The sequence below is a fragment of the Rhododendron vialii genome, chromosome 1a (genome assembly GCF_030253575.1).
Source record: "Rhododendron vialii isolate Sample 1 chromosome 1a, ASM3025357v1".
NCBI lineage: Eukaryota > Viridiplantae > Streptophyta > Magnoliopsida > Ericales > Ericaceae > Rhododendron > Rhododendron vialii.
Genome location: NC_080557.1, coordinates 2626446 through 2769742, shown reverse-complemented (window position 1 = coordinate 2769742; position 143297 = coordinate 2626446). Strand labels below are relative to the sequence as shown.

At 37.6% G+C, this 143297-nt stretch overlaps 10 protein-coding genes, 1 long non-coding RNA gene, 1 other non-coding gene and 3 pseudogenes across 16 annotated transcripts in view; 4 read left to right on the top strand and 11 right to left on the bottom strand.

Annotated features, from left to right (window-relative positions):
* The window catches only part of LOC131303344 (uncharacterized), a 1954-nt gene extending 348 nt beyond the window's left edge, over nt 1-1606 (bottom strand). Inside the window, exons 1-3 of the long non-coding RNA XR_009191984.1 lie at nt 1281-1606; nt 910-1194; nt 1-847 (exon numbers count right to left, since the gene is read on the bottom strand). The exon at nt 1-847 is cut by the window's left edge and continues 348 nt beyond it. This is a non-coding gene — a long non-coding RNA (uncharacterized LOC131303344). The remainder of the gene's footprint in view (nt 848-909; nt 1195-1280) is intronic.
* A 5902-nt stretch (nt 1607-7508) lies between these two features.
* Nucleotides 7509-13428, bottom strand: LOC131303341 (uncharacterized). Its single transcript, XM_058330158.1, has 10 exons — nt 13132-13428; nt 10866-11869; nt 10015-10099; nt 9738-9833; nt 9454-9606; nt 9245-9352; nt 8801-8920; nt 8410-8535; nt 8230-8313; nt 7509-7818 (listed from the first exon to the last, which is right to left on the bottom strand). The coding sequence occupies exons 2-10, from the start codon at nt 11840-11842 to the stop codon at nt 7693-7695; spliced, it is 1875 nt and encodes a 624-aa protein (XP_058186141.1). The 5' UTR covers nt 11843-11869; nt 13132-13428; the 3' UTR covers nt 7509-7692.
* Nucleotides 13429-20448: 7020 nt separating this feature from the next.
* LOC131303337 (uncharacterized) lies at nt 20449-23582 on the top strand. Its single transcript, XM_058330157.1, has 4 exons — nt 20449-21305; nt 22175-22245; nt 22765-23254; nt 23340-23582. The coding sequence occupies exons 1-4, from the start codon at nt 21183-21185 to the stop codon at nt 23529-23531; spliced, it is 876 nt and encodes a 291-aa protein (XP_058186140.1). The 5' UTR covers nt 20449-21182; the 3' UTR covers nt 23532-23582.
* A 1132-nt stretch (nt 23583-24714) lies between these two features.
* LOC131303324 (uncharacterized) lies at nt 24715-32812 on the bottom strand. 2 transcript variants are annotated; one of them, XM_058330138.1, is made up of 3 exons: nt 32466-32812; nt 30734-31191; nt 24715-25722 (listed from the first exon to the last, which is right to left on the bottom strand). In XM_058330138.1, the coding sequence occupies exons 1-3, from the start codon at nt 32563-32565 to the stop codon at nt 25027-25029; spliced, it is 1254 nt and encodes a 417-aa protein (XP_058186121.1). In that variant the 5' UTR covers nt 32566-32812; the 3' UTR covers nt 24715-25026. The 2 variants fall into 2 exon arrangements, with proteins under 2 accessions (XP_058186121.1, XP_058186128.1); XM_058330145.1 differs by having other exon boundaries at nt 30746-31191; nt 32466-32746.
* Nucleotides 32813-51762: 18950 nt separating this feature from the next.
* On the top strand, nt 51763-53814 carry LOC131303316 (F-box protein SKIP1). Its single transcript, XM_058330127.1, has 2 exons — nt 51763-52285; nt 52956-53814. Exons 1-2 carry the CDS (start codon nt 51930-51932, stop codon nt 53527-53529), a joined length of 930 nt encoding a protein of 309 aa, XP_058186110.1. The 5' UTR covers nt 51763-51929; the 3' UTR covers nt 53530-53814.
* Nucleotides 53815-55355: 1541 nt separating this feature from the next.
* On the bottom strand, nt 55356-58472 carry LOC131303309 (shikimate O-hydroxycinnamoyltransferase-like; annotated as a pseudogene).
* A 4065-nt stretch (nt 58473-62537) lies between these two features.
* On the bottom strand, nt 62538-65613 carry LOC131303301 (shikimate O-hydroxycinnamoyltransferase-like; annotated as a pseudogene).
* Nucleotides 65614-87551: 21938 nt separating this feature from the next.
* On the bottom strand, nt 87552-95891 carry LOC131303288 (eukaryotic translation initiation factor-like). 2 transcript variants are annotated; one of them, XM_058330097.1, is made up of 9 exons: nt 95659-95891; nt 92883-92954; nt 92302-92397; nt 91986-92183; nt 91013-91110; nt 89839-89926; nt 89412-89762; nt 89087-89329; nt 87552-88966 (listed from the first exon to the last, which is right to left on the bottom strand). In XM_058330097.1, exons 1-9 carry the CDS (start codon nt 95809-95811, stop codon nt 87977-87979), a joined length of 2289 nt encoding a protein of 762 aa, XP_058186080.1. In that variant the 5' UTR covers nt 95812-95891; the 3' UTR covers nt 87552-87976. The 2 variants fall into 2 exon arrangements, with proteins under 2 accessions (XP_058186080.1, XP_058186072.1); XM_058330089.1 differs by having other exon boundaries at nt 91013-91113; nt 95659-95875.
* LOC131309334 (small nucleolar RNA snoR103) lies at nt 94360-94464 on the bottom strand. The gene has a single exon (XR_009194969.1). It is a non-coding gene; the product is annotated as a small nucleolar RNA snoR103 (small nucleolar RNA).
* A 1805-nt stretch (nt 95892-97696) lies between the features above and the next one.
* Nucleotides 97697-103078, top strand: LOC131303281 (translation initiation factor IF3-4, chloroplastic-like). The gene is made up of 9 exons (XM_058330079.1): nt 97697-98156; nt 98621-98660; nt 98763-98822; nt 99318-99370; nt 99793-99848; nt 99938-99971; nt 101024-101096; nt 101193-101285; nt 102641-103078. The coding sequence occupies exons 1-9, from the start codon at nt 97864-97866 to the stop codon at nt 102782-102784; spliced, it is 846 nt and encodes a 281-aa protein (XP_058186062.1). The 5' UTR covers nt 97697-97863; the 3' UTR covers nt 102785-103078.
* Nucleotides 103079-105825: 2747 nt separating this feature from the next.
* On the top strand, nt 105826-113663 carry LOC131303267 (cellulose synthase A catalytic subunit 7 [UDP-forming]). The gene is made up of 13 exons (XM_058330060.1): nt 105826-106227; nt 106488-106683; nt 107066-107268; nt 107466-107559; nt 107784-107904; nt 108258-108524; nt 108997-109342; nt 109687-109950; nt 110434-110646; nt 110773-110986; nt 111092-111288; nt 111904-112257; nt 112840-113663. Exons 1-13 carry the CDS (start codon nt 106153-106155, stop codon nt 113419-113421), a joined length of 3126 nt encoding a protein of 1041 aa, XP_058186043.1. The 5' UTR covers nt 105826-106152; the 3' UTR covers nt 113422-113663.
* A 694-nt stretch (nt 113664-114357) lies between these two features.
* On the bottom strand, nt 114358-117391 carry LOC131303272 (pentatricopeptide repeat-containing protein At4g30700). The gene has a single exon (XM_058330070.1). The coding sequence runs from the start codon at nt 117323-117325 to the stop codon at nt 114959-114961; it is 2367 nt and encodes a 788-aa protein (XP_058186053.1). The 5' UTR covers nt 117326-117391; the 3' UTR covers nt 114358-114958.
* Nucleotides 117392-119950: 2559 nt separating this feature from the next.
* On the bottom strand, nt 119951-128098 carry LOC131303252 (AUGMIN subunit 8). 3 transcript variants are annotated; one of them, XM_058330038.1, is made up of 8 exons: nt 127773-127996; nt 125689-125853; nt 124093-125520; nt 123450-123569; nt 122412-122528; nt 122239-122328; nt 120940-121047; nt 119951-120592 (listed from the first exon to the last, which is right to left on the bottom strand). In XM_058330038.1, exons 3-8 carry the CDS (start codon nt 125374-125376, stop codon nt 120476-120478), a joined length of 1836 nt encoding a protein of 611 aa, XP_058186021.1. In that variant the 5' UTR covers nt 125377-125520; nt 125689-125853; nt 127773-127996; the 3' UTR covers nt 119951-120475. The 3 variants fall into 3 exon arrangements, with proteins under 3 accessions (XP_058186021.1, XP_058186030.1, XP_058186013.1); XM_058330047.1 differs by lacking the exon at nt 125689-125853 and having other exon boundaries at nt 127773-128098; XM_058330030.1 differs by lacking the exon at nt 127773-127996 and having other exon boundaries at nt 125689-126972.
* An 8142-nt stretch (nt 128099-136240) lies between these two features.
* LOC131318375 (uncharacterized) lies at nt 136241-141571 on the bottom strand (annotated as a pseudogene).
* A 295-nt stretch (nt 141572-141866) lies between these two features.
* LOC131303240 (probable calcium-binding protein CML41) lies at nt 141867-142707 on the bottom strand. The gene has a single exon (XM_058330021.1). The coding sequence runs from the start codon at nt 142601-142603 to the stop codon at nt 142022-142024; it is 582 nt and encodes a 193-aa protein (XP_058186004.1). The 5' UTR covers nt 142604-142707; the 3' UTR covers nt 141867-142021.
* Between the last annotated feature and the right edge of the window lie 590 nt (nt 142708-143297).

Genomic DNA, 143297 nt, shown 5'->3' with positions numbered 1-143297 from the left:
CAGCACTCCCAAAAATATTTTTTCAGATTTTTGAACCGAAAAGAAAACCACCAAGAAGATAAACCCAGCAGATTCGAAGGAATCACCCAATCTATATTCCACCACTCTGCTATTTCCGACCAAATTTGCCTAGAAAACGGGCATGTTATCAGGACATGCTCTGGTGTTTCCTCTTCCAATAGACAAAATGGACATGCCAAAGCCTGCTCATCCATTCCCAACAAAATGTTTCTACTATTCAAGAAAGATCTAGTTGCAATCCTGCTTTGACACGCCAACCAAACAAAAATCTACCTTTAGAGGACTTTGAAAAGTATTACTGAATATTCGTTTTAGTGAATATTCACTCTTTTTTCCGGGAGAAGTATTAGTCACTGTTTTGTTTTGACAAGTAGTGAATATTCACTGTGGTGAAACCTATGATTTTAAAAAGTAGTGAATATTCACTGTGGTGAGATATTAGTGACTGTTTTTTGAGAAGAGAAAAGTTTGTTTCTTTATTTGTGAATTTTTTGAGAAGTATTAGTCAAATTTTGGAGAAAAGTATTATTAGTGAATATTCACTGTTACAGGTGAAACCATTTAGTAATACTGGTGAAACCATTTTAAAAGTAGTAGTGAATATTCACTGGGTTTTTTGAGAAGTATTAGTAGTAAATATTAAAAGTAGTAGTGAATATTCATTCACTGATATTCATTTCTTTGAGAAGTATTAGTAAATATTCACTCTTCTTTCCTTTTGAGAAGTAGTAGTGAATATTTCTTCCCCCAAATTCCTCAACGTGCACAATGTGGGCAGAGCCAAGAACCGCAAAACAAAGCAACCTATTCGCAACTCAAGCCAAACCTATCCGCGACTCAATCCAAAACGCTGCCACCATTCATGCATTACAGTTGAGGTAATATTACAACAGTTATTCCAAAATTTTGCCATTTTTTAACTTATTCTCTTAAGAAGGATTCATAAGCTACATGGAATGGAATGGAATAAAGGACTATTGTAACCTTTGTAACATGGATTAAAATCAGTTCATTTTTCAAGCAAAAAACGGTGCATTAAAAAGGGAGCACAGAACATCTGGAGACATTTACAAGCGAAGGGAGAGGATTACCTTGTCGTCATCAGCAGGAGGAGGAGGATTCGGGGTCTGAGCCGGAGGCCTTTGGGTCCACCAAAAAAAGAGAAGGATTCATCTGAAAGTGAGTCAAAAATCAGCTCAAAAAAAAAACAAAAAGAAAATCCCACAAACGCGAGAAGACATTTAGAGGTCAAGGTTTACCTTGTCGTCATCAGCAGTACGGGAAAAGGGGGATTTTTGGTCGCCCGTGGGAAGGTTTTCCGAGAGAGATGGGTGGAGGGAGGGTGGAGAGAGAGGGGACTCATCAGGTGGAGGGGTGAGTGCCGGTTTGTGTTCGTGAGGGTTCAGGGGGCCGAACTGGTCGTCGTCGGCCATTGATGTAGATCTGGAAAGGTTTTTAGAGAGAGAGAGAGAGAGAGAGAGAGAGTGAGTGATGAGTGAGAGACACTCAGGGTGGGGGTTGGCGTTTGTGTTGAAAGATAAGCTTTAGTTACAAAAAAACAAAAACGTCTGCCAGCATCAGATTTGAGAAAAAGAAAAAAGTGAACAGACTTTTGAACTTCCTGATGTACTTTAGAATTTGCAAAATAAGAGATTATCTCATTTTTATTTTTTTTCCCTTATTTTTCTGCCTGTAAATAGACTTGTAAATCTGATTGTTAAAAGCATGAGTGAAGTAAGAGAGAATCAGAGAGATGAAAAGAAACAGAAAATTTCCTCCTCTTAGTATGTTTTTATTTATATTAAGTGAAATACAAAATTGTGAGTTTATGTGTTCAATTCTTTTGTCGAGTTCATTCAAAATCAGTGTCTGAAAAATACTCCTCCACCTAACAAATCGGTATCAGGGCCTTAGGCGCATGCGGAAAAAAACCTTTCTCAAAAAAAATTTACCTTCGGCCTTCTACTGGTATTTTTCATCCAGAAAATAGCTCCCTCAAAAATAGAGTTGTGAGTGCAGATTATAGATCGTTTCAGCCAAGTCGATCGACTTCGAGTTCGGAACCACACACGCCGCTCCGCTCCATAGTGAAAAAATCAAACCACCAGTTCGACATCACCTGAAGATGTCTCTCAAAGACGAGCAAATCCGGCAATGCAATTCTCACTTCACATTTGCGGCAAGAAGAATAAGAAGCAAATTGTTTTTCTTCTTGTGTGAGAGAAATCAAATCCACCACAGATTTCGATTTTATCAAAGAATGCTATCTTTGAAGTTAATTTCGGTATTCCAAAAAATTCGGACCCACGGCCAGACTTGTCTGATCCCATTTATTACAAACCAAAGAGGTGGTTGTCCTTTTCCAAAGAGTAGTTGGAAGTTTGATCCCATTTAAATTAAGAACATTTAATAGGTGGGCATTGTGCCATAATTAATTGTACCAATAAGAACCAAAAAAAATTGCTGAGAGACGAACCTAACACTTCTCCCTCCCTCTCTCTCTCTCTCTCTCTCTCTCTGGGGGAGGAGTAGCAGCACTGCCGGAGCCAGCAGGGTTTCTTTATGAATACTACTGCTAAAATAGGACAAAAGAGAAAACAGGCCTTTTTCTCTCACGTCTTTTGTTTTTTGTTTTGTTGTTTCCGAAATAATCTCACCTTTTTCAACCCATATTCTTTCACCCGAACCAAAATTCATTCCGTTATAAGTAATGATCATTTATTGTTTGTTCCAAAGAAAAAGAAAAAAAAAAGAAATTATTTATTGTCTCTTACAGTGGAAGACGATTTTGGCCTTAGAGTAGAGTAGCATATATGAATTCATTTGGCAACTCTCAACATTTTACCAGTAAATTAAATGACACAATCATAAGTGTGTATCGGGACGGTTCCCAGGACCCTTTAAAAAACCTCTATAAAAACGGGACTGCTAATCATAGGCATAGGTTAATAAGTGAAAAAGTCGGTGAAACCAAAAATGGTGTCGATCCTATTTACACTTAAGGATTAGGGCGCTCATTGCAATCCATGCAACTTTTTTTCCCACATAAATGCTGAAGTATTAGCTTTGTGATTTGGACGATGAATGGTTCAAATCGTTAAATATATATATCTTTGTAATTTTCATTTAAAGACAATAAGAGAATTGAATCAATTCTTTACATTTAAAAAACCCGGAATAGTACTGATTAGACACTTAGGCTCCGTTCCAGAACACCGAATAAGTACTTATTTTTTAATAAGGCAATTTTAAGCTCAAAAATAATGAATTTTTTAAAATTTTAAAATATGCAATATGGATCTTGTTTAAGAGATCTCAATGAGATCTTTAATACGGTGCAAAAAAAATTGAAAATTTATTTTTCGTTTACATTATTTTTTAGTTTGAAAATGTGAAATAAGTACTTATTTTTTAAGGTGTTCTGGAACGGGCTCTTAGCTTTTCTCTTCTTATTATTTTTGCAACAATTTTGTAACAATAACAATGGACTAGCACTAAACAACGTCACCAGCCTACAAATTTAAATAGTTATTTTTTTATATTTTCCTATTTCTAAACAAAAAAGAGTCAAAGATATATTTGAATTGGAAATTGTGAACTACCTCTTGTTCGTTGAAACCCTTCCCCTCCGAGTTGAGTTTTGTTCATTCTTCTTAAAAAATGGTGAACATTACCCTCATTTCTATTGGTTGAAAGGGTGTGGATCTCACTACAAATTAGTGATGTCATACTTACCAAAAAGTGTATTGCAAATGTAAGCATGACATCACTTATAATGGGATCCACACTATTTCAACCAGTAAATGGTAGGGTAATATTCACTCTTTTTTAAAAAGGGTGAACAAAATTGCACTCATTTCCCTTCCCTTAGACTAAGAAGGGAAGGACAAAAGCAAATCGGTATGCAGCTATGCTACTTCCACATCCTCCAATCAATCCTTTATAATGGGTTATTTTCTCAATGAAAATGAATCAGTAATTCAATTATAAAAGTCAAATCTTTATGGAATATGAAAAACCAAAAGGACGGGTCCAGGGCAATAAAATTTAGAAAAATATACGGATTGGCAAATAAAAGTGCTAATGCTACAAACCGTCCATAATTTGTTAAAGCTTCCATGATAGCCAAATTAAGTAATAAAATACCTCGTATTTTTCCTCTGTCTCGGGCAGTCTTGCAATCCAATGAAGTAGCACTGTTATCCTTTGCATTTAGACACTGTAGCAAGTAAAATATTAGAAAATGAAAAATACTTTTTTTGAGGGTTTGGATCGAGTTGATGTTACATAACCTCAACCCATTGCCTGCCTCGAACCCATCCCAAATATATTTATACCAATTTAATTAGAATTTTACACCGGATAAAATAAATATTATACTACCAAACATAATTCATCTCTTATTGTAATTAATCAGGCTGCAATAAGGAAATTGAGGATAGTGCCCATCAATAAGGTAATAAGAACATTTAATTAGGTGGGCATTGTGCAATTAAATTGTACCAGTAAGGAATGGAGCCAAAAAATTTGGGTGCCGCTATTCGCAGCCCTTTATTTTCTCCCGTAGCCCATTACATTTCGGTAAATGGTTGTTGAAAATCATAAATAACATTTCGGTAAATTGCTGTTGAAAACAAGATTATATTTCGGTAACTACATGTCGAAAATATGTTCAACTTTCGGTAAACAACTGCCGAACATGCATTTTCGGTAAATATCTGTTGAAAAAAATATTATATTTCGGTAATTGGATGCTGAAAATATATCTCAATTTCGGTAACTAACTGTCGAGTATAATTGAAAATTTTTAACGGGCTATGGGAGTAAATAGAGGGCTGCGAATAGCGGCGCCCAAAAATTTGCTGACACGGGGGGTTTGGGCATGGGTCCGGACATCCATTGTTCATTTGGCCAAAACTATTTCTCATCAGAGATGGAAACGCCATGCGTGAAACCGCCCTGTGTTCCCTCCTTAATTTTGTTTGGTAGTACAGTATTATTTATTTAGCTTTTCTTAAAAAAAGTCCATTAGGAGCTAGCAAATGCAATCATTTGGCTTTGACGGGAGGAATCAGGAACATGCTAAACACGAATCGAATTGAATTAAATATGGTACATATTTTTGTAAAAAGTTTTACGTAATTTGTTTACATGTAAATCTCTTAACATAATTAGTGTGTAGAGCTTCACAGGAATCACTAAGTTAGCAAGGTCTAAACAAATATTGCGGCGAAAGAAAGCAAAGATCGATAGCATATATTTCAAATTACCAACTAAGTGTTGGAGGGAATAAGGGGCCGGATAATCACACAAGTATCACCGATAAAAAACCTTAAACTGAGCAAAATCGCAGCAGAAACGCAGCAAATACAGATCAGATTTTCAACACAATATCAAGCTAGAAACATGCAGTTTTACAGCCACAAAAATAGAGCAGAAAAATACAGCAGTGAATAAACTTATCTGGGCACTGAAAAATTCTGATTTTCCTTCACTTGATTCAAGCTTTTACAAGGCCTTCTTTCACAACCACAATAGAGCACACACAAGGCCACTACTTTTTTCTTCACTCTATTCTCTCTCTGTCTCTCACGTTTTTTTCCTTCTTTTTTCTTACCAAGACAAAGACAAAGACACACACCACTAGATATTTCTAGTACTTCTAGAACCACCTTTTAACATATTACTACAAACTAAGACACAAAAGATACATAAAAATATAAAATTACAAAAGAGCCCCCAAAAAATAAGACAAGGAAATACCCAAATTGGGTTTACATATTTCTAACACTAAGCACTTCCTTAATTGATTGTTAGATAAGAAAAAAATCAAGAGGGAAAAGTGGGGAAGGATTAATCTACCTTGTCCATCATCCTGGCTAGGTTTGAGCCTAAAAGATAACACTGACCAGGGATTGGGGCCACGGGGCAATCCCATTAACACCTCTGTTTGATATGTCTTAGCCTTGGCTCCATCAGCAAGACCCTTCTGTTATAATGAACGGAATCTCGTCTTTTCATTTTTGCCTTTTTTTTTTCTTTTTCACGAATACGTTATTATGCTTCACGAATACATGATCCAAACACGACGTACGTACCCGTGAATTTTATACGAAAGAAAGGCAAACTTGATACCGTAAGTTTGATTTAAGGTGTTTACACTAATGAATAAGTTATTGATTACGAGTTGTTAGTTGTAGTGTGAACAAGATGTAATTTTGGTTGTTGATTGTGAGTGGAATAGTGTGAATAAGTTATTGATTAGGGTGAACAAGATGTTAAAAAGGGAATTTATTTTGCCACACCCAATTTCTCTAATGTCACTCATCTTCTCTCATAAAACAAATTATCTAATAAAGATACAAACGGAAGTGACATTAGCAAAAAGAAGAGTGGGGGCAAAATCACTCCCCTGTTAAAAATGTCAAAATTTATTGATCAATTTGAACAACATTAATCAATTTTGGCACAAATTGTTATAAATAAATAATTAATTAATTAGCGTGAACGCTTTTGCTGAAAGAAAGAAACACGTGTGTCTGTACGACAGTACCCTTGAATTTTATACAGTGTCTGTTCGTACACCCATGAATTTTATACAGCCCATAGCATTAGCCACCAACTGAAAGGAAGAAATGCGACATTAGAATTACAAGTTTTTCCCAGTTACTTCTTCATGTTTTCAAGTACTCACATTTTTTGAACCACTACCTGCTTGAGCATTTTCTTTTTCCCCGCTGTGATCTGTTTACGTATTTACATGTATAGTTTCTAAAAAGCAGTCAACCCGTTCGACGCATGGGTAGGGAATTGCATGAATCTCTTCATAAGAAGAGAAGGTCCCGAACTATTTTTGGTCAGATTAGATGCCGCATAAGCTCAGGATTGTGGGTTTGGAGATTTCGGAGCCTATTAGCCTAACTACATGGTGGAGAAGATGAAAATAAGCTATTGAAAAGGAAAAAATACATGCGTCGTCCAGGTAGCTACATCATCGAAGAAAGACATCATCGAAGTCATTGTAAAGAGTCCGATTTGGATCATAAATCACTGAGAATTCTCGCTTCACCGTAGCAAGCAAATCATCCACGTACAAAAGATGGAGGATCCGCAGATACACAGCAACAAATATGAGGCCCAGATCACTTCATCTCTCACCCTTACACTCTCATACCCTTGCTCTCTCATAGTTAGCGGTCGAGAAAGCAGCAGCGTTGAGGCTTTCCTCTTACTCTTTTGCTCACATCATCAACTCAAGAAAGTCTCCCGACTAGTAGCCAAGGAAACCATTCTAAGAGGAAAGACACAGACTCCCAACCCACAGCGGTTCCTCGAAAGGGGATCGAAACCCAAAGGTGAACATTGCCCCACCTCAGAGCATCCCAAGTGAGAAAACATAGAGAGAAACAAATGCCTTCTTTCACACACAAATTTTTCATTCCTGCCAAGTAGAATCTAAAACGAACAGGTCAAAGTTGAGAGAGAGAGAGAGAACAAATTAAATACTCCACCAAGTTCCTGACGGAACAACTGATGATACACCACCAGAATCAAAGTAATCAGATCACAAGGGGGAAGAGCATACAAATTGTAGCATTGACAAAGATGTTCAAAACAAACAGGACAGCAAGCAGAAGCAACCGAAAGGAAGATAAACACAAATGCACTCTCTCACTTAAGAAGTGTCTTGACAATGGACTTGACATTGAGCTTTTTCAGATCTGTATACGACTGTCCACAACCAACAAACATGACCGGAGCTCCAGATACGTAAACCATTGATAGAGCTGCTCCAACCTACATTATCACCCAATCAAGTACTACGTTGAAGTTAAAGCATTCAAATATTGTTGAAAGTCAAGTTTAGTATGGAATATTAAAGGGAGCTCTTGAGGCATCGCCACATGTTCACACATTCATGTGCGGCCAACAACTACGCATGTGGGTTGATTCTGGAGGGTGTTGGGGCCACAATGTGATGGGCCCCCAGGACCATTCAATAATTACAGGTTTAGTATACATTAAAGGGTGTACGGGGGAGGCAAAATGGGTGCAAACATATCATGTGGCATTAATTGCACAAAGTGATTACCCTCAAATCAAACCCCCAACCTGAAGATTAGAAGGCTGAGTATTGACAATTGAAACCGGTGGTCACCCATAAATGGCTAAATTCTAACACCTTGTAGAACATAAACATTTATTTACCTTATCGTCAATGGTATCAAACTTAGTGAGCAGGATCCCGTCAATCAGCCTTGGATTTGGAGAGGGTGAGAGGTCTGCTAATTTCTGAAGGAAGAAAAAAATCACAAAATGTTGCTCAATCAACAAGAGATAACTAAGATTACAGACTAAAAGGGAAAAGCCTTGACATAGAGACTAAACCTGATTGAACTTCATTAACTGATCTACGGCATCATTCCCAACCAGTGCCTCCCCGACAAACAAGACAAGATCTGGACTGTTGAGGTAGATAAGCTTCGACAGTGCCCTCATTAACGGTTCATTATCCTGGAAAATGTTGTACAAATTTACAAACCCAATTGTATTTTGATAATGTGTAAGATAAATTCAGAACCCAAAGTAAAAATATTTTCTGGTTCAACATTACAATTAACAAGCCTTGCTCAGATAATGTGAAGACCTGCTTAATTGTAAGCTGTAACCCAGGTCCTAAAAGTCCGGTTACGAAAATAGCATTTGAAGCAGACAGCATATCAAGCTTTAATGCAGAATACCAACACTATGACGATTGAAGAAGTATCAAACATAATACCTGCATTCGACCAGCAGTATCAACAAGAACAACATCTGAACCATTTCGAGTGGCCTCTTGAATAGCTTCCTTTGCTACAATTGCAGGATCTTTTTCGTAGCCCTTCTCAAAAATAGGGATCTAACAAGGGCACATAGTTACAAAGTCAATTACCAAGGCCAAGCTCATTTTGAACTATTTCAGAAATCTTCTCAAATAACAATGGGTGGAGCAGAATGTTGTAGAGTGTTGGTAAAATACAATGGAAGGGGCAAATTACAATTAAAGACATTCAAAAACTTGGGCCAACTTTGAGAAACCTCTGTAAATTCAACAGTAAAAGCGCAATTTTTAACAAGTGAAATGCCCCCACTCCTCACATGGCTCTGCCAATGCGAATAACATCTCAATCCAACAAAGAGACCCAATACAAGAGAGAAATGGAACTCTGCATCATAAGTATACCTGGAGTCTACGAGCATGAGTCCGCAACTGTTCAACAGCTCCAGAACGGAATGTGTCACATGCAGCCATCATGACTTTTATGTCATGCTGCTGAAGCCAGTATGCTACCTGCAAATTTCCATTGGAGCACAAACTATCAGATAAAATTTCATCTTCAAATAGAGAAAATAATAAAAGATAAAGAAACACCCTAATTTACTAAGCTTAACCTTGGCAAGATTGGTAGATTTTCCAACTCCGTTAACTCCAACGAAAACCACCACATATGGTTTCCTTTGCTCCTTTGCAGCATGCACATCCCTCAAAATGTCAATAGAACGTCTAGGAGTTAGAATCCGGACAAGTGCCTCTTCCATTGCTGTCTGCAGACATCAATTACCAATAGTTAGTACTGTTTTTTCACGACTCAGAAAGTAGAAGAAAATTCTCTACAATGAGCAGTCAGTCGAAAGGATTATGAACAAAATAACATTTAACCGACCAACCCACTCACCTGCACTGTTGAAGATATCCTTGTAAAGGAAGCAAGCTTTTTACCTTCCAAACTTGCTGCCACAGATTCACAAAGCTTTTCAGCAATCTCCTCAGCCTGAGAGTTTCACAATATGAAAATCACTATGAACATACTAGGCATTCTTTCCCCGTTAAGTATACAAGGTATTATTTAAAATACTAAACAAAAAAGAACTCAGGACCGAGTACCAACAAGAAAAGAGAAGTACTGGAAAAGGAACAGCAGTAGTAAAAGGAGTAGAGAGCAGAAAGCATACCACATTCTTGGTCATGAGCCTGTCCTTGAGAGCCTTCAAAGCTGGTTCAAGGTCTGCCTTCTCTAAATTAGCTTTCCCAGCAATACTGAACAGAGAATCGTGAAAACAAGTGATTTATGTATTAAAAGTTAGATCAATTGGAAAGAAATTCTGGAAAACAGCCATTTTTGTAGAAGTTAAAACTTGGAACGACAACTTGATCGATGACTTGAATGGTACTTTAGCATCAAAAGTATGTCCGAACTATGCATGAAGATCACTAGTCATTATCCAAAGAATGATCGATACTAAATGCACCACTCTTAAGTCTTAAAACTCATGCAATAGTTAACGAAATCATCCACACAACCATGAGTCCAACAATTCTTCCCCTATTAGAGCAAAAAAACACGTTCAGAAAACAGACTTCCCCCGACTTCTCAGCATCACATTTAACAATTTTGATCGAGTTTTCAAACTACCATTTCTATAGTACGGTATCTAGGTCACAATAAATTTTCTTCTTTATGTTATCATTGTAAAGAGACGGTCTAATTTACTACAACAATCCCCAAATACAGAGGTAATAAAAAAAAATGGTTGAACCTCAACAAAACCAGGATCAAAAACACCACTGGTAGCAATGTAAGAACGTCATTCACAAGATAAGGGAGTGCAAGAGAGAGCCATACACTCTCTGTGCCATGTACATCATGGATTCACAAATCAAAACTACTTTAAGAACATCTACTATTCAGTGTAAAATGAAGTTCTTTGAAAATCTTAAACAATTTTAACTGTTTGGTTGCTGTAGCCAATGCAAGATCGACAAAATTTATCACGTGGTGAACAAATAGGGAAAAACAATTTACCTCTCGAACATGGAAGAAAACCACCCTTTCTTCTTTGTTTCAATCTTGCTGTCCTTCCCCGCGTCCTCCTCTTCTTCAGTCTCACTATCACTACTAACGATCTCATCTTTGTCCATCATACTCTCACCTTCATCTGCTGCCACAACTACCATATTATCATCCCCATTCTCACCCACCGGATCTGTAAAATCCAACTTTGACTCCTTAGGTGAATCATCCCAAACCCTATTCTTTTTTGTAACCTTTTTCTTCGGCTCTTCTTTAGAACTCTTGTTAGTAACTGTATCAACTTTCTTCGAACCTTTAGCTCTTAGCTTCTGTAGCTTATTTACATCAAAAGCCCCATTATTGGAGCTCACGTTCTCTTTACCATTAACATTGCCCATTGAGGGCAACCTGTCAGCTGCAAAATTTTTGCCATTGGTATGACCATTTTCAATCTTGCGACCTTTTAAATTTTCACCATCCTCGCCATCGTTCCCAGATTCACCACTGCTCTTTTTTTTATTCCCTCCTTGAATTCCAGACTTCTGCACCTGCCCTTGCTTCTTACCCATGTTATTACTTATAGGCTGACTCACCTGCTTTGACTTTTTCATTTCTTCAGCTCTAGCCTCAGCCTCCTTCCTAAGCTGCTGAAAGACATCATCAAAGTCATTGTACAGTGTCCGCTTTGGATCATAAATCTCAGAGAATTCTCGCTTCACCATAGCAAGCAAATCATCCACGTACAAAAGATGGAGGATCCGCTGATACACAGCAACAAATACGAGGCCGAGATCGTTATGAAATGTCCATTTCAAGGTATATGCAGCACCTGGGGCATCATAATTGTATGATGCAGCACCAGATCGTTCTTCCAAAAGGCAGGAACGGATCAAGGTGTCAATGGGCGATCCTTTAAGAGCATTTCCAAGCTCTTTACACGTCCAGAGGATTAGTCCTCCTCTGGTAAATATCAGTAACTGCTCTAACATCTTTGGAATCTACGTCACTATTAAGTCCTGCAATGAAATCCAGGAGAATTTGAACTCTCTAACACTAGAGTTTCAACAAGAGAAGAAAACTTCAAAAAGCAAAATCTGATTATAAACTAACATTGCCAAGCCAACAACCAGTTAATTGCTTCAAATTTTGATATATGAAAAGACGAGCTAAGACGAATTCAAAAACATGCCCAAACCTAAATGACCGATCCTATTCTAACAGAAACTTGAGACATCAGAAACCTTGACACAGAATTTGAATTCTGATATCTGATCCCAATACAGACTCGCACATCAGACAATGAATAGTGAACAGTATTGACAAAGGGCAGCATAAAAACGGTCCAGCAGCTCTCTAAGGATTCGATATACTAGCCCCTCTTTTGCATTATTTCTTGCAAGTCAACCTTCCCGCCCTGCGGCTAGCTTCCCCCAGACAAAGAACGTGAGCGCCTAGCTCAAAAGGTTGCTAACACAAACCCAGGCTGGTAAACGGATCATCCCTATATCCTAGATCAAGCATGGGCGCCAAACTAATTCTTCAGGTAACGAGAGCAGGGCCGGCCCTGACTTTTCGGGAGCCTAACGTGAACTTTAAGGATGGCCCCACTTTTGTTTGACAATTATAAGGGGTACCAAACCAAAGTAAGAGGGCCCCTTGGAATTTGTAAATTTTTGCGGGTCTAAATCGGTTGCACCACGAGCTTTAGCTCAAGGCCGGCTCTACGAGAGCTTCATTTCATAGGTTGCCAAGATAAGCTCCACTGAACGACACGGCAGTTTCATTCAAATATAGGCCGGATAATTCTACAACTCCAACAATTCACACAAAATAAGCCCCTAAATTTAAGACGACAAACAACGAATCAACATTTTAAGGGGTCCTCCAATAACAAAATCACCAGCGACGTATCGTGGATCATGGATCCAGTGGGGATATAGGGGTAAGCCACAACCCAAAGTTTGAGGGATAATGAAAAGAACATTTCTTAGAACTCATGTTTCCGGGCCATCTTACGCGTGCACCTGGACCAATTCAAATTCTCAGCAACCAAACAGATCTCGGAAAGCGTTTGAACTAACGAATCCTAGAAATACAAACCTCCGTACCGATAATCGGAGCCGGAGATACGGAATTAATCAACGTGCGAACAGATCGAAACGCGTGCGTTGAAACATTAATTAGGATCGAGATAATTTATAATTTGAAAATTCACGAAAACAGAGCGTAGGGGATTTATCGGAATTTAATCGAGATGCGAGATAATTGCGGAAAGTACCTGCGGATTGTGTCGGAGATCGGAGAAATACAGAGGAGGGAAACGGAGAGAGAGAAAATGGGGGAAAAGGTGAGAAAAAAAAAGGAAAATAAATTCTACTACAGGGAAGAAGGGAAACAGAAAAGGGAAGTATATATATAGTTGAAGGGAATCATCCGAGTGGGTTTCGTTGGTCGGCCGGAGGAAGGCCCAAGTGGTGGGTCACCGCGTTCGTTCGAATATGCGCACGCCACTTATTGAGTCAAATGGCCACGTGACGGTACCATAGGTGTCAAAGTCCGAGAAGATTTGTTATGCAACGGTTATTTGTAAATTTTCCCCATTTGTAATACCTCACTCGTATGAGTTGTAGATCCATACGTGCATGGGTTCATATTGTGTGAGAGAGCGTTGCATTGAAACTTCTTTTCGTCAAGTCCATGAGATGGACTCGATCGTGTTCTCCAACCCTTGAGGCAGATTTCGCTTCATGTTTGCGCACCTTAACTAATTTAGAGGGACTAATTCTGTCGCATCAACTTAAATTAGGGCAAAACTCCGATGGACTAGCCCTAAAGAAGGAGTGATTATTCATTACTCTCATGGTGTACTCTTTTCCCTCACATAACATATGGGATCTACAAGTGCGTTCCGCATAAGTCCCACATGTTAAGTAAGGGGAGAAAGTATATACCGAGAGTATTAAATAATTTCCCTAAAGAACTCGATGCCACCTAAGTATTAAACTTAAGACTTCAAGAGGGAGCAAACTCTTCTTATGTGTCAGGTTTTGACCATCAAACTAACCCCTTGAGATTGAGCTCGATTCATGGGTTCTCCCTTTGGTTTTGTAAATTCGGCATCTCTGGGTGTTCGAGTCTCTCTTCTTAATATACTTTTGATGCATAGGATTTATTTTAGAATTTTTCTGGGACCAAAACCACAACATGTTTTATTTTGTAAACTTTGTTGGGATAATTATTTGTAAAAAAAAATTAAATAAGTTCCATACTTGTCATGCCCTCGATTTTCAACATAATTAAATAATACATTTCAATAAAAGAGAAACCTCGCATATCATATACGTTACCCAAATGAGTTTCTCACCTGTTTAATTTACAAACAAGCCCTTAAGTTTTGATAATTACAACTTTAGTCAAAAGAAAATTCAATAGTAATTATTTACAAAACCATCTTTAACGAATTGAGATCTTCACAAAGATGATGAAATAACCAGTGATGTCAGCTTCCAAAAGTCTTTTACTGTCAAGCACACAATGCATGCAATCTATTGCCCGGCATCAGAACCTGAAAAGAAAGATTTGGTTGAGCTACACTAGCCCAGTAGAAAATTCTAAGCTCAAGCTATATGTAATTTGAATGCACCATACACCGAGAATGGATGAGTACTGACAGATACGCCTATACTACAAATGACTACCAACAGGCTGCGAATTATCGCCTAAGAGTCCTAGACTTCACATCAATGTCACTAACCATTTGGTTCTTTAACTAAGTACATTAACAAACTCACGTCGTTCCACATTTGTCTATGATCAAATCAAAACATCTTATTACTCTTTGTACGGTAGTACAATCTTTTTCGTGTCCACATTGATCTTTCATTAAATCCTTTTATTGCAAAATCTTTCTTTTCTTTTAATCCGGTATTTCCCATCAATCATCACTAGGGTCACCTCGGGTCTAGTTCCCTCGAGCGCAGGGTCACCCCGAGTCTTTTCCCTTAATAATAATAATCAGTTGGGGTCACCTCGGGTCTAGTTCCCTCGAGCGTAGGGTCACCCCGAGTCTTTTCCTTCAATAATATGAATCAGTTGGGTCACCTCGGGTCTAGTTCCCTCGAGCACAGGGTCACCCCGAGTCTTTTCCCTCAATAACGACCACTTGGGTCACCTTTCACACTTTTCACAATCGACATCATTTCATAATCAATTTCATCATCCCTTTGACGGTTATATCACTGAATGTTTAGTTAATCATTACGTGATTCCACAAATGTACACATTTATGCCTCCTCTTTTGTTCACATACCCGCATCTTACATGACGTACTAAGCCCATACATAAAATCCTACAATACTCTGTCCATTAGTTATTCACTTTCATTCCGCTTCCCATTTCACAAACATCCATTCATTCAATTGAATCCAAAGACCATTTAATCAATCGCATGGTATTATAAGACCAACAATCTACCATATTGCATATACTCCAATACACACGTCCTCACCGTACCCCTAAGTACACCCTGTACCTTCGCACACCACATATCAACCCACGACTAGACTTTACGATGCCCGATTATCTAGTTTCTATACTCGGAGTCCATAAAAGCATGTACTAAAGGAATCTAAGAATCTTACGAGTCGAGAGAGAGAACGGATTGCAATACCACTCATCGAATCCCTAGACATGTTCACTCTAATCCATTGGATGCCACTCTAAGTGAGAAACGAGCAATACTCACCAAAACGCTTGGAAGAATACACAACAAACTCATTAGAGTCGATGAAAAGCTTCGACATGTGACTTGAAAGATATAGGGAAGCAGCTGAAAGATACTAAAATCCCTAATCTCCTACCGGTAGGCAGGCAACTCCTACCGGTAGAACTTGAAAACAAAAGGGCCAACATCTGAACAAAACCGCTTGACCTACCGGTAGGTAAAAAGTTCCTACCGGTAGAAGCACTTGACCTACCGGTAGGTGAGAAGTTCCTACCGGTAGAAATTGGGAACAGAAAGGTCAACAGTTGAACGAAACAATTTTTGTACTTGATGACCTACCGGCTTGATGACCTACGAAACAATTTTTGTACTTGATGACCTACCGGCTTGATGACCTACCGGTAGGTAAGGAATTCCTACCGGTAGAAATTGAATTCGTTGAGCAGCTTTTGAGCTGCTGCTGTACGTTTGAGCTGGTTACGAAGGAATTTCTCAATCGTTCTACCGGTAGGTGAAGAGTTCCTACCGGTAGGGAATCGATTTCTTGGTAAAGTAACAACGTTCTACCGGTAGAAAGGACGGGCCTACCGGTAGGAATCCAGGAAAAAAACAGACAATTCTGACAGCAACTACGAATTTTCAATCCAAACTTAAACACGACATTACAAGCACGATTCATGCACCAAATCACTCATAAAACATATAAAGAGAGGTAGAATTCCCTATCTCGAGTCGAGAAGCGAAACCCACGCAAGTTGAGGAAGCCCTAGCTCTCCAAACTTCGAAAAACAACTGAATACTCCTCCTCCAAGCAAGACCCACGAGATTCAAGGCTGGGGTCGCGTATAGAAGTCAAAATGGAGGTGGGTTTGTATGGATTTTGCACCAATTTGGTGGGCTTTGGTGGAGAGTTCGGGAGAGAGAGATGAGAGCCGGAGAGAGAGACAGCCGAGGGAAGAAAAAATGAAAAGGGGAAAGTATTCCCTGGAAATAATAGAGGTGGGGGAAATAATCTCATGCCCTCACACCACACACTCACACATGCACCTCTCATCTATTTACCTTTATATCCTTCTACGAATACGTCATTCCATATATCCACACCGTTTATCCCACAAACCGTACAATTATATAAAAAAAATATAGGCCTAAAATACGGGTCTCTACAATACTTATTCGAACCATATGATACAATTCTTTTACGAAAAATTAACAATAAATGTGCTTTCGAAAATAGGTTGTCCATCTTTTTCAATAAATATGAATCATATGGTGAATACTCCTGCGTTCGAATTTAGCATACCAGTTACGAGTCAATGGTTGTGTGACTATTGGACCAAGTAAAAAAAAAAAAAGCCTTGATCGTGTTGTTCAAGCATATGAGGCATATTCAGGGTTTTTCTTTTTATTTATTTATCACCTTAATACAAGAATTTGTTTGATTCATGAGGAACCAAATTTTTGATGTATGGTCTCATTTTTCAAAAGTTTATCTCGATATACTCTACCTCCAATCACATAATTTCATTTTTTTGAAAATACAGTAGTAAATTAAAACTACTAGCTAGGAATAGGATCACAGTGAAATTTTGTTAGATAGACAGAGACCAATATTGTAATTTGCCCAAACGAAAAACCAAGGGTTGGAGTAGTGGTCAAAACTCAGGGACTTGAGGGTTTGCTCACCCTAAAGTATCAAATTCGAAACCTTTCAGATGTTATCAATTATTTTGGAGTTAGTCCATAATAAACTTCACTCTGATTTTATAATTGGGATATATATCTGCAAGTGTGTAGTGAGTTTTTTTCTTCTTTATTATTCTACTTATTTTTTTATCACCTTCGTACAAGAATTTATTTGATTCATCAAGAACAGAATTTTGACGTACTTTCATTTTTTTAATTTATTTATAACTTTACCTTGCTTTACTATACTTCCAATAACGTAATTGCACTTTTTTTTTTGAAAAATAAAGTAAAATAAAACTACTAGAATCAAAGCCATAGCCCCACTCCATGATGATCATTAATCTTTCTCCAACTAAACTTTTTTTTTTTCCACAATGATAACGGATGTTATTAATAAGTCAAAACGATACATCAATCGGAAGACCCGTACCTAGAAAGGGGACCAAGTAACCACAACGGTGGATTTCCGTCCATAGACTATACCCCAAACCCTTGTCTGCCAACACATGAGCAACATTATTACCAATCCTACGAACAAAAGAAAAGCTGCAGCACTGAAAATTTCTACTCAAAACTTGAATGTCATGAAATGATCATTTCTCCAACTGAACTTGCAGAAGGGCAATTCATGAAGAGACAAGCCGTGAATGGCTATGCGCCTCCGTCCAAAAACGTTTTGGACAATTTGAATTGAGAATAATTTATTAATAGTAACATATTATTCTCAATCTGGATCGTTCAAAACACTTTTGGATGACTGAAATTGAGCGTCGTAAACCTTAATCACGGCTCCTCCGTGAATGAGATTTTCATATTCAAACCATCCTCTCTTTCTCTCTCTACATCCAACATTAAAGTAACGAAGATAAATACTGGGGATGGCCGACAATTTGTTAAATGATTAACCACAATTAAATGTCATCTCATTTTTATGATTTTTCTTGTGTAGATCATGTGTACGTATCTTAAAAACTACTATGAGATGTATTACTATCAAACTAGTCGGTTGGTGCGCAGCCTCCGAGCCGTTCGTTTGGTAATCTAATGGTTTAGAAATCTCATCTCGGCATAATGTAACATTCAAACTGTTCATTTGTTGAGATAAAATCTGAATCGTTGAATTGTCGAACAGACATCTTAGCCTGTGCACCAGCCGCACAACGCCGCGTTCCCTTAAAACTTATCCTAAATAGACTTTTTGTTGTGCCTTTCTCTCTCCTACTTGATCATCAACCTATATACTGTTTACAGATGGAGGTGAGCTAGAAGGAGCAATTTTGAAGGTTCCAGCACAAGTCTCCATCGCACTCAGGATGAATTTTCCAATTTTGCCCCCTCTTCTATTTTGAAATTCAGGGATCCACTCTAACAATGGGTTCTGTTTCTCGTTCCAGAACATCTTTCTAAAAAATAAGTACTTATTTCACATTTTCAAATTCAAAAATAATGTAAATAAAAAATAAATTTTTAATTTTTTTTGCACCGTATAAAAGATCACAATAAGATCTATCAAACAAGATCCATATTGATCGAAAAATTATTTGTGTAAACACATAATTTTTGAGCTTGAAATCGCCTTCTTAAAAAATAAGTAGGAACGGGCTTCCAACTTCTTTGCTTCCGACCCCAAATTCGGTAACCAACTCAACATTTGAAGCTTTGGTGGGCAAGTGGGGATGCTAGCAAACCAGTGGTCCAGGAGTTAGGTATGAATTTGAAATTTTTTTTCTCCAGAATTATGAGGACATGGTAAATAAGAATTACTAAATCAAAATGCAGAAGCTGAAAACAGAACCAAAATAGTTTATAGTTAAATTTACAGGTACAAAAGTGGATTAAATATGCAACTCTTGCTGCTCTCTGAATTATATTTGTCCCAGAAGAAGTTCCATAGATTACCGTCGGACGTTCTTTAAATAACAAAAGATTTATTGTCAAGCGGCTTTTGGCCCAACAGCATCAAAAGTGAACTTAAATAGTACGAGTAAGGAGGTAAGAAGTTCAATTCCTCTTAATGTGTTAATCTAACAATTCTAACCATACTAACTTTGGCCGACAAAAATAAAAAACAAAAACAAAAATTTATTGGAAGACAACTAGATCAAGAGCACCCATAACAACTCTTGTGGATGATTAGTCGACAATTTTTGATAATTTAGAGAGCTTGAGTCAACTTATGAGTTTTTGATAATTTAAAGAATTGGAGTCAACTTATGTGTAAGGCCCCGTTCCAGAACACCTTCTTAAAAAATAAGTACTTATTTCACATTTTCAAACTCAAAAATAATGTAAATGAAAAATAATTTTTTAATTTTTTTTTGCATCGTATTAAAGATCTCGATGAGATCTATCAAACAAGATCCATATTCATAGGAAAATAATTTGCGTAAGCACATGATTTTTGAGCTTGAAATTGCCTTCTTAAAAAATAAGTACTTATTTTCCTTTTCGGAATGGAGCCTAATTCAACTAATTCTCGAAAAACTAATCTTATTGTGTACAAGCTGGAGGTTCTATCAGAGATGAGCTAATTACATCTCATATGGCTTAGCCGTACAATAGTTGGTAGCATTTTTGAGGTTTGAAACCTGAAGCCATAGAGGTGGCAAGCTTCTAAGTCCAAAGGCAGGCAAATACCTTGGTTTTGTGGATGGTGAATCTACTAAGGTAAACTATTTGAACTCCCATTCTTTTCTTTTTCTTTTTTTCTCATTAGAATTCAAAATTGATGAGAGATTAATGAAGAATTGGAGACCCACTAAAAAAACTAAGGGGTGAAGAAGATGCCAACCAAAAATTATCTGTATATTTTTTATATGGGAAACAAAATTTGATAACAGATGTAAAATTTCAAGTCTTTGAAAGTAAAATTTCGTTGGTCTCAGATTCGAAACCTCTAATTTGTTATCAGATCTTTTGTTGGAAGTTCATTATACGGAGCAAAACTTTAATTAGAACAACATGTGGGTGATAAGAGTTGTGTCCAAAATTAATCGAGGTGTACGTAGGCTAGGAGGGACATCTGAGTTGTATAAAAAATAAAAACTTACTGGATTACATGCGGAGTTCGTCAGGGAAGAAAGCAGAAGGGTAAATGAGTAATTTGAGCCATTGGCCGTCCGTGATAACGTGGAAAACCATCATCAAAAGCCTAAAAAAACAACTGCAACACATCCCAGGAAACAGCATCCCCCAAATTCATTTACCCTGGCTTTGATTTTTCAGCACCATCTCCTCTCTCTCTCTCTCTCTCTCTCTCTCTCCAGAAGAAACAAGAAACTCCACGCTACCCCCTCTCCCCATCAAAAAAACAAAAGAAAGAGTCCACACCCCACCCAACTCTTTCTCTCTCTCTCTCTATCTCTCTCTCCAGTGGCCCAGCTGTACCAAAATTTATGTAGAAGAAAAAAAACCCACAAAAAAGAGAGAAATCTATCTCTAGATGGAAGAAAGAAGAGAGCTGTCTTCAAACGTCCTCCACCAAACCAACCTCACACAAAGCATAGACAACCCAAAAGTCATGTTGCCACAAATACCCTTCTGCAACCCCCAAAAAAGAATCCACCCCATCTTCATCACACTTCCAATTGGGTCTCAAAACTACAACCTACTATGCTACTACCATGTTTTCCCCCAATTTATGTGGGCTTCTTGGGCCTTGGTCTTGGTCAGAGTTTCGTGCACAGAGAAAACAGCGAACCAAGAACCTTCTTCTCTCTTTCTCTCTCTCTCTTCTTCTATCTTTCTTTACCCTTCCTTTCCTTCATCATTATTTCTTGCCCACCTCTCTTTCTTTCTCCCTCTCCGTACCTCTTTCTTTCTCTCTCTGCGATACGTCACATATTCTCCTGTTTCTCTCTTATTTCGATTTTATATTTGTTCTTGGGTAGTGGGTTGTTTTTATTTTTGGGGATCCGATGATGTCTAATAAGAAGATGAAAGGGGTTGCTTTGGATTCATCAAGTTATGGTCAATTTGAGGTTTCTAAGGCCATATTCAAGCATCAGACTCTTATCCAGGACTACCAGGAATTGCACAAGGTACAACCTTTTTCTGGGTTTTGATCCTTTTTTGTTGGAGATCTAGGGGTTTTTTTCTGAATTTGGTTTGTATATATCTGCTTTTTCCCCCTTTTTATGACCTGTAGTACTAATTTATCTGGGTTGGATCTATATGTCTGAGATCTCATGACTTGTGTTTATGTGTATTTCTTCTTCCTGTTTTTCTTGGGCTCTTTCCACAAATCTTAGTTAGTGTTGGAAATATTGTATGGATCTATTGCTATTCTATATGTGAAGGTTTTGTGAGGAAGGGCCTTGCAAGTTCCTTGTCATCAAATAGTATACCTAACCTTTGATCTTTGTGTTCATGATTTTTTGTGCTTGTCAAATAGTACACTGTTGTTTCTTTCCTTTGATCTGCTTATTTTTGTGAGGAAGGGCCTTTCCAACTTTCTTTTTTGTTTTTGATATTCCCTTCTACAACTCTCTCTCTTTCTTTCATGCTGTTATGTTTCAAGGTTTAGATCAGTTCTTCCTTGTATTCTATCTCTTATTCCATGCTGTTATGATCCAGACACCTAAATTCTCTTGGATCACTTTTGTTAGAGTTTGTCATTAATTTTCCTTTTCTTTTTGTCCCCCTCAAACTTGGTTTTATATTTTCTCAGTTCCACAAAAAAAAAAAAAAAACATTTTGGAGGACATCTGATCTAGTGGATTTTTTTAATGTTTGTTTCTTCCTTTCTTGCCCCTTGTCTGCTGATCTTGATGTTATGTGGTGCTGATCCCTTCTTAATGAGTCGTTTATGTACTTTGGATTTTCTGCCTAGGGCACTAGTTACCCAACTTGTTTTCAACCCATTTTAACAAATTAGCTATGGGTAACTACTAAACCAAGCATTTTGCAGGAAGCTGATGACATGAAAAACAAGCTGGAGACCATGAAACTCAGGAAATTAACCCTACTGGCCGAAGTCCGGTATGCTTTTTCTCTTAATGCATACGCTCTAGTTACTTTTGAGTTTGGGCTGTTGTCTTTTCTCAGGCTTAATTTTTGGCCATATGTTTTGTTCTACTATATAACTCATATTTGATGTAACTGGTTTGCTGTTCATGGTTATTTTTGTGTCCAACAAAATTTCATGAAATTTTAGTCCACATCTATCACGGGGTCACCCGTTATTGGTTAGCTTCGACCTATTAAAGTTGAGGTTATAGTTTCGAGCTTGAGGCTACTACTTTGTGGAGTCACTAAACCAGTTTTCTTATCCTCAAAGGAGCTATTTGTAATTTTGTCTAGTTCATTTCAACTTAGTCAGATTGTTGTTCGAGTGATTAAAAAATGTTTGGATACTACTTCAATATGATATGTTGGTGTGCCGTATGTTGTTCTCTATAGTGCTCCTTTGATTATTAGTCGGAGTCGGAGTGTCGGACTTCATATAAGCTTAGATGGTGAAATAGGACTTGGGATGTGATTTTTTATTCCGAATGGCAGGTTTCTCCGGCGACGATACAATTACCTAGTGACTGCAAAACCCCCTCAGAGACAAGGACTGGTTCAAAAGCAAAATTTTGAAACTCAGGGCAAGAAGGCTGCGAAGGAGAAAAATCACAGTAGAAAGGATGCCAATAAGAAGGAAAAGATTTCCATTGCAAAGGAATATGCTCGTCGGAATCAAAGTCCAGTTCTTGACTTAAACTCGAAGGATAGGATACACGGTGGAAAAGAAGCTTCTCTTAGATACAGAACTCCAGCCTCTGACTTAAACCAGAAGGATAGAATGTATGGTGGCAAGCAGACTAACTTCCGAAATCGAACCCCTACCCTTGATTTGAATCAGACGGAAAGTTTATATAGCAGACAAGAATCTACTCGCCGAAACCAGCCTCAATCCTTTGATCTAAACCAGATGGAAAGGTCTTATATCGGGAGGGAAAATGTTGCGCAAAACCGAGCTCCAGTTTTCGACTTAAACCAGATCTCGGTAAACTCCTAGAAATTTGTGAACTACGTATTTCCAAATGATACCATATATTTTCTCTAATGGGTTCGCATATGATTTTCTTCAGGGAGAGGAGGAATCACAGGATATTTATGAACCATTAAGAATAGAGAAGTCAACCAAAAAATCGATCGGAGGTGGAGCCGACGACCACCTCAACGATTTGAACTTATCCGCTTGTAGGAATCTTGGTAATGGCCCGAATCGCGTGGGAAAGAGGAAGATTTCATGGCAGGATCAGGTTGCTTTGAAGGTTTGAGTTATTGTTCTTCAATTGCAATAGGTATTTGGAGGAATGGGGTAAAAAATATGCCCCGCTTTAAAACTGTTCGTGTAAGTCTTTCTACTGGATTTTACATGCTTTCTTTTCTTCTTGTTGTAAAGGAAAACATAGCTTTTATATGTCCAATATAGACGGCAATGGTAGGAATATTTACCGAGGAACCATATTTGTGTTTCACCATGAACATCTGATTTCATGAATATATCTCAAGCAGATTTGACGGTGTGTAAAAGGCTTATACTGCAATTACTCAAATTGGCTTTGTTACCTCCTAGACTTCGTAACTGTTGTTTCTTTTGGATCTTGCTTCTTCTTCTATATTTTCTTCCTCTGTACCCAATTTGTACAGGTGTTTTGGTTCATTTCTAGTTGGATGTCATGCAATGGCTGGAATGCACCGAAAAGCCGAAACTGACTAACGTGTTTGGTTTGGATTGAGCAGCGCTATTTCTTACTGCCCAATCCAAACTCGACGCTTCAGTTGGTTTGGGCATGGGAGTGAGTTCTCTTAAAAGGAAGTTAAGCAGCGATCTTGTGATAAAATTGGTATTAGTTCTTTGGCAAGTTAGCAAGGAATAACAAAGAAACCTTAAAGCTATGTCAACTCAACTCTCATGCTTCGAAAAGATTACACGAGCAAGGTGCATACTGCATCGCCCTCTGCGCATCAATCCTTGCAAAAACACATCCTAATAGTTTATCCGAAACGAAAGAGTATTCCCAACGAGCCAATTTTGAGACCCACATACCATTGAAGTTACTATATTGTAGGTAAATGGCCAAGGACCTAGCTTTTCTGCCGGCCGGGTTTGGAGCACAAAAAGCAATCGTGTATGGGCCGCCCTTCTCGAGGATATATTGTTGGACTCAAAATATATTGCCAAGATTATATCTATAGATCAGGATATATCGTCAAGATTATACGAGGCAACGCAATAGCATGCCCAACTTGGCCCGTAAAGGGAAAAAATCATCCTCCATATAGAAAACTGAATATGCACAATTCTAAAATGTGGGTTTTGTTAACATGTCACTGCAAAGGGAGAAAGTTTCAGCAGGGATACAAGCAGGTTTTTTGAAAATATGCTTATCTGCAATTAGTAGAGAAGCTTCAAGCACAGTAACCTTAACTGCCTAGGTAATATACGGCCTAGAGAAATGAAATTGAACAGTGATCTTTCAACAATTAGGCAAAACAAATTTGATGGGTTTCAATGTCGAAAACAAGCTTGTTCGTTTAGGGACTTTACAACCCCTGCGCACAGTCCTCAATAATTTTTTCTATCTATACATACCAACTAATACAGTGGAGGAAATTAACAACAGCTTCTAGACTGTTCCTAAGCATCATCAGTGACTTTTTCAACAAATGTACTTGAGTAACCATCAAGGCCCATTCATATCAAAGTCTTTGTCTTTCCCGTACTCATCCCGCATCCGTCTACAGCATATGAACCTCATCAATCGCTGGCTACAGATTTTCCTCAACCTCCCCATCAGCATATCCCTCCAAATTCTCATTTTCCATCGTTTCTTCATCTTTGAGACCAACTTGGGTTGCCTCATCCAGATTAGCTGCTACTCCAGATATGCTCTTTTCTTCAAGTCTCTGGAGCCCTCCCAAATGCTTCTTTCCCCTCATATGTCTATGTAGCACTTTCTCAGAAAAGGCTCCGACCTGACACATTTCGCACCAGAACTTAAACCTGTTCTTGTTCTTCTGAATCTTCTTCCAATCTGCATCCTTGTCCTGCATTTTCTCCGAGTCCCCATTCTTGTTCTTCGAATCACTAGCATACACCACCAACGCCAAATCATTATTAGGCTTTACATCTTCGGGCTTTGACTTTTGCAGCTGCTCCAAGTTCTTATTATTGGTGGGCTCCACAAGCTTAATGGGCTTGGAAGTTTTCTTAGGGAAAAGCCCAATGGCATAGTTCTTGCCTGCCTTTTGCGTTATAAGTCCCGCCTCCCTGGACTTATGTTTCTTCCCCTGAAGGTGTTCGTTTAAGCCTCGCTCGCTTGTCGCACTAACTTGGCATATTGCACAACTCCACTCCTCTTTGCGTTTCTTCTTTGGACTAACTGATGGAGGCTCAGTAGCACATACTGTTGGTGGAGTTGCAGCTTTACGCTTTGTCCCAGATGTACTCCCCTCGGGCTTAGCCTGCAATGGAATATTCCAACAATGACAATAACCAAGTACTTGCACAATAATAATAACGTTTTCATGAACTAAACCAAATAAATTCCTCTAATTTAGTGATCCATCAAACTACCCAATTCAAACTCAACACCTCCGTTGGTTTGGGCTTGGGAGTGAGTTCTCTTAGAAGTTAAGCAGCAATCTTACGATAGTTCTTTGGCAAGTAAATATTTTAGTAAAACAATAACAAAGAAATATTGCAGCAATTTCAACTCAACTCGCATATTTCAAAAAGACCACACGAGCGAAGTGCATACTGCATTGTCCTCTGCACATCAATCCTTGCAATAAGACATCCTTCCTACTGTTTATGTGGCACGAAAGGATATTCCAAACGAGCCAAACCACAGGCCATTGAAGTTCTATTGTTTGGTAAATACTAAGCATTTAATAAAGAGTCTCCCATAAGTTGAAAATTTCAATGGACCAAGACCCAGCTTTTCTGCAGGCTTAAAAAAGCAGTCACATATCGGCTGCCCATCTCGGGGATATATGTTGGACTCCAGCATATATAGTCAAGATTATATCTATTGATCAGGATATATTGTCAAGATTATGAAGCAACACAATAGTATGCCCAACTGGCCCATAAAGGAAGAAAATCACCTTTCAAAAAAACTGAATATGCACAGTTCTAAAATGTGGAGTTGTGTTAACATGCCACTGCAAGGAATAAATTTTAAGCAGGGATCCAAGCAGTATTTTGAAAATATGTTAACTGCAATTTTTAGGGAAGCTTCAAGCAGAGTAACCTTAATGCCAAGGTAATATAAGGCCTCAAAGAAATGAAATTGACCAGTGATCTTTCCACAGTTAAGACACAAGAAATTGATGGGTTTCAATGTCAAAAACAATTCAAGATTTAGGGTTGGGGTGGGGGTGGGGGGCACAGAACAAATGCCAATCAATCAGCAAACTTAATCATATTAGTGCAGGGCAAATAGGATATACGATTACACATACATATACACGTAATTACCCGGAAAAAAGAAGAAGAAAAGACATACATATTTCCAACAACTCATCTTGTGAAAGATAATTAACAACAAACTTAATTGTAAGCAGGGGAAATAGAATATACAAATACACATAATTACCACAAAAAAAGAGAGGTTATACACATTCCAAAAACTCATATGTGAAAAGATAATTTACAACTGATTAATAGACTGTAGCCTGCAACAAACGACTCTTGTCGACAACAGACAAATGTTATCGACAACAGTTATAGCTATGCCTTGCATTGATCCCGTATGGCAGTATGTTCCGACTTATATTCTTTCTGCCATGACTCATGGCATAGTTTTTTCCTCTTTTTCCCGGATGACATGAAATTGATTTCATGTAACTGGAGAAATATCTATCATTCATGGGCTAAAATAAGACATGGCCATTAGCACCCGAAACATGACACAATACAAAACAACAGATTTTAGACTGTTCCTACGCATCATCAGTGACTTTTTCAAGCACAAAAACACATGTACTTAAGTAACCATCAAGGCCTATTGAGAATTGGAGTTGGTTGATGGAGACATAAGCCAGTTTAATACTAAAAACCCTCTCCACAAGGTTGATTACCATGAGCTAGCAAGTTTAATTGACGTGATCATGATTTGGAAAGTTAGAGCTAGAGAAATGAGCAAAGTGCGGAAGGATAAGACAACATTGTGTTTCCTATAATTGATCTCTATGAAGAAACCACCGGCATATTAAGCCAAGGTGATCTAAAACTACAGCAATTCTGGCTTTATAAAGATCAAAGTATGAACTCATCAAACTCCCAACAACCTTGCTAACAATAACACCACCATAACAGCCATGGTAATCTGTTTTGCTGCTTTTGTGACCATGCACAGGGTAGCGCCGTTTTCAACAGAGGGAAGTTTTTAACCTGTAGTTTAAACCCAAGAACAGAGACTGCTGCAGGTTTCCCAGTAATTTTTTCATCCAAGTAAACTTACACACGTCATTCAATGTATTGGTTTCTCCGCAAAAATATAGAACTAATACAGCAAGAAAAATAGCAGTGGATTCCCATATGTACGCATTGGATGGAAACAGACTAAAGGACAAGAGCTGGATCATTGTAACAAGAACTTAGAAACCCTAGAATTTCAGAGGACCAAGCTTCACAACGCAAATAATAAAATCCAAAAGAAATCACAGGAATTCTGTAAAAAGCATACATACCTAGGATTCCAAAGATTGGGTTATGATTCAATATTCAGTCAAGTTTATGATGTTATGATTCAATATTCAGTCAAGTTGTAAATCATAAACTTCTGTGAACTTAAATCTCATGATTTAATATGAGATGACTCATAACTCATAAAACATTTTGTATCATAGCTTTGAATCCTTTTCCATGAGATTCTCTGAACTCTTTCCCAATTAGCTGATTGCACAATCTTTACAACATGCACTATTCTAAAGAAGGTACAACTATTTCAAGCTTGAAAACAATTTTGCCCTAGTGCACTTGTTAACAATCCTTTTCCCTAATTAGTTATGAAACAAAACACTCAACCTGCCAAACTCCACAGAGTATGGAATATCTAAAGCATGCTGTTTACAATTCAAAGACACAAAGTGCTCAAGTAATTTTGCTATGTGATTAACGGCAAAATCGAATCTCGGCCATCGAGAAGCTTTTGATAACTGTGGAGTACCAGATAAAAAAGGACTACATTCAAAAACTGAAATTAAGACCAACTTAATATCTCAAAAACATACTTTATGATGAGCAACACTTCAAAACAAATATGAACCAATGACCCAATGGGTTACACATCTCTAAACGATTGGTATCGTATTCTCACTTCTAATAAACTACAAAATATTTTCACTTTTAGATCATATTACTATATTTTAGATCCATGTTGAGCAATGTAATGTCATAATCTTAATGTTCCCCACATTTGTCCACCTATCCGAAAGACACAAGAGTCAAGGCCAACATTGATGTGCTGTGACGCTAAGCATCCACACCTACTGCATATAGACGAGGTTGCCTGGACCTACGTTAAACCTGCAAATGAAAAATCAGAACCTAAGGATAAGCAAAGCCATTCATTGGGAATATGTGCCAAGATCACTAACACAACATTCCAGAAGATTGTCATGGACCATATAGGTTTGGTGATCCAGAGAAAAAATCTCCCCAATAAATGACAATGATTCGCCTTCATGGCCGACTTTAAACTTGCAGGTCCACAGGGCCACCACGCATAACATCTCAGTAGGAGCACCACTTTCGCTGAAATTGTTCCACGCATAACATCTTGAAGAGGCTAGTGCCTTCTCAACTACCCCACCCAATATCCACTAGGGATGTCACAAGGAAGTGGATCCTCTCACTAATTGCCCCAGACTGTATAGGTGGAATTGTCCCACATAAATATCTGCCCAAGAAGATACTCTTTGCATTGGGAGAAAATATTGTACTATCCAGGACGGCTACTGGAGAGGAGCTACCATATCACAACACCCCTTTGTTGGATTGACTAAAGCACTTTAAAGGGTTCTAACCAGTCTAATAACCAAGAGTCTAAGATAGATAAGGGAGTGCGTAACCTATCAACATTCCTCCATCACGAACATATGTAAGCAACGTGAAATTAGAATACCACCACTTCAAAATATAAAAACATAAAAAACAAAACAAAAATTCACCAAATGTAGTACTTAAAAACTTGGTTGAGCCAATACTTAAGGAAATCAAACGATGCTAATGGCTCACCATTGATGCATGACATTGTACGAAATTTTATATTACAACACTTAGACTATGCTAGAGATTCCACATCAAAAAGAAACAAAAACTTAATCGTAGTTCTCAATGTAGTGACCCTATTCAAAATCAAACTCTCTAAACGAAAATAGGCACAAGTCTGAAACCAAACAAAATTGCTCTACTACACATTGGGAAGAGCCTTAAATGAGAAGATTACAGAATCAATGACAAAATTGTTCAGGATTATATACATCCATTCTCACAAAACTCATGCATAAACAACTGTAAAGTTGACAATAACAACTCTTGTAACATAATTTACTAGTTTGGCCTTCGAAGCCAAGAAGAGAGTTGTAAACTATCTTCTGGGCTGCAGACTATGAATTTTGTTACAAGTACTTTTATCGTCAGCTTTACAACTATTTATTTCATGAATGTTGTTCGAGTTGTGGTGCAACTTCCCAAACAATGTTCTCATTTATATCATGTACTCTTTTAAGGCTTCACCCGTAGTAGTAGAGTTACTTTAGATCTACGGTCAATACTGGTACACTTTGGATGTTTCCTTTTTCTCTTTTCCTATTGTCATTTTGCTATTAGATCCCTAAAGTATGGCCTAAGAACTGCTTCCCTAAAATAAATAAATAAATAATAAATAAAAGGGAAATGAATCCTCTATTGTAACTAACTGCAACAATTCCTGGAGTTGTCACGAAAGTGAAGGTCTTACAAAAGTATCTTAACTTAAGATACTCTTGCGATTGTTAAAAACATTGGACTCCCAAGGACAGTTTCTGGAGAGGAGCCCAACCCAAAAACAAAGGGTTGGGTTCCTCTCCAGTAACTGTCTCAGACAGTCCAAATTTTCTCACAATGCAAGAGTATCATATCGGTACGATAACATACATTTTGGAACCCACACTTCTGAGACAACTTCAACAACAATCTCGGACAGTTACCAGAGAGGATCCATTTTCAAAAACAAAGTATCCTCATTTGATCGCCACATCAGCATCCATGTTGCAAAAATTCTGGGTGCTCCTATAGCGTGACCAAGTGGTATGACTAAAAGTATTTAGAACTTAACCGGGAACACACTTGCTGAATAATATAGAGAGCCAGTTTAAACAAAAATTATAAAAAAAAAAAAGAAAAAGAGAGGAGAGAACAATATAGGGAGTCAATGTGAGGAAAAAAGGGGAGAAGAGGGCCAAAAAATACTAATGTCGTACTGACCAGGAAAATAACCTTCTCTTTGCAAACCTCAGAAGTAGGTTTGACCTCAGTAACCTTCGGCTCTGCAATCCGCTGAAACGGCACCGTCTCAAATCCCCCACCAATGCCGGCACGTCGACCACTGTTGCTAAACCTCTCCTCGATTGCCAATACGATTCTCTCCTCGAGCGATCTACCTTCAAATTGATGCTGCATAACCGAATGTCTCGGTTCAAACCCTGAGAAAATTGCGAAACCATCGCCACCACCCCTGCGCAATGCCATTTCTCTCTCTAACATCATCTCTCTCCTCACTTCCTCCTCCAGTGCTCGCCTTCGGGCTTTCTCGGCCACAATAATCTCCTCTCTGATCTGCTCTTTCTCGAGTTCCCTCTGCACCGCTACATGCATAGGGTGCATAGGGTTAGGGTTTCGAAAGCACTCGGCTGTGTTTCCGAAGTTAGGCCCCGAGTATCCCACTATCAGCAACACCATGACAAATCACAAACAAAGAGCAACAAATCAGAAAATCAAACTCTGTTCGAAAAAGACAAAAATAGCAAAATCAAAATGTAGATTGACAAATTGAACAAAATCTAGTTATAAATCTACACCACCGATCCTGACACTACTTTTCAAGTTCACAAACAAGTTCGAGTTAAGAAACATTCCTCTTTTCCAAAACCCATATGTATATTTTGAGCATTCTTCACAATAACACATGGAAAAAGCAACAAACCAGCCATAACACATGGAAAAAGCAACAAACCAGCAAACCAGCCATAACACATGGAAAAAGCAACAAACCAGCCAAATCAAGAAAATTCAAACTATCTGATCAAAAAGAAAAGAAAACAAAAAGAAGCAGCAAAATCAAACTGTAGATATACAAATTGAACACATTTAGGTAAATCTATGGCACCGATCCTGATACACTACTTCGAAGTTCACAATTTACAATCAAGTTTGATTTTACAGCAAAATCATCTTTTCGAAAACCTATGTCTTTTTGCAAATTCCTCGCAATAACACATGAAAAAGCAATAAATCACCTAAATAACTGTACATATGCAAACTGAACACATCCAACCCGTACTTCTTGGGCTTTTTTCTTGTTTTGTTCTTATTCAAAAAAAATCTGAGTATTTTTTTGTTTTGGGCAAAAATTTGGTGGATTATTGATTTGTTTCCACGAGAGGAATCGGAAAAGTAATTTTTTTTTCTTTTACCCAAATATTTTTGGAAATATCCTAGAAAAAAAAACCAAAAATTCAGGCTTTCAGGTTTTATATTTCCAAAAAAATTGAGTAAAAGGTCATAATATTTTATTTCCTGATTTGTCAAGCAAGATGAATCAAGCCCCTCTGCTCAAGTTCTTATTTTTTTAAGTACTAATTTCTCGTTTTACTAGACAGGTCATTCTCTCAAAATACATCACATTAGTTCAAAAAAATATGTAATTATTTTTAGTCAGGAACACACCCTCAATAAATCGCAAATTTTGACGTAAAACTAACATACAAGAATTTTTTTAAATAAGGACGAAAAAAAGCCAACACAAAAAGCTAAGGAGAACAACACTACTCATAACTTACGATCTGAACAACAGATCCTGATACAAGTACTTCTTGAGATTCCAAACAAGTTCCATTTTACTGCTGCATTCCTCTTTTGCAACAGTTGAGATTTCTTATGAGATCTTTTCGATTCACTAGGGAAAGGGATGAATGGTTAGAAAATTAAATGTACGGACCTCTGCGTGCTTGTTCTGTGAAGTAACTGACGTTTGGCGGCGAAGGATGAGGGGCGTACGTCTGTGGTCTCCCGTCAATCGCTCGAAACCTGGAATCCATGGCGGTATAGTACAGATGATATATACGTATAGATATGGATATATATATATATATATATATGTAGAGAGAGAGAGAGAGAGAGAGAGAGAGAGATTGGGTTTGGGATTTGCGAGGAAGACGAGAGGTCAATTGGAAGCGGTACTTTACTACTCCCTTTGGACGCGGTACTTTACTACTCCCTTTGGACACCTTCGTGAGAGAATCTCGGGCCTTTAAACTGGATTTGAGCAAATACAAGCAACGCGCACGTGATGACGCCCAATGAGCGAGATAAATTCTCTAGTACTACTCTTTCTTAACAATTCTTTTAGGCGTATTTAGGAGCCATACTTTTTGGCTTTTTATTTTTTATTTTTTAATTTTTCAATTTTTTGACTTTTTGTCAGAATATAATTTAAATTTAATAAAGTGTTTAGATGATATGTGCATAATGTATTTTGCAACTTGATAGTGATTGAGAAATATGTGATGAAAATGAATTATTACCTAGTTTTTTACCATGTTATCCTTGTTTATTTATTTTATGGGATATACTATGTATAAATAATGGTTTAATCAAAATTTTTAAATTTTTTCGTTTTTAATTGTATCGGCACACACACATAGCTTTTTACACCTATGTTCTTAAAAAAAACTTTTTACACCATTTATATATTAAAAATATAATTAAAAAATTGACTGTTCAAATTTTCAATACATTTGAACCGATATGAAGATTTTATTTTTTTGATTATTTTACCTAAGACAGTCATAGTAAATTTTTAACTCTAAAACCTTTCAATAAGCACCATAAAAAAGTCCTAAAACCAAATATAAATGATAATTTGGTCTTTTCTCCTGTTAGCTCATCAGAAGTGGAAAATGAGAAGTTGAAAAGGACCTCAGGCCCTTTTGGCTTTTGCTCTGGATCTTTAAAAACAGAGAACTCATTTTACAAAAAGCCATTTTCCCCACACGCAGCCAAACACTAAAAACTGAAAAAATGAGAAGTTGAAAAGGCAAAAAAAGAAGCGCCCAAACAAGCACTTATATAATAGTAGAAAAGAGTACTCTTTTAAGCTACTCCGTATGTTTGGAAGTTGTGGAAAACAGAGAAAATTTTAGATTTTCCCCTCCCTTGTCTGGTACTTAAATATAGAAAAAGGAAAAGCTTCAAACTCCAATTCTAGTTTTCTTCCAATTTCTCTTCAACTTACCCTCTCGTTTCTTTCTAAATTAATACTACCTTCGTTCCAAAACGTTTGTCCGGTCCGCAAAACGAGGACTAAAAAACATTGCATTTCTTTCAAGAAAAAATTTAATTTTTTTTATAAATTAAAAGAACTCATCGATATCTACTGAATTGTTGAAACAAATTTGAATTTTTCTTGTAAAAATTGTATTATTCTTACGTCCTCGTTTCGCGAACCGGACAAATATTATAGGACGAAAGTAGTAGTATTTTCTCTTTCTTTTCTTGAGTTCCCAACAGATCCTAATGAGATGCACGGAGCAGGGAGCGAGAGAAGATAACAACATATTATTACTAAAGTGTCAATCCCTAGTGATGCACTAAAGTCACATTATTTGGGAGCGGAAATAAGGTGTACCACAATACACACTATAGATCACATTTTTTGTTTTGAAAATTAACCCGAGTTTCGAAAAAGAACCATCAATAGACAAATGAAGTATTTGCATAGGAACATCTATAAAAATATTTCCTCCATCAATCTTATTCCACGTCTAAAAAATATAGGAATACTATCTACAATCAGGGTCGGCTTATGTATGTATGTATGGTCCAAATTTTTTTTGCACTAGCCTCCTTTACACAAAATAGGCTAAATTGAAATTTAGGAGCTACAAAATAGGCCCAAATGATGGAATTACTCATTAGTAAAAGAAAAGAAAAAAGAAACGGCTGGAGCTTGGAAGATATTTTCAGTTCAGTGATTGCAAAGTACTCAATTAATCAAGCCCTATCTCCTATGCTACCATCTATGTTGGATTATCAAATTTTTTATAGTTAGAAGGAATTAGAGAGAAAAGTAGTTAGAAGGAATTAGAGAGAAAAAGAACTCCTAAAACAAAAGCCGCATAGCCGATAAAAAAAAAAAAACAGAAGAAAGAAACGCAGACGCTTGAGGAGTCAAAGGGGAAGGAAGATATAAGAAACATCATTCAAGAGGTTTGCTTCTAGCCTCTAAAACTTATGAACTGGCCCTGTCTACAATCATAATCTGTTTTTGAGATTTTCCCTTCACTTGTTTGGTACTTGAATAGAAAAAGGAAAAGTTTCAAAATCCAATTATAGTTTTCTCCCAATTTCTCTTTCAACTTTCCCTCTTGTTTCTTTCTAGATTAGTATTTTCTCTTCTTTTCTCTTTCTTTTCCTAATTTTCAAATAGATCCTAGTGAGATGCGTGGAGGAGGGAGCGAGAGAAGACAACGGTGAAAATTTAATTACGTGAGAAAATTTGAATGCGAGGAGAAGTTCAAAATCTGTTTTTTTGGTTTGTTGAGTGAGAAAGCCTTCAGAGAAGGGACATGAATACCAGTGATATTAAGATTGTTTTTTTTTTTTTTTTAAATTTATAATAATTTTCTAAATTAATGCACAATTTAAACATACATCAAATAGTAGCCTTGTATCTAAAATCCACTCATATTTTTAAAGGTGACTTTATTTCTGAAGTTCAAGAAATGTTCCACGATCCACAGAGTATAAAAGGAGTCGTAAACCAAAATCAGTGGTGAGCTCTGCCCGCTCCTTTAGATTCGTATAATCTTGGGTGACCAGATGACCCTTCGCGAGTCTAATGTCCACAATGGCTTCACGAACGAAGGTGGAGCAGTTTTTGATCGAGCACATTTTTCTGACCGTCATCGCTCGCGTGCTTCATAAGTGCGTCGATCAGCGAATTGGCTTTCAATCCATCAAATAGTGCTAAGTCGATGGAGATCTTATCGAGATCTGAGAAATCGGTATGGGTACTATCGGGATAAGATCTCAGTGTTTTCAAACAGAAGTCGGGCGAAATAGCCTTGGAGCAAACTTTCTCGATCAAATCATCGTTTTGTTTTTTTGTTTTTTTTTTTATGTTCCGAAAAAAAGAAAAAGAAAAAAAAAAGAAGCAGATCGACCCAAGGTCCAATAAATTTTGGCAGCATACATTAATTAAATATGACCAATTACTGGATTTATTTTTTGTCTTTCCGACTTCCGCAAATAAATGCCCAAACCCCCTACACACTTCTTCCAATGTGTTGTGTGAGCTAAGCCACTGAAGGCGGCGCAAGGAGCGACAGTATGATTTCATCATTCGTGAATAACCAAAATTATTATACCTCGTGAAAGTGAAAATTGATAATGGGATTGTAGGGAGAGAATCGAGAACGAAAGCGCATGGTTTCAACCGTAAAATTGTTTGACCCAGGTCAACAATTTTTGACGTGATGCAGTAAAGTGTCACATTATTTGGGAGTAGAAATCAAGTGTACGACGCTCGTAAAAAACACTATAGATCACATTTTTGTTCTGAAAACTAACCCGAGTTCCGAAAAAGAACCATCAATATGTGACGAATGAAGTATTTCAATAGGAACATCTATAAATTAAAATAGCACATTCCAGTTTCTTCCATCGATCGTATTCCACGTCTGAAAAATATAGGCATATATATACTATTGATCTTGTTATTGTCAGCCCACTAGGCTGACGATAAACACACTAAAAGACAAAAAAAACACGTATTTTTGTGCACTTTTTACATCATTTAATACACATTCACACACCTACTATCGTCAGCCCATTGGGCTGATTTTAGAATTTTCCATATACTAGATACAATCATAATCTTTTCCTCCCAGAAGAAGGCCAGAGGCCTCGCAAAGGATGTTACAATAATTGAACTCGTTGGTAGTCCATGTCTTGAGTTTAGGAGATGGACCGTCATTCAAAGTTATGAAACAATTGTAAATATTTTCCTGGGCGAGAGTGGCTCGAGAATTCACGTTGTCGTAATCTTTGGCAACCAGGTAGTTCTTCGCAGCGCTGACGTGAAGAATCGCTGTATTGAAGTAGTTAGAGCAATTGGTCAGCACCGTTTTCATCGTCGGATCGCTCACTTGCTTGAAAAGCGTGCCGATCAGCGATTTGGTCGCGGATGCCTGGTATAGGGCCAAGTTGACGGAGACCTTAGCGATGCCAGGGAGATCGGCAGTGGCGCAGACGGGGTAAGGTTTCAGTGTTTTTAAACATAAGTCGGGAAGCACGACTTTAGAGCAAACTTTTTCAATCGGATCATCGTTTTGTTTTGCAGACTCTGTTGAATCTGCAGAAAGTTGAGTAGAAATGCATGAAAATAACAAGAAAAGAGAGAGAATGTAGGGAAAGCTAGTACTAGCCATTGCCCTTTTTTTCTAGGAAAAATATTGGTATGAGGTGAAGGCCCTTTATACTTGGATTATTGTTGAAATTCCCAAAGTAATTAAGGGGTAAATAATTACATAGGATTAGGAAAATTAATCTCTACTTAATGGTTGTGTTTGTAAGATATTTCTTTTAAGTTACAGATTTTGGGCAAGTAATTGTGATTGCATACTCCTCCTTTTCTTTGATGTGAAGATTTGGTCAATATATCGCACTGAAGGGAATTAATATGTACGTTTGATCGATAAGACAGAGACTTTCTTACCTGTGATAAGATCATAGCAGCGTAAGCAGTGGTGGAGCGAATCAAAGGTTAATTATTTTCTATGTTTTTTTTTTCATCGATAGTATACAGATTCAACATGGAATCCATCTCGGAGTCTCACATAAATGATCCAAGTAATTCACGAACGAAGGTGGAGCAGTTTTTGATCGAGCACATTTTTCTGACTGTCATCGCTCACGTGCTTCATAAGTGTGTCGATCAACGAATTGATTTTCAATCCATCGGATAGTGCTAAGTCGACGGAGATCTTATCGAGATCTGAGAGATCGGTACGGGTACTATCGGGATAAAATATCAGCGTTTTCAAACAGAAGTCGGGCAAAATAGTCAAATAGCCTTGGAGCAAACTTTCTCAATCAAATCATCGTTGTTTTTTTTTTTCATCCGCAAAAAAAAAAAAAAAAAGTAGATCGACCCAAGGTCCAATAAATTTAGGCAGCATACATTAATTAAATATTACCAATTACAGGATTTATTTTTTGTCTTTCCGACTTCCGAAAATAATTGCCCAAACCCCCTACACACTTCTTCCAAAGTGTTGTGTGAGCTCTAAGCCACTGAAGGCGGCGCAAGGGCGAGCAGGAGCGACAGTATGATTTCAGGACCTCGAGTCCCTGCAGCGCCTTGAAAGGGCTGCAATTTGCAGCTAGACAAAACACGGCCGTTTTGGGAAACAAACCACCCAGTTGAGATCCCCCAAATTATCAACATCGTTTTGGGTACAAATGAATGTGTAGACTCATTTCGGGGTTCCACGCAAATTATCTGTGATGGTCAATAAGTTTAAACTAATTGTTCGGATGATTATAAAAAAACCAACTTAATCAGATAATTACAAAAAATTGATTTAACCTTTTAATTTTTATTCAGAATTTAAGATTCTGAATATTGAATGAACTTTGGAAAAAGTTTAGACAATTGTGTGCCCTCTATCACCTTGATATGAACCACAGATATTGAACGGCTTGTTCAGAAGAGCAATCATTAAGAACATAAACTTAATCGGTCATTTATAGATCGAGAATAACTAAGTTAACGGCTTCTCCGTGAATTAAGTTATCACAACACCCAATATTCCTCCGCCATGTAAGTCACCAAAGTAACGTCACATTCTTGGAAAGTTTAGTTATAACTTTAAAGTGCTCCAAATTTCATTTTGGTTGAAGCAGTGAGAATATTTTTTTTTAATTTCATCGTAAATAATTATAATTAATTTTTGTTTGTACGACTCTCATAATTAAGTATTTGCTATTTATTTGGAACCCTATAGAACAGAAAGTTGATTATAAGAGCTCTAGAGACAAAAATTAAGTATGACCTTTTAGAATAAAATGATTAAAAAAATAATATTTTCGCACTGGTTTAAACAGATTAAAAATTGGAGTACTTGATTTTTTTAGACAGTTTATATATTAAAAAATATGATTAATAAAGTAAGTGCTCTAATTTTCAATCCGTTTGAACCAGTGCGAACATCTTATTTTTTTGATTATTTTATTCTAAAGGGTTATACTTAAATTTTTTTTTCTTCTAGTGCTCTTATAATCAAGTTTCTGCTCTACAATGGTCCCAAATTAAGAGTAAATACTTAATTATGAGAGTTTTGGAGACAAAAATTAATTATGACCCTAAAAGATTCTAAATAAGTTCAATAAAAATATTGAACGACATGAATTATTTGCATGGGATCCGAAGTGAGTCACACACAACTGTCCATATCCAAAACTACATTGTTGACAATGTGGGGGATCTCAACTGGGTGGTTTGTTTGCCAAATGATTGCCTTAACATGCCATAACGGCCGTGTTTTGTGTAGCTGCGAATTGCAGCCCTTTCAGGGCGCTACAGGGACACAAGGTCCATGATTTCATCATTCGTGAATAACCAAAATTATTAATAAACCTCGTGAAAGTGAAAATTGATAATGGGATTGTAGAGAGAGAATCGAGAACGAAAGCGCATGATTTCAACCGTAAGAAACGCTATAGATTACATTTTTGACCTAGGTCATCAATCCCTGACGTGATGCATTACATTATTTGGGAGTGGAAATCAGGTGTACGACACTGGTAAGAAACGCTATAGATTACATTTTTGTTCTGAAAACTAACCCGAGTTCCATGCAGTTTTGCTTGGAATTCACCGAAAGATAAAAATTACAAAAAGAAATATTTTCTCACAAGCCAAAGACTCTTTTAATTCAACATTCAAAACTACTCATTTCATTCATAGCAACATGCTAATATATAGGCCACTTGGAAGTTATTTTTTTTGATCCGCGGCCTCTTGGAAGTTGGAACATAAGAAGAGACACTATTTACATTTTTAAGACACAAATTAAAAAAGACTTGACCACTAATTGAAATAGTATGGGTTTGACTCTTGAAACTTAAAAAATGCTCCTACTTCGAAACTAAAAGACTCTTTGATCGACGCAATGACTCTTTGATCGACGCAATGACTTCTTGAATGACTTCAAGGATTTTGACCGGCATGAATTTCGGTAAAAAAAGAAGAAGCTATAATTCAAACTCATGCTTAGAATTAAATTTATCCATTGAAGTGCTCCTTATCAAACAAAATATTTGAATTTGAATAAAAACTTGTACGTGTAAGGGACGAAGATATTCTTAATCCCGTTTCCAACAATCTGAATTTTTCCCAGATAACTATATTTTTGGTTAATATATGAATTTGTTTGCGAATTAAAATAATTCTGATTGAGCTACTATATATAATTTTGAAGAAATTAAAGGAGTTAAATTAACAAATATGTTTGTGATCAATTAAAGGTTTTTTTTTCTTAGTGTCTTTCCCCAAATAAATGACCCCTGACGTGATAGACTAATGTGTCACACTATTTAAGAATTGGGGATGGTGTCGTGTAATGGTGTGCGCAGCACGAACCGTCAGATCATGCATCCAACGGCTCGGATCTCATCTCTACAATGAATGGCTCGCAATCGTTGGTTGCCGAGATGAGATTCGAGCCATCAGATGCACGATTTGACGGCTCAGAGGTGCGCATGCAGCACGGTACTATGCACCTGCTACACTTGTAAGAAACACTACAGGGATCACATTTTTGTCTGAAAATTAACCCGATCGAGTTCCGAAAAAGAACCATCAATATGTGAGGAATGAAGTATTTCCATAGGAACATCTATAAATTAAAATAGCACATTCCAGTAGTTTCTTCCATCGATCTTATTCCACGTCTAAAAAATATAGGTATATATACTACATACAAAAGTAATCTTTTCCTCCTAGAAGAAGGCCAGAGGTCTCGCAAAGGATGTTACAATAATTGAACTCGTTGGTAGTCCATGTCTTGAGTTTAGAAGATGGATCGTCATTCAAGGTTATGAATAAACAATTGTAAATATTTTCCTGGGCGAGAGTAGCTTGAGAATTCACGTTGTCATAATCTTTGACAACCAAGTAGTTCTTCGCAGCCTTGATGCGAAGAATCGCTTGATTGAAGTAATCAGAGCAATCGGTCAACGCCTTTTTCATTGCTGGATCGCTCACTTGCTTGAAAAGCGTGCTGATCAGCGATTTGGTTGTGGATGCCTGGGATAGGGCCAAGTCGACGGAGACCTTAGCGATGCCCGGGAGATCGGCAGTGGCGTTGCCGGGGTAAAGTTTCAGTGTTTCTAAACAGGAGTCTGTCCACACAGCCTTAGAGCAAACTTTCTGAATCGAATCATCGTTTTGTTTTGCAGTGTCGGTTGAATCCGCAGAAAGTTGAGTCCAAATGCATGAAAATAACAAGAAAAGAGAGAGAATGTTGGGAATGCTAGTACTTGCCATTGACCCTTTTTTCTCTTATCAATGAGGTGAAGGCCCTTTATACTTGGATTATTGTTGAAATTCCCAAAGTAAGGGGTAAAATATTACTATATAGGATTACGAATTAATCTCTATTTATGGTTGTGCTTGTAAGATATTTCTTTTAATTTACAGATTTTGGGCAATTAATTGTGATTGTATACTCCTTTTCTTTGATGTGAAGATTTGGTCAATATATCGTATTAAGAGCATCCGCAATGGGAATAATCAAAATCGATAACCAAAATGTGCCACGTCAGCATTTGATTATTCATTTAGTTCATAATCAAACTTAACAAACTTGATCTCCACATTAGTTATTTTTGTATCCCTATAAAAAAAAACCCCTACAATACGCAATGCATCTATGTCCAATTGCAAACGAGTTCCAATCACGCACCCGATCACACCAAATTATTCGTCTCGATGAGACGATTCTTATGTGAGGTGTTTTTTAATTTTTTAGTTTTAAATTTGGTTATTGGGTTTGGTTATTGAGTTTTGGTTATTGGTAAAAGTTGTTAAGTTTGGTTATTCAAAGGTCAAAATTTGATGAGTTGCTAAGAGGTTGCTAAGTTTAGTTATTACAATGTGAACACTTTTTTGAGCAAACATTGCTAACTTTAGCAACCTTTTAATTTTGATTATTACATTGTGGATGCTCTAAAGGGAATTAATATGTAGGTTTGATCGATAAAAAGTGGCTTTCTTATCCGTGATGAGATCAAAGCGTAAGCAGTGGTCGAGCTAATCGGAGGTGGCACCCACTACATTAATATATGTACAACCAAAAAAAAGTCACTTGTTGTAAGGTTAGCGAATTATAATACTTAAAGAAAACGTTTTCAAAGGTTAATTATTTTCTATGTTTTTTTTCATCGATAGTATACACTATACAGATTCAACATAGAATCCATCTCGGAGTCTCACATAAATTATCCAAGCGAATCATTTTGTCTAAATTTTTTTTTTCTAAGAGTCTTCGTAAAAAATTATCTCAATCAAATATTAAGAAGACTCCTTGTACGGATAGCTGTTCTTGGACTTGGAAGATCTCCAAAGTTAAGAAAAATCACTGAGAGTATGATTTATGTGCACATGGTAAACGTTAGTACTTAGTACAAATTACTACAATTTATTAATTTGCAGATTTGTAGCACAAATTTTTTGTCAAGATCGATTTGGTCAAAATTGTAAAGGACAAGACTATGGTACCACTTCTGATAACAAAAATTTTGGTTACCAAAGGCCCCTACACATGCACTTTCTTCCAACGTGACGTGAGCTAAGTCATGAAATCGTCATTTGTAAATATATATATATATATACAGTCAGGTTCCGGTGAGAGATTTCGCATTTTATTAAAATGCGGGACTCCCATTCCTTATTGAATTTCGATGATCCGAGTCACTCAAAGTAATCAGAACGTGATTTTAAAGGTCCCCGCGTGAAATCAGCCAAAAAAAAAATGACCGGGAAGGGCTTCATCCGAGTAGTTTAATTTTATTGAACGGTTAAAAAAAACTGCTAGGATAAAGCCCTTCCCGGTCATTTTTTTGCTGATTTCTCGCGAGGATCCTTAAAATCATGTTCTGCACACATTAAACGGTTCGGATTTTCAAAATTTGATCGGAAAATGAAAGTCCCACATTTTAACAAAGTGAGGGATCTCTCACTTGATTTGTGGTGTGTGTCAATATATATATATATATATATAATTATTAAACTTCGTGAAAGTGAAAATTGATAATGGGAATGTAGATAGAGAGAGAGTCGAGAATGGAAGCACATGGTTTCTACCGAAAAAGTTTTAACTTAGGTCATCAATCCGTGACGTGATGCACTAAAGTGTTACTATATTCTTAGGGAATGGAAATTAGGTGTACCACGCTTGTAAGAAACATTACAGATTACATTTTTATTTTGAAAATTAACCCAAGTTCGAAAAAGAACCAACAATATGTGACGGATGAATAGTGACGGAGCTGTGTAGCAGATCGGGGTGGCCAAGGTCCCCCCTACTTTGGGATTCTCTCTCCTTTTTCATTTCTTTTTTGGTTTTACATGCGATTTTTTATTTTTTACAAGACAAATCTTATTCTAATCTAGGAAGAATGAGATGAGACACATAAGTACGGTTTGAACCCTCACTGCCTAGTACAAGAAGTATAGGGAGCCCAACACTTCTGTCAGTCCATTGGTCACATTTGAAGTGAAATAACACTCCAAACAAATAAATTGAAGTTGGATAACGCTGTGTTATAATAATAAAAAAATCTTTTTTAAAAACACTACCAAAAACACTACGGCCTTGTTCGTTAGCTAGTTTTGAGTAATTTAATTTTGGTAGTGGGTGATTTTAATAGTCAAATTTTTTTTGTTATACTTAATTAACTTCCAAACTTTTTTCCAATAAATACTTAATAAATATTCAAAAGTTCATTTTGTCGAATTTTTTTTCCTCCTCTTAGTTCGCGCGGCTCCTCCCAGGTATATCCTCTGGCTCCACCACTGCGAATGAAGTACTCCATTTGCATTGGAACATCGATAAAGATAAAACATTCCATTCAGTTTCTTCCATAAACCTTATTCCAAGTCTAAAACTCGTATGTTACATGCATAAGTAGTCTCCTCCTAGAAGAAGGCCAGCGGTCTCGCAAAGCATGTTACAATAAACGAACTCGTGAACAACCTGATTCCGGAGATCACGAGACGGACCATCAACCAAACTTAAATTACAATCGTCAATACTTGACTGGGCGACCTCGGCTCGATTATTCACGGCGTTATAATCTTTGGCAGCCAGGTACTTCTTCGCCTCGTTGAGGTAACCAATCGCTTTGTTGAAGTAGCTAGTGCATTCGGTCAGAATCGCTCTGCTCTTCGGATCGCTCGCTCACTTGAAAAAGCGTGAGAATCAGCGATTTCGTCGTGTTTGCTCGGGATTGCGCCAGGTCGAGGGAGACCTTGGCGATGCCCGTGAGATCGGCAGTGGCGCTGCGGGGGTAAGGTTTCAGTGTCTTTATACAGAAGTCGGGAAGCACAACTTTAGAGCATACTTTCTGAATCGAATCATCGTTTTGTTTTGCAGTGTCGGTTGAATCCGCACAAAGTTGAGTCCAAATGCATGAAAATAACAAGAAAAGAGAGAGAATGTTGGGAATGCTAGTACTTGCCATTGCCGTTTTTTCTAGGATTATTGGTATGAGGTGAAGGCCCTTTGTACTTGGATTATTGTTGAAATTCCCAAAGGGGTAGAATATTACCTGAAGATTACGAAAATCTCTACTTACGGTTGTGTTTGTAAAATACTACTACATCCGTCCCAATTTAATTGTCACTTTTGAGAGTTCGTGCCACTTTTCAATTGATTATATCTTGTAATTTATAATGTTTTAGGTGATTTTGAAAATATTGTATTATAGAACAAATTGAGATCTATCAAACAAGATTCATATTGGATATAAAAGTTATTACCAATTTAAAGATATAACTAGTTTTTTTTATCCAATTAGAATAGAACTGGAACAAGTAAATTGGGACGAAGGGAGTACTATTTCTTTTAATTTATAGATTCTTGGCAAGTAATTGTGATAATTGTATGTCTTGATATGAAGATTTGGTCAATTTATTGTATTAAAGGGAATTAATATGTAGGTTTGATCGATAAAAATTAACAAGAGACTTTCTTATCCGTGAGAAGATCATGGCGTAAGGCAGTGGCGGAGCCAAAACTTGGATTCGGAGTGGCACCCACAACGTTAATATATGTACTACCCAAAAAGAGTCACTTGTTGTAAGGTTAGCCAATTACGATGAAAATGTTCAAAAAAAAGTTAATTAATTATTCCCTCTCTTACGGTTTTCCATCTCTTTTGTTCTCTTCCAGACATGGTCAATTGGGAGAACCATTAAAAATCAGTAGGAGCGACAAATTATTTTAGAAGTAGACCCAATTATTATGTCCAATTAATTTAGGCAGCGTATATTAATTAAATATGACCAATTACAGGAATTTTTTTTTTTTTTTCTGTTTTTCCCACTTCCGCAAATAAATGCCCAGCCCCTACACAACTTCTTCCAACGTGTCGTGAGCTCAGACACTGAAGGTGGCGCAAGGGCAAGCAGGAGCGACAATATGGAATAGGAGAAATGCTAGGTGCAAAGAAAATGGGCAAAGAAAATACCTTTAAAGTGTACATGAACGGCTCAGATGCACTGCACAGTAAATCTGAGCAATTCATGTACACTTTAAGAGTATTTTCTTTGCCAATTTTCTTTGTTCTTAGCACTTCGTCATTCGTAAATATCAAAAAATTATAACCTCGTGAAAGTGAAAATTGATAATGGAATTAATTGTAGAGAGAGAATCGAGAATGGGAGCGCACAGTTTCTAACGAAAAATTGTTTGACTTTAGAGCATCTCCTAATCAAGGAGGTCAAACGTGACATAACATGCCAAATGGATTAATTGACATTTGAGCCAATCCTAACCCATATACAATTGCTTAGGTGTAATTTGACATATGATGTCAAATGTTTTCTTTCATTACTTTTACTCCTCAAAAGTATTTAAATTAAATTCAAAACAAACCTAAATTAATAAGAAATTTGGCATATTAATTGGTTGGAGTGGCTGTTTTAGAGATTGTCAAATTCAACCATGTCAAATTGACTCATAAGCGTTCAAAAAGATTTGACATCTTCACTTTTGACCTCCTCGATCGGAAATTCTTAGGTCATCAATCCCTGGCGTGATGCACTAAAGTGTTACATTATTAGAGAGTTAAAATTAGGTGTGCAACACTTGTAAGGAACACTATAGATCACATTTTAATTTGTTTTGAAATTTAACCCGAGTTCCAAAAAAGAACCGTTAATATGTGACGAATGAACCGTTAATATGTTACTCTTTTTTTTTGGTTTCAAATGTAATTGATTTTTTGTTTTTTACAAGACAAATCTTATTCTAATCTAGGAGAAATGGGATGAGACAGGTGAGGTTTGAACCCTCTCTTGGTGCAAGGAGTATAGAGTACCCACCACTTGATTGTCAGTCCATTGGCCACATTTGAAGTGAAATAACACTCTTGACAAAAAAATAATGTGGAATGACACTCAGTCATTTTAATTTTTTATTTAAAAAAAAAACAGAAACATTACATTTTGTGACTTTAATAGTCAGGACTTATTTTTCCTTATACTTAGAATTTAGAATTTTATTGTTAATATACTTAATAAATATTCAAAATTTTATTTTTGTTCGCATTTTTCTCTCTCCTCTTAGTTCGGCCCCTCCCAGGTACACATTCTGCTTCCGCCACTGCGATTCTGTGAATAAAGTACTCCATTTGCATTGGAACATCTATATATAAAGATAACACAATATTCCAGTTTAATCCATCAATCTTTATTCCAACCCTAAAACTTTATAGGTTACTTACATAAGTACTCTTCTCCTAGAAGAAGGCCAGAGGTCTCACAAAGGATGTTACAATAATCCATCTCGATGACAGTCCATGTCTCGAGTTTAGGAGATGGACTGTTAACCGACAAACTTATATAACAAAGATCCATAGCTCTCTCGGCGACGGCGGCTCCAACATTTGCGCTGTTATAATCTTTGGCAACCAGGTACTTCTTCGTAGCATTGAGTTGAAGAATCGCTCTATTGAAGTACTTAGAGCAATCGGTCAGCGTCGTTCTGTTTTTTGGATCGCTCACTTGCTTGAAAAACGCGGCAATCAGCGATTTGGTTGTGGATGCCTGGGATAGTGCCAAGCCGACGGTGACCTTAGCGATGCCTTGGAGATCGGCAGTGGCGTTGCGGGGGTAAGCTCTCAGTGTTTTTAAACAGAATTCAGGCGATTCGGCGTTGGAGCAAACTTTCTGAATCGAATCATCGTTTTGTTTTGCATCCCGGCCGGTTGAATCTGCAGAAAGTTGAGTCCAAATGCATGAAAATAACAAGAAGAGAGAGAGAGTGCACGTAATGCTAGGACTTGCCATTGACCTTTTTCTTATACAAGAGGGTTTTCCTTGGATAATTGGTATGATGTGAAGGCCCTTTATACTCGGAGATTATTGTTGAGATTCCCAAAGTAAGGGGGAAAATATTACTATATAGGATTAGAGCTGCAAACGAGCCGAGCCGAGCTTTACCATGTTCAAGCTTGTTTATTAAGTTTTTAACGAACCCGAGCTTGAGCTCGAGTTCAGTGAAAACTTAACGAGTCGAGCTCGAGCCGAGCGGGCCTTGGCTTGACTTGTGCTCGAGCTTGTTCACGAGCCTCCATGGATAGGCCTAAATGTATATATATTCTCGCATAGGCCTAATACAACCAAAAATATTTTGATTGTGAAGATATATTGATGTAGGACAAAAATGGAGAGTTTTTGTATTTTATTTTTATTGTTTTAGAATAAGATTTTAGCTAGGAATATTTTCATTTAGGTTAGAATTATTAACTTTCCGTATTCAGTTTGATTTTGATTTCTGCCTTTATTAGGATTCTTGGTCTACAAGAATTAGGATTTTATTTTAATTAATTAGGAAATATCTTTTATTTAATGCCGCTTGTTTTGGCATGATTTATTATTTCTTTTACAGTAGGATTTCTAGGGTTAGGGTCTTATAAAAAGGGCTGTAACCTATTCAATTAAGAAGACTTTTAAATTTTTATCAATAATATTACAGAGATTTTCTCTTTCTTTCTTGTGCGCAAGAATTGCTCGTTGCGACGAGTTGTTAATCTCGTTTGGACTAGTACGCTAACTAGTCTCTCGTGAATTCCGCCGCGTCAAGTGGTATCAGAGCAAGGCTTTGCCTGGTTCGATGTCACCAAACAAAGTTGAAGACACACCCATTGACGTTGGTCGTGGGCGTGCTGACCTAAGGAAGATGATGGAGGATACCCGAACACAAATGCAGGATCGAAGCACTCAGTTAGCCGAAATCCGTCAAGATACTCGCACTCAGTTTGCAGAGATCCGTGATTTACTGCATGGGTTGACTCTACAAATTCGCCAAAGGCCAGAAAGGGTTGAGAAGGATCGCGCGTTGGGATTTGCCCATCGCCAACCTCTTAACCAGAATAGGAACCGCGTTGAGGGATTTGCCCGCAACCAACCTATTCACCAAAACGTCTCCGGAGGATATTCTTATTATCACTACGATAGTAGGAATGAATTTGAAGGCGAGTTATTCGAGGGCCATGATGATTATCAGTCGATAAAGCGACAAACAAATTTCAAGTATTACAATAAGTTGCCAAAATTTAGTGGTCTTGAATTTTTTGAAGATCGTTTGGATTGGATATTGGACATTGATGATTTTTTTGAGTATACGAAAACTCCTTTTGAACAAAGGTGGAGGTTTTTATTATTGAAGCTTACGGGCCCGGCGCTACAATGGTGGTTAAAATTACAATCGTCAAGAGATCGATTGGGCAAGCGTCGAATTCATGCATGGTCGAGAATTAAAAGACTTTTGGTGGAGAGATTTTTGCCCTGGAACTATGAGGAATTACTGAAGGAAAAATATGGGCCAAAGCAACAGAATACAACCATTATTGTCAAAGATGTTGAAGAAGTTGCAAAAGAGGAGGGAGATCGGATTGAACTTGGTGACGAAGAAGAAACTGGCGATGAAGAAGTTGGTGGCAAAGAGGAATGTTTGAGTGCCCCTATGCTCGAACATCGGTTGGATTTAGATGGAGGTGCAACCAATGAGGTAAATGCAAGCAAGGATGAAAATATCGCAACATTGTATCAAGTACGAGAACCAAAGGAAGAGGAAAGTCATAAATCAGGACCTATAATTTCTCGACATGATGATGTCTTCCCTAATATTGAGCCTTGTGAGCCACACGGAAGTATGAGTGGTCCCAATGGTGAATTTGGTACAAGATCTCTTAATGCTACATCATTCATACATGATGTACCAATTAATTCTGCTATGGATCAACATAAAGAGAAATTGGAATTTCTGCATGACGTTCAATTTATTGATTTTCTTGGGTTGGAGCAGTTTGAGTTTTCACTCAATTCTCGTATTGTGAAAATTGTCAATCAATTGAAGTGTGCAAAAAAACTATCTTGGCGAGTGTACTTTTATTGGAAGACGAGCGAGAAGTTGAAGTATTCCAAATATTTATTTATTTGGAAAGGCAGATGGCAAGTTTCTAATGAGAACTCGAGGGCGAGTTCTTTTGAAGAAAAGGAGACTGATGTAGGACAAAAATGGAGAGTTTTTGTATTTTATTTTTATTGTTTTAGAATAAGATTTTAGCTAGGAATATTTTCATTTAGGTTAGAATTATTAACTTTCCGTATTCAGTTTGATTTTGATTTCTGCCTTTATTAGGATTCTTGGTCTACAAGAATTAGGATTTTATTTTAATTAATTAGGAAATATCTTTTATTTAATGCCGCTTGTTTTGGCATGATTTATTATTTCTTTTACAGTAGGATTTCTAGGGTTAGGGTCTTATAAAAAGGGCTGTAACCTATTCAATTAAGAAGACTTTTAAATTTTTATCAATAATATTACAGAGATTTTCTCTTTCTTTCTTGTGCGCAAGAATTGCTCGTTGCGACGAGTTGTTAATCTCGTTTGGACTAGTACGCTAACTAGTCTCTCGTGAATTCCGCCGCGTCATATATATATCTTTCATTTTCTTGTGGAGCGGGGGTGTACTGGTGTGCGTGTGCTCTCGCCTCCCTTGGTTGACAAACGGAAAGAACAAATTATGGAATAACAATAAAAACCCTAAACTTAAGTATATAGACCCCGGCTCGCGAGCTGACTTGAGCCGAGCTTATCCTAGCTCGAGCTTGTGCAAACGAGCTGAAAAAATCAGCTTGAACTTGTTCGCTTAACTTCCAAGCCGAGCTTGAACGAGCCACTAACGAGCCAAGCTGCGAGCGGCTCGGTTCGTTTGCAGTCTTATATAGGATTACCAAAATCTCAACTTATGGTTGTGTTTTTTAAAATATATCCTTTAATTATGTACAGATTTTTGGCAAGTAATTGTAGTTGAATCCCTTTTCTTTGATATGAAGATTTGGTCAATATAACGTATTAAAGGGAATTAAAATGAAGGTTGATCGATAGAAAGAGACTTCTTATCCGTGTCGTTTAAACTCACCAAAAGTCCAGTACGATCGCTTGCGAAGAAGTCTTGAAGTCCAAATAAAAAAATTGCCCCGTAAAGCCAAAGAAAAAGGAAATTAAGGAGGGAACACGACACGACATCGTGCTAAAATAAATAATTAGGTGACACAACACTTTATAAAGAGATGCAAGCTCCAAAAAATAATTAGGCAATTTACATTAAATATGATCCCTTAACTAGCAATTTTTTGAAACTAAAATTTCAAGTTTAGCTTTAGAGAATCATTAAACCGGTGTATATTGCTTTATCTATATTGATTTCTCACTGGCGAAATTTTTTTTTTCAAGCGGCATACGTCGGCGGAGTTAAGGGTAGTTAGTAAGTTAGTTCATAGAATATTCATAACTCAGAATCATAAACGTCCTAGACGAGGCTCGAACCTTGTCATCCCACAAGGGAAAGTCTAGAAAATACTAGTATTGGGCTACAAGCCCTTGGGTCTCACTTGTGATTTGAGTTGACAAAATCTTGTTTGTGCAATTGACCACTCTATTACATTGAGAATAACTTATTTACGGTCGAGATTGAGCGCTTCCGTGAAACTTATTCACTGTTCCTCCGTGAATAAGTAATTCTCCTATTACATTATCGTATTAGGAAGATTCGTATCAGGTATAAGTTGGGCCTATGTTAGACAGATAAAGGGTTTCGTTTGTACAGTGCCGGTCTTGTGGTCTAGGCTGAATCCCAAATTATTATTTTTTAATTCCAGCTAACAAAAGGTGTTCCGAATCAGCTTGAGCGTAACTCGAACTAATCCCTATAGCCTCTCCGACAACCCTTTTCAGGCTTACACATTAGCTGAGGTGGCCTCAAAGTTTGCTATCTAGGAAAACCGAACATGAAACCTTAGGAGAGCCAAAAAAAAAGGTGGCCCTGAATTCTCTCTTCTAATGTTTTGCCATTTTGAGAGCCAAAAAAAAAAAGGCTTGGTCATCCCTTTGGCTAAAATTTGGAAATGGCTCTGCTAGTTTTTTTTTTCAAGCTTTGTGATTTAATGACTGGTGGGAGTAATCCAATCCTCTAGTTGTGATATCTGGATGTAATTCCAACGGCTTCGCCCAAGTAATGGCTTTAGAACCAAATAATACTGCAACAAGTCAAAGAAAATGGCCAAAATCCTTGGGCATCTTCTTACAAGATGTGGGTATTGAGGGGAACAAGAGGTGCCAATAGTATTTCTTTTAGGGTCGTAAACAAACCGAGTCAAGTTGTGCCGTGTTCAGGCTTATTGATTAAATTTTTGGCGAGCTCGAACTCAAATATAGTGGAAATTAAACGAGCCGAGCGATTCGAAGCTTGACTCAACCTCAAGCTTTTTGACAAGCCTATCATAAACATATATTTATACTTCCATAGTACTAGATATTTTTTATTGTGCATGTAAATGAGTCTCATATCAATATAAACTAGTATAAGAAAAAGCTTCTATTTCAAAATAATACTAATAATAATACTCCAACTTAGTCTAGTTTCTTTTAGTATTGGACGAGCCGTTCACAAACATCTTTGTTCATTTGCCGCCCGAGCTATTTCTCCCCTCTATATAAACTAAAATTCTAGCTCAACACCCAAACACACGCTAGAGGTAGAATGATTGCTACTGTATAAATGGAGGGCTGCAAAACGGTTACCAAAAGAACCAAACCGACAGAAAATGGGCGACAAAAGTGGAGGTGAAACCGAGTCCGAACCCCGACCCGACTGGGCCGAGTTAACCCACGAGTGCCTCACCAACATCCTCTCCCGCCTCACCCTCGAGCACCGATGGACCGGACCCATGTTCGTCTGCAAGCCCTGGTTACAAGCCTCCCGGGACCCGTGTCTCAACTCGGTCTTCGACCTCGAGAATCGCTTCGACTCGGCCGCCGAGTCGGCTCGCTGGTGGACCCCCGACTTCGAGCGAAGGATCGACGCCATGCTCCGATCCGTCGTCGATTGGAGCGAGGGGTCGCTTACGGAGATCCGTGTTAGGCATTGCTCTGATGGGTCTCTCTCGTACGTCGCCGAAAGGTAAAAATTTGATCGGTAATTGCACGAGTTGTTGCGTTATTGTTGTTTATTTTGAATGGTTGCTATTGGGTTTTGATGTTTATGGCCAATTCCATTTTTTTTTAGGTTTCAATTTGTTGCAAATGGCTGTTGAATGGTTGGTGTTAGGGTTTGAACTAATTGCGTGATGATTCTTGTTTTTTTTTGTTTTTCATGGTGTCAATTCTTGTTTCTAAATAGGATTGGAGGATCCTCCAGTTTTAAGAGGATTGGAGACAGAGGCAGAACTACATTTAGGCCTGAGGGGGGAGTGGATAGTGTTGATTTGTACTTATGAATTAGGCACTTTTGGTTACCCAAACAACTTGATTTTTCACTCAATCGATGGAAAACAGCGATTTAAAAGAAGAATGGTTTGGAGCATAAAAAAAACTCTCTCTATTTAAAAGATGAATAATAGTCTTGGAATTCTCCATTGATTGACGTAATAATGAGTTTTGGGGTTGGCTGCTAAAGATGGTTTTACTGAGTCTTTTCAGGTTTACATTATTGCCCAATTGATTTTTCTCTGTTGGTATTAGTTTCACAAAAGCATACTTATTTTTCCTATGCACTATGTAGTGCTACAGATTGCAGCAAGTTTTGTTCCGATTTGAATAACAATGTATATTTTCCCCCAATTGCACCTCAGGTGCCCGAACCTTCAGGTTCTTTCTATCAAGAGCAGCCAAAACGTAACCGATCAATCCATTGTGAAAATAGCTTCCGGATGTCCCAAGCTGAAAGAGGTTGATATAAGCTATTGCTACGAAATATCTCATGAATCAATAGCTTTGATAGGGCAGAAATGCCCTGACCTCAGAATGCTAAAAAGAAACCTCATGAATTGGTTGGACCCCTCTCAACACACTGGAATAGTCCCGGAAGAGTATCTGAATGCCATACCCCAAGATGCGGACTCAGAAGCTGCCGTGATAGGAAAATTCATGCCTCATCTGCTGCACCTTGAACTTCGATTCTCCAAATTATCCGCCAAAGGCCTTGTTTTGATTTCTGAAGGGTGTCTTGATCTTGAATATTTAGATCTATCCGGGTGTGCCAACGTGACTAGTCGTGATATTGGGAATGCAACTGCTAATTTGAAGAGTTTGAATGATGTCAAGAAGCCTAATTTCTACATCCCCAGGTCGGTGTTCCACACGGAGAGGTATGGGCATTGGAGATTGTATGATGAGAGATTCCAGACGGATGTTTTCCGTATTTGATCAACAAAGATACGAAATCATTCTCTGCCAAATATGTGTGGGAGATATCGACAGGGGTAAGGTACTTTTGGCATCTTTTGTCGATCCAATGCAGCAAATATTTATATTCTAGCTGTTCTTCAAATACTCTGCGGTATATTGTACTTAAGCGTGTTAATAAGCCGCATTTGATGTTTCGGAAACTGATTTGTGGTGTTTACAAGATCAAATCATGTTGTTATACAGAATGGATGCTTACTTTCTGTTTGAACAATTGTTACAATTCATTAGCTGGTATTTGAACTACTTGCTCTCTGATCTTTTATCTTTTAGTATCAAGCATTCCCAGGCAGTTACGTCTCAGGTTATTGTCGTCTTGCAGCTTTATGTTCCTTTAAGGTGTTAAGTTATTTTGCTGGTTAACCAGTATACCAAATGCTCGGCTAGGACTTCAATTCTTTCGTATCAGCATACGCATGAACACACTTAGGCTTCGTTCAATTGTCAGGAATGTTGTACAGGAAAGTTATTCTCAAGCAAAATTAAGTAAAGTGAAATAAATGAAAAAGAAATCTATTTTCCTGTGAGTGGTTCATTTGACAATTTTTTTTGCAGGAAAACTAAAATTTAGTGGTTCATTTGCCGGGAAAAGACACTTATGAGAAACTTTTTTATTTTTATTCCCATGGCTAATTTTAAGTAAAAGTAACTTTGAGAGCTAAATAATAGGCTATCATATTTAAAAAATTAACACATACGGAAAATGTATTTTATCTAATGCAAAGCCTTAACATGAAATGAAAAAATCGACTTGCAATTCTTTATTCAATTTGCTATACTTTGATTGGTCATGCAAATCCCCCATTTAAATTGATATTATCTAATAATCAACCGTACAAATGAAGTTTAAAAAATAAGTAGATGATAACTAAATAAATAAATATTAAACAACCGTGCTTGATTAGTTGCCGATGCAAAAACTTACTGAAAATTAGTTAGTATACAAAACAAAAATTGAAGACTAATGACAAGATAAATAAATACTTAAAAAAAAAAAATTACCAATCTTTTTACACAACAATTATCTCAGAAAACACCATAGTAGTCGAAATTGTTGTTACTCACGTAAATCTCAAAGTGTCTTTCTAAGAACCTAATTCGTATTTTTATGGTATTGGCGTCATTCACTTTTTTTCTTACCCGCCAATTATTTTGGCCCCGCAATGGAGAAAACTTTTTCCGCGACGCAAAATCCTATGCTTCTGGCCGGATCACTTTTGCAAGAAAGTAAATTTTGTAAGAAAACTTAAAAACATGTTTCCCACTACTTTCCTGCCAACTGAACACTACAAAAGTCAAGGAAAAGTTGATTTTCCCATCATTTCATGTACCTTCCTGGCAACTGAACGAGGCCATAGGAACTCATTTTCCGGGTGGTTTCAAGAAAACTAAACCCCGGCGCCATCGCAAATATACTTTTTCAGTTCAAACCACGGGTGTTGCTTAGAGACTCTGGATTCTGGGTTTCGATCGGGTGTTCAGCCTTATGCTCTGAAATTAAGCTCTTCATTCCTAGGGGAAGTACGTGTATGGAGAATCCAAATAGGAACGAAATCTAATCAGTGTCTACTGTCGAATCTCCCTTTAAGTTCATCATCGTTTTATACGAAAACGTAAATCTTCTTGTAAATGTTATCCTGAAAGACCAAGAAGTAGGAAAAAATACATGGAAAATTGGATACGATCGGCTATTGAAGGCATTGTAGATACTAGAAATTCCAATATTACAAGCAGCGATGGGACAAAAAGGATTTCAACAATAGACAAATAAATACTGGGGAAATTTGTAAAAACGTGATAGGAAAAACAAAAATCAGAGAGTAGTTCAATCAACTGCCCAACCCTTTGAAGCTCATTTTCTGGTCCATTTTGTATGCCCAGGCCCCGACCAAAATCAGCTTGAGTGCATCTGAGGTTTTTGGGCGTCTGAATGGGTTTTCTTTAGTAGTCATAGAAAACAGTCTTGAAGACTGTCATATGATCAGCCTCTAAGCATATAACCAATGACAAACTCCCATCCCCAGTTGGGCTTGGTAATATGTACACGTTCCCTTCGAAAGGTACATTGGCAGGGCCCATATGAACGGGCCGGCCCCACCCAAAATCAGCATCATACACAGGTAGCCTGATCCAACTCACAACATTGAGGTTTGGGCACTTGAATGTATGGGCTCCCCGGACCAGAGCCGTTGGATCGGGCTGCAGGGCGAGGTAGTCTAGAGCCGACCTCAGATAATCATCGTCCATTCGGGATAAAGCATCGCGTATTTTTTTGTCACGGTCGAGTTCAACGGCTTTGATAGGAGATCGCCAGATAAAGCTAGTGATATGGCAGTGAAGATTACATTGCCGAAATAGCCAGGTGGGAGAGGAGGATGCAATCTGGACCGTCCATCGGTGGAGATGTACAATTTGGTGGCTTGATCGTCACCAAGTCCGCGTGCTATGCATGAGCATCGCCACACGTGCGCAGCAAGTGTCTCATAGGTGCTGTACCTTTCAGGGTTTTCATCGGCCTTTGAATTGGCTTTGAGGGTGTTGAGCTGATCACGTGTGATCTTAATAACGGCAGTGGAAGTGAGTTTGGGACTTGTTTGGTATTCTTGGGTTAAGACGGGGTTGTTCATGGAAGGCGGTGAGTCGTATTCGACGTGGTGGTATGTACGGGAAGGTTGGTCTCGGCCACTGAGTAACGATCGGTCGATGAACGGTGGGATGGTGACGGAGAGGCCACGTGTCATGTCAGACCATGCGTTGATGAAGCTGAGGGCTGACATTCCATCTACCAAAGTGTGTTGAAACCGTACTCCAAGAGAAGCTCCTCCGCACTTGAAATATGTTACCTATCATGCACCACAGTAGAAAGTCGTTTGAATGTAACCAAATTTTCTTTGCAAGCATTGAAATCTACAAAATTTTTATTACCGGAAACACTTCCTAAAGTCAGCTTTTAACATTTTTAAACAGACTGCAGTGACTATCATTCCTTGACACATGAAAGGAACGGATTCGAGTTTCTATCTCGAGGTCCGAGTTAAGTCAAAGGATGGAGCTATGCTGGGGTCCAGGGAACCTCGGCCTCCCGAGTTGTAAAATTTTTATTTTGTATATACCTAATTTTGAATATTATTCATAATTATTCATATATATCTACTTATCTTAATAATTTTGTTTTGTTTTGATAAAAAATAGGTTATTTTTCATTTTCATTTATCAATTTTTTCATGAATGAAAAAAAGCATGTGGCTGTTGAAGTAACCTAAAAAAAATAAAATGATTGATATACTTTAACTGTATTATGCTAGAATTATTTCAATGTAATGTATTGGAAAGCAAAAAGTTTGAATTTAATTTTGTTCATTTTCTTTTAAGGAGTGTGAACATTACCCTCATTCATTAACGTTGTAACCCTAATGTGTCTCGAGTTAGGAATATGATGCTATCACTCCTTGTTTCTATTAATTTTTGTAACAATTTCAGAGATTAATGAATTTTTTTTCTTTTCAATAAAAAAGTATTTGTTCTGATAAAACATATATTGCACTAATCCTTGGGTCAAAATCCTGACTCCGAACTGTTTAAGTTTCACCGGTTCATAGCCCAAGCTAGAGTAGGGTGTCAATGTTGACCCAAACTCAAAGTCCGCCCACCTTAGGTGGAAAACTCACCTTTTTACCACCGTCATTTGTGAGCCCTACCATGCATTTATTGCAGTAATTTGAACAGTATATCTTATAGTACCAGTCAAGTACTATATTCACACAAAAAAAAAAAAACAATTTCGTTGGACATCGATAGATATGTCGAAAATTGGATTTTAGTTTGTGAAATGTACGTACGGTTTGATTCTTAGAGTTCAACTTTATGTGGCCGTTTATTTTAGAAACTAAAATTCAAATAATATATATATATATATATATATATATATATATATGTATATGTATGTATGTAAATGTCCGACGAAACTGATATTTGTCGAAGATATACTATTCTGCGAGTTGTACAAGATGAACGGTTCATATTACTGCAATAAGCGCATGATAAGGCCTGTAATAGGTGGTGGAAAAGATGAGTTTTCTGCCTCAGGTGAAAAGAATTTGTTTGGATGGTCAAATGGGTCAAGCTAAGTTATTCTACCCATCCAAACAAATGCACGTACCCGTTTAACACCCATACGAGGGACAAAACCAAGAACAGAAAAATATATATGTGAGAAACTTTTTCACTGTTGAATAAATTGGTCAAGGAAAATGCGCAATTTCATCTATCCGTTTCGGCAATTAACGGTTGAGATATTTTTTTAATCTTTGACCGGTAATAAATATCTTTTTAATCTGGATCATTCAAAACACTTTTTGGGTGGCAGAGATTGGCCTCTGTAAACTTTATTTATGAAATTTCCATAAATAAAGATTTTCCAAAACATATGAGAATATATATACCTGTAGCATCAGAATGGGCAAGGAAAAAGATTCATCAGAAGTTGGAATAAGTTGTTGGAGCTCAAAGCAAGGGGTGAAATCGCCAAAATCTTCCATAACACCTTCGGATTCCGCCTCTACAAATAACACACCCTCTCCATTACAATCTACGTCGAAACCGCCGCCACGCTCCTCCCTCCTCTTCAGCCGCCCCGCCACCGGGTAGAAGACCACCAGACAGTTGCTCAAAGCCTCCTTGAGCAAATGAGCGTCGAAGAAGTCATTTGAACCATCTGGTTCGTAGAAGTAGATAGTTGGGGCATGAAAACTTGGTACCAATAGGTCCAAGTTGGAGCTCTTTAGGGTGTGTTTAGGTGTTTCTTTGACTGGTTTTACGATACTGCTTTCTTTCACCTTGATCTGCATGTTTTCTCACTGCTGTCCCGTGTAACAAAAAAAAAATTCTTTAGCAAATAAGATCAGGGTGTTGTTTTCCTCTTTGAAATCAAATTACTACTACTTATAGTTGAGATTAGGATAAGAGATATCTTCACCGAAAACGGAGTGTGTGGCCGTGCGCCATACAACAGCTCTGTTTTTTGCCTGGCTGTAAGGCGTAAGCCCGATAAGTCCTCGGGCTTGGACACCTCCTCCACTATTAGATTGTTAATTACTAATTCATCTAAAAGTTTAAGCTGTTAGAGAGAAAAACAACTTTGTTACTTATACCTTCAACACACCCCATTCTCCCCATTCTGCATAGCCAGGCGCTCATCTGTAAGCGAAATAAACACGCGTAAATATTTTAATATTAGGTAGGCGGTGATATTCGAACACATGATCTATTGCTTGCTCTGATACCATATTAGATTGTTAACCACCAACTCATCTAAAAGTTTAAGTTATTAGAGAGATAGACAACTGTATTACTTATACTTTCAACACATTGGCAAAAAATTGTTTTTTATGTAAACTTAACACGTAACATTGAAATTTTTTTTTTTATAATCTGGGTGTCTGGAATAGCTTATGTTCATCTCAACTAAATTTTCGAGGTAGACTAGCACAATAACCCATTCCTAAGACCCTCTGCTTTAATCATGATTTTGTATTCAGGAAAAATCAAATCCTGCCATGTTGTAGGCACAAACTCGCCTTTATTGTTAAGGCAATCCGTACCAAAAAAAGAAAGAAGAGTACATTACCAAAAAAGAAAGAAACAGGAGTACATTATTGTACAATCTATTTTTTTTTTTTTTGGGGGGGGGGGGGGGGCTGCCAACAAGGGGACAGCAGTGGGGTGGGTGGGGGGGGGAGGCTGCCAACAAGGGGCAGCAGTGTGCTGCTGTCTCGGGTTTTCGGGCCGACTCCGGTCTCGTTCTGATGATCGGAAATATTCACTTTGTAGAACTCGTCGAATAGAATAACTATGCAAAAAAATCAGCTTAATTAGATATCATTAAGTGCCTAATCGGAACCCATATAACTCTCGGTCCATGAGTTACAGTGGATTTGATCCAGTGTTTTGGATCCATTCTTTTTAAGATAAAAAGGTTCCGATCAGGTACTTAATGATATTCAATTAAGCTGATTTTTTGCACAATTATTCTACTTAACAAGCTCTACAAAATGAACGTTTTCGATCATCAAAACGAGATCGAAATGGACCCGAAAATCCGGGGCAGCAGCCCCCGCCTCCCTAATTTTGTGGACAAGGGGAGCTAATGTGATGTGACAAGACACTTGAGGATACGGAATGTTATCTCACTTCACATCCGAATTGTGGGGTCCTGGAGAAGGTTAAAACTTAAAGGACGCTGTTACTGGTACAGCGGCTGCTGTACAGCAGCCGCGTGCAGATCGTTTTTGTGCTCATTTTGGGTTCCGCAAAGATAATCGAAGCCACTCATTTTGTTCAAAATACTTCGTTTAGGATCCCTGTAAAAAATCATCTCAATCCGATATCGGAAAGGGTGTTTACGAATCATCCAACTTTGCTTCAAAATTTGGCTAGTGGCTCCGATCATTTTTGCGGGACCCAAGATGGGCACAAAAGTGATCTGTACGCGGCTGCTGTACAGCAGCCGCTGTACCAGTAGCATTTCTGAAACTTAAAAGTCTAAGACGGGCCATCGCACGCTATGTAGAGCTCACTTCGAATTTCACAAAAATACTAAAAATTATTTATAAGTTTTAAAATAATTATTTATGAGGTCTTGTTGACCGAAAGGAGAGTTTCTTATTGTAGATATGTTTTTTGAATTCGTAAAAACAAAAATAAGAAAAATTATTTCAAAATTTATACATAATTTTTTGAATTTTTGTAAAATCTAGAGTGGCTCCCTACAACGTGCGCGGTTACCACCATGTGGTGGTCCTAGCAGGCTAGCACGACTTGCTAAAAATCAGTACAAAAATATCTAGTCAAAATATTGGTTGGGGCCCCCAGAAATGGGGCAGAACATGCCATATCTGGTGAATGTCAGTAATTGAAAAACTTCATTTTCTCAATCTTATAATTCGCTTAGAAATTTCTGAACTAGGATTTTAGTTAAACCGGAGAGACCCAAATTCCAACGGATCTCATAGAATTTTAGGTGCCATCTGATTAGGTACTATATGAACAGGTCCGGCAAAGCACACTGTCGGGCTATTGATCAGAGGGTGTTTCAGGTAGTAAAAAATTTGTAGATTTTATTTGTAGTTGAGTAGTGAATACGTTGTTGATGAATTAGAGAGTAGAGTTACTGTAGTATTTTTTTTTTTTTGACAATTTTTTTATTAGTGAAAACAAGATGGTAAAATGATAATTTTTTTTTGTTAATAAAAACGAGATGGTAAAATGCATTAAATTTTTTGCGTTTTTTCGTTGGTGGAAACACCCCCTCATCATTCATGAAATATCTCTTCCGGAAAAGAAAATAGAAAAACCCGTTGAGGTCCATACGAGAGACTTCGTAGACCTGACCACTCGTAGTGCCACCGTCGCTGCTGCGTTAGCTGACATTGGTGGTTCAGCGAAAGACAATGAGACAAGTCCACGGCTAGGTTCCAACTCTATGTTGATATTAATTAAATTGGAGGATCGTGACAATGCAGTTTAATTAACATCCTTTGGGCAGCCTTAGTATTTCTCTATTCCGTTGCACCAAAAAAATAAATAAATAAATCTCTGAGTGCAGGTCCCGGTTTCGAGAGACATACAAGTGCGCGGATTTTTTTAGCATAGGAAGCTCTTGATCAACCTTTCGGCTTTAATTCATATACCGTTATAAGAAGACATTGTAGAGGTTCAATATCCCAGAGATATTATTTCGTAATCTTATTATGACGGTCATTATCATATGCAAGTTAGGTAATGTCACCACTACACACATTCGTGGAGTATTTCTTTTTATGATTACGTGTCTGGACCAGCTTGTAAAAAACATACTATATATGTTTCGATGATTTTGTCCTCAAAATAAGAAACCTGGGATTCACCTAGGTACGTAGGTCTTAGACATCCAAGTGAATCGTGTGGTTTTTAATTTGGGACAATTTGATTTCTCCCTCGGATAGATTAATTTTAGACTTCTTTTGTCCATTACCAAATTTAAATTAACCACTCATTAATAAATGATGATAGTGCCTCCCACCCATTAAGAATTGGTTTCGTTTGCTAGTTTTGGTTTTGAATGGAAAAAACTTTCTACCCGAGATACATGCGTTTAATCTAAAAAGGTGTGATCTTCAAGATGTTTCGTCCACATCGAGTGTTGAAGTCAATGATCAGACAAACTTCTAATGGTCTGAAGATATATAATATTTGGCTCTCGTGGATATTCAACGTTACGATCTTTTGGGAGACTGTATATTACATTTTTTCAATAAGTAATTTGGCACGAATGCAATACATAAGAATAAAATGACATAATCTAAACTCAACAAGACACGATACGATCCCACCACAGGCAATGGGGTATTGTTATCTAGTTACCAAATTCAAATGCCATGGCAATGAGCAACAAAACGTATGCTCCCTTTGTAAAAAATTGTGGGCCCCCCATCAAAAGTCGCGTAGTTTTGGAACCACAAATAAAGTACTTTTGTATATGATTTTTTGATTTTTCTGCACAAAAATTAATGAACTCATGAAGAACTTTAATTTACTACAAAAAATCTAAAAAAAAGAAGTTATACATGGAATCACTTTAATATCTAATATCAAAATTGTTCGACTTTTCTTAGAGGCAATGAATTTAGACACAGGAACTAAAAGAGATTGGCTGCTGCAGCAAACTAACTCCAAACTGAAATGTTGAACACACGGCCTAAGCCAAACATTTGCTCAGGGTTTGACTCTTGGAGTTTTGAGAATTCTCTAGTTCCGATCTAGATGTCCGCCTTTAAAAGGATCGGGAAAGAAATTAGTTAATGAGATGCATATAAGTTGGCCCGCGCACCTTGACCAATCAAATATAAAGAACACACAGACTAAGCCAAGATGTCAATGGGATTGGTTTATGCTTTGTGTAAGCCCATGCCCCAAACCTAAGCACGCCATGATTAACGGTAGAAATCTATTTGATCAAAAGCAGGGCTCTTACAGGAAAGAAAGAGTCTTAACATTCAAGATGGAAAAAAAACAGCAAATTCCAATGCCGTAGAAGACATCAGAATAAGTTTTATTACAACATCTCAGTTTGGGCATCTGAATGGGAAATTTCCTCATTAGAAGTCATAAAAAACTGCCTTGAAGACTTCCATGTGATCAGCCTCTAAGCATATAACCAAAGACAAACTCCCATCCCCAGTTGGGCTTGGTAATATGTACACGTTCCCTTCGAAAGGTACATCGGCAGGGCCCATATGAACGGGCCGGCCCCACCCGAAATCAGCATCATGTACAGGCAGCCTGATCCAACTCACGATATTGAGGTTTGGGCACTTGAATGTATGGGCTCCCCGGACCAGAGCCGTTGGATCGGGCTGCAGGGCGAGGTAGTCTAGAGCCGACCTCAGATAATCGTCGTCCATTCGGGATAAAGCATCGCGTATTTTTTTCAAGGTCGAGTTCAACGGCTTCAATCGGAGATCGCCGGATAAGGCTAGCGATATGGCAGTGAAGATTACGTTGCCGAAATAGCCAGGTGGGAGAGGAGGATGCAATCTGGACCGTCCATCGGTGGAGATGTACAATTTGGTGGCTTGATCGTCACCAAGGCCACGTGCTATGCATGAGCATCGCCACACGTGGGCAGCAAGTGTCTCATAGGTGCTGTACCTTTTAAGGTTTTCATCGCCCTTTGAATTGGCTTTGAGGGTGTTGAGCTGATCACGTGTGATCTTAATAATGGCAGTGGAAGTGAGTTTGGGACTTGTTTGGCAATCTTGGGTTACGTCGGGGTTGTTCATGGAAGGCGGTGGATCGTATTCGACGTGGTGGTATGTGCAGGAAGGTGGGTCCCGGCCGCTGAGTAATGAACGGTCGATGAATGGCGGGAAGGTGACGGAGATGCCACGTGTCATGTCGGACCATGCGTTGATGAAGCTGAGGGCTGACATTCCATCCACTAAAGTGTGTTGAAACCCTACTCCAAGAGAAGCTCCCCCACACTTGAAATATGTTACCTATCATGCACCACAGTAGAAATTTGTTTGAATTTTTCTTTGCAAGCGCTGAAATCACTTGAGTTATTGTGTAATTATTTTTGGTCATCAGTATACATCAGCGGGGGTTAGCAAGATGTTAGTATGTTAGTTAACGGGAGGTTCAGAAATTATCCATAGCCCTGAATCCCAAACATGCTCCCTTTGGAACTCAAACTCAAGTCACAACTGGAGAGAGAAATAAGACAACCAACTTGACTAATTTTAGGATCCATTTTTATGTAGTACTTGACCATCATTTCTAGAGATTTCAATGCTTGCAATTGATTACATAATCTACTATCTTCCTCCCATTTTAAATGTCCCCTACACAAATTTGTGCATTTTTAAATTTCAAAAAATATATTTTATATATTTTTAATTTTTTACACCAAATTAAAGTACTCAACGATTTGGTTTATTGATTGATTTGGTTTTTTATTTTCCTAAAGGACATGACATAAGGTGCTCCCTCTGTTCCGAAATTATAAGAGTCTAGTATTTTATTTTAGGTTGTTTTTTAATAAATGTCCATTGTGAAAATTAGTGGGTAAAAATTTGTGCAATTATTATTTTGTTCTTTGGAAAGTTTAATTGGTAAAAGTGGTTGATAATTTGGTCCAGATAGCCGGCTATGTCTCTGTCTTTTTAGAGGCTTAAACCAAAAATAAAAGTATGAGGGGGCTCTTGAAATTCAAAATTTTTTTGGAGACCTAAAGCAGCTGTAACACAAATTTTTGGCTCAATGCCGACTCTGATTTTAGAAAATGAAGATAAAAATTGATGTAAAACGCGTAATGATGATATCTCCTTGATAATAAATTAAAATTACGAAACTTGAAACTTAATTAAAAAGGGACGGAAGTACTGTTAACAATCAGCAGTTTCTTTTTGCAAATCAAGTTATGTTGAATGGATGTGTGCCGTAGCTTATCGGTTTTTTGTTTTGTTTTGAAACGGCAGAGCAAAAGCATTATTGATGAGTGGCGGACAAACTACTGGACCCCGTTGCGTTTTCTTTCAAAATCTTATTTTTTAAAAAGAATGTAATTTCAAACTCGAATATATCGAAAATAAAAAATAATTTTTTAATTTTTTTTGCACCGTTTAAAAGATTTCAATGAAACCTATCAAACAAAATCCATATTGGTAAAAAAATTATTTACGATAAACACATAATTTTTGATCTTAAAATTACTTTCTTTTTTCCAAAACCTTCTTTTTCTAAAAGTGGAATGGCCTCAAAATCACCCCATCCTTTCCGGGTAGAGCCGGCTTATAGGAGAAGCAATGAAGCCTAAGCTTTGGGCCTCCAAGAAAAAACAATGAAAAAAAAGAACATATATACCTGTAGCATCAGAATGGGCAAGGAAAAAGATTCATCAGAACAGCCACTGGTTGGAATAAGCTGTTGGAGTTCAATGGAAGGGGTGAAATCGCCGAAATCATCCATAACACCTTCGCATTCCGCCTCTACAAATAACACCCTCTCCATTACAATCTATGTCGAAACCGCCGCCGCCGCCCTCCTCCCTTTTCTTCAGCCGCCCCGCCACCGGGTAAAAGACCACCAGACAGTTGCTCAAAGCCTCCTTGAGCGAATGAGTGTCGAAGAAGTTGTTTGAACCATCTGGCTTGTAGAAGTAGATAGTTGGGGCATGAAAACTTGGCACCAGTAGGTCCAAGTTGGAGCTCCTTAGGGTGTGTTTGGGTGTTTCCTTGGCTGGTTTTACGATACTGCTTTCTTTCACCTTGATCTGCATGTTTTCTCACTCCTGTCCTGTGTAATAATCAAAAAAAAGTTCTTTTGCAAATAAGATCAGGGTGTTCTTTTCCTCTTGAAATTAATTTAGTACTTATTATATACTCAGTTCCTTACGCAGAAGAAAACCAGGCACAACCTAACATCCATGCACCTATATGCTCAGGATAACCAAAAAACAATGCGACAAGACTTTATATATATAGTCAGTTGAGAAGAGGATAAGAACGATTTGCATTGAATTCAAACAAAAATAGGCTGTGTTTGCAGTTTGCTCAATGGAAAAATATGAAAAAACGAGAAAATACATAAAAAGATTTTACCCTTGATAAACTAGATTGATTTCCTTAAGAGTATTATTTGCTGGAAATTTTGGAGGTGGATGAAGTTGGGCGTTCAGGGGTCTCTCAAGATAACCGTACAGACCCACTCTGATTTATCGTATCTGAACGAGGCACTTCAGTGGTCCGGCAGTTTCAGTTGATTAATACCCCATGAAGTGAGGTTTATGTAGAATTCATATCAAGATTCAAGGCAACAGTTTTCCGTAGCATCTCAAGGGTTATATAATGAGCATCCCATTTTCGGTATTCTACACGTTTTCCAGACTTCACAGCTACAATTCTGTGAGTTTGTTCTTGGACTGAGAGAAAGGCAGACAAAGTTTAGTTTGCCAAAGATCGCTTATGGTGGTGTTTCGTAAGTTGTGGGGTTCTAGCCGAATTATATAGAGAGACAGACGTCAGTGAACCTTAATAACCTCGGTAGGCGGCAAGTGTGTTTTAAGGAGACCGTTTGAAACATAGGATTCCATTTGCTTTGTATCGTGTCTCAATTCGATTGTAATCCGGAATTATTCCAATTTTTGTTACAATGTAATTAGGGATGGAGTCAGGAATTTCACTATACAGGAGCGGCCATGTATGTGAGATAAAAAAATAAAAATAATCATACATAGCAATGTAAATGCATTAAAACTAAACAAAGTACAAAATAGCAACACTCCATACCTATTTGTGATTTTCAATAATTAGCAGGTTGCAAAAGTAGTAACGACTTACCTAGGGTTGCTAAACGAACCAAACAGCTCAAGCTCGGCTCGACTTTTATCTTGTTTAAACTCGTTTAAAAAAAATACATGCAAAGTTCAATTACCTTTTTTTTTTATTTGTGTTTATGAATTCAAGCCAAGCTTAAGCATATGAGTGTTTGACTCAATAAGCTCATGAACAAAGAAGTCATTTTATAAATCTATATTATGAAATAGCGCATCCGAGATGTCCAAATGTGTTTTGGACGGCTAAGATTTGAGAGAGAAAAAGAGTAAAGAGGGTGTTCAGCTGGGCCCCGGATCTCCGGTCCGAATTTCTCTGTCCCACTCCCATGTCCCAGTCCTCTTCTTCTGCCACGTATCAGCTCTTTTTTTCCCTCTAACAGCGTCAACTACTCCCCTTCCTATTCCATTTTAATTTCAACCTCGTTTTTATATATATTATATATAAAAAATATTGTTTAAACGTTAAGTGTTTCAAATTTTAATCTGTTTCAACCGGTGAAAAGATTTTAGTTTTTTGATCATTTTATCCTAGATGTTCATAATTAAATTTTAACTCTAGGACTCTCGTTGATTAATCCTAAAAAAGTTGTAGAATCAAATATCTCTTACGGTCATGTTTGCTTTCGTTTGTCGTCAATGCCTGATCTCTACCGGCGATACAATAATTTCGTGTCCTTTGCATTTTGTGGACAATGCTCCGTGCTCTCTGTTCTTTAAGCGATAACACAGTCGTACATTTCTTGGTAGTTGTTATCAATAAAGTTCTTACGGCACACGGTGTTCCGGTTTTTGGAAAAAAAAAAAAAAAGACTATTTTAAGTTCAAAAATTATATATTTACGTAAATAATTTTTTTACAAATATGGATCTTGTTAATAGATCTCATTAAAATCTTTTAAACGGTGCAAAAAAAATTTAAAAAATATTTTTTATTTTTATTATATTTAAATTTAAAATTATCTTCGTTCGAAAAAAAAAAAAGTTTTTGTAAAAGTGAAACACTCTGACATACAACGTGGTTTCTTCATAACGAAAATTGCTATTCCCCCCCCCTGACACACCCCCCCGGCCCCACCTCCCTTTTCCCATTCTACCCCCCTCTCTTCTCTCTCTCTCTCTCTCTCTCTCTTTTCTTTCTTTCTTTCTTTTTTTCTTTACCGTTTGGTTTTTTTTTTTTCTTTTTCTTTTCAGTTTCAGTTTCGTTTTTTTTTTTCATTTTATTTTCAGTTTCTTTTTTTTTTTCATTTTATTTCCTTTTCGTTCTTTCCAGTTTGAATTTTTTTCTCTCTTTAATAATAGGTTCAAGTCTAATTTTAGGCTTTGTAAAGTAATTGAGAGAAAAAAAAAGTGTTTTAATTGATCATGTTTATCCGACTGTTTTATTTTTATTTTTTTGACCTTTATAGATTAAAAAATATAGTTACTAAAATAAGTGTTTCAATTTTCAATCCGTTTGAACCGGTGCAAAGTTGTTATTTTTCTGATCATTTCATCCTAAATGGATCTAGTAAATTTTTGGCTCCAAGGCCTTTCAATGGACACCCTAAGAGAGTTTTGAAACTAAATAATGAGTCTTAGGGTATTTGTTGAAAGGCCTTAAACCAAAAAATTCATTATGACCATTTAAAATAAAATAATAATAAAAACGATCTTTGCTCTGATTTAACTGAATTGAAAATTAAAACACTTAATTCTTGAATTATATTTTTAAATATACAAATGGTGTATTTATAGAAATTAAATAAATAAGGTATAAGTAATTAAATAAAAAAATAAATGAAAAAATAGGTGGGACCCGGGAGGCTCAACTGCCCTCATTGGCACAGTAGCCCCTACGAAGCCCCTAAAACGTTTCCGTTTTAGTTATAAAAAAAATAGAAACCAGCCATTTGCAATCCTATGGAGTAGAGACGTGATTTGAAGCAACATACTACTGAATCAGTTAAGAGGATTTATGCTAAATAATAGTTAACAAATTTATTAAATTGTACTATAGTTAAAAAAAAGTAATCCTAAATATAACATTTGTATTTTGGATTAGTATGTCGTTTGCAAAATACATTTCGTAATTAGTTCCCGAACACTAATTGTAATCTTAATTGAAAATAGAATTTGAGTTAACCAAAAAAAAAAAAGAAGGGAGGTAAATGGGAAAAGAAACAAATAAAGAAAATAATTGAAAAAAAAAAAGATTCAAAGTGGAAGGAATAAAAGGAAATAAAGAGAAAAAAAACAAAAAAAAAAAATCCAGCCGAAAAGAAACAAAAAGAAAATAAAGAGGGAAAAAGAAAAAAAAAAGTAAATGGGAGGAGGGAGGGGCAGGAGAAGTAAAATGGGGGGAGGGGAGGGGGTAATATGGGAAATGGGGTGTGCGGCCGGGGGGGGTGGGGTGTCAGGGGGGGGGGGGGGAAAAGCAGCCCTCCGCACCGAGGCCCTCTTCTCGCACCCCCTGACACCACCCCCTCCCCCCGCCCCACTGCCTTTTCCCCTTTGCCCCTTTTTTTTCGGTTTTTTTTTTTATTCATTTCGACTAGTTTTTTTTTTTTGTTTTACTTTTAAAAATAAATAATTACTGTTTTATTTTTTTTACTTCTACTAATTTTTTTATACTTTTAAAAGACTTTAATTACTGTTTTATTTATTTTTATTTTTTCCTAATTTTTTTTGTTTACTTATAAAAAACTTTAATTACTGTTACTGTTTTTTTTTAAAACTTTTACTAGCTTTTTTTTGTTTTACTTTTAGTTGTTTTTTGTTTTACTTTTAAAAGACTTCTTACTATAAAGAAATTTCAATAACATAAAGAAATTTACTCACGTATATAATATTAAATAATTTTAAAATACATATAAAGCGTAAAAAAATAAGTGTTCCGATTTTTAATTCGTTTGAACTGATGCGAAGATCTTATTTTTCTTATCATTTCATCATAAATGATCGTAATGAATTTTTTGCTCTAAGGCCTTTCAATGAGTACTCTAAGAGAGACCTGAAACTAAATAATAAGTCTTAGGGTACTTATTGAAAGGCTTTCGAGCCAAAAATTCATTATGATCATTGAAGATAAAATGATAAAAAAAACAAGATCTTTGCATCGATTCAACCGGATTGAAAATTGGAACACTTAAATAATATTAAATAAATAAAAATAAAAAAAGATATAAAAGTTATTAAGTAAATAAATAAAAAATAAGAAAATGCCGTGGGTTGAATTATTGCTGGGGTATTTTGGTCTAGGGGGTGGGGTCGGGCGGGCGCGCAAAGAGATTTGCTTCTGCACCCCACCCTCCCCCGCCCGGCCCCACCACCTTTCCCCCCTTCCCCTCATTTTTCGGTTTTTTTTTTTCACTTTGACTAGTTTTTTTTTGTTTTACTTTTAAAAGTAAATAATTACTGTTTATTTTTTTTTACTTTTACTAGTTTTTTTAATACTTTTAAAAGACTTTAATTACTGTTTTAGTTTTTTTTTTAACTTTTCCTAAATTTTTTTTGTTTGCTTATAAAAGACTTTAATTACTGTTTTTGTTTTTTTGACAAGTTGTAGTTATCCATAATGTTCTTCTACGTTTTACGAAACAGGTGTGAAAAAAGAGAGAGGAGCCGTAACAGAGGAAAAGAGAGAGAGATAGATGATGAAAATATGGTGATGTTGGACGGATAAGCAGGGAGAGAGAGGTGATGGGAAGAAGATTGTGATTTTGGAAGAATAATGTTGGACATATAAGGATAAAGGGTGATAGATGAATGATTATAGTTAAAGATAAGAAGATAATAAAAAAAATTGAATGTGTAGTTGTAATCGAAGATAAAAAGAAAATCTAAATGAGTGGTTATAGTTGAAGATAAGAAGATAAAAAAAAATCTAAATAATTGGTTAAAAATAAAATAGATAAAAGATATAAATAAATACAAAATTAATAAATTCAATAACATAAAAGAATTATAAAATTTTAATAAGAGTAAAAAAATAAGAGTAAAATTTCAATAACATAAAGAAATTTACTCATGTATATAATATTAAATAATTTAAAAACACATATAAAGGGTAAAATTTCAATAACATAAAGAAATTTACTCACGTATATAATATTAAATAATTTAAAAATACATATAAAGTGTAAAAAAATAAGTGTTCCGATTTTTAATTCGTTTGAACCGGTGCGGAGACCTTATTTTTCTTATCATTTCATCCTAAATAATCGTAATGAATTTTTGGCTTTAAGACTTTTCAATGAGCACCCTAAGAGAGATCTGAAACTAAATAAGGAGCTTTAGGGTATTTGTTCAAAGGCCTTCGAGCCAAAAATTCATTATAACCATTGAAGATAAAATGATAAAAAAAAAGAATCTTTGCACCGATTTAACCGGATTGAAAATTGAAACACTTAAATAATATTAAATAAATAAAAGTGTAAAAAGATATAAAAGTTATTAATAAGTAAATAAATGAGAAATAAGAAAATGGATTGAATTATTGCCGTGGGTTGAATTATTGCCGGGGGTATTTTGGTCTTGAGGGTGGGGTCCGGGGCGTGGGTGTCAGGTCCGCGCGCAAAGAGATTTGCTTTTGTGCATCATACTATAAAGTACATCTTGAGCTACCTAGGGTGATTTTGACAAGGCATTATTTCATCTGTCCGAGGAGGATTTTTTGGACCGGTAGCGTATCACCTGGCAACCAAACGCGGTATTTGGTTTGGGTGGGGGGTAGGTGGGTGGGTGTGGTGGTGGGGTTGTGTGTGTTTTTGGTTGGGGGAGCGGGGGTGGATGGGGGGTTGTGTGTTTTTGGTTGGGGGAGGGGGGTGGATCCCTCAATTTGCTTCGGATTGGTTTGGTCTTTTTAGTGCATTCGAATTGTTTAAAAGTGTTTTGGACAGTTCAGATTTAAAGTGAGTGTTTTTTCTTTTTATTTTTTAAAAAACACTCTTTTAAATTTGAGCCGTTCAAAATACTTTTGAACTGCTCGAATGCACTAAATGGTCCAAACTGGCCCGAAGGCAAATTACCGGATCCAATCCGTACACTTTGAAAACCTAAGCATTTTTTGTTTTCATTGCACTACTCATACTATATATCATGCGTATAAATTTTTGGTTAATAGCGCTAGTAAAAATCAAAAGTAATATTTGAATATCCTCTTTAGTATTCTCGAGGCGCCACTGATCACCACTAAAACAGTTGTCTTCTCCTGGTTGGCTACGGGCACCACGTTTGGTTGCCGCGTGATACCCTATCGATACCCAAAATTTCTCGTGTGTGAGCCACACACATTTGTATGAGCGTATGTGTATTTTGTTTGTGGTTATAGACTTTTTGGCAGATGTACATGCATAAAATGCGATAGGAGAAATATTTTGTATCATTTGTATTCACATATGCGAGATACTTTTGGAATTTCATCCAATTTTTTGCATAAAATGAGTGTGTGTGTATTTTGTTTGTGGTTTTGGACTTTTTGGCAGATGTACATGCATAAAATGGGATAGTGAGAGTATTTTGTATCATTTGTATTCACATATGAGAGATACTTTTGGAATTTCATCCAATTTCTTCTTCTATTTTTGAAAAAGGACATTTATTTTAAACAGCCCAAATTGTTCCCCGGGCTCCGGAGACAATAGTGGCAGCGGCTCGTCTCTTTCCAGGTGGCTGCAGTTGGTGGTGGGTAGATTTGCTGTTTTGGCCGGCCCATATTGTCTATAGGTTGGTCTCCGGTTAGACTTATGTCGTCTATGGGTTATGCCTTTAGGTTTTGGGTTTGGTTTTCGGTGTTTCGGGCTTCTTTGTTATATTTCGGTTTTGTGTTTTTTGTGGATTTCATTGTTATATTTTTTTTTTTACCCATGTAGACCCCTTTGGTGATCTGAGCTTGGCCCATTGGATGCTCTGTTGGTTTCTTGCCAACTTGAGCTTTGTTTTGTAATCATTTTTCTTATCAATAAAATATTTTTGCTTCGCTGTTCAAAAAAAAAAAGAACAAATGGAGTAATTACAATAAATTTGAAACGGTACCTGAAAATTACAGATACCGGTACAGATCAAGGTTTTGAATACCTTACCGGCTAGAGTACCGATTTTTCTTACTAGTATGGTACGTACTGGTACCGGTGAGATACCGAGTATAGTTTCGTATTGATCGCTATTACTGTTATTTTCCTACCTAAAAGAATTTATAGTATAATATATACTTTTTAAAACAAAAAAAATAAAAAAATATTCCGGTATTTGTCCGGTATTTGCCTGGTACAGTCCGGTATTGTCCGGTACTTGAAGAAAAAAATAAATTTAAAAGTAGTCCGGTATTATCTGGTATTGGCCGGTACTGACCGATATCTCCGGTACCGTCCGGTATTGGCGCCGAAACGGAAATAGAGGTACGTAGGGTACCGAATTCTATCAAAAATGATAAACACTAGACGGTACGAAACGGTATTGATAACCTTGGTACAGATACAAGACGGGTACCGTAGTCGATACCGTGTTCAAACGTAAAAATTGATTTTTAATGCACTTCTCTCGTCCCTTCTTTTTTTTTTTTTTTTTGGTACTTCAGATATTAAACGCAACTTATCTGTACATTGTGGGGATAAGTACTGTGGAACTAATGTGTTGTGACGAGACACTACAAGATCAGTAATGCTACACACACAGATTTTGTGCACAGATTTTTTGTAGGACTCACTACGGGTTCCACACAAATAATTCGAGCCGTTCATTAAATGTAAAACATTTTTTCAAGGGCCCCCGCAAAAAATCAGCTCAATCCGATACTCATAGATGCTTGATTCAATCATTTAACTTTTCGTTCAAATCTCAGGATAATGAAAAGTTAAATGATTGAATCAAACACTTATAGATATTGGATTGAGCTGATTTTTGGCGGGAGCCCTTGAAAAAATGTTTTACATTTAATGAACGGCTCGGATTATTTGTGTGGGACTCGTAATGGGCCCCATAAAAAATTTGTGCACAAAATCTGTGTGTGTAGCATTCTACCAGATATTGAATTCACAAAATACAAGGGTCCCACACACACTATGTGTGCAGTGTGTGTAGAATTCTTGTGTTTTGTGAGAAAATGTGCATTTGGATGTGTGATGTTGGGTGTGGTTGTAGAATATTTGTATTGAATTGTCATACTCCACTGCCGAAGTCACTGGAGAGTGCCTCGTATACTCCCTCCTCTCACTTGTTTTTCTCACATAACATATTGGTATTTGATCCAATCATCCAACTTTTTATTATCCTAAAATCCGAATAAAAATTTAGATGATTGGATCAAACACCTATAAGTATCGAATTGAGCTAATTTTTCGCGAAAGCCCTTGAAAAAATATTTTACATTTAATGAATAACTCGAATTATTTATATAGGATCCAAAATAAACCCCACACAAAAATCCAATGGCGGAACTAGCCATAGGCTACCTTAGGCTGTAGCCCATGTCTACCATAAAACCCCTCAAAAAAATATGTATATGTGTATGTAAATTTCAGTTTAAATAATTTTAGCCCAACCCATCATCCAAATGATTTCAGCTGGCAATGTCTCGAATTGCGAAGCTTCAGATTCTTAAGTATTTCCTTATTTTGTAGAGCACTAATGGGTGCGCTTAGATTTGTACTTATGTTGTTAAATGGAGAGCACTGGCTTGTGTGCTTAGATTTGTACTGGCTTGTGTGCAGAGCATTGGCTTGTGTGTACGTACTTATGTATAGCGCTGACTGGTGTACTTAAATTGGTTTAAAATGTTGGTTCTTACAATCTTAATTTTTTAGGTTTAAAATATAATGGAATAACAAAAAAAAATAAAAAAATCTGGAACGTTTTTTGAGATTTGTTGATGTCTATCGGTTTTTGCAGGAGTGTTTTTCCATATTTTACATATTAAATACATCACTATATTAACTCTTAAGAAATAGATATCCAATGTTCTCACTCGTTACAATCTGGATATTTACAATATAAAAGGTCAATAATATGATGGTGCTAGCAATATGTGCGGTATATGGAATGAATTATAAGCCTTGTTTCTTAGAAATTGCCCAAATGCATATTATATACACTAATTTGCCCACCGAAATTTTTTTTGGATTAACCCAAGGTAGAATCAGTTTCTGATTTCGCCATTGCAAAAATCTATGCACATGTGTGTGCAATTATCTATGTGAATAACACGGATCCGAGGGCTCTGCTGCCCAGAGGGGGCAGCAGCCCCAACCCACACCCTCAAAACGACGTCGTTTTGAGGGTAAATTGCTGGAGCAGTGACAGAACAGCAACGTTTCGGTGGCAAAAAAATTTATTACCTTCTGTTTGCCATCCTATGAAGCAGAAACGTGATTATGAGAGCTTTAAAGACAAAATTTGATTATGTCTCTTTAGAATAATATGATCAAAATAATAAGATCTTCACACCCGTTCAAACGGATTAAAAATTGGAGTACTTAATTTTTTTAACCATATTTTATACAGTAATATATAAACAGTCTAAAAAAATTAAGTGCTCAAATTTTCATTCCGTTTAAATCGGTGAAAAGATTTTGTTATTCTAATCATATAATTCTAAAGGATCGTAATTTAATTTTTTATTTTTATGACTCATATTAAGTATATGCTCTTTATTTAGGATCCTGTGGAGTAGAAATGTGATTATGAGAGCACTATAGACAAAAATTAATTATGACCGTTTAGAATAATATGATCAGAATTATAAGATCTTTGCACCGATTTAAACGGAGTAAAAATTTGAGCACTTAATTTTTTGAGACCGTTTAAATATTAAAAAATATGGTTAAAAAATTAAGTGCTCCAATTTTTAATCCGTTTGAACACGTGTGAAGATCTTATTATTTTGATCATATTATTCTAAAGAGACATAATCAAATTTTGTTTTTAAAGCTCTCATAATCACGTTTCTGCTTCATAGGATTGCAAGCGGGAGGTAAGAAATTTTTTTCCCACCAAAACGTTGCCGTTCTGTCCCTCTTCAGCAGTTTACCCTCAAAACGACGTCGTTTTTTTGAAAGTGTGGGTTAGGGCTGCTGCCCCCTCTGGGCAGCAGAGCCCCCGGATCCGAATAACACAGTTGTTTGTATAATACCAAAGTAAATAGAAAAAGTCAATTAAACTTGTGAATAACACAGTTGTTTGTACCTTCCCCAGCGGTCCCTTTAATATGACACCATGATTTCATTGCTTTGCATTGCGCCCACACACTTCCCTCTTGTAGGAGCACAGTACATTATCTTTTTTTGGGTACGTCGAAAATTGTACAGTACATTACCATTTTTGGGCATAAAATTAAACTTGTGAATAGGATATAATATACGTCAACAAAATAAAATGAAAAGCAACTTATCTGTACATTGTGGGGACAAGTACTATGGAACTAAAATGTGTAGTGACGAATAGTGGGGACTTCAGAGAATCTCTTGTCCCAAATCGAAATCACTGTGGATGCCTGGAGAGTCTAGCTATTGGTATTGATATTTCTCTATAGATGGACAGGCCCGGTTCTGAGTTTTCTGGGGCCCAATAGATGGACAGGCCCGGTCCTGAGTTTTCTGGGGCCCCAGGCGATCAATTAATTTGGGGCCTTCACATTGAGAAATGCTATACTCCATTTTCAAAAGATACAAATCATCGCAAATATAAAACTTGCAAATACTTATATGTCGAGGTCACAAAAATTACTTGACATTACAATAACTAATGCCCATACTCATACCTAGAATGAAAAGAGGATTTCGAGAGGCAAGAAAGCAATCCGACAAGGCGATACCGAATCAAAATATCAAATTTAAATGGTAGATTTATTCCTTGCCGCGAAAATCGATTCTTACATGTTGTATCATGTTTTTACCTCTTCAAGTACTAAAAGTATTTTAGAGGTTTGCTTTGATTTGGAATTTGAGGGTTAAGGCCACAACCCACAAGCAGGAGATGAAATTTTAGGGTGAGAGAAGCTGACTGGGTTTGTTTCTATGTAAAATTCTATTGTATTTTTTTTCCTTTTAAGAGTAAGAGTTTAGAAATTGGCCAAATTGGACGTGCGCTATGTTGTAAAGTTCTCTATTTTTTAATAATTCTCTTATTTCAGTTTTTTTTTTAATGACTTTAGTGAAAGAGGAGGGCTGGCTTAGGATTACTTGAAACTGTTTTGGGATGCCACCTAATGAGAGCTGGTAAAGTGATTATTTCTTCTTCTTAACGGACAGGGACGACTGGAATTCTTTCAAGATCTTCCGAGTGTGTGTAGAACTTTCTAATATAGTAGAGACCCTCTGTGAACTTTCTGATATAGGAAATTGCCACCTATTAAGTGGTATTTCTCTTTTCCTTTGTTTGTTAAAGTCCTATTCTTCGTGATTTTGGTGCACATTGACCAATTAGAATATGAACCTTATTTTCAAGCCAGTTGTGTTAGGGCATGTAGCCATATAATTTGGAACGTGCGTGCAATGAGGTATATGTGAATCATTACATGAGCTAACGATCATTCCCATTTCATTTGGATTCCTCTTTCTTTCTTTCTTTTTTCGTTTGTTTCCAACGAAGCAACCCAGATATTGATGACCCTCCGACAACACTTCCGGACTCTCCCCGATATCCGACGACCTTCGAAATTGCATTCCCAAGCGTCATCAACCACCGATGACTACCTATCAACCTCCGACGATCTCCGGCGACCACCACCCAACTCCCTCTCTTATCGATCTCTCTGTTCATTGTTGAAGTTTTGAAGCCCTAGCTATGGTTTTTTTGAGGTTTAAATTCTGCTCCTTATTTTCTGTCTCTTTTTTTCAGATAAAGAAGCTTTATTGTTCACATCCGGCTTGGCGTGATGTCACATGCTCATTTGTTGAGTACGTAATGCAAACATGTTGCGATGTGCTTGAAGATCACTGGACCAATCGTTAGGAATTAGAAAATTGTTTGTTCATTATTAATTTGCTGATTCAAGTTAAATAGGAAAATGAATATGCTTTGATTATTGTTTTCCACATAGTTGGATTTGTTGAGTAGGATTTGATATATTGCACTCGAGTTCATAATTTATTTGCGTGTGCTGATTATTTGAGCCGTGCCTTCAAGCACGGACATTTGCTAGTACGTCAACAAAATAAAATGAAAAGCAACTTATCTGTACATTGTGGGGACAAGTACTATGGAACTAAAATGTTTAGTGACGAATAGTGGGGACTTCAGAGAATCTCTTGTCCTAAATCGAAATCACTGTGGATGCCTGGAGAGTCTAGCGATTGGTATTGATATTTCTCAATAGATGGACAGGCCCGGCACTGAGTTTTCCGGGCCCCAGGCGATCAATCAATTTGGAGCCTTCACATTTAGAAATGCTATACTCCATTTTCAAAAGATACAAATCATCGCAAATATAAAACTTGCAAATACTTATATGTCGAGGTCACAAAAATTACTTGACATTACAATAACTAATGCTCATACCCATACCTAGAATGAAAAGAGGATTTCGAGAGGCAAGAAAGCAATCCGACAAGGCGATACCGAATCAAAATATCAAATTTAAATGGTAGATTTATTCCTTGCCGTGAAAATCGGTTCTTGCATGTTGTATCATGTTTTTACCTCTTCAAGTGCTAAAAGTATTTTAGAGTTTTGCTTTGATTTGGAATTTGAGGGTTAAGGCCACAACCCACAAGCAGGAGATGAAATTTTAGGGTGAGAGAAGCTGACTAGGTTTGTTTCTATGTAAAATTCTATAGTCTTTTTTTTCCTTTTAAGAGTAAGAGTTTAGGAATTGGCCAAATTGGGCTTACAAAAATATTTGGGCCCTAGTTTTTGAATGGCCTCACTCAGTTAAATTAGTTTTGGGTACAAATATTGGACCTAAAGACTCCTAGTATATATACTATGTTAACCTATAATGGTGAGGGGCCCTTATTTTTGGGCTTTTTAGGGCGGCCCTAGGCCACCGCCTGGTGGGCCTAGCCCCAGGGCCGGCCTTGTAGAAGGAGTATTGATAGGTACATGGAGCCCACTCTGGTTTTCCCATGAATGATTCATTCCGTTCCGTTAATTTACAAAATAATCAAGAGGGCTAGAGAAAATAATTAAGCTCAATCTGATATGTGTAGGTGCTCGATCCAATCTTTCATTAATTTTTCATTCAGATTACAGGATCCTAAAATGTGAATGAAAAAATAGAAAGATTAGATCAAGCACCTGCACATATAAGATTGAGCTGATTTTTCACGGGATTCACTCTGAATTCCTATCACATAAGAATAAAATAGTGCTTTAATAGAAATAAAATACTTATTATTCTATGATTTTCCTATCATTATTTTCCGTTACAAAATGAATACTTTAAGTAAATTGTTGCCCGTAGCAACGATAAATAAGATTTATTCTAATCTTTCATTAATTACATTCAATGGAGATTGAGGCCGTGTTTGCTTGTTTAGTCTAGACAGTATTTTTTTAAAAGAAGATCGTTGTCATTGTCATCATAAAGAAGGTCCAAGAGGATCAAATTACCAAGATACATGACAATAAGACATAGGGAACGAAGCACCCGAGACAAACGCTGACAACTCCGTAATATAACCCCGTATAAAACAATTGAAGCACATTCAATAACGAGAAATGCGACGTGCCTACACATCGGTGGATGTTCACAATCCTTAAAGAATACGTTCCATTTCTGGACATTACTATACCCGTAAAATATGGACAGGGAAACCATCCACCGGGAAAAGGGAGGATACCTGCAGGTGGACTTTTGAAGATAAAAGTGAAGCTTCTAACCTGCAAACAATACAAAATCTTTGAACACCGAACACTTATTCTAGAAAACAACAATCTACTTTACTATAAAGCCCGGTTTCTAAAAATGCACTTACGTGATTCTAATTGGGTTACGGTATTTTAAAAGAAATATAATTAAGTTTAAAGGTATATTTTCAGTCGACGTTTTAGGACACGAGGATAGCATGATATAATTTCAGGGGTTCAATACTTTTCTTTAGGAAGCGAACGACACCATAATGATCCACACATTTTAGTTAGTCTACATTTTTTGGAATTCTAGTTAGCTTACTGATCGTATAAACATATGTGTACCCATGTGAAAATAGCTTTATTGCCAAACAAAGTCTTGCTCTCTGGGCAACTTGATTAAGAATAGCAGACCTATGTATTAAGCCCAAACCCCTTTTTGAAACCAGTTGGCCAATTCACGATCGAGAAGGCCTCTAGTCTTTCAATTTCTTTATTGAATGTATCATGACACAAAGGGATTGACAAATAGGTCGGTCCGGAGAATAAGAATGAGAAGTATCTAGTCTTTTGCTTAAGCTCTCGAGAAGTCAAAGGTGAGATACTCTATTCTTAGTTATATTGTTTTTCCAAGCAAATTATGTTATGTGTTTTATATGCCCAAAATTATGATATGTATACAAGTTATCAACAAAGCATGATTTGTTGAAAATGATGTTTGCTTCTCATTTTATGCCATGGAAATATGCTATGAACACATTATTCAAAGACGACAATTTTTATGAGAATGGCTATGTTTAAGAAGGGATGATTCCATGAACAACGGCCTTGCCATCTAAAGGTGACGGTGTAATGTTATTATTATAATTCTATGAATACCTTGTCATCTAAAGGTGAAGATGTTATGACGTTATGAACTCAAAAGAAAGTTGATGTATCCAGACTGTGGTGTCCTGGGTCAAGGGGATGGATTTTAAAGATACCATGACCAATGAAGGGGTTATAAAGCTGCCAATGACCTGATCATTTCACACCATGTGGGGTCGCTCCCCTATGCATGTTAAGCTGTTGGATGTTCATTACAAGATTGTGCAAGTTTTACATGATGCAAGTTGTTCTTATGAGCTTTATGCTAAAGTTATGTTATGCTATGTACAAGAAGTTTATGAATAATATTTCCATGGTAAAACGTATAACTCTGATATAGTATCTCACACGAGTTGTCGACTTATGAAAATTAATTATTTTCCTACAAGTATTGCCAAGTAGGAGCGAGAAATGCTGCTGCCTGTGGGACATGTAAAGAAAGTATTTAGGCAACGTTTTGAAAGCTTCAAAGATGGGAATTGACTATTCCTTATTTTATGTATGTTCACTTTATGTTGTAAAGATTTTAAACCTTTACGGCTCTGAGAACTGAGTAATGAGGCCTCGGGTGGAGGTTAGATCCACTGACCAGTCACGATAATCCCTTATCGTAATTACTGGGATAGGGTCATGACACACACATACAGACTAGGTAAACAATCTAGTTTATTTCTCCTGTTGTGAACTTGCGTTTCTAGTCATTGAATGATATTCTGATGTACCCAAAAAAAAAAAAAAAAACAATCTAGTTTACCTATTCTAGTTTATATTTGAAGCTTACAAGATTGTAATAGACTAGGTGTTGGTTTAATATAAGAAGAAATTGGAAATCAATTATTGGGTTCCCAATCTTTTTTAAGCGACAAAGGTAATTAAGAAATGTGAGGTTATTATTAACAAAAACGCTCAAACTCGAATGAAAAATGAGTTAGTAAGGGTGCGTTCTTGCAAACTTATAATCTAAAACTTATTTCGGTATTTTTTATATTTCGTAACTTTTTGTTTAGCTTTTAGTCGTAATTTTTGAGATTAATTATCGTTCGTCTCGATGAGAAGAATTGGAAAAGCATAAAAGTATTAACCGATGTTAAAAAAATTCAAATCAGACGGCATGTTAGACAAATAAAATACTTTTTTAGTTTTTAGTGAATTTTTTTTTTTTTTTTTGCTTTCGGTCATAATTTTGTAGACTCCTCTCGTTGAGATGAACGATTAATCCCAAAATTAAGATGAAAAGCTAAACAAAAAGTTACTAAAAGTAAAAAATACCGAAATGTATAAATTTCTGATTATAAGTTTACAAGAATGCAGCCTACAAAAAATGTTTTACTTTCACATGGAAGATATATATAGTAGGCCATGGCTGCAAACCAAAAGTTCGTTGATAGCAATAACCAAGCAATATATGAAGTTGAAACTTGTTTTGCTTAATTGCTTTCAAAGAAGATCCACACACAAAATAAGTGAATAAGCAATTGGTAGACTTGTGATTTTGCTTATTATTGGCTGTAGATATATCAGCTAGGCGAAAAAAAGGGCCCTAATTCCTTCGGCACAACTCCCGTGTTCCATCACCAAGTAGGGGCGGCTCTACGTGGTTTCCAGGGGTTCAAGCGAACTCTTTGAATTCAAAAATTAAAGGAATATTTAAATATCCATCCTCTTTTTCTATGCCATGTACGAATTCATCCTCCTCTTTTTTCATGCTTATGATTTCATCATTGCAATATGTAAATTACCTTTATTACCCTTTATTCTATTTTGTAATATATATATATATATATATATATATATATATATATATATATATATATATATATATATATATATATATATATATATATTAAGGGTACTTTTGGTATTAAAAAAAAATAGGGATAAAATCATAACAGTTCAAAAAATGGACGATGAGTACTTAAGTTGGATAAGGAATGAGGATGGATTTTTAAGCCTCCCAAAATTAAAAGGCACTAAAAATTTTGTTTTCCTTTTATATAATTGTATTTTTTCTTAATATTTTCGACACTAAAATCATTCATACATAGTCGAAGTAAGTGAAAAAAAAAAATCACTTAAGGTTGTGAGTAAGTAGGTACCATAGTTCAAGTAAACAAAATAAACTAGGTCAAATAAAATTTCATACAAACGTAAATATGTGTATTTTACACAAAGTTTCGTGTACAATATATGTGTGTAATTTTTTCACCGATGAACTAAAGTCTTGGAGCGGCCGCTGCTGACCAAGGATGAACAGATTCAACATTTACCCTTCAACAAATGAACGCAAACACTTCACCAACAGAACCTATTCATGATCTTTGTTTGACGTAATTAAAAAAGGGTCCCTCGTTACTTGAAATAACAAACCTTTCAAACTACACGTACTAATACAAAATAGAGCCCGACGAACCTAAACTGCACCAACCCATAATCCACACAAAGGCTGAAGATTAGCCACGGCATGAAAAACTATGAAGAGCGCTTTCACATGGTACTCCAGAGCTCTCTACCGCCAAATATTCACATGGGACCCATGAGCACGGATTCTACGGGAATCCATAAAGGCTTTGGAACGTGGCCACGAGCACAACGTGGCGGTGCTCCACCTAACAGCCACTTGCGGGGAAGACTAGGACAAGAAGAAACCAAACAAAACAGAGTACCCAACAAGGGAAAGCACTTGGAGCAGTGCGGGAATTCGCTTATGAGTTGCCGGAGCGGATCCTGTTTTGGCCCGGGTTCCCCCGACCCCGGGCACGTACCTGACCCCCCCTGACCTCCTCTTGATCTGGACTCTTATTTTGCGATTGTGAAAGCAACAGAAATTGCCACTGTCGGCTTGTGACTTCTCCTGTTGGACAGGCAGGCTTAAGAACTGGCCCAGAGAGACAGCTGAAGTGGGGAAAGATTGGGAGAAAAAGATGAGAAATAGGAATGAAACAGAGAGGAGGCATTTCATTGGCGTCATGTCTTCTTGGGATGAGCAAACAGATTTTTGGAGGAAAGTGTATATTGTGGTAATGAATGGACATTGCGCGGGAGATGTGGTCTAAAAAGAGATAACGATAACAATAAGGTAGTGGGCCGGTGGAGAAGAACCATATTGTTTAATTAATGAGGTGGGTGTGGTGGGTGAGTGGACCACACGTGGTAATAGCACCGAAAGCTTGACTGGTTCTGGCTCGGAGGTTAGTCCGGTTGTTCGGTGGATTTGCTTTTTAAATAATGGATTAGAGTTCCATTCTTAGAGTTACGCTTCAAGAAAGTAGTTTCTTGTAAACTCTTGGGTCGCAATTGGTCGCTTGGGAGGAGATTAGTTTAGGTTCACGTAAGCTGACCTGAACAATCCTGACCATAAAAAACAAAAAAAAAAAAGGTTGACTGGTTCTGTGAGCAGTGCCGTGGAAACTAGTGAGTACTTAAATTATGGTTTGCACCCTGAAGTACAGGTTTCCGTAATTTAGTTCTTAAGTATTGGATTTGGTAAATGATATTGGCACTCCAAGAATTAATGCAGGTACTTCAAAATCAATGTAATTCCAAAACCATTTTCCTTTGTTTTTTGGAGTGCCTCTATCAATTTTTGAAGTGTCAATATCATTTTCCTTATATTTTAGTCAATATGGTCCAATTAGAAATAGAAAAGTTTCATTAAGTTCTCTTGGGAAAATGCGACTTAACCAATAATCTAGATCCTCTTATGTGACGAACTTTCGTGTGATGTAATGCGAGACATGCAATTTTCGTTAGAGAATCTTTTCTCTCATAAACCAAAAGGTGATATGAAATTTGATAAAAGTATATACTAAAACCAAAATGAAAAATCGACACATGTAAGGTAAAAAGTAGAACACTTACCACTAGAGTCAAGACTGATGTGAAAAAAAGTATATTATCGAAAGCCAAAATGAAAAGACTTAAATCCTTAAGGGAAAAGCGATCGAGAAACCTAAGGTTTTGTTCACTTGGAATTTCCAGATTCTCTCTCTCTCTCTCTCTCTCTCTCTCAAAGTCCGATTTCAATAAGTTTTCTCTTCATTTAACTATTCTTTTTTCTCTATCTATCTCTCCCCATTTATTCTCAAAAAACCTTCCTCAAACCTTTGCCGAATGACGCCCAACGGCTGCCAAAAATTGAGGATTGTCGAATAATTGTCAATTGAAGAACAAACTGAGAAAATCTAGATTTGAGGGGTTCGCATCAGAAATAACTATACTTTATGGTGGGTAATGTGTTAAGCCTCTTCTTACCTTCGTCAGAGGGAGCCAGCCATATACCGACATAAATCAGAGATGAAGCAGGGCAGATATTTCATAAAATGCGAGTGGGTAGTTGTCGAAGAATCATAATAAACTTAAAAAAGATAAAAAGGAAAGTGTAGAAAATCAATTTCATTAATTTATTATCCATAATTTAACACTACTTTACGTTTTGGAATTGATTTCTATATTTTCTTTATCCACACTCCTCTTTTTTTTTTTTTGTCTTTATCCACTTAAATTTACTATTTTGTCCTTTTCTTCAATTTACCTCCCCATACATTCGAGGACAATATCGTAAATTTATGTGGATAAAAACAAAACAAAAAGATTGTGAATGACTGAAAGGGGAGTGTAGAAATCATTTTGAGCTCTTGTTCTCCTTGTTAAAAAAGCTCATAAGAGATTAGTTTCTTATCTAAACTATCTGAGCTTGAATTATTTTGAAGCTCGGTAAACTACTACATCAATTTTGGAAAAACTACTACTGGAATCGTTCAGCTTACAGTGTGGTACTTTGTGAATCGTGATCGACTAGGTTCATTTGAGATAAGCTCTTTTAGTAAACGAACTAGTTTGTATTCTTTGAAACATGTCAAGATTTCAAAACGAACTTGATTAATATACTACTCGGCTCGTTCGGATCCTTTATCAACCCTACTTTTGATTAAATCCGACCGAAGTGGGACACAAAAAAAGAAAGGGTGAGATAGGTTGCCAGTGGGAATACAAACTAAGATAAGGACAAAAGTAGTGCAAGTTTGACCAATTTGGCAAGAAAAAGTCAAAATGACGAAACCACACACAAACAACAATGGTCTAAAGCCTCCCATAATCCATGCTGCACAGTTGGGTGTCAAAATTGACTGAAATTTTCCCAAACACAGCAGCGTGCAATTATGCCGCATCTCACCGTCCGTCTCGGCATTCAGTGGTTCACATTTTAAAAAATGTCCTTGGAAGAGTTCTTTTAAAATCCGAATCGTCTCATACACTTTTGGACGGTGAAATTGCGCATTGCTGCACGCTGCTCTTTTTTTTGCCAATAGTAGCCCCCTTCCCATTACGGGGTGCTGCGGAGCTATTATATTTTGGATTGTGAAGTATATTAATTTTTAGATCATCACAAAAATTCGTGAAAGTGTTTAAACGATATTTGCAAAGTAAATTTTTGTAGAAAGAGGTATGAATAACCAACTCATTCCATAATCAGCTCTCAAACAGCCAAAAATTGAGAATGCAGAATGAGTTAATGAGGCGGCCAAACAGACCCAGAGTAGTCCATCTATTTCATAGTGAATAGATGTATAAATCTATGAGAAATGCACTATCACATTGAACTAATAGTGAATCGATTTCGTAATTCTACGGGATAAACCATAGCATACATTATGCCATCGAATTAATAGTAACTGGCTGAATAATACCACATCCAGCACGGTAACGTATGTCCTACGCATTGTGAATTCATCTATCCGAACGTGTCAGACCTAGGCGAACCAAAAAAATGTAACTGTTCTCCTCAAAAAGAGCAAAACCAGATTGGCTTGTGTTGCGGGCGTACAAGACTGGATTGCAGTACAACTTCGTGCTAAGGCTTGAATGCCTTAAATCTGTTTTCTTCTAGAGCGATTGCATACGACCTAAGGGGGCGAGGCTGTATGTGGTTCGAGGTTTGCCTTTGCGGGATAAGAACTTAAAATTTCCCAACCGTTGTGGAAAATGGAATGAAAAAGAAACAAGGTGCAATGAAAATTAAGAGAACTTCATTAACGGTTTAACAAAGTTTAGGTACAAGAAAATGAAAGGAAATAAAATCTAGGCTGGACTAGATTGAAACGGAAAGCAAAGATAATTGAAAGATTTGCATAAGCCGCGGGCTTGATGGTTGGGGACCCTTTGCTAAGGTCTTCAATTTTGGTATTTATAGGCAGCAACATAGATCTTGCATGGCTTTGAGGTGCTTAATTGCATGGCTGACATGTGTCTTCTTGCATGGCTGACATGTGTCCATGCCTTGCTTTCTACTCCAAGACTTCGACTATAAGCTTTGTTTGAGGCCTGAAATAGAACCTGAAATAAACTATTTCAGGCATTTATTCTCTCTTTTTGCATAGGTACTTGTGAAAAGGATGATTTTGGGATCTTTTAAGGCTAAAGGCCGAAACTTTTCTGTAAAGGAGAAGACTTTTCAACCACTTTTCGTCCCTTGTGGGCTTTTGAAGGCTCTAAGTTGGTTCCTTATGTAAGAAGGTTCTAGACAGAGAATTTTTGAAACTTGTGCCCTCTTTTCTCGTGCAACAAAGACCAAACAGGCATAAGTGAGCAGCTTGTGCAGGCCTAATTGAGCTGCTTAGGCCATATGGGCTGCATGAATGCCATGTGTCATTGCTTCATCTTGAAGGATGACGGCCATTCAGGCCTTGAGCTGCTTGTGAGCAACTTGCTTAGACTTGCTAGTGGGAACCTTCTAAGCCTTCGAGCTGCTTGTGAGCAGTTTGCTTCCCAAGCATGACTAAGCAACTTATGGCCTTTTTGACTTCTTCATTTTCAGGCCTGAATAAATCTGAAAAACTGGGCCCAGATCTGAAAAAACAAATCTTGGCTTTATTAGGCTAAATAGGCCTGAAAAACTAGTCCAAGTTTTGATTAGTTAGGCCAAGACTTGAACTTAATCTGGACTTTAACTCAATTGGGCAGAATAAGCCTAAGAATGGACCCAAATCTGAAAACTAATTTGGGCCTTAACTAATTAAGCCCTGTTCCAAATATTAATGCAGCCCATTAATCCCTTTCACCCTTTCCAAATCCAATTTGGCCTAATCGTGGTCCACCATAAATGTAACTAAGGCCCAAAAAATAATATTCTGGGTTTCTGGCCATTAATGGGTGTAAACAGAAACAAAACACCAGACATCTTTATCGTTGTTGATATATGATCCAATCCGATATTCATATAGGATCAAAAACAAAATAAAATCCGATACTCATATATACCGATATACGGTCAAACACACAGACCCATGCCGGATACTGGACAATCTTTTCTATCCTCTGATTTATGAAACGTCAACATACAGTTTTTGGTTTTTGAATTATTTCAAGCCTGATGTCTGGTGACGATTAAACAACAGTCACATTCAAAACATCAACTTAATGTTACAAAAACAAAAGGGCCATCAATGCTAGAGGCAGGAAAATGGTAAAACTTGCATCGAGCCAAGTGACAATAATACAAGATTGAATTCTCATACGAAAGGTTCCGACATGGGAGAGTATTGTCATCTACGAATAGAGCATCCTCCATCGTCATTTAGGAACAGCCGGGCTAAACGAAAAAATTAAATTCCTTGTGGTCAACAAACCTAGATAACAAACAAAAATGAAGAAGAACCTACGAATACAAAATCGCGGTCCTAAAAGGACCAATGACCTCGAGCAAAATATGGCACATGATTGGGCACACTTCAGCTCAAAATTCAGGGCGTTGTTCTCTTGCTCTCTAGCTCCAGTCAATACGTAACTGCGACCTCGAAATAATATACAAAGCTCAATAAAATTCACCTGTTTCTTTGACCAGCTCCAACTCTATCACACTGATGCGGCCATTGGCCCTGGACGTTCGATACACGAGGTTACAGAAATCGTCCTAGAGTAGGCTCTCACAAGCCTCAATATCAGGTGCATGAGTGTTCAGTACCCTTTGCTCTGAAGGACTAGAAGCAACAATCCTCTTAACAGCAGCAAATATAGCTTTTCGGAAAAAGTCATCCTCCAGCTTCTTCAACACCTCCTTTACCACTTTAAAGTCCATCCCACTAGCCAAAACTAGTTTCCCTAAAATCTCGCCGAAAGTATCAGGTGCCTTTGGCAAATCAATCACTATGTCGTCCAGCATTGATCCATAGAGCAAGCATCCAGTCCCTATGTCCTGACCAGTAAGGACCTGTTTGGAAAACAAGTGCTGGAGGAGATTCGCAACTGGTTCCACACGGGGTGGGCTCTTCTCCAGCCCTAGGGCAATGGCTTCTTTCACAACCTCAGGGTGGTAAGCCAGAGAGTTCAATTCCTCCACACACTGTAATGCCTCATTCAACATCAAGACACTGAAGTATTCCTCCAAAAGGGAAACTGTTTTCCTCCGAAGATCTTCAGGATTAGCCATCGTTTTCTCAGGAGCTGGAGAAGTAGTTGCAGGAGGCATAGGTTGCGTAGGGGCGGGGGGCCCAGCTGCTGTCAGGGCAGGTCGAGCAGTAGCAGGGGCAGGAGCACCGCCACTGCCTTGCAATAGAGCACTAGTGCTGCCACCTACTATGCTGCCACTGGGCTGAGGCAGAAATTTGGAGTTCAATGATGGAGGCTTCCCAATCAAGGGCGGTTGGACACCCCTTGGCATTAAGTGGGACCTAGGAACCTCCCAATTGTCGTCATTATTAGTTCCGAGCATGCCAGGCATCTTCCTGGTTCCGGCCATTCCAGGCATCATACCCCCAAAGCCAGGATGGTTGCCAGGGCTGAGACTCCCCTGTCCACTGGAAGCAATGCCGCGGCTATTTCTCATGCCTGCCGTAGCACCAGGACGCAACCCCATGTTCTTTTCTGCCTCCGAATGGATTTCAGTAATGGTTTTGGCTTTAACCTGCAAAAGTTAAGAGGCAAGATGGAAGAAACTTCAAAAGTTAGTCTCGCCTCACTGCTTTAGTGGTACTCTTTACATCTTCTGTTTCACTTGTAGTATGCATGAGTCATAATACATTACCTCTTCACGCCTGGGAATCCAACTATTTGCACGAAGATCAATAACATCACGAACCATGAACCTAAGTCGTGGAGCCAGATGGGGATTGGTCGACAGTTCTTTCAACCGGCTGAAGTACATATCATTGATACGCCGCGACTTAGGGCTCTCATCAAGTTGTTTACCAATAGTGTTGAAGAATTGACATATGGCCTCTACATTTTCCTCCTCAGGACAGGTCTTAGTATCATGCCCCAAAAGCTCCTGCGTCACATGTCAAACAAGAATAAGACAATCTTTCTATTAGAGGGAGGCAGGGAGCTAAAGTGGGAGCTCAAGGCAGAACCTGAACTATGTGATGAACAATCTTTTCTGGCACCATCCTTTGCTTCAAAAGCTCCCCAATTAGACGGATATTTCCAAGAGTCCGAATCTTAATTATTTTATCTTTATCTCTACGTTCCAGCTCTTGCTCAGGAGCAGTCATCTGCGTTAATTCTTCCCTAATGTTGTCCGCACCTTCAAATGCTTCTTGGCAATTATTCAAAAGGACTCGCTTAAACGTGATCTCTTTCTCACCAGGTTCATCAGATGGGAAAGGTGGGAGCTTTTCATTGAGATCCGAACACAGCAGTGCATACATAGGACAAAATGTTGGTTCCAGTACTGCCTTATCAAAAATCAAGGAGATAACCCCCTGCATTGCAAACAGACTACTCATTAGCCTTCATAAATATACTGAAAACAACACTACATGAGGAAAAAGGAGGAACCTTCAGAATATCAGCTGTTGTGATCCCAGAATCAATTAGCTGACCCTTGAGAAGATCAAATTTCTCTGGAGTCAGCTTATTCAGTATCCTACATAGCAAAACCAGTACAGTTAGGCTGCATGATAAGGTGAATTGAACTCATTCTTGTTGAAAGAAAAATGTTATACAAAGTGCCAAATTTTGAAATAACAATATTGATCAATCCTCCAACTGCAAGCTTCAGTAAACTCAAATTATTCTACGTGTAGTTTCCAAAGTTGGTAATCATTATCAATGGGTTCTTGAATCATAGTGGCGCAGAACAGACAAATATACCTGACTAACTAAGCTATTTATTTCAACTGCCCTGAGGTCCTGCTAGTTGCTACCAAACACTCCGAACAACTACGAACGGGTACAAGAATGGTTCACATGCCATAAATAAGTGAAACTTAACTAAACAGAAGCAGTAATCTTGCAACTGCATGTTACTATTCAACTAAAATAAGTATGAGGAAACACTATAAACTGTTCTGAAAGCCTAATTCCACGAAAACCTATCTAAGCCTCCATTCTTCTTGACTTTTTTTGTTTAGAACTTTTTTTGATATTTTTCATTTTCCATACCTTTCTGTTTAGCTTTTTCTCATAATTTTTAGGATTAATCATTCGTCTCAATGAGACAAATCGGATAAGTATAAAAACATGAACTGATGTTGATGAAAGTTCACATAAGATGACACTTCAGACGGAAAAAGACAGCTGTTTTGTATTTTTTTCTGTCTATAGTGACCTTTTTTTCTTGCTTTTGATCATAAATTTTACTTTTTATACTCCTCTTGTCAAAACGGATGACTAATCCCAAAAAAAACAAAATAAAATAAAAGAAGAAAAAAAAAAACACACAAAACGAAAAATACAAAAAAGTTAAGAAGAATGGAGCCTAAGTAACACTTAACTGATTGCAGTATTGAACCAGTATTTACTAAGGTCTCAACATAGACACTCGCCCCACATTTAGAAGCGGCCATAAAATCTAGCAGGTAATCACATATTTGGATTCACCTAATTCAAAGGAAAAGATTTAGAATTTCATGATCCGTTATAATTTCTTGAAGTTTATAGACAGTAAGTTCCAAATGGTTTCTGGGACATTTTTCTGGAAATCACACAATAAGATCTGCAGAATAAGTACCCTTTTACTGTCTTCAAGACACGATCCTTCTCAGACAAAGTCCCCTTTTGAGCTGACCATGGAACCTCAGCCTTAATTAGAGCAGCAGCAGCTCTGGCCTGCTTCATTGAAAAGACATATTTTATACTTGCTCCAAACATGAACTTATAAGCGGAAAATAAATTCATATTGTAAGCATCAAAAGCCAATGTAACCTTAGATACAGAGGTGAATGCAGCACATGGTTTGCAATTGCATGTCCAACTCAAATCATGTCACATTTGTAATTGATCTTTAAGAAACTGAGAATCAATAGGGTAAAGGATACAATTTTTCCTACTATCTGCCAATGCAAAAGACTCACATAAAGGAGCTCATCCCTATTGTCTCATGTCAAGTCATTACATTTTTGACCCATGTTCCAGAGAGACAAGCTACAATAAGGTTCGTGTTCTTCCAAAAGAGGAGTATACATCTTTTCATACTAAACCATGTAATAACACAAAGCAAAGAATAGGGACAACAAAGGAAGAGCATGATGTAGATGCGAGAAGTGTAACCCCTGATATAATAAGGAAGCCGATTCTCACCGAAACATGAAGGTGATCACTCTGACCTTTGAGTACTCTCCATACAAGTAGACAATTATGCACTAATGAAGGATCTCGCATGTATAATACATTTTTGACTAAACAAACAGCAATACCGAAACCAAATGATGGGAAGAGTTGGACAATAATAAACAATTGAACCCCATTATTAATCTCTGTGGTCTAAGCACCCATTACAACCCAATGAATCCATTAACCAATTGATATTCATTAATCATCAACTCTTACGAGAGGTGAAATTTCAGGTAATAGCAAACTAAATACTTCATATATAAAGGAACATATAGATCCCACACGAAAGTAGCAAAAGAAAAATTAAGAGTTGTTCTAAAAAGGTGTGACAAATAGAAAACAATCAAATTCTCTCAACGCCGATTATTTACCCCTTGGTTAGAAGAGATTTGTGCCCTTGCAAACTGCAAATTCAGTTGGTCTTGGTGATTAAACTGACCACGAAACTCTCTATTCTCTCGGATAGTTTCCCAGGATCTCTCCTCTCCAGATGTAGGAACTGGAGCCGACCGACCACGCCAATCACGGCTGTCTGGCTCAGAATAACTAATCGGAGATTGATTTTGCAGCTGCAGGAATGAAATTTTGTTACACTAACTGAGATGGCAAAATCAAAATGATTGAAATCAATCATTTTGCTTATTCGAACGTGTCAGATCAGAAGCATCACAAAAGGAAAGAACTTACAATGCTTTCTCCACGAACCCAGTTTTGATCTTCACCAAAAAATTCAGCTTCAACTTCTCGTTTGATTTTCAATATATCCTGAGGGATGTAACCAATCTAAAAGAGAATGCACAGAACAATCAGATAAGGAGAAGGATTTAACAACAGAATCGAAATATAGCCATTATGCAACATAAGACCTAGCGAACATGTTGTTCTAAATCACAATCAATAAAACATGTCCGCCAGAGTAAAGAAAATTTGCCATGAGATTACTCATGTGAAAGATAACAAGAAGAAAGGTAGCAATAGTATCAGTGATGATCAATGGACAGCGAAGAACATTGGCCTGTTCTGGTTCCAGGTATCTGATATTCTGATAAGAATGACCATACACCCAATTCGCTTCTTCATGCAATCCATCAAGGGGAAAACATGAGAATATGAATAAGGGTTCCATAAGAAAGTACATAAAAGACTGCAGTGGCATCTTAGTATCTTACAAGCTATAACATCAATGAGAAATGGTCAATTAACTAGTAAACACACCTTTCCAACAAGTACCAAACTAGTAATACGTACACATCAAAATGAAAAATTACCTCTCGAAGTTGTAACAGCTGGTCTCGGGTGTACCGAACACGCTCACAACCCTCAGACCAGGAATCTCTAGTCTGCAACAAGAAAACTAACAGTCAACAACTTTACGTCTAATTTGTTCATAGAACAAAGGAAAAATAACACAAAATAACGTAGATGTTAAAAAAATGGAGAGTGCAAAACTGGCACCTGTTATTTATGGATTACCTTGCGATGCTGCACTAAGAGCCATACATTGTGTACAATCGCATACATTACATGGTACCATACTATATTCCATGGTCGAATAACGTGAACAAGGAAACCTGAGAACTTAAATAGACTCTTGCCCCAAATGAATTGCTTATCTACGTTTATGCCACAACAGCAACTCGCCACGCACAAGACATAGTTTCCAGAACAGTCCAAAATATCTCCATGACAGTCCAATATCTCGTTAACATTGTCAAGAAAATAAGAATATCTGGGAACCTAATGTAACGAGTAATATTAGGAGTAGAAGTTGTTGAGTTTTATATTTTCTTTGTTTAGTGCTTGACATGGCCGCATGGATTTTAGTTTGAACAAGTCAAAGTGTTCAACAGAATACCTTTTTGTTAGGTTGTTCATACTTTTCAGGGTTAATCCTTCTAAGTGTTTCTATTTAAGCAAACTCGTTAATAAAGAAAGGCAGTGAACAATTACTATCAACAACAATTGCATTGGGCAAAGCCGCGGGTTCCCTTGAAGCACCCCAATAATCTCTTGCATGTTTTCTTTGTTTTCCTTAAGAATCAAAATAAGTATAACAAAGATTGATCCACCCGTACCACCTAATCAATCCAATGAAGATCTTAAGTTCTAAGTATATACATCAATAATAATGCCAATATACCATATGTCAGTTTGGTAGCCTGTACAAATCTGACAGTAGTGGAAGGCATACTAACACCTCTTCCCCTTGGAACTTATACCATCTATCAAAAGGGTTTATGCACCCATGCTAACAATCATGAGCAAGTAACTTCCATTTATCATTACGAGATTGGTGAGACAGCTGTTTTCCAGCACTACGTAGATCCACTGCAAATGCAGTCTTTATTCTGCCATGTGCCATTACCTAAGTAACATGGATCCTTCAAAATGTAACAAAGCATCCACGTCGGACACTTGACATTCAGAAAAGGGTATGAGATCCGCATCGGACATATATAGTGAGACAATAACACAGAAAGCATATTTTCTAGCTCAAATTTCCTGTAATGTGCAATAAATTCTGAAAATGTCTAAGACACTAGTAAATAACCTTTAATAGAGAAAAAGAACTTCTTATAATTTTAATTATATCAGCGTGTTTCCGTATATCCTTGATATGAATGGTAGATAAATCTGATGCTTAGACGCGTAGCTGTACCTGACATCCATACACGAGAGTCCATGTAACACATGCAATTACAAGCACGAACTTTCTTGTTTCAGTAACATCCTATTGATGAGACTTCATGTACATAGGTTTTTAATGGGCAATCAGATAGTCATTGCCTCCCCACCTAAACCCAACAGTCTATGGTATCTTCACATTTACAGCAGATACAAATTTAAGGGCCCAGCCAAGAACTAGGATATTGGATTCTGCAACTCTCCACTTCAATACCGCATCTAGATACATGGTATCATAGTATCATATGCATTTTTATAATTCAAATTAGCACATACGCATTAGCAATATTTCCTTTGTTTCTTTCAGCTCCTCCTACAGAATTAAAACTAATAGAACTATGCAAGAAACCAACAACCTTCCCACAAAATATTCGCATCAAACCTACCCATGATAACTTACACATAAGCAAACAATCATTAAATAAACCTGAAATCAATAGGGATAAAACTTGATTACTGAGGTACAATCCATCAACGTAAACTAACTATGTACTCTTTCGACCCACAGATATACATTTTAGGCCCGTTTCTTAACAGCTCAACTTTTGGAACAATTAGTGATCTAAAACGTATCACACCATTGGTTTCTAGAATGTCTTAAGTTCGAGTCTCTTTCTTTGCATCGTTCCCTCTTCCGATTTTGATTCTCCCAAAGTTCCACTCAATATCGCCCCATGTATGGATGTTTGCATCTCAATGTGCAAGCAATTTGCATGTGAGTGTGTAGAATAGTTTGATACACATTGTTATATCTGTTTCATAACAGCTTAAGCTTTTAAGACCATTGGTGATCTAACAATACTACGGTACTACCCAAGGTTTTCATAATCCCATCAAGGATAACACCAACTACAACTCTACTTCAATTTGGCACTGACCTGAGAACCGTCCCTTGACATGACCTGACTAAAGCAGCCCTAACTCCTAGGGAGCCGGACAAAAGGGATCTAGACGAGTATGCAACATGTGTAACTCACACAGGAGATCCACAAGCACTCCCTCGGGAATGGCTTGAACCAACTCCCACCAACAGCACAATCAGTGGCAGCACTGGAAATATTTACAGGGAAGTCGTAATTAAGTAACATAAATTCTACCAATATCTAATACACAATAACATAGGCGTAATTTTTAACACAAAACATTCAGTCTTCACATTTCTTCTTCCCAAAATGTCCGGTGTTTTGTCCCAGACATTTTGTAATTTAATAGTTATGAGTACATGTTAAATCATACGAGCGCAAATTCAGTAATCAGAAACCGTGCGAAGTGAAAAACAATACTGCAATAAACTGTGGAAGAAGAAAAGCAACCCTAGGTTCACCGAATGAGAGAGAGAGAGAGAAGAAAAGTACCGACCTTGAGAGAGCGAGAAGGAGGAGGGGCAGCGCCATGGGGACGAAGGAGTGGAAGGTCGGAAGAGAGAGAAGAAGCAAGGACTCTGCTAACTCGGTTGCCGCCGCCGCCACCACCACCAGGTCTCAAGCTCACCACCGTCTTATCAGCCTGCATAATACTACCCTCAATCGCCGCCGTCCGATGTTTGAAACTGGACTAGAGAGAGAGAGAGAGGACGAAGATATGTCGTACGGTGCGAGGAAGAAAAGGTCAAGAGCGAAAACTTGTGGCCCATATGTAATTAGCTGAACAGCGTGCCGAGAAAACACGCTCTTTTGGTAGGCCTGGACGCGAACTTTAAAGCCATGGACGCAAACTTCTGCAAAAGCGTTCCTACAGAAAGCGCTTTAACGAACATATGCAAAGAGAGAAAACTTGGGGCCCATATCCATATGTAATTAACTGAAAAGCGTGCCTAGAAAACACGCTCTTATGATAGGTCCGGACGCAAACTTTAAAGCCATTTCCGCAAACTATCATTACATGGACGCAAACATTTGCAAATGCGTTCCTACAGAAAACACTTTAGTCGTGGGGCCGCTAATAATATAACACTGGACGCAAATATCTACCATGTGCTTGCAAACAACTTAAGCCTGGCCGCTAACATTAAAAGTGTGGCCTTAACCAGCGACTTTGCAGCTAATTATAACTGATCGTCTGACCTTTTTTTTTTTTTTTGGAAAATAACGGTCAATGACATGTTTTGATAATTAATACCCGCCAATGATATTTTCTGCATTAACAAATGTTCTTAACTTGTCCTTGACGGGTATTAATTATCAAAAAACGTCATGAGCCGTTATTTTCCCCTTTTTTTTAATTTTATCTGATCGTCTCACCTCTCTCCCCCAAACAATAATAAGAAGGCTACGAATATTCGAATCTTAATTTACAAAAAAAGAAAGAAGAAGAGGGTAGATAAACAATATATTAGCGATATTTTGGCCTAATAATCCTTCCATAAAACTAATCCCCCCTCTAAAAAGTTACTGTAAAAATTTTGGGCAAAAGCAAAAAAGGTTCACTAAAGACAAAAAATAAAATAAAATTGAAACAACTGTCCTTTTTTTGTTTGGTCTAAAGTATCGTCTAATATAAATTTTTTTTCAACATTGTTACACATTTTCAAGAACTTTTCTGATTCATCTCGTTCAGAAGAATGATTAACCCGGAAATATGATGAAAAACTATAAAAGAAAATTACTAAAATTACCGGAAAAAAGCTTTAGAGAAAAATGTTTAAAAAAATGGAGCCTAAGAGGCATACCAGGATCACAATGAGATGATTCCAAAAGCTAATTCTTATAGACTATCGTGAGATTACGATATCGTAAAAAAAAAAAAAGGTTCGATCAAAAAATGATAGGTATCAAAATAAGTCATATTGAAACACTTTCAGTTAATTACCTTTTAATATTTGATGAAAACAATTTTTTTCACAAATGCTTTTTTAATTGGTCCTATAACATGAGCTGTTTGGATCATCGTATCAAGAGCTCGACAAAGCAAAGCATCAGAATTTGTCCAGTTTCATTTTGAGCCCACTGGACTAATACTACAAAATTCTTGAGTATTCTCTTGTACCCAATCAGCCCAAATTTAATTGGACCAATATGGAGAATAACGCAGCCCATTGTTAATATCCACAATTGGAAAAGAAAGGGTATATGAGCCCAAGGTTACTCCGGATGGTCGGTAGATTTGTTCTCCACACACAATTGACTAGAGTCTGACTTCCGCAACACGATTGATTAAGTTCGATTCTTGAGTTAGGCACAAGAAAGGTGAGTAATTTTTTGTGAATTTCCTAATTTTGAAGTGGATGACCTGCCTTAACCGGGTTCGATTTCCACAAACACAATTGACTAGGTTCGGTTCTTGGATTAGGCCACAAGAAAGTAGAATAATTTTTTGTAAATTTACTTGTCCCGACGTGGATGAACTGCCTTTAACCAAATAACAAGACCAATGAGTTAAATAATCGAAATGTGCGGAAGTTGATCTGAACACATCTCACCGTAGTAGAAAAAAAAGAAGCAAGCAAGCAAGCAGTGATATGATTCGAGGACGAAAGACAAGAAGAGGAACACACAGAGAGATTCTGAAGGAAATTAATGGATAAGATCTGAATTTACATCTATACCCCGCACCAGTTCCCTCCCCATGGCTAGACTCACCACCAGCACCTTCCCCTTCAAACCCACCTCCACCTCCACTTTCTCTCTCCTCTCCAGACTCCACAAACCACCACCACCACCACCACCACTTTCTCTCTCATTAAATTCCAATATCTTTGAACTCCGCCTCTGTTACCGTAAATCCCCCTCCCTCAGAACCTCCATCACCGCCCGGTACGGGGGCGGTGGCGGCGGAGGTTCGTCCCGGGATGACTATGGGTCGAGGCAAGAGGCCTCCGATGATGACGAGGACGATGTTCTTGATATTTCCTCGATCAGGTAGTGTTATGTTAATAGATATGTTGAATTTTAAGGTCTTGTTTGATTGGCCAATATCGTGGGGTAGTAGTAGAATGAGTACCTTTTCTGGATTAGTTCCGAGGGAATTAAGAGTAGGATATATGGGTATTTTCTTTTGGGTAATAATGTATGGGTATTTTCTTTTGGGTAATAATGTATGGGTATTTTGTATCTATGCCCCTTTTGTTGACCGGATATGAGCTAAGTCACATAATTCTTCAGTAGGACCTTCACTCCCGCACTCAATCCTCATTTACACTCCCGCCCTCGATCATGATTTTCCATTCATATGTGGGAAATTAATTGTATTCAATTCCTTGTTTAACCGGGCCAATCAAAAGGGCCATAATCGAATTGAGAACGTAGTGATGTTGGTTATTTTGAATCCGTCATGAACTTGAAATTGCTATTGAAGCGTTTGTCAATGTGGTGATTTGAAATAGGTCTGCTACGGTGAGACTAATTGATCAGAAGCAGAATATGGTTAGTACTTAACTTCTAGTGTTTATTCATAAAGTTGGTGTTTTGAGTGACTGATTTGTAATGCACTTTTCATTTCTGTGCTGAGATTTGTTGCAATTGTAGGTGGGTGTAGTATCTAAAAATGAGGCTATTCAGATGGCTGAAGATGCTGAACTTGACCTGGTAATGTCCTTTACCTCTGGTGGAAAGGAAATTTTGTGTTATTGTTACCATACTAAACAAATATTTTGTACCTGAATAATCTTTCGAGTAACTGCCTTACTGTGATGGTGTAAAGTTGGTCATGGTGCCGCATATTCTTAGTTTCCATCATGGTGGTTTGCTCCATTTAGTTATGTGAACATTTGAAAATTGTTCAACGTTGCCATGTATTAGGTGGAGAGGAGGTGGAAGTTGACAGACAGTTTGGGTACAGTTTAGAGCTATATACTACTCAGTTCTTTGTTGTCTAGAAGTGATTAAAAACTCTGATATTTTTGGAGATCCATGTTTTTATGCAATACATCATACATGCTTGGGATCGTCTACTAATTCTGCAGCTTTTTAAAAATCATTATGAAATTGTCTTTCTTGTGTCATAGTTTTTGCCTTCTGAGCTTCTCATGTGACACTATGGTAGCATTTATTTTGATCTGAATTCCTTTGCTTCAATTGCAGGTAATATTATCACCAGATGCAAATCCCCCAGTTGTCAAAATAATGAATTACAGGTGTGATATGAATTTAGATGTCATGTCTTATATATGTTATTTTGTTTTTGGTAAGGTAGATCCACTTTGATGCTTTGATAAGATCCCGCTCCTAGGTGAATTTGATTTTAACTGCTCGAGGAGTACATACTATTAGTGTGGGCCAATCTTCAGAGTATGTTGTGTACAATGTATAGGGATTATATTATCTGCTGCATATTATTGTAAGCTTTTGATTGACTTCACCTCTACTTTAGACTACCATTTTGGACAACTTCTTTTGAGCAAATGCATTGTGAAACAAATATTAAACCTTAGGCATGGCGTGAGACACATCTCTTAAAATTAGAGTATCCAAGTTGGTTTCCAATGGATGTTTCATATTTTGTTTATCTATTTTGTGAGTGGTGCAATTAAGGCATATTGATCGACTTCTCTTGCAGTAAATATAAATACGAACTGCAAAAGAAGAAAAGAGTGCAGCAGAAGAAAAGCACTGGTGAATGTCTCTTCTGTTTCTGGTTTGCCGTTTTTCACATTGATGTTTATTGGAAAATATACTGACAAAATTGTGCACCTGCATGACAGCTAACCGTATGAATTTGAAGGAGCTGAAGATGGGGTAGTTATTTTGGTCTTTGACTCTCAATTTCACTTGTAATCTCTTGTTATAATTTTACTTGATCCTGCATGTTAAATCTCAGCGACATAATGTTGTCTTGTATAACTTTAAATTACTGTTTTGCATTTGTGTAGTTATTTGGAGTACACAAGAGGAGTGGATCATACACCTCAGCCTTGTCGTTTTCTAGTATTTATTTGTTACTATTAATAATTTATTGGTGTTGACAAAGGACACAGCTTCTCTCAAGTTGGCTATTAAAAATCAAGTCGATTGGATATCAATCAATACCTGAATGATGCACATTTATCTGCTAAAAAAAGGTTCTTGAAATTATCGTGTAGTGTGGTCAATTCATTTTTTGCAAAATAAATCTGCTATGTTCGGGTATCAATCAGTGTCCAATCGACTTTATTTTTTACATGGATGTTCTTAATAACTGATTCTACAATATGAACGAATCCAATTATTGAAGTAGGTCCGAAATGGGTGGAAAATGGCAGGACTGCACCCTTTTTACGGGAATTTCACATGTACTTTACTGAATTTCTTGGCCTCTAAACTGATGAGGTAGTGTCCCAATGTGCGTAGACCAGTTGAACAAAGTAATAGCAACGAGAGAGGGTACCAAGGGACATCTCTTTCTTGTTTTCCTATTGCATGAAAAAAAAGAATAGGAAAAGAATCTCTCTTTGGCAGTTGTTGTGGTTGTGTTTTAGTCTGTCAGATTGTGAGTATTTCTATTTGAATTTATAGATTTTTTGTTTCAGTAATCATCGTTTTATATGGGTCACTGGGGTGTGAATATGGGGTAGTTCACGTGTACTAGTTTGAATCCGACAAGGCGACAACTAAATTTCCGGATTTGATGGGTCGTGTAATATGCGAATCTATCATAGATTAGTTAAGTTCATTCGAGTGCTCTGATTGAGCATAAAGACATTCAAGTCCTATACCAAGCAATGACTTGGTTAACTTGTCATTGTTTTGGATCTGATTACTATTTATTTTTCTTTTCTTGTTTTAATCAGTTCTATTCAATCTGTTGACAGTTACAACATCGATGTGCATGATTATGCAGTGAGATTAAAAGCTGCAAATAAGTTTCTGAAAGAGGGCGACAAGGTTGTTTGTGGTGCCAATATATATCTGTCCATGGAGACAAAATACGAAAGATGATGCATCCTTTTTCCTGTGCTGACATCTAGTCAATTTCTGCAGGTCAAGGTTTTGGTGAACTTGAAGGGCCGTGAAAATCAGTTTAGGAAGAATGCTGTTGAGCTGCTTAAACGTTTTCAGAACGACATTGGGGAGGTACTCGATTCTATTTCGCTTTGATAGTTAAATACTTAAATGGATTCAGTTTAGAAATAATATCCTCTCTTCTTTTTTTTATAGATTTTTTAACCTTCAATGTAAGATTTGGAAATTTGTATTGTCTTGGTTGGGAATTTATAATGGTTGGATTGAAGTGTAAAGAAATTCAAGGATCTGAGTTTACTTTCTTCCCCTCCCCCAATGTGAATCATTAGTCAATGCCCTTCTGCCCAGTAGAATAAAAATGTGCTATTTACTGTTTGGTCTCTCTCTGAACTGCTGCTAAATGTCACACTTGGTCTTTCTGAGCATTTTTGTGGATATTAGTTGATCAGTTACGGGTCATGCAAGAGTATTTCCATGTGTATGGTAATCAAAGAATCTCCACCTTTACCAATCCCCTCTTTCTTTGTGGTATTTAGATGCAAAAAAAATAAAACACTAACTGGATGTAGAGTTTACAGGGATTACTTAGTGGCCCCCTCTGAGATCTTGATTATGCTTCTTTGAGAAATATTAGTGAAATAACATTGAAGTAATTTCAACAAAGCAAATCAGTTGTTGCAGGGTAAGCGGAGCGGCTCATCCAATTCCTACCTGATGTGTTTTACCTCTTGCCATGGTGTTTGAGGCTCACAGTTTGATTTTCAATGTAACAATTCTTTATTAGAAGATTCTCAAATGTGTTGTTGCGGTCAGGTCTAATCTCCATTGGTTATCTGGTTCATGGGCAATCCAATACGGAGGCCTATTTTGGTTGCTGCGGTCAGAATCAATTCTCGAGAGTACTAATCATTTTCGAAAGACACTCAATCCAATATTGTGCGGAAATTGTTTTGGAGAGTTCGAAGACATAATTATAATGCTTCTTAAAGTTGGGTGGTTCTTTTCCAAAATAGTTGACACCATCAGCCAAACTAGTCTCTCTCTCTCTCTCTCTCTCTCTCTCTCTCTCTCTCTCTCTCTCTCTCTCTCTCTCTCTCTCTCTCTTTTGGCACATGATAGAAGAGTTCCTAATCCCAATCCAATCCCTTATGAAGGTTGAACTTATTACTATCCGTAGGAGTTAAACCCACAACCTTACTGCACACCTAATTGCAGCTGCATAACCGGTGGGCTGAATGATCTGGTTGGTTGACCAAACAATTTCTTAAGAGTCCTCTGCAGTGATTATGCCAACGAGGAAATGGGGCCTTGTTTTTTGCCTTATGTTTGTCCATCTGTTATCTATGACTATGATCAATATACCCTTCCCATTGAAAGGTGATTACATGGGTTACTGGTTGTAGTTTTGGTGGATTTTTCCATCTGTTATGTCTGAGCCCATTTTGGTCTTTTGCTGTAATTTGCAGCTTGCAACCCAGGAGACCATAAACTTACAAGATAAGAATATGTATATGGTTTTGGTTCCGAATAAAGCTGCTGCACAGAGGGCTCAAGTTCTGCAGAAGGAAAAGGAAAAAGAAGAAGCAAAAGAGGTTTCAGCTGGTGTCTGAATGCGGTAATCTTCCCTTTTCAAAGGTCAAAACAGTCGACATATAGAATTAGTTTGCATTCATCTCCAAACCAGATACTCCTCAAAATCTTGTAAAGCATTAGTGTACTTTATAAACTTGTACAATTCGCGGTTGGGTCTTGATTTTAAAATGTAAAAGAACAGATTTTCAGGTCTAGATGTCGTAGCATCTGCCAGCCTGCTATGGGTTCCAGTTTCTTAGATGAACTAGAATCTATGTACTCATCAACTTCTTGTCATTATTGGTAGAAATCACATTTCTTTTCGATTTTCATTTTTTCCCTCTTATCCTTAAAACCAGCCTGTGTTTGGATCAAGGTTTTGTAGAAGCCAGAAAGGATGTACGAAGAGAAGGGAAAATACGGAACCAATGAAGTAAATATAGCGTATTCACGTCTCTCTCTCTTGTATTCTTGAGCTTTTCCTTCCTTGCTGTAAACCCTCCACAAATCCAAACACCACCTTAGGTGATGGAAATGTTGGATTGAGCCTTGGACCCGTGGAACTGCTTGTGCTTGTGTTATGTACTTATATGTTGTGTCAGGTTTGGTGTGCTTTCATTATACGCTTTATACCTAACATACATGTAGTCAGCTGTTGGGATGGGGAAAGCTGTAAGCAGGTCCAGTGCAGTGATGGCGCAACATCCAGAGAGAGAGAGAGAGAGAGAGAGAGAGAGAGATGATGGGGAAGTCCCAACATAGCAGGCCAGAAAGTCTGGTATTGCCTGTGTTTGAAGGTTCTTGCATCTCAAGCATTCGATCGGTTTCTCGTAGTTCTCTTCTTGTTGAATACAACTCTGAAAGCAAAGGGATATTTTATTATTCCATGTGGGTGGTGGGACTTTGGAATCAGACCATGTGGGTGGTGGGACTTTGGAATCAGACCTGTGTTGAGGGGAAAGCTACATTTTGTTACATGATCGCATTCCAGACTTTGGTAATTATATGGTATCAGGTGCCTGTCCAAACCAACGTTAAAGTTGTGTTTGGGACCTTTGGGTAGTGGAAGAAAAAAAAAAAAAAAAAAATAACAGGTTAAAGACTGCATAAGAAAAAATTGATCCAATAAAACATGTGCACTTTTTTTTTGGTAGCGTTAGAAATATGTACTCCCTCCGTCCCCTTTTTAAAGTTCAGTATTCTATTTTGGGCTGTCTCTTAACGAATGTCCATTTTGTAAAGTTAGTGGAAAAAAGTTGATACATTTTTCATTTTGCTCCTAAAAATATATTTCATTTTGAAAAGTTAGAGCCCGTTCCGCAACACAAAAATAGTTCTTATTTTTTAAGAAAGTAATTTCAAGCTAAAATGTTATGAAATTATTGAAATCTAAAAATATGCAATATGAATCTTGTTTGAAAGATCTCGATTACGATGCAAAAAAAATTGAAAAATTATTTTTCATTTACATTATTTTTGAGTTTAAAAATGTGAAATAAGCTGCTTATTTTTTAAGAAAGTTTCTGGAATGGGCTCTTAGTGAGTAAAAGTGTAATGATGATGATGTCTCTATAGAGAGTAGTAGGGAAAGTGGAAATAAAAGTTGATGTGAAAAGTATAATGATAATGTTTTTTTAATAAGTTGGAGTTACGAAGCAGAACATTTAAAAAGAAACGGAGGGAGTATAGTTTTTTTGAACCCGTCTATTGGGACTGATGGGTTCATTGGGTACCAACGGGCACGCGGGGCCCACTCCAGTTCAATAAAAAAAAATTTAAAAAAATGAGTGGGCTCCGTAAAAAATTAGCTCAATCCGATATGTGTAGGTGGATCCAATCTTTCATTTTTCATTCATATTACAGAATCCTGAAATCGTTTTTCATTCTCACTTGATCTTTCAATCCTAATCTTTGGACAATAGTCCAGGGAAATGCTGAATCAATGGCAGAATAAAGAGTGATAACCTTTCTAAATCTAGGATTAGGTGATAAACATGCAATCATGTTTAAGGTGAACGGGCAAACCAGATCTTATAGTTCATGATTATAGTTAATTAGGCAAATAACTAATCATTTACAATTACACAGTTACAACCGAAGGGCTTGTAGCCCAATGATATTTCTTGATCCTTCCTCGTGGGAGGTCAGGATTCGAGCCCTGTTAGGGGCGTTTCCGGTTCAGGACTATGAACAACCTTTGAACCCTATATGTGAACTAACTTACTAACTGAAAATTTGATAAAAGAAGTGAGGGCCGGGCCGGCTCAACAACAATGTGAGGCACTTTCAAGATTCTCAAAACAAATTGAGAAACTAAGAGGTCATGAGAATGAGATAATTAGTTCGTGCCAAATTTCGATTCTCTCTCCATTATGTCATTTTCTTATTATGAGATTGTCTAAGAAAACGTTTTCTGTCTAAAACGAATGGAGCATTAGTTAACAATGATAATTGTTAGATTTAATGACCTGTACTTGCTTATGGAATATAGGAGGCGGATATACTATTACACCGGATAATACTTCGAACTACTTATATCCGGTGTTTACTACCCTGATATAGAATGGGATAATATCCCTTCGGATTGTATATCCGCTCTAGGCGGATATAGTAACACCACCTGCCCCTATCCTTATTATATCCACCTCCATATTCGGTTATGTAATTACGAAAATGGCACATTTTCTTCTAATTTCATACCCACCAACTCATATCTATCCCAAAACAAACTATACTTATCTCGTCTTCCATAAATTACTCAAACAAATCATCTAAAACATATTCCCCCTGTATATATATCCAGTCTTTTATCGCATCTCTCCTCATATTATATTCATCCAAAATTAATCTGGTCGGCAGACCACCCATAATTGTACATTCGAGTATATATGTTAGTATTGTTTTATTTACGTAACCCCATAATGCTGGCAAAGGAAGCTTAACTAATGTTCCTTTTGACCAAATGGAAAAATAAACAGACAAAAGCTAGGGTAAGACCATGGTCCTAACCCAAGTCGGCAAGTTCTAATACAAGGACCTTTCTGGCTAATCAACCAATATTTTGAGGGATGATTACACAAATAACCAAGTACATGTACGCAAGCAGAGAGAGAGAGAGAGAGAGAGAGAGAGAGAGAGAGAGCATGGTAGTTGAGATAGACGAAGCTTAACTTCAAGGCAATGCCGCAATAGGGACTATGCAACCAACACCACCCCCCCAACCCATAACGTGGACACATTAGGTGGGAGCTAGAGACTAAGTTACCACCCACAAGTTCTAACACCCCTTCACTTTCATTCCTTAAAAAGAATCCCCAGACTCCCCAACACCACCCTCAGCCCCCCATTTTCACCACCACCACCACCACCACCACCACCCCGCCTTCGCCTACCGCACCCCACTACCATGGAAGCCGGTGCTGGACTTGTCGCTGGATCCCACAACCGTAACGAGCTTGTTGTCATCCATGGCCATGAAGAGGTAAATGTGATATACATGGTATCTTCATATATATAAGATCATCAATGGTATAAAAGAACAACCTTCTTCGGTATGAACGACAATTTTGAATGGCAAATGCAAGAAGTTAGAGTAAAATCATAGTTGAAATAGTCCGTTATATGTTTTCTTTCTCATCACTTGCAACAGCGCATGTGCCCCAAACGCTAGTATGTACATATATACACCTACAAAAGAAAACACGTTTCTCGGACTAAGGTGTTTGGTTTTGGTTTTTGCAGCCTAAACAATTGAAGGACTTGAATGGTCAAGTGTGTGAGATATGTGGGGATGAAATAGGGCTCACGGTGGACGGAGACTTGTTTGTGGCCTGCAATGAGTGTGGCTTTCCAGTGTGTCGGCCATGCTACGAGTATGAGAGAAGAGAAGGGAGCCAACTGTGTCCCCAGTGTAGGACCAGATACAAACGTCTCAAAGGTAAAAACAGAAAAATCGATCATACGAAAAATAAACACCGGATGATCAATGATATGTTGGGTTTGAGTCTTGTCATTTATTTATAACAAAAAGATTCATTAAGATTGTCTACTACTGGAAAAAAAATTGACACATTCACATCTCTATTGCCATCATCGATCGCCGAGGATTCTGTACAAAAATATTTCAAGAAAATCATTTTCCAAGAAATACTAACTGGGCTTCATTGTTTCACCAACATGATTAGAATTGCAAATGAAAGCCCAACATTCCACAATCATTTTTACCAACGAAAATATGAGGAGAATAGCGGCAGAAGTAAAGAATTTACCTGTACTAAAACTAGCATTTAATTCTTGATTCCTGAAAAAAAAAAATGAAGGGAGCCCAAGAGTGGATGGAGATGACGATGAAGAAGACGTGGATGACATCGAACATGAATTCAAAATCCACAACGATGAACAAAACAAGAACAAGCACCTTGCAGAAGCCATGCTTCATGGCAAAATGAGCTACGGAAGAGGCCCAGAAGATGATGAAAATACCCAATACCCACCTGTTATATCTGGTGGGCGTTCTCGTCCGGTGAGCAAAAATGGCAAGAGATATATTCTATGTCCCGAAAAGATGAATTTATGTTTCAAGATTTATGCGTTTTCAGATTTCGCCACATAGTGTGGTTTGGAGTCCATTAGGACTTTTGAGAAGCAAATACTCTGTTTCATAAATACTTATTTCATTCTTTAATTTGGATCTTATAGAAATTCATGCAACGCTTGCAGGTTAGTGGTGAGTTTCCAATATCAACTCATGCTCATGGAGATCAGCATTCTTCGCTGCACAAACGCGTGTATCCGTATCCAGTTTCTGAGCCTGGTACGTTTCCACATCACCATCTCAGTTGCTTTAGTGAAAACACCTCCTAAAAGGCGAAAAAATGTTTCCGATTGCACTTTCATACACAGATATAGACATATGTGTAACTTCCTAAAAGGTGAAAACATATTTCGGGTTACAATTCAATATACAAAAATGAACACTTGTGTATCGATATGCACTTATTCTTCTTCGTTTTTTGCATGACATGATATACAAATTAGGAAGTGCAAGATGGGATGAAAGGAAGGAGGGAGGGTGGAAGGAGCGGATGGATGACTGGAAACTTCAGCAAGGCAATTTGGGGCAGGAATTCGAAGACTCTGCTGACCCTGACATGGCCATGTATGTGCCAATATGTATATTAAAACAGTTGATTTCCTATATATTGTTCGGCTCGTTTCCTACTAGAACTCTGATCCCTTTAAGCTTTTTTCAAAACGGTTTTGATTTTCCATGGTTTTTTGTAGCCAAAAAAAGAAGAAGAGAGAACTCAAAAGTTTGAAAATACTAGCACATTTCATGCAGGTTTCAAAGTTCAAAACAACTATTTTGGTGTTCCAGAAAAGTGGGTTATTTTCAGAAAATTTTACTGGAAATTCGTTTTTAAACACAACTCTTCGAACACCACATAGGCTCGCTTTGGACACAACTGCTACTTAATTTACACTTACTGTTATGGGCATGAACAAATGCAGTGTTGATGAAGCAAGGCAGCCACTCTCAAGGAAAGTACCAATTGCATCCAGCAAAGTCAACCCTTACCGGATGGTGATAGTGACTCGACTTCTAGTTCTGGCAGTTTTCCTCCGGTACAGAATCTTGAACCCCGTGCACGATGCCTTTGGCCTCTGGCTTACTTCTGTCATCTGTGAGATCTGGTTCGCTATCTCATGGATTCTTGATCAGTTTCCCAAATGGTTCCCGATTGACCGTGAGACTTATCTTGATCGCCTTTCTCTCAGGTTAAAACACTTCTGCACCTAAAAAAACTTTCATCAGCATTAGCTAAATAGCAACAAGTTGATCTTTGTTTAACTACATGCAAGGATCAAAATTCCATTTCTGTTAGCTTGGAAAAGGATACCTTTGAGTAACATTTTGAAAACTATGCCAAAACAAAAAACAAAAAAAACAAAATCTTCCTGTAAATCTTGTCAAGTTTTTTTTTGAAACGTAAATCTTGACAAGTTCCCATGTTTTTCGATATGTGTTGGTAGACACATTGGTATTGAGGGATTCGGCTAACGTTTTTTGTTTCGCTCTCCTATGAAACAGAAAACTTTCGGCCATCCCCAATGGAAATGAAATGAAATTTTGTTCCTCTGCTACGTGGTCTCAAAACATAACACTAAAGGCCAATTTATTCTATAAAAAAGAGAACCTGAATTTATTTTGTGATCATACAGAGTAATAGAGAATATATCTGAACTACAGGTATGAGAAAGAAGGGGAACCGAATTTACTTGCTCCAGTAGATATCTTTGTCAGTACAGTGGATCCCATGAAAGAACCTCCTCTTGTTACTGCAAACACGATTCTGTCGATCTTAGCAGTTGACTACCCTGTTGACAAAATCTCGTGCTACATCTCTGATGATGGTGCTTCAATGCTTACTTTTGAAGCACTGTCCGAAACTGCAGAATTTGCCCGAAAATGGGTTCCATTCTGTAAGAAATTTGAAATAGAGCCAAGAGCACCGGAGATGTACTTCTCTCTCAAAATTGATTATCTCAAGGATAAAGTCCAGCCTACATTCGTCAAGGAGAGGAGAGCAATGAAGGTCTGAATCTTGAGTCTGTGTGGAATGGTTTTCCTTTCTTCTTTTTCATTTTTGTTGTCCATGTTTTCAACAACCAAAGAAAGAAAGGTCACAGCCAAACAACCAGTTTGACACAATTTCAACACAGTTACATAGATTTAAAAAATTGTTTTGCATGAAAAGTGGATTGTTTCAGAAACTAATTTCCTCAAATGACTTAACGAAAGAAATAGAGAAGCAAGATTTCCGTGGTTTCCGGTAAATAAGAACGAAAACTACAACAAACATCTGTTATCATCTTGATTTGTCAGTTTATAAACTGAAAATGTTGGAATAAAAGTTCAATACACTGCCATGCTTGACAGAGAGAGTATGAAGAATTTAAGGTTCGAGTTAATGCACTTGTTGCAAAAGCAGTAAAGGTTCCCCCAGAAGGGTGGATCATGCAAGATGGTACACCATGGCCAGGAAACAATACTAAAGATCATCCGGGTATGATTCAAGTCTTTTTGGGTCATAGTGGGGGACTTGATGCAGAAGGGAAAGAGCTTCCACGACTTGTCTATGTATCACGTGAGAAGAGGCCAGGTTTCCAACATCACAAGAAAGCCGGTGCCATGAATGCCCTGGTAAGAGAGAAAACTCTTTTCCTGTTATTCATTCCTCTGTTAATCCCTCAACAAGAAACAAAATTATGTTTCGCTTCCATTGAAACAGCCGATACATTTCTGTTTCCTAGGATACCAGGATAAAACATTAGTGGAATCCCATACTTCCAACGCTTGCACCAGCGCATACTAAAACGCACAGAACCATGTTGGAATTTTCTGATATATATCAAAATGTTGAGTTGTTTGGCTATCTATCATAATTACCCAACAATGACGTTTTCATACATCCCCAAAGCCTTTTAATATTTCCATTATGTTCTGGATAAGTTTTCAAAATGTTTCAGAAAAATTAAAACATTGTTCCTGTACTGTTTCTTTTTCTAGCTAACTGAAACAACATACCGAATGAAAATTTCATCCTTGTCTGTCTGCTACAGAAACAAATTGGAACTCAAGTAAAAGTATGAAGTACAATATCTAACTAGTGACTCTTACCTGCAGATTCGTGTCTCTGGAGTGCTCACCAATGCTCCGTTCATGCTGAACTTGGATTGTGACCATTACATAAATAACAGCAAGGCCGTGAGAGAGGCAATGTGTTTCTTGATGGACCCACAAATTGGGAAAAAGGTCTGCTATGTTCAGTTCCCTCAACGGTTTGATGGCATTGATAGGAATGATCGATATGCCAACAGAAACACAGTCTTCTTTGATGTAAGTTCCAGCAAGAAATGCCACTAAATATCATCTAATGTCATTGTGCTCAGATTAAAGCATAAACTAGAATATATTTCTTAGTTTCTGTTCCTTTTACTTATTTACTTATTTCTCTTGTGGCAGATTAACATGAAAGGTCTAGATGGAATCCAGGGTCCTGTGTATGTGGGCACAGGATGTGTCTTCAGAAGACAGGCATTATATGGTTATGAGCCTCCAAAGGGTCCAAAGCGCCCAAAGATGGTGAGCTGCGACTGCTGCCCATGTTTTGGACGCCGTAAAAACCTTCCAAAATATGCTAAACATGGAGCAAACGACGATGGCGCAAGCATTCAAGGTTTTTAAATTCTTTACTATCATAATATCTGTACTGGATCGCTTCCCTAAATGAGTTTCTTCTGCCTCATCAACTATACTGGACTTATATTTGTCTTGTGACCAGAATTTGATGATGACAAGGAACTATTCATGTCACATATGAACTTTGAAAAGAAGTTCGGGCAGTCGGCAATATTTGGCACCTCTACCTTAATGGTTGAAGGAGGGGTCCCTCCTTCCTCGAGCCCAGCAGCCCTGCTGAAAGAAGCCATTCATGTAATCAGCTGTGGATATGAAGACAAAACTGAATGGGGTTTGGAGGTAATATCACATTATTAATGACAGAAACCTGGAACTTGATTCCATAGGCAAGATATTCCTCTCGCCTCTGACCGCCCTAGGGGCGTGGGAACTTAGGGAAAGAAAGAGAGAGGGGCAGAAAATGATTTATCTGGTTTCTATTTAGAAGTACGAAAAAATTCTATAAAAAAAGAGATGAAAATTATTGATCATGGATCGCTTTTCCTAAAAACCAAACAAGGGAAAGTTAATTCTTCCTTTTCCGTGCAACAAAAGTATTAGATTGTTAACCACCAACTCATCTAAAACCTTAAGCTTTTAGAGAGAGGGCAACTTTTATTATTTATATTCTCGACTAAAACAAACCAAACTTTTATGCTTCATTACATTGCTTTTTCACTTTGTTTATTCTAACCATTCCACTATCTTCTTTTCCCTTTCTTTGCACAATATCCAACCACAGCCTATTTATATCAGCATCATCAATGAGCTGATATGCCTGATTTATCTGCATCAACATTATTTTACATATAATAGAAATTCCTATAAATGGAAACATAATCACCTACAGCTTCTCCTACAATGACATTCTATATATCAATCAATTCAGACCTCTAATTGCTCTTGATTGTGCAGTTGGGTTGGATTTACGGCTCTATTACAGAGGACATCCTAACAGGCTTCAAGATGCATTGCCGTGGTTGGAGGTCCATATACTGTATGCCAAAGCCGCCTGCATTTAAGGGTTCTGCCCCTATCAATCTCTCAGATCGTCTTAACCAGGTGCTTCGTTGGGCTCTGGGTTCAGTTGAGATCTTCTTCAGCCGTCATAGCCCAGTATGGTATGGCTATAAGGGAGGAAAACTTAAATGGCTTGAGCGCTTTGCATATGTCAACACAACCGTCTATCCCTTCACCTCCATACCTCTACTTGCATACTGTACGCTCCCTGCCATCTGCTTGCTCACAGACAAATTCATAATGCCAGAGGTAATCATATGATCCCATTAACCAGGGAACGTCTACACTCACGCACATGAACAATATGTATTTCCTTTTCTGTCCCTTTAACACAGTAACGTACCCAAGGGCGTCCAGATGTGGTGGAAAGTGGGGTCAAGCGACCGAATTGAGCTAGGAAAACCTCATAGATAAGTAGCTTGGGAGCTTGGGTTTGGTCGAGAAGCCAAATATATATATTTACTCATACTTGCACATTATACACCATAGATATTATGAAATTGTCCTAAGGAAGAATAAATGGTATATGGCTCCAAATGTTTGACCTCACTGTCCACAAATCCTAGCCCAGCAGGCCTTCCGATTGTATCATCACTAAACTCGAATTAAGACCTAAAACATTGGAAGATTGACATTAACTTTGACCCCAACATTCAATGAATACATTTTTCAAATCCCAGCAACTATCTCCAAAATCCATCTTGCAAAGAAGATGCTTACATGGTCATTTTTGTGGCAAGTATGCATCCATGCTCACATGTTTTCCCAAATTTCCATTAATTTTCTACTCTTATGTTGCTAGAGGATTAACATTATGTATTTTGAATCCAGATAAGCACCTTCGCAAGTCTTTTTTTCATTTCTCTGTTCATCTCAATCTTTGCAACGGGCATTCTTGAGCTGAGGTGGAGTGGAGTAAGCATAGAGGAATGGTGGAGAAATGAGCAATTTTGGGTCATAGGTGGTGTGTCTGCGCACCTGTTTGCCGTAGTGCAGGGTCTGCTCAAGATTTTAGCAGGTATCGACACAAACTTTACGGTCACATCCAAGGCATCTGATGATGAGGACTTTGGAGAGCTGTATGCTTTTAAATGGACCACCCTACTTATACCTCCGACCACAATCTTAATCATAAACCTTGTAGGGGTTGTGGCCGGAATCTCAGATGCCATCAACAATGGGTACCAATCATGGGGTCCACTATTTGGAAAGCTCTTCTTTGCCTTTTGGGTCATCGTGCATCTCTATCCATTCCTGAAAGGTCTCATGGGAAGGCAAAACAGGACACCCACCATAGTTGTTATTTGGTCAGTGCTTTTGGCTTCTATCTTCTCCTTGCTTTGGGTCCGTATTGATCCATTTGTGTTCAAAACAAAGGGGCCTGATGTCAAGCAGTGTGGCATCAATTGCTAAAGTTTTTTCTTTGTTTCTTTCTGCGATTCATGCTTCCCCAGAAGAATACATGTATATTGTGGTGTGATATGGGTAAGATGTATGTACCGACAAAGGGGAGTTGCAGAAGAAGGAATAAATCCAGAAGGGAGAATTTTGTCTAGCTGAGTCAATTGGACTGAGTTTTGTATGTGAATGAAAGAAAACCATTACTCAGAAGTCAGAATTAATGTTGAGGCATTGACCCAACAGTGTTTTCATCACAAGCTGCAGTTTTATTCTTTCTGTATCACCATTGACAATCAACTCAAAACCCAACGAAGTTAACAACACTGAAATAATTACCAGACTGGTGCAATGAAAGATGATCAAATATAGACCAAGGTGAGGGAAAAAAGATTCCAAATGAACAATAAATAACAGACAAACAGAGACCAATCAAAAAAATTAGGAGCACAACTGGGTGAAATTGCTCAAAGCCAGAAGACTGATCAGAAAAAATATATTGTTGAACTGTACCAAGTCTTGCTTTGATATGTTAGAAATTAGCCTGGAAACAAAGCTTTCGAGATGCTTCTTTGACACACTTCAATTCTGACCACATAAAGAGCACACTGATAAACAAATTCAGTAATGAAAACCTAAAAATAGAACAAGAAGCTTGTTCAATTCATCTCCATAGGCCGAGAAGGCGGTAACAATAATATGAAAGAACACATCCATCTCCATGAACATTGAGTTGAATAAACAAATACCAAATAACACAATTTGGTAGAGAAAAGATCTACTATTAGTACTTTGGATACTCGAATAAGAATAAACCTCTGAAAAATCCTTGAAAAAAATACCTGTTTGTGCAGTCAGGCATCTCAAACTACCATTCCATAGCTTACTGTCCATGGGCTCTAAACATTTCTCCAAAAAATGAAGCAGAAAGCATGGAAAGATTCACGTGGAAAACAGCTTAAGGGATAATTTAAGTTGCAGAACATCATACAAAAGGGCTTATGGACTGAAATTCAGAAGCAGATTCAGTCAAAATTCCAAAATTGGAGTTTATTGAATTCGGTTTGCAAATAACAGAAATTCTCACTGTCAAAGCACTTTGTGCCAGAATGGAAAACAATGACATTTCACTCGGCCTATGACCCAAGGACATGTGCACGCTGTTCTGATTTTTCCCAAATGAACAATGTCAATGGTATAGTTAGGAATCTTAGGATGTAGATATGGTTTTGATTATCCGCTCAATCATATCATTAGCCGCACGCACTAAGGTCTCCTCACAACAGCTTTCACTGAGATATATCTGGAGAATGAATTTACAGACACTTCGTGTGCGATAGGCTATAGGGACATGGAGATCAACTGACCAATATGAATCTCAAAAGTAAATGGTATCACCACCTGGTCCTGGCATGAATTTGTTCATAGTCCGGTTAAACTAAAACATGCCAACCCACTTGCAGCCATGTTGATCAGCAGACTTTCATGACTACTTTATGCAAATCAAAAATCTGACCTCATACACCTTCACCGTTGAAGAAAATAACCATTATCACCAATAATCTCCACAAGAACACACACCATCTTTGAAATGATGGAACCTATTAGCATCCCTTACAACAATAACCCTCTCTGAGATCTTGGATATGAATTTCGTAAAATTATGGCAGTCTAAACAAACCCGAAGGTTCTTGATGATCCTGATCTCTGTTCCTGGTTCAGAAGCTATGAGCCCAAATGCAATGGCCAACTTCTCACTGTGAACCATTACCATTAGCTCCTTCTCTTCCTCTTCCACATCGTGGAATGCTGTGACAGTCTCTGTCTGAAATCCAGCTTCCCTCATCTCTCCCATCAACTTTTCCAGCTTTGAGTATATTGCCTCTCTTTGTGGGTGAGACCGGTCGTTGGATGTAAAGACATGCAGGGTCTCATTAATTTCTATTAGAGTACACCCAGGAGTCTTTTCCAGATTTCTCCTCTTAACCACCTGCCGTACTGAAGCAGCTTGAGGATAGTTCCGGTCAGCTGAGTATAAATTTGAGAGTAGGACATAGTATCCTACGTTCTCTGGGTCCAGTTCAAACAACTTATTAGAAGCCAACTGTGCCATGTTTTTGTCCTTATGAATCATGCAAGCACCAAGTAATGCACCCCACACAGCACTACCTGGCAGAACAGGCATTTTGTTGATAAATTCCCGGGCCTCATCCAATTTTCCTGCCCGACCAAGAAGGTCAACCATGCATGCATAATGCTCTGCCAAGGGCTCAAAACCATGATCATGAACCATAGAATAGAAAATTTCCTCTCCTTCTCTCACAAAGCCAGAATGACTGCAAGCGTATAAGACAGAAAGGAAAGTAACCCCAGTTGGCGAAATTCTTGACTCCACCATTTTAGTGAATAGGTTTAGAGCTTCACGTCCATGACCATGGAGGCCATAGCCAGAAATCATGGCATTCCATGTGACCACGTTTTTCTCCTGTACAGAGTCAAATAACTGCCGTGCCTCTGCAATGCTTCCACACTTTGCATACATGTCAATTAAAGCAGTTGACACATAAATGTTGGACTCAAAACTCTCTTTGTTTAGCAAATTATGTACCCATTTCCCTAAACTTAGAGCTCCTAGTTGAGCGCATGCTGACAGAATACTGGTAATTGTGACAGGATTTGGACGGATTTCAAACTCCTGCATTTCTCGAAACAGAGATATCGCCATTTCTGTTTGCCCATTTTGAGCATATCCTGACACCATAGCATTCCAAGAAGCCAAGGTTTTCTCTGGGGAATCATCAAAAAGCTGCCTAGCGGATTCAATTTCGCAAAGTCGACTGTAGACAGTAGTTAACGCAGTCGATACTGAGGTATTTGAAACCATACCAGTCTTCATACAGAAACAATGAACTGAACGTGTAATATCTAGCCACCCAAAAGGAGAAAAAACAGGAATCAAACCTACCATGGTGCTCGAATTTACTCTCTGCCCTAAAACAAGCAACTCTTTAAAGAGCCTCAGTGAACACTCAGTCTTACCATTACACGAAAACCCAGATATCATTGCATTATAAGATATTAAATCAGGCCACCCAATCTGCTCAAACAACCACTTGGCTACAAAAATTTCCCCACACTTCGAATACAACGAAATCAAACCCGTGAGAATATGTTCATGACAATGAAACCCGCCTTTCACTGCCAAACAATGCAACATCATCCCAACTCTCAACTCCTGCAGCTCTGCAGGGGCCGGAAGCACTGCAGTCAACGTTGTCGAATCAAATCGCATCCCCCCACCCTCAACCATATCCTTAAAAACCCTCAACGACTCTTCAAAGAAACAATTCCTCACCAACCCAGAAATCACCGTATTCCACAAAACCGTGTCCGGTTCAGGAATTCCATCGAACACCTTGCACGCATACCCAACATTCGAAAACTTAAAATACATATCCACCAGAGCAGACCCAACAAACAAATCCGGCCCATACCCATCAACAATCAAATGGGCATGAATCAAAATACCAACTTTCTCACTCAAACACGACGAGGCGGCCACAACGAATGCGTAAGTAAAGTTATCCGGCAAAAGGGTAGTCTTTTTTTGCAACTCGAGGTATAAAGATAGAGCCTTTTGGGGTTGTTTGTTATTTGATAAGCCTCTGATGAGGACGTTGTAGAGAAATAAATCAGGGTTGGGGAAGTTGGAGCAGAGGAGAGTGGCGTGGTCGATGGCGTTGAGGTCTGAGAGCTTCTGGGTGAGCTTTGTGACGGTTGCGAGGTCGTTGTGGAGACCGTTGAGGATGATTTGGGCGTGGGTCTGGGTGAGGTGAGAGAAAGTAGTGGCCTTGTTAATGAGGTTTAGAAAGAAGTTGCGGCTGTGTAGTGCAGAGGTGGTTATGTTTCTGCAAATCATTTGTTTTGGGATCGAAGAGATCTTTAGTTTTCAACTGTTTTATAGCCAACAGTATCTTCCGTAGAAAAGAGGGGTCAAACGTCAAATAGCCCTCAGGTTTTGGGATTGTCTACGATAAAAAAATGTTACACACATAACCGTCGTATGTGTTGTGTAATAAATTTTGGTCATTCAGATATGTTTAGACGGTCTAAATTTTAAACTAATTATTCCCATGAATAGTTTATTTATTTTTTGAGCGAATCTAAACCATCTATTATAACAATGAACGGACAACGATCATTTGTGCGTAAAGTGTCTACGATACCTATCAATGGCTATCCAAACTCGGCACCGTTGAATTTTGGATTAGGCAAATTTTGATTAGAATGTTCGCTCTACTTACTTTTCAGTCTTTTCTTTAATTTGAAGTTTGAATCATTAGGGGTGTTTTCGATAGTGAAAAATTTATAAATTTTTATTTGTAGTAAAAAATTTGTTAGGTGTTTTCGGCAGTGAATAAGTTAAAAAATATTCCGTTCGTTAATAAGTTGTTGATGCTTTGTAAGTAGAGTTACTGTAGCAAAAACATTGTTTATTGACAACTTTTTTTTGTTAGTAGAAACGATATGGTTAAATGCTGAAACTTTTTTGCTAGTGAAAACGAGATGGTAAAATGCGTTAAGATTTTGTATTTTTTGTTGGTGGAAACAGGAATTTATCAAGAAAGAGAGAAATTACTGGGTTTATGAATATTGGGAAATTTAAATTCTACGTGTAGTGGTTTGTCTTTACTATAGATGTTATTCAATTCAGATCTGAAGTGTGATAAACACATAAAAAGTGCATATTTAATCCCCAAGTTAGATTTGTTTGGACTAATGTATATATTATTTATTCTCGTTTAATCTATTTTCATACTTTTCAAGAACCATAAAGATTGTCTAGAGAAAGAAGCAAAGTGAAATTTTAAGGCTAAAAAATCTTCTAATATATGAAATTGATGTTTGGAGTCCATTGGGGATTTGAGTTCAAAAAGAGAAGAATGGTCCTGGAAAATGTTTCTGTTGTTTGGTTGGACAAAAGAAAGTTATACATATATATATATATATATATATACACACTCGTGATTTTAAGGGTACCCGTGAGAAATCGGCAAAAAAAATGATCGGGAAGGGCTTGATCCGAACAGTTTTTTATTGAACCGTTCAATAAAAAACTGTTCGGATGAAGCCTTTTCTGATCATTTTTTTTGCTGATTTCTCGCGGGTACCCTTAAAATCACATTATGATCACTTTGAGCGGCTCGGATCGTCGTAATTCGATCGGGAAAGGGGAGTCCCGCACGGTAAGGCCGTGCGGGATCCCTTAGGAGATCCGGACTGATATACACTCGGGATCCAATGAGGGATCCCGCATGGGCTTACCGTGCGGGACTCCCCTTTCCCGATCGAATTGCGACGATCCGAGCCGCTCAAAGTGTGCAGAACGTGATTTTAAGGATAATTGTGAGAAATCGGCAAAAAAAATGATCAGGAAGGGCTTAATCCGAACAGTTTTTTATTGAACGGCAGAACGTGATTTTAAGGGTAATTGCGAGAAATTGGCAAAAAAAATGATCAGGAAGGGCTTGATCCGAACAGTTTTTTACTGAACCGTTCAATAAAAAACTGTTCGGATGAAGCCTTTCCCGATTTTTTTTGTTGATTTCTCGCGCATACCTTTAAAATCACGTTCTGATCACTTTCAGTGGCTCGGATCGTCGTAATTCGATCGGGAAAGGGGAGTCCCGCACGGTAAAGCCGTGCGGGATCCCTTAGGAGATCCGAACTGTATATATATAATTTTTTTATGATAAAAAAAGTAAAATATTTTTTGAAGTAAAACATTTTCCATCATTGGGGCATAAATGTTTTCATCCCAAATTCCACGCAAATCGTTTTCCCCAAGAGGGCCATCCTTAGATGGAATTGGATTGAACAATGTTCAGTTTCAAAATTCCTTGTTTGGAGTCCATTGGGGATTTGAGTTCAAAAAGAGAAGAATGGTCCCGGAAAATGATTTTGTTGTTTGGTTAGACAAAAGAAAGTAAATAGGAGTCCATGGGGGACTTGAGTTCAAAAAGAGAAGAATGGTCCTGGAAAATGTTTCTGTTGTTCGGTTAGACAAAAGAAAGTAAATATATATTCTTTATTTTTTTATGATAAAAAAAATAAAATATTTTTCAAAGTAAAACATTTACCATCATTGGGGCATAAATGTTTTCATTCCAAATTCCATGCAAGTCGTTTTCCCTAAGAGGGCCCTCCTTAGATGGAATTGGATTGAACAATGTTCGGTTTCAGAATTCCTCATCGTGCTATACAAAAATAATGAGGGAGAAAGAGTGTGTGTATATCGCAGATTCCGCGCTGCTAACCATTTACCTAATCACATGGCTCAAAAAATTAATATCAAATTTTATACAATAGACACAATAGCCGAGTGGACATTTTGTTATATAATACCACTAGTTTCCTATCTTTCCCGATGTGGGACTGTAGCCCCTTTATGGGCTATCACAGTGCATTTTCTTCTTGTTTTTTAGGAAATTTTTTCTCCACGGCTACTATTTTCAACTGTTAACCAAATACAAATACAGAATAATAAAAACAGAAAACATTTTACATTGTAAAAAAATTTACTTCTAAACAAACGGAGCCTAGCCAAAAGACATTTTCCAGAAACCTACTTGGCCTTATTGCTGTCAAACATTCTTCAAAATCATCTCAATTGATTCAGTAGTCACTCAAAAGTCAAAACCCACTGAGAAAGCTGTTCGAAATTGGGCCAAACGGAATCGTATCAAGGTGCTTCAAATCTTTGCAGCGCATCCGCACGCTAAAACATCTTCCAACCCACTTCCTCGTGCATCCACAGATGTTAAAACCATCACTTCTATACTGAACTTTGCTATGCATTTTTCTTTTCAGTCGAGTGATGATAAAAACTAAATGTAGAAAGGAATGGAGCCAAACACCTACTCGCTAAACAAAGAAGGAAAACTTGAATCGTGGGGAAATACATACTCCCAACAGAATTGCGGAAGGTTAAAAACCAATATACACACTTGCTCATACCGAAGGTGACAGCGTTGCTTGTCATTTCTTGGGAGGAAAACGCAAAAGGTTGTTAGGTTAGCATATGGGCAGTCACGTAGGTGTGCCGGTTGCCGTTCGTCAGCCGTTGAACATTCTTTGAAGTTTGTTTCAGCTGTATGAGATGGGTCCTAAGGCTGTATTCCTCCACCTGCTTTGAGCCCAAAAAAACACTATAATTTCTGATGACGTAAATGCAAAAACACTATAATATCTGATACCGTAGAATCAACACAATGCACAGAATGTAAAGGTTCAAAGCAAGCTAACTATTGAGAAAAAAAAGAGACAACCAGACAAGTTTTTCTTTGAAGAAAAAGTGCCCCATCAAATTATGAAATTCATGGATCAAAAAAAAAAAATGAAATGCGGACATGACCAATATGAAATAAGCACCACTAGGCTGATATAGCTCAGTGGGCGACCAGAAAGTTACCACCTCTGCAGAAGGCCGAGGCCACCATATCGAGTTTATAATCATGTATGATTGGTTCTCACCTGCATAGCTTTTGTTGATGCCAATAGAGACTCACATTCATCGAGCATGGCTCTCTCCTGTGCTGCCACATCAGCCAGTTCAGACACTAGACAGTTCATACCCTCCGCCTGTGATACCGAAAAGATGGGCAGTAATCAAGCTATCAGAATGGTAACTTTGGACAATCTTTAAAGTAGTTGTACACATGAAATTCCAGTTAAGCGCACAAGCTTAACACAAAGCACAACTAACAACTAACAACCACCAAACATGGTTCAGACATCTTCCCTAAGGGCCATCATGTGCTCAGATTTACAGGGAGTTGATCAACAAAAAAGAATGAAGACCAAAATAATACGCACTCCAAGAACCAAAAAGCAATACTGGTTGTTCTAAAACCTTTAGTTTTAGCAATGCTGTTGTAGCGGGTATGTGCTACACACAGGCAGTTTACCCAAGTACAACAAAAAAATTGTTCAACTGTACATGGTAATCCCAGCTGCATTGTTACTGAAAATCTATCAATTGTGCCTGTCAATCCCTGATACTTGGACTTCTGTTGAGGCTTAAAAGTACACTTCTTCTGCATTCTTCCACTTTCAAAGCCCAACAAAATTTCTATTTTGAAGATGACATTTGCCTGCTCCACAATTTTCCACCATGTTTTAAGGCACTGTAGCTTCGACTCAAATACGTTCTACTAATCCATCCTACGCAATCCTTATTGACCACACAAAAGATAATGTTGTTCACTAGCATCTACAATGATTGATCGCAATAGTAAAATTAGTAACTTTGACAATGAAAAGACACAAAAATGAAACTAAGCTAATGCAATATCACAACAAAATAGGCCAGCGGAGAACACTACTCTCCGTCCCAATTTGTTTGTCCATTTTTGGAATTCCAACTTACTAAGACTTAAGAGGACACAATCATTACAATCAAAAAGCTTTTAAATTCCAATTTTAAAAAAGGAGAGGGCATTAAGGGAACTTTAACAAGTCAACTTCAAATTGGACAAATATTTTGGGGCACGCCAAAGTCAAAAGGCAGACAAACAAATTGGGAGGGAGGGAGTATAACAGAATAACATTAACTAGGCCATATTCCTGTAGGGGCATAACTTAGGAAGCCTATAATCCAACAACCATAGAGGAAAGGAAATGCATCATGACATGTGCTTTGTATTGGACCTGCCGCAAATATTACAACAAATAATTACACGGAGTAAATAATGATTCCAAACTTAGAACAACCTTATGTATGACATGATGCCTGAAATATAGGCGTGGGGAATTAAAAGAGATGAATCTTACCCTTGGGAGTATAGAACAAATAGAGGATCCCATAGCTTGCATCACATCAACGGCAGAGGATACAGCTGCTTTCACAGTTTCAACATCTGCCTGCAAAAACAAGTAATCAATGACCGGTTCAATAGTATCTCAAATCTAACAACAACTTCGGAGACTTTCATGGACAGACATACCCTTGCTCCTCCGCAAACTGGAAGACGAAGAGTGCTTGACTGAAGGTCCCCAATTGCCCGAGCTAAAGAACTAGTATGATCTCTTTCAATTGAAACCCAGTCCTCTAGGTAGGCCATCTGAACCATCCAATTAATATGCAAGCATTCAGAAGAAGGCAACAGTGAAAGTGTATTGCAAATAGCATAAATACTAGTTTTATAATTCATGTTTGATATATAAAGGGACGTTCTCAAGAAGAAGAAAAAAATAGAATGATAACCACGTTCACCTGCTAATTGAAAAGGCACCAGAATTGTTCGTTCAAGTTAAAACAAGTAACTCGAAAATTTATATGCTAACCCAGCAATTTTAAAAATCCACACAAACTAACATGAGGTGAATTTGGGAAAAAAGGCTTTCAATTCGGCGGGGAGTTGCAGAATGATGGGACTCTTGCTTCTAATCTGGGCTGCAGAATACATTCCATCCCTGCCACCAATTTGGATTTAGCTTTGGGATCATCTTTGATTAAGGTTTGCCGTGTCTATAAGAAGCTGAGAACCCAATACCAATATAGTTCCTAACGAAACACTTTTTAACTGGTCAACATCCCACTTTCAACGGATGTCCCTCTTTCCTGGGAGCCAAAAACAAAAGACTACTGGAATCCCGGAACCCACCAAAACTACAAACAGAGTACTAGGATTATCCTACCATGACATTTTTATAGTTTCCATTTCCTTTTCAATTCGTTTATGAGGCCACAGAATACGTTCCATCCCTGCCACCCACATAGAAAAGAAGGCCACAAAACAAAAAAGGCCCTATACACTGCCATGGAAAAGCTAAAATCAATTTAAAAATTGGTCAAGGGATGTATTACATTCTCCCTTGTCCCAACTGTACAAGCTATTCACGAAAAATGATATTATCATAGACAGAGGTTTTTCTGCCCCTTCGAAACTCTCGAATTTCTCTAGCGCCATAAGGATTATTGATCCATGCAAAGACTCAATATTTGTTACCAAACAACTAAATGTAGTGACAAGAGACATTACTTGTTCATTCAAAACTAAATGCAGCTTCAGTGTCAGCCTCAGCTCCTGGATGACCATCCTCTTCTTAGATACTGAATCCCACAACTCTGACGTAGTTCTCCACACATTGTACAATGTTTTCTGCATCATCACAACAATGATTCAAGCAATGAGCAACAATAACTGCTACTAGTACAATTGTATGAAACATCCATCCTCAGAAAGGTAAAAACCATAAACATAATGAAGACTGCAAGAAAGGGTACCAAAATTTGATGTCAACCAAGGTAAATGAGTGAACAATAGTTGACAAAATACAAGCGCAGTCTTAATCTGGCTAGTCGCTCTGTTTTACTCTTCTTTAAGCTTTGATTTTTGATTTTTCAGTTTTTGCATCATTACATTTCTTGCCATTGCCAACATTTGAACAGCTAAGAGTACAGAAGCTTCATTAATTGCATCATGCAGGACAAATCTAGCAGCAGTCTGAAGCGTATAACTTGGGTAAAGATAGGAAAAAAGTGAACTTGTTTAGAAGCTTCTCAATTCAGAAAGGCACCAAATATTGTATAACTTTCCTTAGCTTCAAAATCAATACATGCATAAAAAACAAATAGGAAAAATATGAGGAAGCTATGTTATATTACACTTGGAAAAGGGCTACCTCTGCCGTTACTTTCTGATCATATAAAGAAGCATCTGCTTGAGCATTGGCATATCGCCATTGCAAATGCCTATTGTGTAGTAACCGCAGAAGATGAGCATCTTCTATGTGGTTTGCACCCTTCTTTCCTTTTCTAATATCGGCAATAAAACTGAGGACAGAAGTAGAACTGTTAGATTGCCTTGAGGGACTAGATGGCCTTGTCTGAGATGGACTGATACCTCTAGCAGTGGGATTCAAAGCCCTTGTTCGGGATGGACTGACACCTCTAGAAATAGAGGATGAAAGCACTGATGCCTTATTTGGAGATGGAGGCCGTAATCCAGGGGTAGGCAAAGACTGAGATCTAAGAACAGGAGTAACCAATCCCATCCTTTCTAATGGACGAGAAGAAACAGGATTTTGTAATCCAGATTCCCGCAATTTATCATACACTGAATGCATATCAAGTTCCATGTTCAGCCTCACTGCTTCACTGACTGATTTTTGTAAGGGCTTACTCGTACCATCAGGAAAAGACATTCTCCTAAAAGAAGATGTCCCCATACCCACATTTGGAAATGGCGACGGTTTAGCCGTCTTGTGGTTGAGATCCATACTTCTAGCTAAAGCATTGGAAGATACCTTCCCACCTGCTCTGCTAGGCCATCGATGCTGATCTACTAGTCGACCATGTGACCCATCAACTGGTTTTGAATTCTCAGACTCATCAGTGGCATTCTTTCCTTTAAGCGGACTCCTCTTTCTATCCGGGGTGGACTTTCTTGAAATAGGCCGCGTTTCGGCCTGTTTTTGTGACACATTTGGCGATGGAGTCAAAGCACGATCAGAAATGGCATGAGGAGCCGGCTTCTCTTTCTTGGTAATGGGCAGTGAAAAAGTATCAGACTGGAAAGAAACACTGAGACTCCGCATTGTGGATGGCCATAAACCCTCTGGCAACCGATTGTTACCCATTACCTTTCTTGATGCCAACAGCATCTCGGTTGCTGTATCACGAGCTGGTGTGGATGGCCTTGGGGGTGATGGTGGTGTAGAGGGTCTCTTCCTTTCAGCTGATACAGCTCTCTTTGGTACCGATTGGGAAGATGGAGTGGATGTTCTTGTGATATTAGGTGACGGGCAACGCCTAGATGGAGTAGGTGATCTATATCTAGAGCTAACTTCCTTAGTTCGAGACCTGTGGGTTGTTCCATTGTTCTTTTCAGCTGGAACCAATGGTGGTCTTGAGGCCTCCACTGCAGAGTGCTTCTTTAATGAAGCCTTCGATTCATGTACATCCATCCACACTCACAACATCAGACCACATTGATTCCTCGCTTCATATAATTAGACAACACATTTGACAGGCTTTCATGAAAAACTCCCACAGCTAGTGGTATGAAACCAATTGTTCAAAAAGAAGACGATCCTTTTTTCTCTACAAATCTGCCACATAAACACAATCAGGAGAACATCACAAACAAGAGAATATTACAGAGAGGCAAAAAGGGAAGGAAAGAATAACCCATGAGCAAAAAGTAAAAGACAATCAAAAGAATACATCTTTAACAATACCCAGTTCTGAAAAAGTTGAATTAGATAATCACAACTAACCAGTGGAAATGGATACTCTTCTTTCATTAATAAAAGCCCAAATCTCCCCACATCAGATTCAGGCAACGATAAACAAGAGAGAACGGAGTTGGGAAACATCTAAGGATCCAATGAGCAAAATCTATCATCACTGAATGTCATCAACAAGTTACAAGGACAGTGTCCCTGAAATAACCAGAACAAAAGAAGGGTTGGCTTCCCTTTAGACACTGGGGAGAATAGAGAAAGTGAAATGTGCTCTGGGTATAGAGAAATGTGCGTAGGATAAGAGGGACCCTTTTGCCTTTATCTCTGGCTTCCTTTTTAGTCCCTCTCACGGGAATGCCATGGTCGGCTGGGCTGGATATGCATTGGTTACGTATGCTCACTCACACCCTGTCAAACCTGTTTCTTCTTCTTGCTACCCACAACTCCTTTTCATGACAGGGAATTGAATGAAAGTGAAACCCACTAAATGTACTCTCTCTCTCTCCAAATTTCTTCTTGGCTATTACTAGGAGTATATTTTAGGATCCTCTATATACTGATAGCATCTGATCTTACACTAATAACTGTCAGAAGTTATCACTAATAACTGTCTCTGGCCCATAAGCCAAATTCTAAAGTTGTTGTGAACAAATTAACATAATTTTCGGGATCAAAAGTCATAACCCACGAAATTACGCGGCAGCACACGCTCCATAGAGTACCTTAGACTTTTGTTTTGTTAATCCATCAATAAAATAATCCTAAATTATTGAGCATTTTGTTTGTATATCCATCTAATTATCCTCATTAAATATGCAAATTTGAGGTTTAACTGATTTAAAAATTTTGGGTTGTGGGAACAGACATGGAGGTCCTGGAGGACCACGTGCAACTGAAGATCATTGTCCATCCCCATGATTTCCACTAATACCCAGAGTTGATGAATATACTAGTCTTTTGGTTTTGACTATTTTGCAGATTTTAGGAACAAAAATCGAGTGAAACCAATTTTATAGCAGAAATTTTGGATTTTCCTAGCAGTAAATGAAATGCTATCTACATGTGACAGCTTTTGTCCTCTATTTTGAGGACAGATACAAAATCCCATGTAGAATCTCAATACGAAAGCTTCAGAAATCAATATAGAGTATATCAAGGACACAGAGAGAGAGAGAGAGAGAGAGAGAGAGGCAATTGACAATTTAGCGTGTAGAAAATGTCTTAAATTCATCAAAAAGCACCAGACGCAGACAAAATGACAAACACGGAAAGAGTCGAACTTTTTCTCTCGAATTTCAATAATCTTAAAAAAAAAAAAAAAACACCAAAAACGAGAAAATAGAAACAAAAAAATTGGTATTCAGATAAAAATCACATCCAAAACCCTAGCAACGTAAATAACTGTCTAGTTCAAAATTAAATAACAATAACAATGTGGGAAGTGGCAGATGCAAAATACTTCACTTAACTACAAAATTTCATCTTTAAATATTAGTAACAGAGAAATGTACCCAAAAAAGTAGCAAAAACAAATATAGCGAAGTACATTTCCAGCATTCATACAACAAAAAGGACCAAAGTGGATTACACAAGTATATGTTTTGGAAGAAAATGAGCAATACACGTTTTCTCAAGGGAAAAGCGCCGCAATAATTTTGACCTAGGGTCGTGATGCGGGGGCCACTCTCCGTAATTTCTACAAATTTGGCATAGTAGAACTAATAGAATAATTGGAAGGTGTGCAGGACCAGGACCTCCTCTTGCACCCCTAGGACCGCCCCTAAATGTGGGAATAGAATCAAATTTTTTCGTTCGAATTTCAATAACCTATGGGGGGAAAAAAGCCTAAAAACGAGAAAACAAAAAGAGGAAAAAATTGGTAAAGTTTGAGGTTTAGTTGGCAGAATATTACTCAGATAATCCAATCTAAAACCCTAGAGAAGTAAATAAAATAAAATAAAAAAGTTCAAATTTTTACGATCCACCCCCATCAAATCCCTTTTAAGACAACCACCATTAGCAACAGCAAACACATACAACGCATGTACGATTGCATATACAAGTTATGGTGGTATGATTGTGTGCCTAATTCAAAGAATTTGAATTCGAAATCTAACCAGAAATCGTCGGGATTCACGTTTTCCGGAGAGGAAAGTGGTAACTGAGTCTTCGAATTGGAGATTGAAACGGAAAAACCGTCGTGAAGTGAAGTAGTCGATCTGTGTGGATTAGTGTAGATATAGATATATAAATTGAGTGAGTTTCAATGATATGTATGGAGAGAGAGAGAGAGAGAGAGAGAGAGAGAGAGAGATGGTTGGGGTGGGGGGGGGGGAGGTTGATGAGAATGGTATGCAGAAGGGGACGCGAGAGAGAGAGGAGGGCGTTGTTTTCGCGCCACCTACTTAACATAAGCACCCCGTTAATTGCACGCTAATCAAGCCACTCGTTACCTTTTCGTTGTTAGTTTATGACTTATTCGAAAATGCTAGGAAGAAAGGAAACTTAATTTGAGAGTGTCCCGAAAAGAATAACTAGTGATTGAGATTCACTTTGATGTGTGGGATTCAATCATCAAAGTGAATCTCAATCACTGATTGTTTTTTTTTTTTGGGCACTTCCGGAGTAAGTTTTATTTGTTCTTGGCATTAATTTGGTTTCTCTACTGTTTGTTGGACTGCAGAGTGCCGTTCGCGTGACCCTAATCGTCTGAAATTATTTTTAACGGTTCAAAGGGAAGAGTTAGAGTTTTGTTAAAATTTGGACCATTGAATGCAAAGATGAATGACTACGATGAAACATCAAAGGCCTCTCTATAGTCTAGCTACTGAGAAGCCGACTCCTTTATTTTTAGGGGCAATTTCTTGGATGGATATGTACTATAGAGCTAGGATTACTTTAAACTTAAAACTGTTCGTGAAATGTCCATCTTACAAACCAACATTTTTATCTTGACATATAGTAAGATGAATAGTTCATATTACTGCAATAGATAGATGCACGGTAGGGGCCTACAATGGTGGTGACAAAAATCACACGATTTTCACCTTAGACAGAGAGAATGACTTATAGTTTAGATGACAGTATTATTTGAGTAATGGAATTAAATGAGATGTTGTATTTCATGATTCTTACATTGGGAAGTGAGTAGAATGTGAATGTGATTACCAATGACATATTTAACTAGAAATCACATTTTCAAATTAAGCAGAAATCTAATTTCTCTTATTACTCATGGAAATTCGAGATTCATGGCTAAATACATATAAAAAAATGTCTGACAGTAATAAATCTCTATAATAATTGATTTTTGGATAAGATAACTGAATTACTACAAACATCGGAATAGAATTACTCTAGGTATCGAAATACTAGGAATTTGATTCTTGGTAATCAAATTCTTTTTTCCACCAAAGATTAACAGGCATTCAAACAAACATCAATTCAGTTGTTGCTAATATCACACAATTTATGTAATGTCCCGTTATTGTTATTGTTTGAATGCTCGTGATAAATAAATAAAAAAGAAGAAACTATTAAACCAGCGTAAATTAGGTGCAAATGCATGAATAAGCCATTGAAGAAGTCTTCACAAAAAAACAAAACTTATGCGTTAAGACTGTTTATTAATCTTGTATTTATGGAGTTAATTTATGTTTAATATATTAACAACAATTTATAAATAAACTAAAGTACTTCTCGTTTTCCTTCAATTTGGAGTTAGGTGGGTGGATGTTTCTTTATTTTGACCCATTTTCTAGTCTTTCGTGCCAAATTATTATAATAGGACGTGCAAAATTAATTTAATAGGAGAAGTTGTTTTTCAAATATTTCTTTACGGAGGCATTAATGATCATGATATAACTGTGCTTTAACATCTGAAAATATGATTCATTCTATTTGTGGTCAATATTTTTTTTTTTTGGGAAATAATGAAAAGTGAAAAGAAGTAAAAAAAGAAGAAGAGAGAATCCAAATGTTCTTGGAGGAATAGGAGAGTGAAATTCAAGGGGTTAAAATTCAATTATAACGTAGTATTAGAGAACTTTGAAAATTCAATTACATAACATAGTATAAGAGAACTTTGAAAATTCAATTACATAACATAGTATAAGAGAACTTTGAAAATTCAATTAAGATCATGTTCGGATAATGTTACTTTCAAGTCCCAAGAGAATAGTGGTTAAACAATTTTTGTTTCCATCAAAAAGAAAACAAATTATTAGGAGAAATGTCAATTGAGATAATGCAAAATCATTTCATCTTTTTAGTTAAATTAACAAAAGAAACTAATTTGCTTTCATATGTATTTCACGTTACAAATTCGAGAACTATTTTCATACTTATCTTCAAAATGGCTTCTTTTTTTTTAAGGCTAAGTGAGGTGGGTGGAGAAAGAGCCCGAAACTGATCCATAGCCATATGAACTTAAGCTCTTTTACCTTGAGAGCTATTTTCATATTTATCTTCAAGATGTTTTTGCAGTAGAGCAAGCAAGACAAATGATTCATTATTTGCCTAAACATTATCCGTTGGGACAAATCTTGGCTCTACCACCGCGCGCATGAACAAATTATGCACTTTTAGATTCGGTGAGATAAAACTTTTAAATTTTTTCAAAACTAAAAGAAAATATGGATCTCCAAGTATGAATCGCGTATCGATCGTACACATGATCGTCAAGGGACAAGGTGGGTGGTTAATTCAACATCTATCAATGTCTTGAAACCGAAAACTCAATGGATTTCAACATTGTCATTTTGCCAATTTTTGGTAGCATAACAAGTCTTAATCAGATAGAGTTGGGCTTGGATTGCAATTTTGGTTATATATATACTGGCATGAGAAAAGGGGTGGCACCCATATGGGAGGACCATTTGCTTTTCAAGGTGGTCCAAAAGCCATGAGTTGAACGTATGATTACAATAAATAGAGACCCTCCCCCCAACAGGTCATGAAAATGACTTTAGAGGCTAAAGGAACTACCCTTACTAAAGGAACTACCCTTACTAAAGTGGGAGTCTAGGGACAGGAGGAACTATCCTTTTTTGAAACCCTAACTTGCAAGTGGAAATTTGATTTAAGGTTTGCAAATTTTACTGTCTATTACACTTCTCTCTTCTCTTTGATTGAACAAGAGCCAGCCATAACTTCTTTTCCTCCGGAGGCCAAACTATGATGGGTACATTATCATCATATATAGTTTGGCACAAAGGGTACGCCTTCTTCCATCCATCACCTCTAAGCTTAGATAAGATAAGATAAAGCGAGATCAGATTTTGCGCCTCATGCGATCACTAATAGACTTGATATGAAAGTTTTTTTTAAGGTGTTTTGCTAATTCCTCTAAAAGCCACCTAAAAATCAAAACCAAAAGAAAGCAAGATACTGACTGAAATACCACAACAAAATGCCGCATACCCAAAACAATCCAACAACCTACACCCTAAACAACCCCGCGCCAAGAAACACAAGGACATTCCGAATGAAACTAAACCAAAAAAACCTCCAAAACTCGGAGTTAAAATTCCAAAGAATTAAAGAGAACCACCTTCCTCAAAATTATTAACTTAATTACTCTAAAAAATCATCTTCCTCCTAATCGTCGAGGGCATTAATCCTTTCCGCTAAGTGCTCCTCTTGTCCTTTTACTTAACAAGAAATATGAAGCCACCTCTCTTCTTCTTTGTTTCAATTTATAATATTTTCCAAGTATTTTTTTAGGCAAGTAACCACGTGAAATTCCATCTAATTGTAACCTAGACATCTCATGGCCATTAACCTAGTCACTTGCTATCAAGAAGTCAAACTGTTGGGTGATGTTATTATAATTAAACTTTGTCTTTTATACTTGGACGTTTGTCTTTATCTAACTGCAAATTTAATTTACAAATTCCATGTTGCAAATTTTAACTTGGACGTTCCCTGTAAACTCTGTTTTATTATTAAATGAAATTCCTACCCTTCCACTAAAAACTCCAAGGGTTTGGCCAAAAGCAAGTATGAGAAAGCAACTAAAAGGCTTGTCCTCCAAAACGTTGCAAGTTCAAATTTTACGAAAGTCAAACATTTCAAATCTTAGGACCACTAGAAGGTTTGCACACTAGTTAACTTTGAGACCCTAGAATTAGTCAAGGTGCACATAAATTAGCTCGAACATCCGATCATAAAAGAATCTTGAATTAGTCAAAGTGTATGTAAGTTAGCTTGAACATCTGGTAAAAAAAAACCTTGACCCCTCAGGGCATTAACCAAGACAATTGCTATCAAGAAGTCAAATTATTGGTTGATGTTATTCATAAATTAAAGTTGTCTTTCATACTTGGACGTTTGTCTTTATCTTATTGCAAAATTTACCCAACCCTGTGGGCTTAGTTGACCAGAACATATCCCAAGGGCCATGTTTGTAATTAGTCAAAGTAAAGCCTGAGAGTCTCGGAGTGCGGGAGCCGTGTTTGATCGATGGCAGTTGACCTGCATTGCGATTTCCAAAATTGTAGTGAACTGTTTAGGTTAAGGACAGAGTTGTCATTTTATGCGAGATGGCGTAAAGACTTTGAATGCGAGCGGAAAAAAATATGTAGAATCAAAAATGTGTGTACGAATGTAACGTAATTATAGTTGTGTAAAAGTCGTTTACCACGCTTAACCTTCATACTCGGTGTCCCATTGCCGTGCGCGATTCTTTTATAGGCATGCATCAACTTCTATGCATGTCGAGGTTAGGATTATATATCAAAACGCGAGCAATTGAATGGGGAACATAAGGTATGTACGCGAAATTTTAATGCATCTACCACAAAACCTTCTCTACGTGGATTCGAGCTGCTGTAAACCTTGCCATTCTCTTAGCTTGCAAAAAAAAAAAAAAGGCCCTTCTTTCAATAATACATAAAATGATTCCTTCTTCTATTAATTATATTATTGAGAACCTTCTCTGAAAAGGGAAGAAAACACTTTATCTACATAATGCCTTGTGTGGCATATTATTTATGTTGATGACCTAAAAAGCAAATGGATAAAGGTACAAGTTTTATTTTTCTTTGCACACTGCAGCCAATCTTCTTTGTGAACATAGAATGAGGGGCCAAATGATGGCCTCTCATGTGCAAGAATTAATATGCAAAGTCAATCATTGTGATACATATTTTTTTATAATAAATTCTATGGCCTAGCACAATTTCTGCCCCCCCAACAATGTCATCTACCATGATTTGGCATTTCTTAATTTTGTCCTTTGAAAGAGCCCTGTGGTGGCTCAACACATGTCATGATGTTCCAAATTACAAGTTGTCAAGTGGGTTTTGATTATTTTGGAAGGAAAAATCATCTCTAATGATGTTTAGTAGGTATCAAAATGTATGAAACTAAATTAAATTTACTTGATTGAGGTCGGTTGTATGGACCCGGATCAGGGAGGTTGTAAAGCAGTTTCTTGTAAAGCGCTGCAAGACTCATCTGGATCGTCCAAAAGTATTTTTCAGTGGTTTGGATTAAAAACAAACTATTCCAGGAAAAGTTAACTCTTCCCTAACTTTTTTCTGAAAGAGTTTGTTTTCAATCCGGATCATTGATTGCCGAGATGGACGGTCTGGATGCGCTTGCAGGACGCTCTACAAGGAACTGCTTTGCAGCATCCCAGAATCAGTATGTACCCTTTATTACTATTCCACTCTGTCAAGAGTTGTGTCGTTTTGAATTCATTAAATCCATAGCTTGTTTCGTTAAGGAGATAGGAACATCAAATTAGATATATATATCCAAGGCAAGCCACAGAATCTATATATATTTGGTTAATTTTTATAACGAATCAGATTAAATGTCGGTCAGCTATATGACACAACAGAGATGTAACACATGGGGTGTGTGATATTATACATCTCATCACTACTGATCATATGAGGCCGACTGAGATCCCCTGTCCGACTCTTCCTGTCCGACCCGCTTGTCTCACTCCTCTCGGTCGTTGATCTCGCAAATCAACGGCTGAGATGAGCCGAGCATGTTTTGCTTCAAGCTTCAAAACGACGTCGTTTTGAGAAAAAAGTGATCGGTCTATCTCAGCCATTGATTTGCGAGATCAATGATCGAGAAGGGTGGGACAGACGGGTCAGACAGGAAGAGTCGGACAGGGGATCCGAACACATATGAGGCTGTTTATTGCACAAGATTATAAATCTCTTAACTATTTGTCCATTAATCCGTCAAAGAAATGGACCCACGTATCTTCTTACCACATTTTTACCATAACATATCGTATCAATATAACCCTAAGGGGATGACCAAGTGTTCTTGGTCTGGAAGTTAATTAGGTGTTTGCTATATTCTAAGGTCTCAGATTCGTTTCTTCTTGTCAACAACTCTTGGGGCCACATCACCCTCATGCGTAAGCGTGTGAAACGACTATAAAAGATGCTGTAGGGATTAGTCTAAAGTGCGGATAAGGTGGCCCGAAACTTTCATTTAATGCAAATCTCATCGTTTTTAGTTATTGATCGCCTTTGGATGTGATCGAAACATCTCTCAAATATCAATTCTCACCCAACGAATCTTCAACGTCACTCTTACTAATCCATCATTGTTCTCGTTTCTAACTTCACCATCACGATTCCAACTACATCCATTTTGTTTATCGTGTTGTCTCTTAACTACATAGCATTCTTTAATTTCCTCTGTATCATTGACGAGCACAGGTGTTCCAATCCAGTTTGCATGCACTTCGAACTAATTTTTATAGTCTCTTCCATAGTCTTTTCCATGCTTACACATGAGGTGAGGCCGATTTTCTTTTGCTTTTGTTAAATGCAGAGCATTGGCTAGTGTGCTTAGAGTTTTACTGAATTAGTTGATGCAGAACACTAGCTGGTATGCTTAAATTTAAAAATGTTGGTTTTTACAATCTTACTCTTTTAGGTTTAAATTATAATGGTACAAAAAAAAATTTTGGAGCGGTTTTTGAAATTTGTTGGTGTCCAAGAGTTTTGCATGGAAGCGTTTTTTAATTTTCATATCGTGCATGTTAAAAACACTACTGCATTAACTCTTAAGAAATAGATATCTAAGGTACTCACTCGTTACAATTTGGATATTCACAATATGTGAGGCTAAGTGTATGATGGTGCTAGCAATATGCGTGGTGCATGGAATAAATTACAAGCCTTATTTCTTAGAGATTGCTCGTATGCATATTATATACATTGTTTTGCCCACTGAAAAAAAATTTGGGTTAGCCCAAGGTATAATTAATTCCTGGTTCCACCCTTGAGGTGAGGTGACCTCGGGAGTTGATGGCAAGAAAAATAAATTAGACATAAGACCATAGAAAGGAGCAAACCGCTAAGTCTGGAGCCAGAACTATCAGGCCAAATCCCGGGACTACACCTTATGTTGTTTTTCAACAAAAAATAATGAAAGAATTCTCTTAAATCAGACTTGGTTTGTAAGGATGTTTCAGTTGACATTGAATACCATGTTTTCCATAAGCACAAGGTATGGACATGGACCATCTTTGATCATAAGCATAAGGTATGGACGTGGACCATCTCTGATCATATTGTCTCCCGACATAGTACAACATATCAGTATTATATGGTTTTCATTGCTACAGAAATTGCCTCAGGTGTAAACCTAATTGACCGTTTGCAAATTTTTTTTTTAATAACCAGGTGTCCAAACCAACTTAGGCACATCTCACCTACCCCTGTACAACCAATCTCACATCGTCCACTAACAGTCTGACTGATGACGTGGTTTATGGATGCTCAAAACTTGTAAAAATTCCTGAAGCCAAGAAATCTATGCTAACTATGATACAACCATATACAATTTGCACATTTTTTTATTATTCGCACATTTTTTCTTTTGATTACTAGGTTTTCACACCAGATAGTGTACACCTCGATTAATGTTAGAGCCCTAAAGTTTAACAATCGCATCATAAATTTACACACGCACTTACAAAAAGGTGTGTGGAGCCCAAAAAATGTGAGTGGAGCCCACACAATACAAGAGTTTTGCCTAGCAAACACCTTGTAATACAAAATCCCAAATTATAGAATAATATCATAACAATAGAAGAAGCATAAAAACCGCATCAGTTTTTGGTTTCTGCTCTGCCAAAACGACTTTTCCTTTTTTTTTTCTTTTCTTCTTCTTTATTTTTTTTTTTTTTTGCAAAAGAAAAAATCTTCATTCATTTAGAAGAAAATATAGCACATGACATAACATATCCAGCACAAAGTACAAGAAAAGATCAGACCAAAACAAGAAGAAATTATTCAATAGGTCCGTCCTATGGGAGACCATGGTATTCCCTTCCAATGATTGAGGACACAAGACTACTCTATCTCTTATTCCTTTTTTAACATCTTAGATGTCTGGATCAACTTATATACACATTTTGATTAATTTCTGAGACTAATCCCACCGTCTACTAACATGGGGTCTGTCCTGCTCATTGAGCATCAGGCCAACCATTTTAACTCAGGTTTCTCTCTGAACTAAGACTACTCCGTCAAGTGATAAATCACACTCTTGTTGACATTATAAGAAGAGGCATTTGATGACACAAGAATATATTAAGATAAAAATGAAGAGGCATTTTGATAAAATAGCTAAATTTTCATCGACACCTTATCGAGAACATAACAATCCCTTTTACAGGTTGCTGATACAAATTATGAACGGAATGCAAAATTTCTCGACCGGAAAAAAAATTCAGCAACCAAAAATCTAAGCCAACTACAAACTAGTTACCTCCTTTCAGCTCCATTCAACATCAGTTGGAATGAAATGACCGAAATCCATTAGTAACTTGTAAATCCAGAACTCTTAGCCTTGCCCAAAACTGACTCTACGCTGCACCAGTAGAGATCTAGACTTTTTGCCAAAGCAAAACCAGCATACATCCCATCAACAGCAGCGCTCACAATCCCACCTGCATAACCTGCTCCTTCTCCGATTGGGTAGAGTCCTTTTAAAGATGTGCACTCGTATGTCTCAGCGCTGCGGAGAATTTTGACAGGAGAACTGGTTCTTGTCTGGGAAAAGAAAAAGGAAAGTATTGTAAAATGCTCAGTCATTCGTAAGGAAAAAAGTACTATGATTTGTCGACAACGGAAAATTAAACTGCAGATCCAAAAACAAGTGCCAGATAATACCATTCTGAAGTGAAATGCACACTATGTAAATAGGAAGGCAAAATGAAAGTAGAAAACATGGATCAAGTAATAGAAAAGCCGCAAAACTGAATGGGGTTACCTCTACTCCTTGAAGAAGAGCATTGCTGGAGATGAATCCTGGTAACTGAAATTCCAATTTTTAGAGGGGAAAATGGTAGTTTGAAAAAAAAAAAAAACTATGTATTTCGTGCATTTAACATGAAGCAAAAAGGAGAGAAGAAAATGAAGATTAAAAGAAAACCTCATTGTCAAACGTCAAGATTGAACTTTGTAAAGCCTCCGTTAAATAACTTGGAAACAATTCATGGAGGCTGGCTGCCTTAACTCCCAGTCGATAACTCGAGGGTTGTATAGATGCTCCTGAGCATCCAAGGCAATTCAGTTTAGATACAGATTTGGAAGTAAGAAATTAGGTATGAGGAAAGAAAAAAAATGCTTTACCCGGCAACATGTGTTCCAGAAAATCAGTAACTGTTTGCACAGGCACCTGAAAATTGCCCGCTCCCATTGTAGCCGCTCTTCGCTCAAATTTTCTCTGTATAATGGTGGCAAAGGTTAAAACTAAAGTTTAAAGGGGTATGACAAGAAAAAAAAGAAGAAAAAGAATAAAAGGGACTGCTTTCCATGAAATAAAACTGTAATAGACACTAATCATGTAAACACAAATTCCATGGCCTAAAGACATTTGATTGACCAGTCCGTTAGCAGGAAGATAGCTTTAACTGAATTTTTGATTGCTGCATTGGACTGTGGTCCACCGAACTGTTGGGTTGAGATTTACAAAAAATAATGAAACAAACCAAGTGAAGATGAACATAGAACACCAAAACTACCTGAAATTCAACTCCTGCTGGAGGCCCATGGAAGAGACTCAAAATCCTTAGACGAGACGGTAACAACGAGTGCTGCATTGGCCCACTTAGACGCATGTCGAGAGAATGACATGCCATTGATACATAGTTCTGACGTATTTGTAGTAGTGAGAACAACCTGCAAGTGACCTGTTAGATCCCATCCACATGAACTCAGGAATGAAGATTTCCATCCTCTCCACACACCGAATTATCAATCACATGACCAAGGATCAAAACTGGGTTACGGAATATTGTTTCGGTTGGCTAGGAATATCAAGGATGAGGAAAGTTTCAGATGCATAAGAGAAATGTCAATTGACATTGGAAATACTCCACCTGAAACTGTCATCGTTGGATTTTTCCAATAGGTGTCAAAACAAGTCAATGCTTTGGGATGCTCAATACGCAAACCAACATGTATGCCGTTTATCAGTTCTTGAGGATGCTCAATATGCAAAGCAACCTGTAAAGTCACGTAAGTCCTTACTAAAAGAAAAGTAAATAATGATAATAAGAACGTAACTGACAGAATTAGAGAAAACATCAATCTCCACATATCCAAACCGCAAAAATGTTAAATAGAGCACTTGTAACAACTTTCCACAAATGATCGAAGATAATACTAGCATCTTGATAAAACCAAAGTGCACGGAGTCCATGTCTTTAACTGATATGGAAGAAGAGCCCTATCTGCATAGCAAACAGAATTCTACCCTGCTCATTTGATGTTCTTTACCCTGTTACCATTTAAATGTCTTCCCCTCAACTTTTTAACTAGAGGTACAATCCACATTCCTCACCAAGCCACTCACCGAGCTTGTTCCCCAGCCCTTCCCCCTTCTTTCCTTGTGGGGGCAGGGGGTGGGTATTATATACACTAGCCCGGATCATAAGAGCCAAAAAATTAAAGAAGCCACCAAAAAATAAATGCTTAAAATGGAAAATGTGTTCCAGTCATCAAAAATGATGAAAATGCTTCTGGTTTTAGTTTTCTGTTTCAACGTATTCTTGATAATGCTGTAATTGCCTCTAATGAATCGGTATCATGTTGAGTTTCTAAAAACTGAAGGAGGTAATGGTTGGGCTCTTTGGGATATGATCAAGCCTGCTTGTCTTGGTACCATCCGGTGGTTGATGATGAAGGAGGTGATATCGATTCTATCATACTATGATCACAATAGAATAGGAAACAGTAAACTGTTACTCCATTAATCTTGAACTATGGCATGAACCACATGCACATGTTAATAGACACACACAAGTGGCACCTGTGGACGCACCTGTGTACAATTTCAATCACATGCCCACGCACAAAGAGATCGAGACATAGAGTGGTCCGGCCACATGGTGTGTAGTTCTGTTTTTCCATGTTAACTCAGAAATGAATGCAGATGTCATGATATGAGAGAAAAATAATAAATGCATGTCGCAATGGAAGCAGATGACACAAATATTAGCTGAGAAACGCACAGCAAATTCTTTAGGAACCAGGATTGTATCATGAGAGAGAAGCATTTGATATATATCACGGGCAGAATGTCCAACTGCAAGTGCAGCTGCATCACATCCCAACTTCTGGCTATTAAACTTCAAGTTGCTTCTCGAGTCAGAAACTTCTACGCTCACAACATTTCCATTCTCCACAAGCAAGTCATCTACCCTTGTCCCAAACCTAATATCTACCTAAGCACATTACACGAGAAACATTTTCGTACAATAGAAAACAAGTATTGGAATAAATTCTCATAATGAAGTTTGAAACTATGTGTTTCTGTGTCTAGGGCACTCTGGGAAGAAAACTGTGGCTCACGCCCAATCTTTGCAGATGCTGCCGAAAGTTGCGTAATAGTGAACCAATCTGTCAGTTCCCAAATGGGGCTTCCCATCAAACAAGATATTTTCTGGAGCTTCCGAAGTGACTAAAGTTTTCATAACCTGCGGAAGAAGTGTAACACTTTCTGACGGTGATAATAGCTTCATAACTCATTAGATGGTTGGATATGCCAAAGTGCAAAAAAAAATTCAGGGAAAAAAGTTACACTAAATGGGTTCATAAAAAACTTAGGTAGTAAACTTCAACAGGTCATTTCCAAAACACAGAGCCATGCGATAGATCAGCACTTCTTTCCACCAACCATGAGGGGAAAAAGGAAAAACAGAAGAGACCAACATTCTGACTTGGAGAGAGAGAGAGAGAGAGTTCCACCAACCATGAGGGAAAAAAGGAAAAACAGAAGAGACCAACATTCTGACTTGGAGAGAGAGAGAGAGAGAGAGAGCTGGGGTGGGGGGAAGAAGAGAGATTCAGCAATGCATTGCTCACTTTAGTTGCCCTTGAAAGTACCCTTTCTGTCACTTCAAGTATTTGAGAGCTTTTTTTTTTCCCATTTCCCCCCTTTTGTTTAGAACTTCCATTGAGGTATCAGCCAAACACCGAAAACAGAGGAACGACGAAGTTCCTACCCTAAAAAGTTTTACATGAAAATATTTCTGTCTTTCTGAAGCAAAACACTTTATGTTGAAACAAACAAAGCCACAGAAGTTGAATGCTAGCAAAAACAAATCATACAGCTAACAAGAACGAAGTTGTAATTTACTAAATTTGACAAATGATACACACTGACAGAATGCTGTTGCCATTCCTTCCTATTCAAGTTAATAGTTTTCCATCGCTCCAAGTACCTGCACCGCCCTGCCACGCATAAGACCTTACTCCTCAATCAAAGAGGGGTCCTCTTATAAAATACTAGATGGAAAGATTAACACACCCAAAGATTAAGAAACATGAAGAACAAAACTATTGAGATCAATGCGATTCTAATATTTTTAACTAGATCATCAGTATCATGTATTTCAGCTGATGCCTCAAAATTGTACCATATACAAGCCCGCAACATGATATTGCACAGCGCGATGAGTTCATGCCAAACTAATTAACATGTATACCTGATTATCTGTTTCTCAAGGAATATGGTAATTGAAAGAATAGGCTCTTAATGCCAACTGCCTCCATCATACATATCTTATTACTGATTACAGCAATAATAAGCTCTTAATGTCAACTGCCTCCATCCCAGACTCAAGAATCTTGAGTGGGAGTGTTGTATCGACCTGGTTTGACTAAACACTATTATTGTTCAAATTTTCCGCTGAAAAGAATGTTTACCTGGTTCTGTCACAATCTTTGACAATTTTTTTGGAAGTATCATAGCAGGGAAGGTTGCATGCTGATCTTTCTATGTTTGTTTAACTTGCATCTTGCTCTTGCACAGCCTAATTGTTAAGTTATAGTGAAAATATGTAACCAACATCATATGCAGTTCATTGATCAACTTACGATTTCATGAGAGAGAATAGCATACAAATAAAGCACCTAATCATCAACAACGTTACCATAAAAAAACAGTTTAACAATACGGAACAACCTTTAATATACTCACTCGTGTGAGTAGCCGCTTTGTGCCATGGTGACGTTTGTGATGTCACGTCTGACAGTTACGGTAAAGGATAATGATGAGCGCACATGGGGGTGCCAGCTCACTCTCAAAGCGGTAACTAAACCCTATCTGTGACGTTGAAGTGATGTCAGCCGACGTGTGCTACGTACGCAGGAGTTCGTACTTGGAGAGCAAGTAAGGAGATCTCTATAAATACCCAATGATAGCAACCCTAAGTACATGCTTTCTCCCCACTCAACCCAGTGATAGCAACCCTAAGTACATGCTTTCTCCCCACTCAAACCCACTCCATTCCTACTTGCTCTGCACTTTTCTCACTCTCACGCAGGAGGGCCATTCCGGAGCTCCTCTGGTGTAGTCTTTTGGTCCTGCACTCGTGCCTACTTGTGTGCAGGTCAGGCGAAGGGCAAGGCGATCCACTCATCCTAACCAGAGGCTCAGAGGAAATGAACCAAACTAATCGGAACCAGACAAAGTCGATCTTAATTCTCTCTGACGTGCACGTAGCGAAATCACGACTTATATATCTATGGACCATTATGTTCTAATTTCGAAGTTGCATTCAGAACTTTTCCCAATATATATATAGATACAAATGCATGTAATATTTGACTTGAGTAAGATCGAGATATCTTTCAAACCCTCCTTGTTATAAAATCTGCAAAAATCTACACGGATTTTGTGACCAGATGTGTCCTCCACATCTACCCTATCAAATCTGATGGAAAATGCAACACCTTGTATAATCAATAATGTATTACACACAGTTTGTGAGTTTCCTCTCAATATTGATCAACTGCAATTTCCTGTAAATGCATGTTTTCAGGTAAAATAACTGCAATAAAAACACAAAGAAGATAATTCGAAAAGTACATCAGGCCATCATCTGGTAAAACTCGTGAAAATCCAGCTCCCCATTCCCGTCCGCATCGTACGCCCGAATCATGGCTTCACACTCATCTTGCGATTTCTCATCCCCAAACCGGCTCAAAACCCTCTGCAAACTCTTCGACGTGATCCGTCCCGACCCCTTCCCGAATTCAAACATCTCGAACGCGGCCTTGATGTCCTCGTCGTCCCCGTCTCCTTTACCTTCCTTCTTCATCAGCCTCAGAAAGTCTCCAAAATCCATCAAGTTATCTCCATCCGCATCCAGATCTTCGATGACTCCCCGCGCCTCCTCGTGCGACATGTACTCCCCTATCGAGGCGAAATAAGCCCTCAGCTCAACGGCCGATATCTTCCCGTCGCTGTCTCCATCGAAACGGCGAAAAACTTCTTTCAACTCCTCTTCTCTCGTTGCACTGGTTTTCCTCGTAGTAGTAATATTTGTAGAGTTTGGAGACCGAGGAGATGATTTCGAACTGGACTTTAGTGACTTGCAACGTTGGAGGGTTGTTCGCAGGCTCCTGTGAGGGAAACAACCGAAGGATTTCGGAATTCTCTCGGGTTCCATTGGGGTGGTGGAACGGAAAAAACCGAAGGTTTTGTTTTTTCCCTCAGCCAAAATGAATCACATCACATGCAAAGGGGTTTATTTATATTGAACAAGATTGTCTTATTCACGAGGAGCCGTAAATAAGACAATCATGGAGGCGGGTGATTTTAGTCGTCCTTTCTGACTTAAGATAGTTCAGATTTTAATGAATTTTATTTAAAGAAGACTCGTCCAATACATTTTGGATGTGCGCGATGGTGCTCCGCATAATCCTTCTCACAGAAACAGTTGTAGTAAATATTTTATCTTATATAAGAGATTAAAATTAAATTTTGTCCGGATGAGCCGGATAGGGGGTTTTCCGCAAGCACCCCTGTGGGCCTTCTTCGCGCATTTTTTTGAATAATTCAAACCGTGCATTTTGTAGGGCTTGTAAAATAGTGTATATATTTTAAAAATCAACTTATCCGGACATTGATATATATGTCAAAAGTTGAGTTTTAGAAGAAAAAATGGACGGCCTGGAACTGTCAACTGTTTTTTTAAGTTAAATTGTCCAGAACCGTTTATTTTTTCGTTTAAAAACTCAACTTTTGATATACCTATCGATGTCCGCACAAGCTGATTTTTTTGCATGGATACATTATTTTACAGGATCTACAAGATCCACGGTCTGAATTACCCAAAAAAAATGCACGAAGGAGACCCATGG

Coding starts and splice junctions, on each gene's coding strand:
- LOC131303337 (XM_058330157.1), top strand. CDS start 21,183: ATGATGTCTAATAAGAAGATGAAAGGGGTTGCTTTGGATTCATCAAGT. Junction 21,306..22,174: donor ACTACCAGGAATTGCACAAG/GTACAACCTTTT, acceptor AGCATTTTGCAG/GAAGCTGATGACATGAAAAA. Junction 22,246..22,764: donor ACCCTACTGGCCGAAGTCCG/GTATGCTTTTTC, acceptor TCCGAATGGCAG/GTTTCTCCGGCGACGATACA.
- LOC131303288 (XM_058330089.1), bottom strand. CDS start 95,811: ATGCAGGCTGATAAGACGGTGGTGAGCTTGAGACCTGGTGGTGGTGGC. Junction 91,114..91,985: donor AAATCTCTTCTAACCAAGGG/GTAAATAATCGG, acceptor TTTTCAATGAAG/CAGGCCAGAGCTGCTGCTGC. Junction 89,763..89,838: donor CAACAGCTGATATTCTGAAG/GTTCCTCCTTTT, acceptor TTTGCAATGCAG/GGGGTTATCTCCTTGATTTT.
- LOC131303272 (XM_058330070.1), bottom strand. CDS start 117,325: ATGATTTGCAGAAACATAACCACCTCTGCACTACACAGCCGCAACTTC.
- LOC131303240 (XM_058330021.1), bottom strand. CDS start 142,603: ATGGAACCCGAGAGAATTCCGAAATCCTTCGGTTGTTTCCCTCACAGG.
- LOC131303316 (XM_058330127.1), top strand. CDS start 51,930: ATGGGCGACAAAAGTGGAGGTGAAACCGAGTCCGAACCCCGACCCGAC. Junction 52,286..52,955: donor CTCTCGTACGTCGCCGAAAG/GTAAAAATTTGA, acceptor ATTGCACCTCAG/GTGCCCGAACCTTCAGGTTC.
- LOC131303252 (XM_058330047.1), bottom strand. CDS start 125,376: ATGGATGTACATGAATCGAAGGCTTCATTAAAGAAGCACTCTGCAGTG. Junction 122,529..123,449: donor ATTTAGTTTTGAATGAACAA/GTAATGTCTCTT, acceptor TGGATGGTTCAG/ATGGCCTACCTAGAGGACTG. Junction 122,329..122,411: donor CAGTTTGCGGAGGAGCAAGG/GTATGTCTGTCC, acceptor TTGTTTTTGCAG/GCAGATGTTGAAACTGTGAA.
- LOC131303267 (XM_058330060.1), top strand. CDS start 106,153: ATGGAAGCCGGTGCTGGACTTGTCGCTGGATCCCACAACCGTAACGAG. Junction 110,987..111,091: donor CGATGGCGCAAGCATTCAAG/GTTTTTAAATTC, acceptor TCTTGTGACCAG/AATTTGATGATGACAAGGAA. Junction 111,289..111,903: donor AAACTGAATGGGGTTTGGAG/GTAATATCACAT, acceptor TTGATTGTGCAG/TTGGGTTGGATTTACGGCTC.
- LOC131303341 (XM_058330158.1), bottom strand. CDS start 11,842: ATGTTAGAGCAGTTACTGATATTTACCAGAGGAGGACTAATCCTCTGG. Junction 9,607..9,737: donor GGATATCTTCAACAGTGCAG/GTGAGTGGGTTG, acceptor TGATGTCTGCAG/ACAGCAATGGAAGAGGCACT. Junction 9,353..9,453: donor AATCTACCAATCTTGCCAAG/GTTAAGCTTAGT, acceptor GGAAATTTGCAG/GTAGCATACTGGCTTCAGCA.
- LOC131303281 (XM_058330079.1), top strand. CDS start 97,864: ATGGCTAGACTCACCACCAGCACCTTCCCCTTCAAACCCACCTCCACC. Junction 98,823..99,317: donor AAGATGCTGAACTTGACCTG/GTAATGTCCTTT, acceptor CTTCAATTGCAG/GTAATATTATCACCAGATGC. Junction 99,371..99,792: donor GTCAAAATAATGAATTACAG/GTGTGATATGAA, acceptor CTTCTCTTGCAG/TAAATATAAATACGAACTGC.
- LOC131303324 (XM_058330138.1), bottom strand. CDS start 32,565: ATGGATTCCAGGTTTCGAGCGATTGACGGGAGACCACAGACGTACGCC. Junction 31,192..32,465: donor CACAGAACAAGCACGCAGAG/GTCCGTACATTT, acceptor TGTTGCTGATAG/TGGGATACTCGGGGCCTAAC. Junction 25,723..30,733: donor AAGAGAAGGTTATTTTCCTG/GTCAGTACGACA, acceptor ATTCCATTGCAG/GCTAAGCCCGAGGGGAGTAC.